A 144,179-nucleotide genomic window follows, 5' to 3' on the forward strand; every position below is an offset into this window, starting at 1 on the left:
ATATTTTTCAAAAAACAATAAAATTTCTCAATTTCAACATTTGATATGTTGTTTTTATACTATTTTCAAATAAATATAGGGTTTAAATTTGCACATCATTGCATTCTGTTTTCATTTACATTTTGCACAGCGTCCCAACTTTTTTGGAAATGGGGTTGTACATTCAAAATAAGATAAATGATGAATCTTTTTATTAAATCAGATATCGATTGCCCTGGCCATGGAAAATCCTCTGTATTGTGGACACAACGGGATGGTAATTCTCATTGTTTTATTTGAGAGTCATGTTACAGTCAAAGGGTCAGAGAGAGAGAGAGATTCTGGTGACTACAATACATCATAATAATCAGCAGTTATCTTAAACTAGGAGCATCGTTACAGATACAGCAGATTTCCCCCATGATTTTCACACTTTTTTTTCTTACTCAGTGAGAAGTTTCCATTTCCTTTCCCCCCAATTTTTCATTTCCACAGACAATGTAAAAGCCATCAAAATGATTGACCTATTACACAAAAAGAAGGAAAAAGGAAGAATGCTCCACAATGGTAAAGTAAGCAAAAGCAAAGTAAAAAGACAGAAGTAAGAACTAAAACCACCCTTACAAACTCATTCCCGGCAAAGCAATAAGCACACAAAAATTTTAAACACTATGAATATATGCTTTTGCAACATCACTAAAACTCATGACCCAGTCTATTTCCCAAGTATAAGAGCCCCGCCCCTAAATCAATTCATAACTCATTAAATCGATAACTTAGATGAGTATTTATTTATTTTTTCTAATACAGAATATAAGGCCACAAAACTTAACTGACTGGACACATAGGTTGTGAATCACACTGTACAGTATGTGTGGACAGCACGGACACATGATCTAATATAGTTAGACTTAGTAGATGCTTTGTGTAAATGGTACCGTAAATCAGAGAAACTACTGTTTTTGTCGATGAACTGCTGTGCTTTGGGTGTACCGATGTCTGTACGTATTAAAACAAAAGAACTAACCTGGGATACGTTCAGCTCAAACATGGACGTTAAGGTTGTAGAGCAGCTTAATACATTAAGTAGGTAGTGTGTGTTGACAGTAATATAGTAACAAAGTAGTACAGTGCACCAGTAGTGAAATGCACCAGCGCATGGAACTGCTGTAAATGGAATCGCATTGTTATATGTATGATAGTGTTCATTTTTGAGTTAGTATTTCAATAGAGTGGCAGTATATGTTAGTCCTATAGTGTGAATGATTTGTACTACATTAAATTAGTACTGGATGTGGGTTCACAAGCAATTGTCAGTAAATCCTCATGACTGGATTTCTTTTTGTCTGACATTGACGTTCATTGAGAATTCATGACCTACGTTTTAGTCTAGAGGGTTTGAAAGGTATCGTGCCCTCTCTACACAGCACTAGTAGTCTAGTCGTATCTGCTAATGAAGTAGCATGCATTACTAATGAATCAGGATTAGAAGATGCCTCAGTAAACGCTTAGTGTTTTAAAAGAAATTCTTTAATCTACACAGTGTGGAATGTATTTAATATTTAAATGAATTTACTGTGTGAAATGGATAAGCACTGTGTGAAAATGGATTACCTAACATTTAAAAACAGCAAAACTGGCCTGATTTGCATAAATATTCATCATTCTCTAATCACTTGAACACAACATTCAAATAAATAAATAAAATAAATAGATAAAGACAATATGATACAATATGAGCAAATAAATAATGAAACAAAATTCACATTCATTGGGGTGATATGTCACTCCAAGCCCTCGCATTGCGTACTGGAACAGAATACTGACAGGCAACACAGGGAAACACAAGGTAATGCAGTTTGTCTCAAAGCAGTTTTGTTGGTGTATGTATGCGTCATTTACTTACATTATACAACTCCTCACAGCACTAAAGCAAAAGCTTGATGCGTTTTCTTAGTTTGTCTGTAACTAGAAACATGTAACACATGTTAAAGAGTCTAGAATAATACACCATACAGTAACCGTACCAATTACAGATTAATAAAGAAATTAACAACAGCAGGGACCACAAATGGCATTCCGCATCTATCTAGGTATTTGTCTATCTGTCTACCTGTCTAACTACCTATCTATATAGCTATCTACCTACATACCTACCTACCTATCGATCTATCTATCTATCTATCTATCTATCTATCGATCTATCTATCTAACTACCTATCTATCTATCTATCTTACGGGCCAAGAGCACAGCATGCAAGCCATGCACACAAAAGCGTGATGTCAACAAATAACAATGCAATTTTAAATATCTTTCCACTTTTATTCTGTTATTTTTTCCATCTACCAACACCACAGAGAACCATACAGAACTATAATATGCCTGACTGAATTGTACAACTTTATGACAGTTTTACCGACGTGCTGCAGATAGACCAGCCCACAACTGCGTTAATACTGCATGATGTGTAAGGGTTGTATGTTGACATGCACTTATACCACTTTCTATGACTTTCCTTTGTTTTTCTATACAATCTATACATTCACCTCACTTATATCTAACTTTACATCTAACTGATCCAGCCAGCCATTCATGACGCCATCTTTCTAACACAACATTGCCACAAAGCGGCATGCAACACCGACCAGCTCTATACTTCTAGATCACATGCATGCAGTCTACTGTCTACTGAGCCACAACACCAGAACCGCAACAGTCAAGGAGCAAAGCCATGCAGAAGAGCACAGCAGGGCACAATTCAGCTCTAACTAACACAGTTACTGACTGACAGGAAAAAGGAGAGAGTTGCTTAATGTTAGTAGGTATATGTGTCTGTGTGCAATGAGACAAACAGCAAAATTTATATTCTTAACAAAAATACTTCCTATAAACCCTAAACTGAAAATACAAGACTGACATGGAGTCAATCAGATGATACTGCATCACCTCATAACGCACTAGCAAAAAATGTTTTTCCACAGGTGTGTAGAAACACGTTGAGTCATCATAAACAACGAAAGACAGAGTGACGAAGGAGGGGAAAACTAGCACATGAATAAAAACACTGAGGGGGATGCTCTATTGATGCTTCACTGATACTGTGTTAAAAGTGGCCTGTTGTTTACACTGAAAATGGAGAAGTGCACCAAGGAGAAGAGACACCAATGCTTGTCTGTTGTATCGGTATGTGTGTGAACGTGCACATATGCATGTGTGCATGTGTCCATATGATATATCTAGATGTGTGAACATGTGTGATAAGTCCATTTACACAGACCATCTGAAGGGTCTAGTAACCACACATTTGCAAAACAGAAAGAAACAAACAAAACCAAACCAAATAATACAGTATCCCCAACTGACCCCACCCCTTTCCCTAAATAAGCCCTCACACCCAACTGAGACTCCTCACTTCTTGTTCTTCAGCTGATTGGCCAACCAATCAAGGCCCTCGTACAGGCCGTCGCCACTGGTCGCGCAGGTGGCCTGAATATACCAGTTGCGGTGACGGAGCGAGTGGAGGCCCAGCTTGTCTGTGATCTCAGCTGCATTCATTGCGTTAGGCAGGTCCTGAGGTCACATGACCGGGAGAGAAAGATGTTACATAGGTTGCGAAAATCAGTATCAGAAAGCACAATAGTGGAATATATATTAGGGAAGGCCAAATCGATATTGGAGCCAAAGGGTGTATATGCAGGTGTTAAACTAGTTAAAGGCACCTTTGGTTCATGTGAACACCCCTAATAATAGGCTATTAATTCTAATCAAATGTTCATAACATCAGTGCTAAAAATAACACATAAATTGAACAGTATTGCTCCCACACTGTTGACACCAATGAAAAAAATAAGGTTCCTCACTTCTGAAATCCCAAGTTAATCCCTGTGTACACCGCCATGCACAAACAAAAAACTGAAGTTAATTTACTTTAGCATTTCAGTTTGGCCGTCATTGATCAGTTTAACTGCATTATATTAAAGACAAGATTAAATGACCATTTTAAAAAAGCAGCCAAAAAATCAGTTTAGCATGTCAGCTCACGAACTTCCTAAAAATAATGATTTTACTGTAGCAATTTAGCATATAGTATATAGGTATATGGGAGCTTAGGATATCTGAAAGTAGAATGATATTAATTTGAATAAACTAGAACTGTGCAATCTGTGGCTGATGCACAAATTTGGCCCAGCCATGTCTTTGTGAGGCTTGCTTATGTGTAAGTCGAAAAAATTAGTAATAAGCTCAAAATTTTCTTTGTGTGATGAAACTCATTTTGATTTACTACAGTGTAATGCTTAAGTTAAAAAAACATTCAAATTTGGCTGCAGTTTTACTCATTCTTCAGCTGACTGGCCAACCTGTCAAGCTCCTTAAACATGATCCAAGAGCTGATGCAACCATATTACTGGCACATTATCTGTTATTAATGTTACTAACCCCTTACATGGCCAGGTTTTATTACACACTTCTATAACCAAAGAATAGCTCAACCAGTTTGCACTGAAATCCCTGTAGCTCCTGAATAATAAGACTTAGTATGTATTAAGCCTGGGGTTTTAAGGGATTATTCTTATTCTGTTACTAATTTTAATCCTCAGAATTCACTAACAACTATGAAATATTGAGTAAGTGCTATAAGTGCAAGTTATGTTATTATGAGAGTGAGAAACTGAAATATGGAACAACCCATGGTTGAATGAGGTTTGACAAGTTTAACAACACTGTCTACAGCTTTATTGACGTTCATTGTAGATTGTGGAATATTATAAGATTTGATATATTTGCCCTAGAAAATAAAAACGCTAACAGATGGCACGTAGGATGGATGGATAGAAAGAAGGAGTAAAAGATGTGGCACACCTGTTTGTTGGCGAACACAAGGAGAACAGCGTCACGCAGCTCATCCTCCGCGAGCATCCTCATCAGCTCCTCCCTGGCTTCATTCACACGCTCTCTATCATTACTGTCCACCACGAAGATCAAACCTGCAGCAATGCACAAAACAGCATGAGACACCACAGAAAACCAAACAAAAAGAGTGTGTGCATGTGTGTGTGTGTTTGGGGGTTGCGTCAGGGGGCTTACCCTGTGTGTTTTGAAAGTAGTGTCTCCAGAGGGGTCGGATCTTGTCTTGGCCACCCACGTCCCACACAGTAAAACTGATGTTCTTATACTCCACTGTCTCCACGTTAAAGCCTGGAGGAAAATGCTTACATTAAGAAAACTACATTTTGTGTTCTAGAAACACATACTTTACATAGTTTGCCAAAATAACTCATTAAAAGACTGATTATAGTATTCACACTCTAGAGTATTAGAGTATTATGATACCTGTTTTGCTATTTTACTGAGATGGTTTTGGAAAATTTCCCAAGATATTTCATAAACTTGCTGAACAGCAGTAATTATCTAATGGTGCGTCACTGAATTTGGAAAACCATCCTGTACTGCTGAAGGCTTTAGTGTGTAGTGTCATATTAGCTTTCTGACAGAGAAGCTGGCAGGTGGCCATCTTTCAGGTAATGCGTGCTAATATTCTTACACTTAATGTGAGCTTTCAGAGACTGGATGTTCGACTGAGATGCATACACTTTTAGGATGATGCCAGTACTGACATAGTTTCCCAGCAATAAACTGCAATATGCAGTAAAGTAACCCGGCTGCTTTTGAGTCAACCTGAATTGAAAATAACATATATTCCTCTTGCATGATCATCTTTTTGACTCAGTGAAGGTGGGGGTGGTGGGAGAGAGAGACAAAACCTGATATTATTAATTAATTGAACATAAACAAAAAACAAAAGATATTTTACAAGTAGACAAAAGTCATTACGTTTTAATGGAAGATTTTGGGAAAACATGAATTTTGTTTTAAATGATATGATAAATCATGCATAATATGGCCACAGACATAAAAATAATGCCAATTTTGATTTCAGGTTGACTTTAAGGCTGCCTTTGAGTCCACTGAACCTCTGATAGTAAGTTAAAAGAGCAATGATCTGTGTCTTACTTTCTGTTTATTTATTATTTGAGGTCCCGTACTACAATCAACATCTTAAGGCAGCCAGGTTACACATTTAGTGCAAATAAATATTATTTTTGACAATGAAGGTATGTGAAATACGGCTGTGCTCTTACCAATTGTTGGGATGGTGGTAACAATCTCACCCAGTTTGAGTTTGTACAGGATAGTTGTTTTACCAGCTGCATCCAATCCAACCATCAGAATCCTCATCTCCTTCTTTCCTATCAGACTCTTCAGCAGATTACCAAAAATATTCCCCATGATTCAGCACCGAGCTTCTTCAGACCAGCAATCTGAAATGTACGTGTGGGTGTGCTGTGAAGCTCTGTGTTGGCCAATCCAAACAGGTAAAATGATGATGGACTGAAGGGTTGGTCCAATTAGATTTAATGGATGAAAGAAGAAACAAAAATGGCTGTAGAGAGAAAAGCAACAAATAACTTAACCCGCATATTTATACAAATGCAATGCACACAAACATGTATATGTACACCCACATTTGGACTTGGGCACACAAATATTTAATGAGCACCCCCACTACACACACACACACGCTGAGCTGTGATTCTGCCATTTCTTCAGGCTGTACTCCAATCTGTTCATCGTTCTCTTTCTCTCTTCTGTTCACACAAATGTCCTCAAAGAAGTGAACCCCCCACTAACCCTCCCATACAGTTCTTCAAGATCTCACGCAAATCACTATTTTATCAGCAGACCCAGTTTAAGAACAATGTAGTATAAAACATTGTAAACTGATATGATATTGAAATAATTTCAGGCTTGTCTCCCATCAATTCTGAAATCATGGTAAGACTGCAGCGCTATTATTCACAATTACTATGTTTTTGAGAGCTTATTACTGGAAGTCTACTATAAAAACAAATGGTCACTGTCTTGCAACGCTTTGTGTTATGTTACAATTTCATGATGATCAGACCAACAGAGATTGTCCAAAATTACTTGGAAAAAAAATCTTGTTAGATTAATTTCCATTACGGGTTAAGAATGTTTTTTCCATCTGGAAATTTACCATTTTGGAAAGTAAAGAAGTTTTGTTCTGATGGTGACAACATGTCAGCCAGATACTGGAACATGTATCTAAATACTTGTTATAAAAAAACTTGTTTGCATTAAAATGTGAGTTGATTTGAATCTACTGAGTTAAATTTAATCGATTTCTGTATATTTCAATCGTTGAGATGTAAACAAAGTCATTGAGCGTGATGAGACGTGAAACTGTGTCATCCACATAGAGAAACTTACTGGCTTGTATTTCTTTACAATGGTGGTGAAAGGAACCAGGGTTTGCAATGTCTACACAAATATGACAGTGTGTTCTGAGTTTTATGTAAAATGTTGACAATGGTAAAACAGTGGTAAATTTGGAAAAAAAAACATCTCTGAATATTTAATTTTTTGCCTTATAACAGCCTTCAAGTACCTTTCCGCCCTGCCTGTATTTGAGGCTATCTTATGTGTAAACTATTGGAAAGGCATCGTGCAATTTATTCATGACCGTTTTTGTAATAATTTTCTGCTTTCAGAGGCGCTGCTGACGTCTGGTTCCTATCACCACCGCTATGAACTATTCTGACTCGATTTATCTAGAACATCAAACCACTCTGAATAGCTTCGTTTACATCTTATTGACTGAGGTACAAGAAATTGGGAATTTCCCTTTAACAGAATTACGTATCGTACGTCCTGATAACTTACTATTTGAAATTTCAATAAAAGTTAATTTTAAGGTGGCCGGATGACCTTTTGTGTATTTTTAATAAGTATCTTTTTACAGTGGATGATTTCCCTCATTTACTCCATGTGACGCTCTGCTGCTGGTGCTGGTTAATATGGCCGAGCTGCTGCTGCTTCTGCTGCCCTGTCCGTGGTGCTGACAGCGCCGCACATGCGCTACACCTTCAGCCTCGTCCGGTTTCACACGGTCTACAGGGGCTAAATACTACAACTTGACACCTAAAAGGCGATATATTTTCTAAAAACTGTGTTTGGCTGTATACTGCCTTTGTAACCGGTCGAGACCGGCCTGAACTGAGTATCACTAGCCTGTACGTGCTTCACGTACGAAGGCCATTTCTCGTCCAGCGTTAGCATGCAGAGACACGACCGAAATAACGATTTTAAATGAACGCCTACGAGCATTATCGTCGCATATGGTCCACATCTGAACAGCCATTACTCCTTTAGCAGGCTAATACGACAGTCACGGTGCTAATAAGTCGATATGTGGGCTTGTGTCATGCGTGCTTACACAGCTCGGTTCTGCTGCTATCTGGAGAAAAGCCTCGGCTGCGCTACGGCGGTGAACGCCGGCTCTTATCCGGAGCCGGAGATGTTTTCATTACTTGCATTTTGTTAACGAAGAATACACACAGATGATCTTAAACCCAGATATAACTCAATTATTTACAAAGGAAAAGGAGGCGCAGAGGCGAAGACATCAGATCAGGTAGGTAACCTAGCTTAGCGCGCAGAGAGGACCGACAATTATCAGCCTCCGTTCATTCATTCGGCGACATTGAGGAGCTAGCAGGCTGGCTAAGTGCTGAAACGCCCCATATACGGCCTGTGCGACTGTACAACCCCAAATACGGTTCGAAAGAACGGTTTTCCCCGAGTATAACTTGTGTTTTCGATATTCAAAACGACCTGACGTGTTTTAATCGCGTGAGAACTGAAATATTCCTACATCTCTCTTACCTCTGAGGATGACACCAGCCGTTTTTCGGGTTCGGTGAGGTAGGAGGAAATCTCGCTATAGGCCTGCTAAGAATGCGGGGTTTCTCGCGAGAATTAAGCCCACTCAGGCAACGCCACCTCACCATTTTCCTTCCAGTCTTTACTATGCTGAACAGGTCTGTGGTGGACTATGGGAAGGACTCCTGTTTGATTCGGCATTTAAGTTTTTTTGTCCTTAATGTATGAGCTTCATCATTTAGTTGAATTTACCAGAGGGTCTGCACACACCTGCACGTTATGGCCTTTCAGCATGAAATGTTGGGTCAAGCTGTTCCACACAACTGTTTTAAGTGCCTTCTTAGACAGAGGAATATGTTAAAATAAAATCACAATAAAGTGGTCTGAGTACATGCTAATGAATGACATTGATCTTTTTATGCATTGTGCACACATCAATTTAACTTATGGCAATGTTTAACTAATGAAGAAGAACAAGGTACAAGAACTTAACTTGCTCTTACAGCCAACAGGGACAAGAGGGATTACCTTCAGAACAGAAGGGAAATAAATACACAAGGTAAGGTAGGCTGGAGGAAAGAAAACAGCACACAAAAGGAAAGTAAAACAATGGGAAAGGCATGTCCAGTATGCAAATATGGCGCCAGGAGATGTGAGTGGTGTAGGTGTGAGTTTTACTCAACAAGGTTGACTTAACCAACCAAACACTTATCAAACAAAGCAGACAAGTTACTGCATTTCACACAGCTCACGCAGCTTCAGCCAAACACATTCGGATGCCTTCGGAATAAAGAAGTTCAATTGTACTGTCACTGTTAACCCTGGTACACATTTACTATAGTATAGTCATCTTGTTCTGCTGCAAAATAATTTGTGTTGACTGAACTCCTCATTGGATCGGAAGGTATTCTATAGGAAACTAGTGGTCTCTATTGAAAACCATTAAGCCAATTCCAACTAGACAGCAAAACCATTGGGTTTTAATCCTAATAGTTTCTAACAGTCCTTTTTCATCAGGGTGAGTAAGGGAATTACCAAACCATCCTGGCCCTCCAGGACGTCTTTAATCGCTATTAAAAAATAAATAAATAATAATTTTTTATATAAAGATTAATGTATCCAGGCAAATCAAGAACAAACAAACAAATTGCAAACAAGTTTTTGTTATTTACAGCAGCAGCCTGGCTGGTACCAAAGGACATTTGAATACCCCTGATTTAAACTATGTAACTAAGTGACAGTATGTTGGTCTACATTGTGAAAACTCTGTTTGCTGATAGGCTACTGTGAGTACAGTTTCAATAAATTCATCTAATTCCAGAGAAATAATTTTCTGCTTATAAACCAGCCATTCTCTAAGACCACATTCTACAGTCGTATGCAAAAGTTTCAGAACCCGTGGTCAAATTACACCTTTTGTTAAATTTCTAAGTGAAAATAAGTTAATACATTCTCTACAGGGAAAATAAACATTTTTTTTTGCAAATTTTAGTGCACAGTTTCTATTTATCTACTGAATTTAACATATTGGAGAAAAATAAAATACAAAATATTGCATAGCTTTTGCACAGGTCACTTTTTTCTTTTAATTTGTTAAATACAGCAAATGAACAGTAATTGTGTATTAAAATGTGCAGAAGTGTGTTCTCTGTAGAGGATGTGGAAAAACATTTTCGCTACATCCTGGCCATTTCCCATGCATCTGCCGTAAACCCCAGCTCCATGAACTAGGCATCATGTGCTTTATTTAACCCTTGTGTGATATTCATGTTTGGACCCGCCACATTATTGTTTTTTTTCTTTTAATCAATACAGCCACAACAATGTATGTAAAAATACCAAATGTTTAAAATATCACAAGTGGCCAGCGTAGGGTTCTCCTTTAGCAGCTGTAGCCAGTCAGCAGCTTGTCCACATTGTCCACCCTCACACATGCGCACACATAGACAAACACATTACACACAGACACACATACACAAACAGCAGGCCATGTAGGAGGAGAACAGAGTGAAGGACACAGCACCTCCACACTTTTATTCCCCATGGGTTCACCCCAACACCACATGTGTAATGTAAATGTGAACAGTGTGAAGTCACTGAAAATGTGTTATTTTATATGTTCTTCACAGAAAATGAGCAAACGTCAAGAAATCTGAGGTTGAAATAATAATAAATCACAACATTTTTTCTTTTGGTAAACATTGAAAATGAGTTGCGCAGACCACAACACCACACAGGGGTTAATGCGATGACATTGCCAAAATCAGGTCCCGCAGAAGGCTTTTAACCAGTGTTTAATGATTCAGATGGCAGTCAGAATCAAGCAAGCTGACATTTAGAGGTAAAGCTGTGTGATGGGAGGGGATTAAAGTGTGTGAGCAAACCTTACAGTACATGACTTCACTAATTAGAAGGGGTGTCTGTATACATTTGGGCATAGAGTTTGTAAGCATGTTGGTGCTAAAGATCAGAGACAAACAAATGCTTGATACTTGATACGCACAAGAAAGAAATTACAAAATGGCTCTGTGACATCCTGAAATAAGTAAAAAACATACGGTGTGTCTGAAGTGGTGTTATTAAATGACTCAGTGGCTTAGAAGGCAGAGTTTTTGTATGAATGTAACACTAAAGGAATCTGGTTTGAGACAGACTGCCAAGGCAAATAAGTCACAATGTTGTCATCATACAGCAGTTGTGAGCATTAATTACTGTCAAATGGTTGTGTAATTCATGCTAATGTTCTTCATGTGACAAGCTGTGCTTGCACAATAAAATGATATTTGGCAATTACCTCACCCTATTGGGTTAAAACTATTAAAATAACACACTCATACACAAAATGGTCTTTATCCACTATGTTGTTGCAGTTGTGTCTCCTTATGAATCACTCCAATAGCACAACTGCCACATGCAGATTGATTGCTACCTGCATAGACATTAGCAAACATATGGCAAACTACCTATCAACCATAAGAAGACTGAGTGCATATTACATATTTCAGCTGTAATAAAGTCAAACAGTGGACACACTAACTACTGAAAAATGTAAAATTATATTTGGCTGTTCAGGTTGTAATTTTCTGTTAAGTACATGCACACACACACATTTATATATATATATATATAAAAGAAAGAAAGAAATTCGAAAGAAATTCTTTGCTCAAAATCTTATGTTGACTTACATTGCAAGTTCCGTTTCAGAGATGCAAGGTTCCTTATCATGATAAATACTATACAATATGCTTTTTGAGCATATCATGGACAAAGCATAATTGCTTCTGTTTAATTCTTTAACAGTTTTTAAATGTTGCACTACTAGTGCATTGTTCCTGCGTGTCAGAATATTGTGATACATGTCATGTATTGTGAAAATATTATTAAGTGCCAAGTTTGAGGGCAGCGAGGGGTAAATAGAAGACACCCAGAACGCCATGCACCGCTCTGCAGCCTTTATTTAGTTTAAATAAAAGGCTTTAATGTTGTTGTTTTAATAGCTGAACTGCATGTATGTTGTGATTGGGTTTAATCATGTTCTATCTTGTAGTTCACTTGTGTGATGAAGTGTTCACTGTCTTTATGTTGTGTTTTGTTATTAGTGACCTTCCCTCTTTTCAAGGGTGCACTACACTCCTAGCAAGAAGGGTTCTGTATAGTACCATAAAAGGTTTCTTTAGCTTGAATCAATACTGGAATTCTTTTCTGAAAGGGGTATTAAAAAGAACCTATTATAACACATCATAACACATTCTCAATTAATCTGAAGAACCTTTTTACAATGCAAAGAACTCTATGTTTATGCAAAAGGTTCTCTGAGTGTTCATGGTTCTGTATAGAACCATTCACTTTACTAAAGATCTCTTGAAGAACCATCTTTTTAAGAGTGTAGTTTCCATATTTGTCTGCTATTTTATTAAAGAGTCTTTTCCTAAAAAGAAAATACCAGAGTTTGGGTCTTTTTCGGCGCAGATGCCACAGTACCGTGCCACAGTATCTTTGCCGTATTGCGAACCCCTAACGACAAAATGTATCAGTCTTAAAGGCACAGTAAACAAAACAGCCTGTTTAGGAGAAAATGACACTTTAAAATGACCTGTTTGAGAAACATAAACCAACACAAACGTCGTAATCGGACCTCATGAGGTAAAAAACGAGAAGACGAGAAGAAAAGGAATGCTGAGGTGAAATAATGAGACGCTGCTTTGCCACCGCCATCTAGTGTCAGAAGTCGGTAGTGCACTGGTCTGTCACACGGCGGCCTGCGGAGACTTGTGGGATGCTGGCGGAATGTCTGAGGCGGAGACTCCGAGGATCCAGGTGTCGGGACAGAAATCTCAGCTCGACCGGCCCGTTATCACCCTGCTAGAGTAACACATCAGCCTTAACTGGCGTCGAGCCGTTTAGTATTTAAGCTGAGAGGGTGACCTGTGCACTCTCTGCAGTCTAGCTGTCGCCTTTCATTCACTCTTCGTCCTCTTTACGGAAGTTAACCAGCCTCAGTAGTTTGCTTTTGTGGGTTTTCTTATTTTTTTATTAATAGATACAAAAATGAAGTTTCGGAGTTGGATTCTTATAGTCTTACTCGCTGCCTTGACATTCGCTGCAGCTGAGGACAGCGAGACGGAGAAAGATGTGGAGGAGTTGGTGGTGGAAACCCTGGTGAGTTCTGAAGTTTTTTTCCTTCTCTGACTTCTGCTCTGCACAGTCTCTCCGAGAGGACACGTAGCTCCAGCTCCAAGTGCCACTCTTTCTCATTGTTTCACTTCTGTAGCCTCCTGCACCTACATACATGCCCTCACAGTCACAGAGTCCAGTGTTCACAAATCTGCACGTTTAACCACTAAATTAATTTGACAGTGATTTGCAATGAAACACGTTCATGTATTCAAATAAGTTACACCATTTGTGTTCACCCTTCTTTAGGCAAAGCCAGAAACGTGTACAGTAACGTCAGTGATGGGAGACACGCTTCGGATCCATTACACGGTAAGGATAGCATGTTCTCACTTTCTTTTTATAGAAAACATTTCTGTTGTAAAACCAGGCACCGCCCTGGCAAAGCTGAAGTTGGCGTCTTATTCGAAATTTCCGTTCCACCTTAAATGGTGCAGCAGTTACATTCATGCGCCTGAACCATTTAAGGTGGAACGGAAAATTCGGGTAAGAAGCTGGCGAAAAAGCAGCCTCCTTCGGTTTCGTTCAGTCGTGTGTGTTAGCGACCACATTAGCGTGTTCAAACGGACGTGTAGCGCTAATCTTGTGAAATCCAGATGTTGACGATGTCCCTTCCAGCCAAACCCCATCGTGTCCACTGATTATGCAGCGTTAGCAGCGACGGTTGTGCGCCGTATGTTATGAATGAGAGAGAGAGTAGGAGGGCTAGCCTTAGCCACACTTAGGACTGAAGGGTGACGTGTGATTTTGGAGTTTAGAGACAGATCCAGTGAACAGCAGACAAATGGTGATGTGTCAGCAGTATGACAACGTGACCTGGCCAAAAAAGCTACGTGTTTTTAAAGAAAGAAAAAAAAAACGGTGACGAATTGACAGGCTTTCTACTTGACTGCACTAGAAGAGGAGGAGCAACACGTCAGCATTCTGCTCTAGGCGGGCCGGAGTCCAGGCTCCACCAGATACTCAGAGAGGAAGCCAAACATGACTTAAAACCAGTGCTATTGATTATTTGGCTTGATTTTTCCCTCAAGAAACGGATCTAAAGGGACACTGTAAGAAATTGTAACATTTCTATAGTGCTGTGATTTCTGTAATAGTCAGTCACTGTGATAATCTAGACTATTTGCGCCTCCCGTAATAGGGTTCTTTAGTGAAAGGCAGTGATTCTGTTTAGAACCATTAGTTCTATAGACTCTTAAGATGATTCTTCAAAGGTTCTTTAGTAAAGAAAATGTTTCTACAAAAAAATGGTTCTACTTTGCATGATGAAAGGGTTCTTAAGAATGTGCTGGAGATGGTTCTACATATAACCTTTTTGAAAAGGGTTCTGTATAGCACCCAAAAGGGTACATTATATCATACAACTATATAATATATGAAGTAGATCTATAATATATCTACTTATGTAGTAATAGTACACTCTTTAAAAAGGTGGTTCTTCAAGGGTTCTTTAGTCTATATAGAATCTTCAAAAAGGTTCTATATCGAACCTAACATTATATTATAACATCTGCAGCACATTCTCCATCAATTTGAAGAACACTTTCTTGATGTAAAGCACCCTTTAATCATGCAAAGGGGTCTTTGAGTGTTCATGGTTCTTTGTAGAACCATTTTCTTTACTAAAGATCCCATGAACAACCATCTTTTTTAAGAGTGTACAGAATCATTTAATGCTTAAATGGTTCTTTGCATGGTGAAATAGATTGATGGAGAATCTGTTGTATATGGTTTTGTGTAGAACCTTTTTCTGGTTCTATATAGAACCTGAGAAGAGTTTTTCTACTGCTATGATGTCAAGCTTGTAACAATAGAAAAATCGTTTTTGGTGCTATTTAGAACTATATAGAACATTTACAGTATATTCTCCATTAATCAAAAAAAAACATTTCACCATTCAAAGATCCATTTAAGCATGAAAGAGGACTATATAGAACCCATGCTTTGAAACAGAACCATTCTTTTTACTAAAAAACCCTTTGAACCCTTTTTAAGAGTGTTCCTTGTAGTAGCTTATAGTAATTGTCTGAGATTACTATGAGATTCTTTTCAATCCTGCAGAATGTAGTATTACTATAGATCTTTATTATAATCTGCGGTGGAAAATACCTTTTACTGTAAATTGAACATTTGCACTGTCACTCTTACTTTCACTCACATATTTTTGGGATCATATGTCCACTCTAAACTGAGTAAGATTTTGACACATGCCCATACATTCACTTAATCACATGTTCACTCATCATATCTTCACTTAATACACTTTCTCTGTATTTTTTACCACCACGATCATAAGAATTATCTTTTGTCTTACGCTGGTCTTGTTTGCAAAGCAAATATCCACCTTAAACCTTAACTTTGAAACTGTAAAATGGTTACTGTGGTGTGTAGGGGCGTCTGCTGGATGGGAAGGTGATAGACTCCTCTCTGTCCCGTGAGCCTCTAGTTGTAGAGCTGGGGAAGAGGACAGTCATCTCAGGTATGTCCAGTTCCATTGGGTAGGCAAGGAAAGATGTGTAATACTTCCTTTCTTTTCACCATACTTCTAGCTTGTAGGCATAGCTCTACTATGTTACTACTAACTAAGACTTAACTTTAGCAGCATTAACTTTTAAATTAATTAATTAAATTACCTTTTGTATCTGACAGGCCTTGAGCAAGCCCTGCTTGGTGTCTGTGAAGGGTAAGTGTCAAACTGTCTGATTTTAATACTCTCAGTTTTTCGAATAAATCAGTGATTTAATACAGATTCCCCAAAGCATTTGACAGAGAGGTCATGCAGTTGCTTTAAAGGATTCTGACGTATTTAAGCTTCTGGTAGAAGAACATTGTTTTTGAAGCAAGTGATTTTTATCTTTAGGCTGAAGAATTTCAAAAACCCAGAGCAGCTTTTGTAAGAAAAGTTGCTTTTGGTAACTTTACTTGGTAAAGAAAAAAAACATTAACGTGTTATTATAACTTTGAAAAAACTGAAAGGTTTGTTTCCTAAAATTTCACTTCAAATTTGTCGTTAAATGTTCAAACACTGATGATGAGAGCTGGCAAAAAAGAGAGAAACTGAGTGACAGTGTTCTTATGACTGTGACTATATGCAAACATTGTGCTAAAGCTTTGGCAAATTGGGCCCATTGTGATCTAATGATGTAATGTTTAATTCACCCCTTGTATTATATTTAAGTCTGTCCTTTCTTTCTCCTCAGACAAAAAATCAAGGCCACCATTCCAGCACATCTAGCATATGGAAAGAGAGGATACCCTCCAACTATTCCAGGTACCATAGCAATGTTCTTACCCTATGACTCAAGCACAATAGAAATATGACCACCTAAAAAAATGAGTGGCATAAAAGACAAACCTTGGAAATGAAGTTGTTGGCTTTATTACAACATGCAACAAACTTGTAAACAGGACAGTTTTTTACCTTTGTAGTTGGAAGTACCACAGATTTAGATTTTGCAGCAAAGCACCTGCACAGTTGCCCAAAGTGTCACATTTGTGTCCAATTAAAGTCATTATTATCTACAAAACAGATAGTAGCTATAGATTTCTGGCAGCAGGGATTGGCACACCTGCTTGACAGTCCATCAGTGGCTGATATGTTTACTGACTTTAGACGTGTCTCAAAGTAAAGACTGCAGCTCCGGTAGAAAAGACCATTCTAGCGCTGGCATACAAAGCCTTCTCTTCAGTGCTCAGTAATATACATTCAAGAAGGACTTTGTAAGCAATGCAACATGTTTAATTCTTACATATAAATTTAAAATTAAAATGCTACAACTCTGGTTTTCGGCTCGCAGCTGTTTCTGTCAATTTTGAAATGGTTTTGAGCAGCTCATGAAGGTTTGAGTGACTGAAGACTTAAAGGATATACCAGTTTAGTCCTCCAAATTTTTAGAAACAATGGGTGCATTTCTCTGCTGCATTCGAAGGATCCTACAAAACAGGACAGCTTTCAGTGGCGCAAAGTCTACCTCATCTGGATTCTTGACTTTGAGACACAGCTACGGTTCCAACATACGGATACATCCTTGTTTATTCAGTAATCCTTTGTTAAGGGCCACTCATAGGGAGTGATGTGCAGAGCTGAAACAATAGCCGTAGTGACTGTGGTTGTTTTCATTTTTCTACAAATTTCTAAAAGTAAGCAAAGTGTTTAATTTGTTTAGGCACAGTTGAGTTTTTCCCCATCAAACCAATGAGTTGTATCAAGTGACTTAAAGATGGAAAATGATAAAACTGCAGTATTGTAACTCACAGTGTATTTGCGTAGAAAAATTCAGGAATTGATCCCTGTATGATTTCACAAGTGAAAAAACTTCTATTATGGGCTACATTTTGTAAGCTAATGTGTAACCGAAGACAGATTTCTTCTATCTATGACATACTTAGCCAAAAAAACTTCTGATTGCAAATAAAACTTGACAGTTACCAGCATTAGTGTGATAAATTCTACATCTTTCTTTCTGTAGGGGATGCTGCTCTGGAGTTTGAGGTGGAGGTGGTCTCCCTTGTGCAGCAGACTCCCTGGCAGAAGTTGGTCAATGACGTATTTCCTCTTGTATGCCTAGCACTGGTGCCCACTTTACTGGGACTGGTGGGTCTCTACCTCTACAAGAAGTCCACTGCACAGCCCCAAGGCAAGAAGAAGAACAAGGACAAGAAGAGCAAAAAGAAATGAGAAGGACGTGAAAGGAAAAATAAACTATTTAAATAAAAAAATGAGAAAAATGTGATAAAAAGGTGTCTGGAGGTCTTTGTGGAAGAATTGCCTTTGTGTTTATTTGTTATTTACCTTGTTTACTTGATATCACAGAGTGAGATTACAGTAAAATAAGGGCATATGTTTACATCTTATAGCTGGACAAGTGTTTTGAGCAAGGAGAATAATGCTGATTAAGTATTTAGGGAATGTAATAAGAGTATAGTGAGTGTATAATGTCAGAAGTGTGCAGTATAATATCTAAACGTTTTTAACTGTGTGTGTGTGGTGCTCATACATGTGTGTTCTTTACTTGTAAAGTGAGTGTAATGTTTTACTCCCTCATTTGTCTGTTTAAAATTGTCTGTTTAAATGTTCTGTATGATACACATCAGCCAGCATTGTCTTTGGAACAATACTGCTTTTATATTTATTTTTTGGTGTATATTCTCTACAGCGTGTGTTGCACCACATGAGCTGCCTCTATAACTGTGTGCCGCTTTTGAGTTTGTGCCTCAGAAGTGGGAGTGGCTTGTAGTGACTGGCGGGACACCATGAGCAGTGGATTCCGCTGGCTTAGGACCTCATCACTGACAGAGATTCCGTCCAGATACTGCTTGAGAAGAACCCTTAACTGCTGGTTCTCCCGACCTAGAACCACCTTCTCTCGCTCCAGGCACAAACGTTCCAATAGAACCTTGTTGTAACGTTGCCAGAACTTTTCCAGAACAGTATAGTCTAGCATTGCCTATAAGCAAAAGAGATGTGAAAGATCTTAAAAGAGGAACTGAAATAATGGGTCCATTCAAGCAGCCTCAGGTAGTAACTGTTCTTTTATAAATGCCAGTCTGTAAAATGAAATTGGTCAGTCGTGCTTTGGGAGTCAGTGGGATAGAAGTGGTGCTGTATGCTTTGTGAGCCACAGTGGTCCAACAGTTAAGATGATATTGTGGAAATATGTATTTCACCTGTGCTAGTTCTTCAGATGGTGGCTCCATGGCATGTTCTCTTGCTTGATTCAGCTCCTCAGCACTTAATGATGATGTGTAGAATGGAAGAACTTTCTCCTGCTCCGTCTCAAGCTTGCGACACATTTCAGCCAGACATAACAACTTCTCCCCCTGAAGTAGAGCAACCAAGGAGGATGGGCGTATAGTTGGTCAGCCAACTCGGCAATGTGTTTTAAGCTCTTAAAATCCCAGGATTATTACATACTAAGGCTTATTATTTAGTAACTACAGATAACTACAGACTTATGGAAGTGTGTAATTTGGGGCCATTGGTGGGCCCTAGCCATTTAAAGGGTTAACTTTCTTTGAAACTTAGAAGAGAGAGTCTTTGAAATGGGATTACTGTGCTTATTGGCCAGCTGTGCCAGTGAGTGTCATGAGTGTGCGAGTGTGTAATAAATGGGCGTACCTTTGCAATAATGTCCTGGAGTTTCTTAGTGGTGTTATTGCTGTGCATTGTGAGATTAGCTAGCTGTTTTCTCTCAGCTGCCCGGGCCAGAGTGAGCTTAGCCTTGAGCTGTTGGACCTTCTGGGTGACCTCCTCACGAGCTGCGCGAAGACCTCGTGCAGACATCTCGCTTTCCTTCTGACCGGAGCTCAGCCGAGAACGCAGAGCGTTGATGGAGTCCTGCACACACACATCACAAGCATATACATGCAGACAGCGGCCATTCAAACCTGTTAGAATTTCACTGTATTTCTGAATGCTCTGTATTCTGAATATATATAACAATAAACCTAACTTTAACTTTTTGTAAAGACCTGGTGGCAGATCCAGCGTTCCACTCCTCGCCTTCATAAATGCGTATCTTACATATTAGTTTCATAGTACTTACTAAAAAATTTACTGTGGTCATTTCATGTCAGGGGAGCAACAATGCATGTTGATATTGTGATACTGCAGTGCAAAAATGTGACAATACACATCATGAAGATGTGACAGTGCATCATGGAAAAAGAGTGATCTATTAATTTTGGCATTGAATACAACTGAATTGTTTGAGCACCAAAGTTCACAAACAAGCAGCACACCAGCATGTTCATTAGTAAGCTTTGCAAAAAAATGGGATACAGTCGGCATTTTTCTTTATGAAAATTTTGTTCAAAATATTGTGAAACTATCATATTGTCATAGGCCGAATGTATCGTTACACCCATAATTTATGGTACGTAATAATAAGCCTCAAAATTAATCGCTGAATGATAGGTCTGGGGTTTAATTGGATTAAGATATGAGATGCTGCAATAAACACAGTAACTGCAATGTGTTTACAGAACATATGAATTTTACAGAGATTTTCATTCTCTTACCTGTATCTTCTGCAAGTGTCTCATCTGCAGGTCTATCTCCTTAGCACTGCGCTGGTCTTTAGTACGGAGCGAATCAAAAGTGATGTGTCGGTCCTCTGTGGCTTTGTTGTAACTTTGCAGTGCTTGCTGGAACTGCCGCCAAAGCTCCTCCACTGTGCCTTCCAGTTGGATACGGAGTGCATGCTTCTCCTCAATGTTCTACACAAATCAGAAAACAAAACCCTGTCGATCTTCTCTGAAAAAAATAATTCATACTGAAATTGTACTGTGGCTCAATTTTTTTTAGATGGCAAAAGCTACTGTGGTTGTCAGTGACTATCCTGTCAGTTCCCTGTTTCCAATGTGATACTTTCAACAATTGTTTTTTGATTCATTATTGATGATTTTTGATTACAAATGTTCTAGTTCATGTTTTTTTTCTATAACACATGGAAAGACATAGAAAAATTACCCGGTTTTTGAGTTCATCACGGGTGCTCTGATAATCCTGCCTAGCCTCGTTGTCTATTTCACCATAGTGCTGGTCCATTGCAAAGGTGACATCCTCCAGATAGGCACTATCCTGTTGGTGCTGCGTCAGAATCTGTTCCCTGAAAATACAATACAATCAAAGCACTGCGTCAGTTTGCTGTCTCTACATATGCCAAAGAATAGACTGGCATACTGAACATACTGAACTATTCAAACGACACAAGATAAAAAGCAAGTAAAAGTGCATGAGTGAATGTGAATGCGTGTCCACCTCTCAGTATTGTACTCAGAGCTAAGTTCCTCAAGGCTGTTGTTCCACTGTAACTTCAGTGCAGCCAGTCGACCTTTCTGTAGCTCCAATAGACGATCCAAACACTGAAGGTGAGCCCGGAGAGCCAGTGCTGACTGCTGCTCTGCTTCACTCAGATCAGACACCAACGACTGCAACAGAGGTACATCTATAGATACATCTATTCAGAGCAGCTGAGACTGAACAGTCCTTTCATATGGTCATATGCAAAAGTTTGGGCACCCCTGATAAAATTGCATGCTTTGTTGAAGTGAAAATAAGTTGACACATCCTCTATAGAAAACACACTTCTGCACATTTTGAAGCACAATCACTGTTTGTTTTAAAAAAAAAACAAGATATAAAATTATGGCACATTTTTGGTTAAACTTAACAAGTTAGTTAAGGTGTATTTTACATTAAACTTAGCAAATAAACATGAATTGTGCATTTAAAATGGCAAAAAAGGTCATATTTAAGTTTGTTCCCTGTAGAGGATGTGATAACATTTTCGCTTAGAAAATCAACAAAATATTTGAATCAAACCTATGCATATGATTGTACATGCTCTCATAGTCAGGTCAAATCAGGATTTGACAGAAAATCATATTTACCCTTACCCCAAATTAAGTTGATTATCCAAGACATGTTTGGCATAAAGAAGCTTCCTTGTTCAGTTTGCATTAGAGCTACAAGGCTAATCAAGCAAAGTATTTAAAGCTCATACCCACCAATTAGCATCATACAAACCGGATTCCTAAGTCATCATACACTCACCATAAACATAAGCATGAGGTTAAGCAGTCCCAAACAAACTTTCTTTTGTGAGGAGAAAGCTGTGCAATTTTGACAAAACTATCACTTTAACCTTTCAGGACAACATGCTCATAGTCATTAGAGCCAAAAGTATCAGCCTACAGCCCTCATGCCCTTTTAACTACAACATCTAAACATGTTACATACATGTTGACTAAAACTTTTATGTGGCTGTTGTTCTAAAGAATTCAGATGTTAAAATGTTTTCATGCCTGTTGAATGAGGCTAGCGGAAGGACAACAAACATTGAAGCAGGCTTTTGCACCTTAATGACACTGTCCTTGCGGTCAAGTACTCTCTCAAATGTCTGGCTGAGGATTGCAATATCACTGCGGAGCTCTGCTGCTCTTGTCTGCCGCAGGACTGCACGCCACTGTTGTGTCAATTTGTGCATATTTATTGCGCTGTTCCGCTCTTCTTTCTGCAGCTTATCCTGCAAAGACGCACAGAATAAATGCCAGGTCTGATAACCATCAAAACAACAGGTACAGATGGTGGATAGAATTCTGGAATATGAGTTTACACGGTTACCGTTAACTGTTAACTAGAGTTTTAACAAACAAAGTTTCATTCCTTTTTGTGAGTAAAGGAGAATTCATTTAAAGGAGAATTACTTCAGCTTTTCTAAATTTCTGTATAATTTAATCAATAAGATGTAAACAAAGTGATTCAGAGTAGTCTGATGTGGAATGCACCCACTCTAGAGAAACTTACTGATTCAGAATTGTTCACAGTGGTGGTGGTGATAGGAACCAGACATCTGATTTTTTCACCTACCTCAAATAAAAAAGGTTACATATACACTGCCTGATGCCTGAGGCATTGTTTTACTGTAGTTTTGTGGTGCAGTTTTGGACTAAAATCTAATTTTTAATACACTCAAGGTGGAGAGGTACATGCAGGGTGTCATAAGGCAAAAATATTTTACCATTATTAACATTACATACTAAAATTTAGAAGGTTGTTCACTAGTTATTTTGGATAGAGAATAAAAAGGCTATTATTTGCAATGCAGATAGCACAACCCCTGGTTCCCATCACCGTCATTGTAAAGAAATTTGAGTCAATGTTTCTCTACAATGAACCATTTCACATCAACCTACTCTGAGCTTGTTTACATTTAAATGACTTAATGCATACACATTTTTTTAATACAGACACAGCTGCACAGTCTCACCTTAAGGAACTGAGTGAGCATGTCTTCTTTTCTTCTGGCCATTTCTTCCTCAGCCTGAGACTTCTGCTGCATGTACAACAGTCTCTCCTCCTCCGTCATCGCGGCCTGCTTTCCTCCTGCTCCCTTCTTTCCTCCTTTCTTCGGCATGACTGCTTCACTTCAGCTGTCTGTTCCAAACAAACAAACACCTACTTTACGCTTATAATGGCACTTATGCTGAAATTTTAACTAGAGATAAAACAAGACAAGTGTGACAAATCAATTAGAGTTGTGCTCGAATGAACAGTAATTTGTTATAAAAACAGGTTCCAGTAACGTTGACCCAGGAACTGCATAGTTGCTGTAACTTAAATGCAGCTGACAAACTAAATATACATACCAAAAACGGAGAATATCTCCGTACTGAACTTACCAGACACAGTATCGATATTATTTGCGTTGAACAGAAGAAATATGGACCTACAGGTCTGCTAACTAAAGAGCAGTTTATCACTTCGCGGAGCTTTAGCTAATTTCTCTGAGTACAGAAGCCGCTCACCTCAACGCTGCTGTTGACCGTTTCCAAGCAACAGGAGGCCACTGAACAGTTTCCGGCAGGTCCTAATATCCGACAAATTGGGTTCCTGCCATCCGTTATCAGTGCAGAACTGAGGTCAGCAGGTTACATTCTTCATATTTATTAGGTGAAATTAAATGAAATAAAAATGTTAATAAAAAAACTAGTAATAAAAGTAATTATGTGCAAATGCAGCACAGTTCTGTACAAAACGGCAGTTTTAGGCAAGAACGTTTCTAAACCTTTGGGGTCCCTTGAAGCAAAGATTACATATAATAAACTTCATGTACCCTTTATGCTAGAAGCAACCTCTTTGGGGGGCCACTCCCCACTTACACTAATTTTATGCAACAACGAAAAAGAAATAATTCCTAATTCACTGTGATCAGTAAAAATGCTAAGGTAAACAAAATAATTAAAAAAAATAAAGTAAAACATTAAAGAACTATTCACATAACTGTGAATTGCATACAGAAATGCATACCACACATCTCAAATAAGCATAATGAAAGCTTTGGTTTAGGCAAACTGCACATGTTAAAATTTGCCTAAACAAATTAAGCATTTCTGCTCATAGATTAAACACTCTTAGTCAGAATCTCTCTCCAGATATATACATTTTAAAAAACATTTGGCCCACAGATTAATAATAATTATGCAAACAAAAGATGACAACAATACGCACAGATATGTTCCAATATAATAACCTATACAGATTTTTTTGATCACATGACACACGGTATTGTTATGTGGACACTTTTAAATACTGTCAGTGTGTTTAGCCAAACATGCTACACTTTGCATTTTTTTGATATGCAGAGTAGCTCAAGGGGAAAACATAGACATGATAGTCATTAAGCAAAAAAATAAAAAAAAAGAAAAAATACCCAACAGGATTCCAAAGACAGAACTCGCCAAAATGTGTGACCACCAACACATTATTGCTCTTAAAAATGACATTCAGAACACTACACATATGTACAGTGCTGTGTACAGAAGTATTTGCCCCTTCACAGTTTCTTCTATTTTTGCATAATTGTCATACTTTAATGTTTCAGATCAGACTTCTTTTAATATTAGACAAAGATAACGCAAGTAAACACAAAATGCTGATTTTAAATGATGATTTCATATATTGAAGGAAAAATGCTGTTCCCTACCTGGCCCTATGTGAAAAAGTAACTGCCCCCTTGGCTAACCAGTTAACCAAATTCAGTTGACTATTGGGTTCAGTTTCACTCTCCAAACCCAGGCATGATTGCTGCCAGACCTGTAAACGTGATTTAAATAGAACCTGTCTGGCAATGTGAAGCTAAAACATCTCAAAAAAGCAACACATGATGCCACGTTCTGAAAAGATTCAAATACAGATGCAAAACAAAATCACTGAAATCTACCTGTCTGGAAAGGGTTACAAAGCCATTGCTAAAGTTCTGAGACTCCAGCGCACCACACTGAGAGCCGTCATCCACAAATGGAGAAAACCTGGAATAGTGGTGACCCTTCCCAGGAGCATCCATTATATCTAAATGACCCCTAGACTTTCGGGATAATATTCTGTGGACTGATGAGCCAAAGGTGGAACTTTTTGGAAGACGTGTGTCCCATTACATCAGGCATAAAGCTAAAACTACATTCCACCATAAGAAAATCATACCAACAGTCATACACGGTGGTGGTATTGTGATGGTCTGGGGCCGCTTTGCTTCAGCAGGGCCTGAATAATTTGTCATAATTCATGTAACCATAATTTCTGCTGTCTATCAGAAAATCCTTAAGGAGAATGTTTGCCCATCAGTTTGTGATCTAAAGCTCAAGCGCAGTTGGGTTATGCAGCAGGACAACAGGAAGCACACAAGCAAGTCCACTTCTGAATGGCTAAACAGAAACATAATTAAGGTTCTGGAGTGGCCAAGTCAAAGTCCTGACTTGAATTCCATTAAGATGTTGTGACAAGACCTTAAACGGTGAGTTCTTGCTCGATAACCCTCCAATGTAGCCGAAATAAAACAATTCTGCAAAACAGAGTGCGCCAGATTTCCTGCACAGCAATGTGAAAGACTCATCGCAAGTTATTACTCATTGCAAACGTTTGATTGCAGTTGTTACTGCCAAGTGTGGCACAACCAGTTATTAGGTAAAATTACCTTTTCACATGGGTGATATAGGTTTTGAATAAATCTTTATCTTCAATAAATGGAGTGATCATTTAAAAGCTGCATTTTGCGTTTATGTCGTCTTTATCTTATATCAAAGTCAGTTGGCTGATCTGAAACATTTAAATGTGACAAATTAGCAAAAATAGGAGAAATTGGGTGGGGGCAAATACTTTTTCACAGGACTGTACATGTATTAACTTACATACATTTTGTGTTTTTTAGTTTTTTAGTTGCAAGAGATACAGGTTACTACATTTCACAAATCAGGGATGAGAAACATCCCATTTCAGAAAAAAAAGAAAAAACAAACTGGTCAGTTAATTAAAATGAAATAGACAATACATTTCTAATTCTTATCAGTTATAAATTAAAACTGATTTCAGAGGTGTCACATGCAATATATGGTGACTAATTTTCTGTTACATATATCATATTAATTATTTGCAATTTGATGTTAAACTTTAAACTTTCATGGCAAAACTGAGAGAATAGGTTAAACTGGAAAACCTTAAAGACCCAGAGTAAAACATTAAAAATGTTTGTATGTTACTAAACTTGAATGTTGTATTGAACATCCAGCAAAGCTTGAATAAAAAACAAAAGATATAAGGAACAAACAAACAATCAATGTTTATATATGGGTAAACGGATGATGGGCAGCTACAGACAAAGTGGTCTAGCTTAGCTTATGGTTCTGCGAGGCTAGCTTTAGCTCGCTAAGTTTCTCTGAGTCTGAAAATGTTTTATGTGGGTGGGGCAAGAGTGGTCAGCTATGTGTGATTGGTAAGGAAATGCTCATGGAAGCATTACCCAACATTAGGACTGCCCAGTTAACACCAAGAGGAGAAAAATATGGTGAAATTTATCGGTCACTTATTGGTCATTGGAACATTATTCAGAGGGTATACTTAGTACATGTTTGTTTGCCTGCAGGAACAAGATTAACCTAATCAGAAAGAAAACACAGATTTAGGTTCCCTGGGTCTTTAAAGAAACTGTTGAGCCAAAAATCTAATTTATACCTCTGCACTTAGTATCAGACTGAAGACAAATTCAGTGGTATCCCCCAGCTCTGACTGGGACTACACATCACTTGATAAACACCAAACGCTGTACTGAAAGTCTAACACAGTAGTGCATTTCCTGGAACTTCAGAAGAATGAAATCTCAGGAGAAGAAACTTTTTAAAAATATATTTATTACTAAGTTCATACAATGCTATCGAATGGGAAAATAAAACTGCTGAATGCAGGTAGACAGTGCTGTGTGTCCATAAACTAACACTGAAATCCATTCCACAGTCCCTTAGCAGTGTTACCTACATTCCTGACCCACTGATCACTGGGTGTGAGTTTAGGTTACTACAGTTGATTAAATCCCTTCATTCAAAATGTCCTGCACTGTCATCATTAAAGAAGCACACAATTACTAATTAGTGACAAACTCTTATCCACTACTTTCTTATTTGATGTCCCACCTCGCTACGCTTACAGTAATAAGCTAAAGTTAAAACACTGTAATTTTTACTATAAGAACTGTAAAAGTAATGCAAATCAGTAGCCAGCAATTTACCGTAAATTTACAGTCAATTGCTGGCTACTAATTTGCTTTACTTTTACAAATTGAAAAAACTTTTAATTCTTTTTTTTCCAGACTTACAAATGCTTGAATGATGAATATAGTATTTTATAAAATGATAAATACACTATTATTATAGTGGAAAAATAGTCTTATATAATGTGACATCCTGGCAATAATTTACACTGTATTATTATTATTATTATTATTATTATTATTATTACTTGGGGCCTTTACAGTGTGCTGTGATTTGCACGACACAGAATATCCCTCCGCGATAAACTGACTCATTTTTAGACATTAACAGCTACTGTTCAAATTCCAAAAGCAAACGCAAATAAATACACACATTAATATAAATATTTATATAAATTTATAATATAAATATATTTTCCTGATTATAAAACCTTTCTCAGCGACTTTTTTCTTTTTTGTTTTTGGCGGAGGAAGAACGTTACTCCGGCCCTGCTCTGCCTCTTCCGGTCCTCTTTCCTGCCTCCTGTTCAACATGGTGAGTGCCGAAACGTGTCGGCTATGAACACGAATGTACTTTATTGTACTATATTTCGGTTTTAAGTGAAGCAGAGTAAACGTCCATAAAGCATTTCATTGTGGTAATGTGTTGGGCAGCCCCGTGTCAGGAGTAACGACTGGTTTATTCGGTTATAGAATGAAAAATTGAGTGGTTGGCTAACAACCATGCGGCTCCCCCTCAGGCGAACCGCAGCAGGCCGCGCTCCGTCCGCAGTTTTACTAGGAAATGAATAAATATTCCACCAGCTATCATATTCCACCAGTTATAGGGCGCTTTTATTGTTAATGTTTTTGCCCATAAGCGTTTTATTTGTATATTTGGCTGCCGTTAAGGATAGCGATACGGTAGCGGTTGGCTAATCTGAGACGGAGAAGCTAGCGATGTTAGCGTTAGCTCAGTCCGTAGTTAAAGGGATTCTATCTTACAAAGCGGCGTGTCTGAGTTAACATGAACGTACAAAAGCCGACATCTGAGCCCTCGCGTTGGACGTAATTGAAAGCATTTATTCCCTTGTCTTAGTAAAGTGCATATCCGTTTGTCAGGCACCGACACTGCTTGTTCACTGTGTAAGCACAGTGTTGTTATTAAGGCATTTGTTGATGTCCCATTATTTCTATGTTTAGAAGTTATTTTATATTTTTAAAATACATAGGACAGGTTGTGTCATTTGTAAATTCTTTCAATATGGGCATTTTCAATACTGACATTGCAGAAGCCTGTAATATGCAGATGAGCACATCAATCACTGTAGTTTTTGATAGGCACATCTTGATTAGTCACAGTTTTAGATGAGTGTTTCTGTGAGTGTTTTGATGAATTAATATATTAATATAATCCAACAAAACTAAGTTCTGTTGTTCAAAGAAATGCAGGCCAGTCTTTAACTATAGCACATTCCTGATTTGCCAGAGTGCCAAGGTTTTAACTGTTCATGTTAATTGTTGGTCACTGCTCTATTTTTAACTTTTGCCTTACTGATCTACATTAAATTTGTGTTTTTTTATGTCAGACTAAGAAGAGAAGGAACAACGGACGTGCCAAGAAGGGCTGTGGACATGTCCAGCCCATCCGCTGCACCAACTGTGCTCGGTGTGTGCCCAAAGACAAGGCCATCAAGAAATTTGTCATTAGGAACATCGTTGAGGCTGCAGCTGTGAGGGACATCTCGGAGGCTAGTGTATTTGACTGTAAGTTAAACCTGTACAATTTGGCAGTTTCCATTGCTTTTTGCCTGAGTTATTAGTGGTAGACCAGATTGGGTGATATGGACAGCAAGTCTTATTTTGTTGATGAATGAAGGACTGAATATTGAGTTTTCACACTGAATCCACTAAGGGACTTTGTTTAATACACCTTATTTTGCTGTGTCTGTCAGTTATTTGATGTCTTACTGCGAATTTTCTTCTCGCATTCCCTTTTATAGCCTATGTGTTGCCCAAGCTCTACGTTAAGCTACATTATTGCGTGAGCTGCGCCATCCACAGTAAAGTGGTGAGGAACCGTTCTCGCGAGGCACGGAAGGACCGCACACCACCTCCACGCTTCAGGCCCAGTGTAAGTGTGCATTTTATTGCCTCAAGCCTTCACATGCTTTTGGTGGACATACAGTTTAAAACTGCATTGGAATTTAACACACCAGCATAGTGTAGTTGTATCTGAAAGGAATATAGTTAAAGAATTGCATCAACACAGCAGAGCCTTAGCAATTTCACTGTAAGTATCTTCACAGGTACATTTATTTTAACATGTAATGAAAAGTCTGACAGTAATATAAAACTGCTTGTCTTTGTATGATTTTTATTCTGATCCATTCTTTTTATCCCCCTTTTATTTTACTACAGGGTGCTGCTCCCAGAGCTCCTCCTAAGCCTATGTGAAGAATTGGTCATGAACTGTACATTTATGTACAGAGAAATAAAATCTCACTTTAAGAAATTGTGGTATGTGTAGTGTTTTATGAAGATGCTTTTTGAGTAACATACAGGATGGTCGTGCGTGTGGTATCATGAATTTGCATGGTATTTTTTAAGTTTTCTGTATTTTTTCTTAAAGTAAAGCATTCTTACACCGTTGCTAAAATTATTTAAAAGAGGAGAGTGGGTACAAAAGTATAGTTCATTTTTTAATTATATTTATTTATTATAAAAATCTTAGCATGAAAACCTTAGCATGATGGGCTTCACAAAGCATAGTGGACTAAGTGCTCATCCAGGACCAGAGTTTTTTTTCATCTGACAACAGTGGGGAATGGAGAGCAGCACAGTTTGCTGATGTTCCTGTTCAAACACCTTCTAAACCTGTCACTTAACTGAGTTGAATCAGGTGTGTTTGAGCAGAAAAAAACACCAAAATGTGCAGAAACGTGGGCCTCAGAGACTGGAGTTGCCCACCCATTTTTTGGGTCATGACAACTATATTAAAACTTTTTTTAGACATCGGGCAACACATTTGCAAACCTTTAGTGTAGTAATCGCTTTCTGTGAGATAAATTTAAGAGGAATTAAATACCTCAGATGTCTGGTTCTTATCACCACTGCTCTGACCAATTCTGATTCTGTAAGTTAGTCTATAGTGGCACATTTCAAATCAAACCACTCTGAATGACTTTGTTTACATTTTGACTTAATTATGAAGAAAAGTTGAAAAACCTGTAGAATTCCCCTTTAAACACTTTGCTATGTTGTACAGGTATGAAGGCAGCATGCAGGTTATTCCTATGAAAGGTCTTGTCAAACTAAGACTGGTTTTCCATAAGGAATACTGTTTATAGCTTAACACTCTTAAAATATGATTCTACAAGTGTTCTTTAGTAGAGGAAATAGTTCTATATAGAACCATGAACACTCAAACCCTTTGCATCATTAAAGGGTTCCTCAGTTTGATAGAGAATTTGTTGTAGGTCGTTCTGTAAAGAGCCCTTAGGAATCTCCTATTGGTACAACCCAAAGAACAACCTTTTTGGTACTACATAGAACCCTTTTTGCTGAGTGTGTAGGTTATAGAGGTTTCAGATTGAGGATTGGAGCCATACTGGGTGCCAAAGTTCTTTATACATTCATGGGCAACTGTGTTTTGTACGTTTACTGACCTCAGATCAGCAGGCCATCGCTGTCTATCAGAACAGCCATCTGTTACAACCCAACAACTTACATAAAGGCCTTGAAAGTGCTGAGTGTCACTAAGTCCCACTGATCCTCTTTGAGAGGTGTCGGTTCCTAATCGCCACTCTCAGGCAGACAGATGCTCATTCTGAGTACTGACCATGATGACAGACTACAACCTTCAGTTCCTGGCCAGTGAGCTAGTTTCTGTGATTATTCAAACAAGGTGCTGTTCGAGTGAAGAATAGGGCTTAAGTGGAAGGAGAACAGCACAGAGAAAAGTTCAACGTGCTAACAGACACTTGTGGCCTAGCAGGTGAGGAGGAGCAACAGGACAACGAACCAAAACAGAAATCCTCATTTCACTTGTTGACTTGCACCTGTAATCGCTGAAGGAGCTGTTTTTGGAGAGCACTCGTTAAGATGGCTGGTGCTGATGGAGCCGGGGAGGAGAGGGAGATGGAGGAGGCGCAGGAGTTTAACAGTGAGGAGGAGGCGCTGCTGTATTTTGGTCGGTACAGCGATGCCCGAGCTGCTCTGCCCTGGGAACAGCGCACACTGAAGGAGAAGGTGATGCATCACCTCGATCGGATGTTCCTGGTTTTCCTCGCCATTTTCGTTGTGGTCGTGCTCTCAGAGGCTGCCTACAAGTTTTGGTACATCACCAACTGGAGGAAGATTATGGAGTTTGTGCTGGACTCTGTGTCCTATTTGCTCACGCAAGACAAGGAGGAGGTGTTGCTTGAACTGTAGGCCTAATAACCGTTTGGACGCTGTATAAATTCGCTGTCTAGTCCAATGAACAAGACATACAAGCTGGTGTTTTGTAATGCTTATTATTTTTCTAATCTCTGGTTCATGATAAAATTGTGACAGTTGCTTGAAATGTGTGTTTTGAGTTGTTATTGTCATAACCGAATAAATTGCTATTGTTACTCCTGTGCTTATATGTCATGTTCTTCTCCCAGTTTTTATATCCTGTGTATCTGGATGGCGTTGTGCGCCAGTGGGCAAAAAAGACGTGCAGAACTACGCCATCTGCTGGATGCGACCAAAACATTTTGAATAGCCATTCATGTCGCCATAGAGAAAATGTTGATAACGGATTAACAATCACTTAAAGCTGGACTCTTTTTGAAACAGCCATTCTGCGATCATCCAAGCATAGTAGCAACGAATACAGTTTAATAGCAGATCATTTTGCGTACCCATAATGACTCAAATAAAATTGAACTACAAAACCCATAGTTCAGTGGCGGCGCGGCGTTGTGGAATAGGGGATAGTGGCGCCATCCACGTGACAGACTTTGTAGTCCATCTTTTACCATCGTTTAACCATCTGGAACAGCGAAATATAACCGAATATAGAGGTAACACGGCAATGTGTAGCACTTGCACTTCATTGATAAAGGGGAACTCAACCAAACTTTAAAAAAGAATCTACGTAATTAAATGTTTGAGATGTAAAATCATTTTACAGTACAGAATGGTTTGATGTGAAATGCTCCATTCTAGAGAGTCGGAATTGTTCATAGTGGTGGTGACAGGAACCAGATGTCCACCTCTAAAAGCTTCCATGAAGTGGTTGGATATATTCTGCCTGATGTCTGAATGTCTGACACTTTGTTTTATGAAAAGAATTTGGCGTAAAATGTATTTTAATCAATTTATTTTAATCCATAAATGCATACTGGGCATTGTAAAGCAAACTAGACCCCCCCCCCACACACACACACACAAAACCCAAAACAAACAAACAACAAACAAACAAACTTGTTTTGTCAAATGTCTGCCTATTGTATGCCTATTTTACCATCATCAGCATTACAAATAAAACCCACAAGACACGTGGAGCTTCACTCGTAGCTTTTGGGAGTAATAAAATGGCTAAATTTGTGCTGTAGACATCGTGACCTTTGGTTCCTATCACCACCACTGTAAAGAAAGCTGAGTCTGTAAGTTTTCTGTGATGAACCACTTCACACGACTGAATTATTCAGAACTTTAAAAAAAACTGGGGAGTTCATCTTTAACCTACGGTTTGAACGCAAACTGCAGGGGGCGATCTTTCCTTCCCTATAGATAAAAGGCTCCCTATGCAGGTAAAATGACTCTTTGCTGCCACCTACAGGGTCCGAATAAAAGGTTCATTTGTACAGTTTTCTGACACTGTCCAATCACAGTGTGCGATTTTGACGAGGCACGCTGGACACCCAATCAGATCCCTAAATACTGCGTCATACCGCGACTATTTTCACTCGGCCTTTCTCTTCCGTCCGGAAATTGCAGCGTGACCGACGTTTCGTGTCTTTCGTAGACTTAAAGTAAGTTATTTTCGGATTCCTGCCCCAGAGTTTAGTAAATGATAGTGTATTAATAATAGTTAGTACATATGACGGGTATATAGGCTAGCACGAACGTTTAAATTGACCAGAAGTGTGGTAACACAGGGAAACCCGTTAGCCCTGCTGACAGCTCGTAGCGTGGTCGCCATACCAGATCAGACCGCGCTCCATTTTGTTTGGTTCTCGGCTGAATATCGGTACCGTGACTCTGTCGGAATATAAACCCTGAACCTGATCTGAATAAGCGCGCGGGGTCGTAGAGCTGTATTTAGTGTGTAGTTCAGACGAGCTGTCTGAATAAATGGACTGAAATAAACAACACAGGCTTATATGCCTACACAGAACTACGCAGAGAAAACAAACTTCCAAGAAGAAACAAGCCTCCAAATTATCAAACATTTCTCCTTTTTAACTTTTTAACTTGGTTAAAGATTTCTTTAAAGGGACGATAAATCACTAACTTCAGAGTAAAGTTCTAATGCCGATTTAACCTATTAGCTGCTGATAACACCGCTGCTACTATTATGTCCGATTGCTTGGATCAGGCGCAAGTTAGTAGTTGGATCTCTAGGAGGAGGGGTGGTGGTGATCAGTGGGAAAAAGGAGATAGTGGTGCCTCAAAAAGTGCACTACACTGTCCCAAGATCGGGGGAAGTTTACGTTCTAAGAATGAAACATGTACAGTAATGCATACAGTAATATGCAAAAGTGTCAAGGGCATCTAAGGAATTCATGTGAAAAGCCATGTATCTGAATAGTAATGTTGATCAGAAAAACAGACTAAACAGACAACATTAGAATAAATACAAATAAGTGAATTAATAAATACATGAATGGTGATTTTTATGTGTGTGAGAGTAGTGTAACCTTTTTCAACGCTCTCTTGAGGAAGCCCAGTGTTTACAGTTAGTATCTGGTACCTAGCTCAGTTAATCAATACTTCATGATATTAATTCAGGTTGCTGATGAAGTAAATTTGTCAAATCAGTGTGATACTTGAAGTGCACTGAGAAGTCAGGAACCAAACCAGTTATAGTGTTACAGTAAAAATGAAAAATAAAAATTTAATTAATTTTTAATGTATTTATTTTAATGTATTTATTCTAATGATAGTGATTTTAGAGGTGAAAATGCTCACTGCCAAGATAGTTTGAAACTCATCTATCTTTTGCACAGTACTGCATATGCAAACCCTGAAGCAGTTCTTTTTAATGATTATTTTTCTTTCCGAGTATTATAACCATCACAAAATTGACATTTGTTTCCTTGTCTAAAAACATTAAACTTTCCATGAGATTGTAATTTGTGCACGTTAAGCACAAAGTTCAGTGTGAACTTTCCATTATTTAATAACATAACTGATTAATGTCTCAGGCACCTAAATTGATTTGAGCTTTTTTGAGAAAGATCAGAAAAGCTGTCCATGTATTTTGGTATTTTTATATTTTTATGGTGTCCGGCTTTTTTTCCTTCCAGAATGCGTTACGTGGCCGCTTACCTTTTGGCTGTGCTGGGTGGAAACACCAGCCCCTCCGCCAAGGATATCAAGAACATCCTGGGGAGTGTCGGAATTGAGGCCGATGATGAACGTCTTAATAAGGTATCTGTTTAAAACATCTACATTTAAAGCATCCCAAACATATTATGAATGTTGTCTCTTTGTGGGCTGCATATTTTTCTTCTTACTAGTGCTATACAGAGCTGGTGAGTAAAGGTATTGTTGTGTGCATCTCCACAGGTCATCAGTGAATTGAATGGCAAAGACATCAATGAAGTCATGAATTCCGGTATGTTTACATTTAATTTTGCTCCTTTGGTTGCTTATTGAGTGGAATTTCTTACAATGTCTCTTTGAATAAGGTAATTATAAGGTAATCTCTCTGTAGGCCTCGCTAAGTTAGCCTCCGTGCCAGCGGGTGGTGCTGTGGCAGTCTCTGCTGCCGCTCCTGGTGGAGGTGGTGGTGGGGCTCCAGCAGCTGGGGAAGCACCTGCAGGTAAGCTATTGATTTTCTGTTTTCATGATTTTGGGTCAGTTTCTGGCCCTTAAGTCTAAACCTTATTGTATTGGGCTGTTTTTTTTTTTCTTTTTTAGTTTTTTTTATAAACACCTGTTATTGACTGTTTAGTGGTATTCAGTAATAGGGTCTTATTAAAATTGACTAATGAGAACTGTTACCTTTTTCTTCTAGCGGAAGAGAAAAAGGAAGAGAAGAAAGAAGAATCTGAAGAGTCAGATGAAGACATGGGCTTTGGCCTCTTTGATTAATCTTTCTTCTTTTCAAAACAATAAAAATGGGAACGTATTTGTGTTAAGTTTGCGTTGAGTTTCATTAATGGTCAGTTTGCATTTTGACTCAAAAGGACACTTTTAAGACATAAATTAGCATTTATGGCAAACTTCAAGTCTTATTCCTCTAATTTGGTGAGTAGTATTTGTGCAGTAATAAAGCAGAGGGTAATTGCTCTATATTTGTTTATTCATAGTCATACAGTAAACATGAAAATGCACTATTTCTCTAACAGTTCCTTTTAAGATCAACATAGGTTTATTGCTTTTAGATTATAACTGAGAATGTGCACTAAAAATGAAGGAGAGAGGGGCATCTATTAAAAACACTCAAATGACTATCAGAGCCTAAAGGAACAGCTTTGTGTAGCCTTCTGTGTTGGTCCACCTTGTACGTAAGACTTCTCCACTGGGCAAGTTCTAAGTCAAAGATTTAGCAATGGCATCAGTTCAGATTCAGTCAAACTGATGGGGAAAGGATTTGGCTTGACAAAGGCACCACAGAAGCATTCATTCATTCATTCATTGGAGATGGAGCAAATGCATGGGGGCCACAATGGTTATAGTGCCCTGATCAGTGGTTCCTAGCATCAGTCATAGTTGCTGTCACAGCGGTGCAGGTGCAAGTACAAGTACCTGAACCAAAAAAAAAAAAACACAGTCTAACCACTGTCAAAGCCTTACCAGTGAGCAGGTCACATTAAAGACAGTGATCTGCATATGTTTGAGTTTCTTATTTTTCCCATTGGTTTTTAACACAACATTCTAAATATGTTTTTATATGAGTAACGGATATTTGTTTTAGTATCATAAACATAATCAAAAGTAGGGACACAATCAGTTCATGTTCCTCTGAAGGTTCTCTCATATTCTCTCGCTGTTGACCAAGACGGTCGCTGAAATTTTGTTATACTTTTATTGATACTCAAAAAAAGACACTGTCTTTTTCAGGTGCGTGCCTGAAGTAAATGGCATTGGCCATGTGACCAATTATACCACCTGTGTAAAAATTTTAATATGAAATCAAAACAACCTGTAATTTAAAACTATTTGCTATTCAGTAGAAAACACACCTGTTTTCGAGCAATACCTAAATAAATACATGAATAAATAAATAAAAATAGTCACAGTTCTGTTTGGCGGGATTAAATGGGTTAAATTCTCACAATCTACACATGTAATTTAGAGCTCAAAGAGCAATGGTCATCTATATTATAGCACCGGTTGGCATGCTGTGATGTACAAAAATAGGTCCACTGTGTAACACAGCATACTTTGGCAGTTCATTGTCATTGCTGACTGCCACAGAGCAACCTGAAGCTCAGCATACTGCTCATGCTCTGTATTATATGGGGAACCAGCTCCTCTTTCTCTACTTCTCGTTTTCTTCAGAGAATTAATAGCAAAGCTTATAGGCAAGTACCTGTTAGCATATATTCATTTGTGTGGGAATTCAATTTGTGTTGGCTTTTACCATAGTACCATACTTTTACCATAATAGTGTGGAAGATCCAGCCTGTGAGTGTTAAATCTGTAGCTTCTTTTCTTCTTGAGTGCAAATATTCACTCTGTAATGTTGCTATGTAATAAAATACATATTATTCATAGAAAACAAAGCAGCAAAGGCAATAAACCCTGGAAACGTTTCCCCTCAGTGTAGGTTGAAAAGGTCTTCCTTTGCCTTCTTTACGAAGTGTAGTGAAGTGGAAATGAAGCGCCTGGAAAGTTCAAGCTCTGAGGGCAGTGGGACAGTATACCAGCCTGACCTGAGAGAACATTTGGGAAAAGAGCAAGGACAGGAGAACAACAAAAAAGAAAGGGATAAGAAAGAAAAGGATAGTGGGGTGGGTGAAGAAAGTGCAGAGAGGGTCTCTGAGCTACTTGAGGAGTACTATCATGGCCTGGAAGACCTTCCATGGAACCTGAACTCACTGGAGCAGTCTTTGTATCTCAGCCTGCCGCAGCGGATAAAGGCAGGTAGGTTTATTTTTCACAGCCAGACAAACCACCATGTTGATTGAAATCATATATTTGAATCTCATCTTGTTTAGTGTTTTACTTTGATGTGTATCTGCAGCTCTGGAGCACATACTTCACTATAATGGTGTAGTGTGTCATGCCAGTGGGCAGTTGCAAAACTTTTGTCCTTCAGTTGCTCACATTCATTTGCAGTCGAGTCAAATGACGTTTTGTTGATTTTCTAAGTGAAAATAAGTACAGATCCTCTACAGAGAACACACTTCTGTATATTTTAATGCTCAGTTAATGTTTATTCACTGAATTTAATATGTCTGGGAAAAAATAAAAATAAATATAGAATGGCCTGTGTAAAAGTTACGGCATATTTTGTACTTATTATTATTATTAAACTGAATAAAATAATAAATAAAATGAAATTGCACTACAATTTGCAGAAAAATATCACATTTAAGCTTGTTCCCATTATTTTCTCTCATAAACAAAACATGTAATTAGACTAGGTATGTATCCAGTTCTACTAAATGACTGTGCCACATAGGACAAATTAAAAAATATGATCATTTTCACTTGAACACACTCATAGTCTTAAAAAATTAATGAGTTGTCATATGTAGTTGTGCACAAAACCACATCACTGAAAGTGATAGTTAAGCCAAAAATCTAATGTACACAATTGTACCCCTTACCCCAAATGTAGTTAATCAGCAAAAATGTTTGGGGTCTGAAGTTTGCCTCTTAGTTGACTTGTTCAAATTTAAGGCATGTGTGTGATGATTTGGGCATGTAGTTTGCACGATGCTAATTCCATGTTAGCTACATTTACCACTTAAGTTGAAGTTTACTTGTAAACACATGCAGTTTTTAGACACTTCACATGTGAAGTATATGTGACTTTTCTGTAAGGGTATGTAAATGCATTGTTTTTTGTGAAATCACAAAACAGTAAATTCAAAACTGGCTGTTTTTGCAGCTTATTTTCCACATATAAACTCTATGAACTGGCAAATGAATGGTATGTTTTAAAACAATGTTTATGTATGTCATCAAAGTCTTTTATTTGAAAAAAAAAGTCAAAAATTTGATTTTCTATATGGGCCCTTAAAGCTTTGCAGTTGTGTTGTTTTTCCAATTTCTAGCCTTGCTCTGTAACCTGGCAGGCCAGTATGGCATCTGGACTTTCCACAACAACTTTTTGCCCTGCCGCCTGATGTCCTACTTGTTTCTGCCCTACACTTTACCTGCCACTGCGATTGTCACACTCTGCTACAGGTTAGAATTCAAGACAAACATTCTATTACGTAAACCTTGCCAATATGTTGTGAGAGAATGTTAACAGGATTGCAATAACCTCAGATGCTACAAAGAAAAAAGCCCTTTAGCAACAGAACATAGGCTTTAAATAATGCTTTTGTATGTGAGCACTAAATAGGTTGGTGTGCTGGATGAGGCAGATTCTTCAAAAGGCTGTGAGAATGTTGACAGATATGATGTGGACTATGAGACGGTTGTCTGTTTTTTCCATGCTCCACTTGAAAAGACACCTGTCGAGCAGGTAAGTCCTGTGACAGTACTGTAAATGTTAGTCACATGCACAGTCACTATATCAGTGTGCTTTCCCCAGCTAAGGAGACCAAGTTTCTGATTGTTTTTTCTAGAATTCAACTGCTAGACCAATCTGAATAATAGCTTCAAGATGTTTTTTTCAGTCCTATCATTTCTCCTTAGATGTTATCCTTGCATTTTTCAGATTCCCACTTTCGCCTTCGCCGGTTTTTCTGTTTCCACCTATACTTTGTTCATCTGCATTGTGTGTGCCACCTTTACCCTCCGTGTCTGCTGCGTGCTTTCCTCATTTGCCTGCACTTCTTTTAAACCCTCTTCATCTCCTCTGTCTTGCATTGCACTTTGTACCATGGTGCATCTTGGCCTTCACTTCGAAGGAGCAATTACAGCCTGACAAGCAGACGCAGTCCCTCCACTCACAACAGTGCTCTGTCTGCCTCCAGTTGTCCACCGTCAACTGCTCCTACATTGAGAGCCCCAAACCTGCATCCTTTGACTTCTTCCTCAACTTAGAACTAGAAGTTGACTGCTATTCTCAAGCAAATCTGCCATGTGAGAGAACCTTCCGCAAGCCACTGAGCTCCAAGTAGGCCAGTATAGGAAACCGCAGGCTGCAGAGTGGCAATGATGGTGTTAATTATGTAGAAATCCTGCCTCACCCATGTTACCTAATATACCTAAGGACAGCCCAAGCACTGGTTATGATTATCTTTCTGAAGGTGACCTGATAATCAGCTGGTATGAAGATAAATCATTTCCTTTAGTCAGTTTTTGGCTGGTTCTGAAATTCTTTATTACAATACATTCATTATTACAAAATGTAAAGTGCTTGACATTATCAGATGTAGAATCTGATTTCAAATATGTCATAGAAAGAAATGAAATAAATATTTTCAAAAATATATTTATTGATGATCTTTCTTTATAACTATGTGTATGCCTGCATACACACAGAGTATATAGAGCATATATATATATATAAAGAGCTTAAGTGCTAACATTAAACAGAATTAAATAATTTTGTTCTCACAGTACAAGTGTTATTTTGTGTAACGACGCTTCAAGGGGAACTCCACCGATTTTTCAAAATATCTGCATAATTAAATGGCTAGGATGTGAACAAAATCATTCAGAGTGGTCTGATGTGAAATGCTCCGTTCTAAAGAAACATGCTAGGATAGGAACCAGATGTCTGAAGTGTTTAATGCCGCTAAAAACCACCTTACAGAATGTACGCTGCCTGATGTTTGCCATGTTGATAGATTTGAGACAAGGTTTTTGACCTAAAACATATTCAATTTTAAATGCATTCATCATGGAGAGGTACATGCAAGGTATTTTAAGGCAAAGTGGTACCCAAAGAATACCTTTTTTTTCATAGTTACTTTTTGGTACCATTGTCAACATTATATAAAACTCAGAAGATGTGTAGGTTCCCTGGTCATTTTGGGTAATAAATGTCTATATTTGTGTTGTGGAACTTGTGACCTTTAATTCCTCTCACCACCACTGTAAAGAAATCCAGGTCAGGAAGTTTCTCTACAGTGTCAATTTACGTCAAACTGAATTATGCAGTGATTGAAAAAAGGTGGAATTCCCCTTTAAATGTTATTGAGACCTTTTGCACATTCCAGTGAGTTAACCTATAATTAGGTATCTGCTGAAAACCTTGTATGACAGATACAATCTGCTGTCATGGTATTATTGCTTTACAGGTAATTCCTTGGCTGTGAAGTAAAGTTTTTACTACCTACTTTATTACATATGGCTGTTGTTGGAAGAAAACCTTGTATCTCCAAAATGACAACATACTTTACTTTTAATGTAAGTCAATGGACCCAGACTGTTTTCCAAGTCATTCTGGGCTACTTCTTTGGGTCCATTCTTCATGAAATTTACACACTATGTAAAGGGCAAAAGGCATTTTCAAATTATGCAAAAAACTGAAAAACAACAAAAATGGAGATACGAGATTTTCTTCAGACAGCAGTGATATGTTTTTGGTTGTGGCAAATGCAAAATGTCTCGGAAAAGTATATACTTAGATACGGCTGCATAAAAGTACGCTGTTTTTCCTACTTCTTGGCTGTTGCTCAGAGAACAAAGGGCATTTTGTGTGTCGTGTGCTGCCTCTGATAGCAAAAACCCTTGCAATCATGACAGCTCGCAAAGTGGCCTGATTTGTGGCACTGCATATCTCATAAAATAGTAGACACTAAGTAGTATGTGATATGGTTAGTATAGTAATATGACCTCTGTAATTATTAAGCTTTACAGCTTTCTCTCACAGCCTTCATCTAGATGAATATTTCTAAGAGGTTAAAGCTCAGAAGATGTCATGACGATTTGCCACCACCCCCTGGAGGTCATCCAACCCTCTGAAATGCAACCTCACGTCAGTTCTTCTTCATATTATGCCTTCTGAAAGAAAAAAAAAAGTTCTTTAAGCCTTTAAACTGTAAGGGACTCGTGTGTGAGCCCATACTTCAGTTTATCATTCCTATACCTACAGAACTTACACATTAACAGTAGTTACTGAATAATTAATTAATAGTGGTAACTGAACAATAGGTCTTACATATTTAACTGAATAAAACACTTAGGGGCAGTTTCCTAGATAAGGATTAAACCTAGTCCTGGACTACATTTTCCTTTCAATGGAGAATCTTCATTCAGAACGCCTTGTAGTCCAGAAACAGGCTTTATCCCTGTCTGGGTAATCAGCCTGTAGGGTTCAAAAGATTAAACTGAACTGTGGCTGACATTATGACCACAAATTATGTTGACTATATTTTGACTATGAACGCAAACATCTATATGACTAAGAGGTGATTCAGTGTGAAGGTAGAAAGGAGCAAAAGTTTTGCTTTAGAAACAACTCTGACTCACCACTCTCCTTTGTCAGAGCTCTTCTTTTATTTCTCTGATATTATGTCACTGATGTGAGGATGGCTCTCGCTTGTATGAGTGAACCGATCCTTTAGGTACTGATTCCCAAAACCAAGGATGTGCCCAGGAGCATGGCGAGAGAGACCAGCCACTCGGGCCGTGAAGTCCAGCGTAAAGGCAAACTTCACCAGCTCTGGAGCTGCCATGGGAGGTTGCTTGGGGAGCTCAGTACTTAGTACATACTGGTCTGCCAATTGCTGGAAGGAGCCATAGGAGAGCTTCGTGAAGTAGGAGCTAATGGCGGGATTCTCCTTCAGCTGTGGGGAAGAGTAAAGAGGTTCCGTTTTAAGTGTCTTCCAAATGTTCAACTCATGTAATATTGTTTTAAAAAGGACTCCATTTGTGGCTTTTGGATGGAATTGCTTTAAGCGAGTGGTCACCAACCCTCCTCCTGTAAACCTGCTTTCCTACAGAGTTTAGTTCCAACCTGAATCTAACATGCTGTCCTCCGCTTACCTTACACTAATGCGTCTGATTCAGCCAGTCACACACTTCTGAGGAGGTTAGTTAGCTGCAACAGGTGTGGTAGATTTTGGTTTGAACCAGATTCTGCAGGAAAGTAGATCTCCAGGACCAAGGTTGGTGACCACTGCTCTAAGTGATGGACACTACTGACACATAATGTGATGGAAGTGTAAAGCCCTCTAAAGCCGAGTGGAAAAACATTACCTTGGAATCTATGACATCCCCGTTTTGCTTTATCAACGTAATGATCCTCTCAATAACTTCCTCTTGAGTAACTGACAAGACAGAATATGAAAGAATTATGAGGAACTATAAAAGCATGTCCTGTTTAAATTCTCCAGTTTTGCATAATCAGAGCCTTTCTGACAATGTTTCCAATCTAGCACTTTTTTATGCAAATACGTGTAAATGTACATGTATGTTAAAACTCTTAACGCAACATAACTATGTCTTAAGCAACAGACTTTATTCTCAGTCCAAGCCAATAAGCAGTACTCACTGGGTAAGCCATTTATGTCTGTAGGTTGAACTGCATCAAGGATAGTTCTGTTGTCCTCTGCTGGACTGTTTTTCACCTCATGCACGATCTTCTGCAGCTCCTCTGACATTTTCTCATAATAAGCACTAGTAGGCTCGACCTCCTCAATTGCTGCAAAAATGATTGCGATTAAAATGTGTCTTTAGCTTTCATTTGTACAAATGTGCACAAAAAATAATGTATGCATCAGAAAGAGAAACATTATAAACATATAGCAGGTGTTTTAAAGCAAACTCACTATACTCATAAAAAAGAACTGCTAAGAGTGTGTTAGTGATGCTGATACAACCACCATGAATATTTGGCAAGGGATGCTTACATACATAATATTAATTCATAACAGTAAAATATTAGCATTAACTGTGACAGCAGCAAGTCATCACTGTCAGAACAAAGCTTTGTATCTACCTTTTTGCAGTTTACTGTAAATTTAAAGACAACCGCGTTTGCCAAAAGCTGTGAATCTTGTAGAAAGTGAGCAAATATCCAAGTAGCCAAGCACCATGTTGGTGATGCCTAATTTTGACGTTTGCAACCAAAATTCTGAAAATTACATACAAAGCTGCAAAGTGGTCTTGTGACATCTTCTGAAATTCAGTTTCTGTCTTATGGATTTATTACTATCCAAGTTATAACTGATTTATTCTTATCCATTAGAAAAGTTGTACCAAGCAATAATGACCAGGTAGACTCGAAATGATCAGGTGATTAACTGAAAACTTGGGTAAGGAAGTAAAAGTACTCAGACATAAGTGGGACAAACTTTAATGTCCCTTTCTCTAATGTAGGTTAGTAACCTTCGTTTAGATGATGGGTAAAGATTTTAGGCATGGAGTGAATGGAGTTTGTCCAACTGATGCTTGACCAGGTTTCTCTTTTGGATGGCAGATACTGAGCCCTTTCTGTCTCTTTTTACGACTTCAGCACATCTTTCACGCGTGATTTTGGAATTTTAAAAAGTTATATCTGAAATTATGTACTTTTGAGTATGAATATGTAATTGTATTTTACATGCAAGATCTATAAAAAATGTTTGCTGTACACAATAGTGTAATTATTCTACATTTCCTATACCTACATTTCACCATGGTATCAGAAGACAGGTCTAGAGTTAATGGTCTCCCAGTGGCTTTATCTTGTCCCATGTCCCTGCTGCATCTCTTCAGTGATGACCTCCTCTGGGACCGCCTTCTTCTAAATGATCTACGACGCAAGCTGATGGCATCACCATTGCTGAGAACATCAGGTAAAGGCAGGCAGGAGGTCGAGGGACTTGAAGCCTCTGGAGGAGCAAGGGCTCCTTCAGGTCTCGTGTCCTCTCCATCTTGTTCCTCCTGCTTCTCACTATTTCCCCTGGAGAACCACCCCAGGACACTCTTCCATACTGAATATTTCTTACTCTTCTTGATCTCTTTGGGTTTCTTTTCCTCTGTTGAGCTTTCCAGGTGGTCAGCTAGAGGGGTCTGTGGTAAAGCTTCATCCTTGATCTCTTGTTTACAGGCTTTGTTTGGTTGTTTACCATCTCGTTTGTCTTTATCAAAGTGTAAAAACCACTTCTTGGGCTTCCCATCAGATTTGCGAGATGCGCTGGATCCATCATTCCTACTGAGAGTGCCTCTTTTCTTCCACAGTTTAGATTTGATCTCAGGGTTATCTCCTGTTGCCTGGAGCTTGCTCTGGGTTTCTGGCTCAGAGAATGCTTCATCTTTACGAAGGTCCTCCACCAAATCTGAGGCATCAAGGTGAATGGAGGTGTCGCTAGAATGTTTACGATCCCTCTTATCTCTCTCAGCAAGAGTGACCCACTTGTGTGTCCGACGCTCTCGGCGATGTGGAGACTGTGCCCCATCATTAAGGCTCAGGCTTCTCTTCACATAGGTCTCCAGGAGCCGCTTGCTGTCATTCTCACCCACTAAGAGCACCTGGGGACTGGGCTGTGCAATATGCTCAGTCAAAGTCATTCTGGTAACTGTGTGTAATCCTAGTAGAAAGTAAAAGAAGAAGAAAATTAATATATATTTAATTTCATTTTTCATTAACTAGACACACAGACCACCTTTAAACACAACAGGCATAGTATATTTCTGTATAATTAAATCGGTAAGATAACGTTAAATAACAAAGTCATTCAGATTCTACAGAAACTTGCAGAGTCTGAATTGTTCACAACAATGTTGATAGGAACCAGACATCTAAGCTAGAAAGCTATTTTATATTATGTGATACCTGAGACATCGTTTTATGATATTTTTGAGATAAGATTTTTAACTAGAATACCCTGCATGTGAAAAGGTACCTGCAGGGTGTTCCAAGACACTAAATAGTTCCCAAAAAAAAATATATTCTCTGTTTCAGATTTACTACCGTTTTACCTTTATCAACACTACATATAAAAAGGCAAGAGACGTGTAGGTTCAGTGGTTGTTTTCAATAGTAAATAAGATGTCTATATTTGTTCTGTAGCCATCACACACAATTTTTAAGGGGTGCATAAGTGATAGACTTACTATATTGGTGGGGAGGATAAAGTTAGTCACATTTACTAGACACATTTACTTGTTACATTAATTTCTAGTTTATGTTAAACGAAATACTGTTTCTTACCACAGTTTTACATTTGACTGCATCTGTCCACTGTTTAATATAACTAGATACTGACACTGTCGTTTCTTTTTTTTTCCTCATTTTACAATTATCATTGGATGACTTCCTGAAGAAAAACAGATTAATAAAAGCATGAACAGACATAACTTAAGAACAAAGGCTGTTTGGGAGATAATCTAGTATCCAGTAACTAACTCATTTCACAAACATAAAGGGTTATACAGTAATACATAATATAGACATGCATACATTTCACCTGTTACATATCCTCTCAATTACTTTGTGCTAATGTTGAAGACACTTTCATTACCAACGTGTTCATCTCCATGTTGGCTCCTGGTGACTCTGTTTACTTTACCAACCTGCCAACAGGCGAGCCAGCATGTGTAGTATTTAACAATTCTTATTTTTCCTTTCGTATAAGAGAAAACGAGTAAACTAAATGTGACTGTTCGTTATACAGAAAAGAGATGAGGTCCTTACCTTTTTCTGAAATGTTTGTGTTTGCTAACCGTTCAGAATACAGATGAAACTAAACCTGGGTGACAGGGAGGCGACTTCATCTCCACTTCCTGACGCCTGCATAGACATATCTCTCTTGTGGTCCCGCCCCCTCGTGGTGACAACCAATCGCTGGCTGGGGTTTTCTAACGACTCGACGTAATTCGCGTGCAGGTAAATGAGGGTGATATGAGCTGTGGAGAGTCAGGTGCTGTGGGGGTTTTTGGAGGCTATTGTTTACGGTATCTGTTCACTGCTCTGTATGAGGAAGTGCGCTCACATTTAACAGAAGCTGCTCCATAGTCCGGTCAGGTTTTATAACCCGCTAATGACGCTGTAAATAGGCTGTCTGACAGTGTTTGCCTTTCTGTCTGACTATCCCTTTAGATCTCTACTGCATTAGTTTTGTTAAAGCTAAACTAAGGCAAATGGTGTTGGAATAAATCGTCCACGCGACAGTATAATAAAGAAAATTGGTATTTAGTTTTAATTTTGCTTTCAACAAAACCTTTTCTTTGGGTTTTTTAGTTATTGCTTTTTTTTAATGTCTGGCCAGAAGACCCAAATAAGTAGGCCAAACACCCAGCTCTGATCCTGTAGGTTAAATGTCCAGGATTTGAATGCCTTTTAAGTTGAGTTGGAACTAAAGTGGTATGAAACTCTGCAATTACAAGAAAAAATGGTGCTTTGAATTGACATAATTAAAATGTGTCTCCCCAACATACTGTACATACTGTATACTGTACATATTTGAGAAATCAGAGGCACTTGAGAACTTGACAGCAGAGGTGCTTAACTCTTATAGCACATCCTTTATTTACTCACAGATTGTTTGTGTACTGTCTATTTCATGTATAGTATATATTTTTCTATGTTTATTTTTCATCGAATTTAGTTTTATGTTGACACCTGCACAAGAGAAATTCTTTGAACACAGGAATAAAGATTCTGATTCTGATGAATAAAATATATTTCACAAACACATGTATTGCCAAAACAAGTGATCTTAAGGAAAGCGTTTGTGTTGATAACATGTAGCTTATTGTCGTCTCCAAAGAAAAGCATGTATCTATTTTTTTTCTGATTTTTACTTTTCTATATGATTTGAGCACAGCAGCAGTCCTTTACATTGTCTGAAAATTTCATAATGAATGAACCAATAGAAATGCTCACAAAATTGCCTGGAATGAAATATCTTTACATGAACTTACATTCAAAGTAAAGAATGTTTTTGACCCCTCCTGTAAAGAGATATTTGTTTTTATGATATGATATTTCATTGGAGTGCAACCACTGTACCCAGTTGAATCACAAATCATTTTGTCAGTGTGTTCACTCTCACAACAGATGTGTTATAATCAGCACTTAGTGTCCTACACTTTTGGAAAGGCTCTATGTTTAATAGCAGACAAAGATCAGGAATTTCTGCAAAATGTTAGTTCTTCTGATACTGCTCCAAGCAGACAAACTGAATCAATATAAAACTTCCTCAAAGCGAAATCAAATGAAACTGAAATTCAAACATGATCTCTGTAGCAATACCGTAGCAATACATAGCAATACTGTTATTATTAGGAGCCGTCAAGTCACTTTTGACTCCTGGAGACCATATAGGTAGTATTTCTCCAGATTGTCCTGTTTTCTGTTTGGGTCTTCAGGCTTCTTAAGGGCTCATTCATGATTACTCTTATTTTTTTTTATTTTTTCCCATCCATCTTGTAGCTGGTTATCCTCTTCTTGTTTTACCTTCAACTGTTCCAAGCTTAATTATCTTTTCCCAAGAACTGACTCTTCTCATTTGTCCATGAGAATGCCTAATCTTCCTGATGATAATTACAAATTAATATGTGTATTTTACAAAGACCTAAAATTAAGTTATATTACATGATATTTCCTTTGCATCTTGATAAACCTCCCAATTGAATACTCATTAGCCATACTACACATGGTGCTTCAAGGGTTCTTTAGTAAAGAAAATGGTTCTATATAGTACCATGAACACTCAAAGAACCCTTTGCGTGCTTAAAGGGTTCTTTGCATCATGAAACGGTTCTACTGATTGATGGAAAATGTGAATGAATGTGCTATAGATGGTTCTATATAGCACCTAACAAGTTTGACACCGTAACAATAAAAAAACCTTTTGGGTGCTTTATAGAACCATTTTCAAAAAGGTTTTATATGGAACCATCTACAGCACATTCGCCATCAATCTGAAGGACCCTTTCATGATGCAAAGAACCCTTTAGTAATGCAGATGGTTCTTTGAGTGTTCATGGATCTATAAAGAACCATTTTCTTTACTAAAGAACCCTTGAAGCACCTTTTTAAAAAATGTAGTATTGGTCTTTTTTACCGCATGATCCATCTATGAACTCATCATTCTAGATTTCTGAACTCGGAAACATAAAAATGAACCTTTTCATCTGAGACGTATCCTTACTAGTGGTTCTGTTCTACTTTCTGTTCTACCTATAATTCTTATAATGTTTGCACAAGATTGTCCAGTTATACTTTCAGTGATTTTAAAGACCTTTCACTGTGGCTTTGAAAAGCTTTAAATAATGTGCTTAGGCACCTTTAATATTTGCACAGTTCTATAAATACATACTTACGAAGGAGACGTACAGTAAATCCTACTGAGACAAATGCAGCTGAACCCCATTCTCAAAGAGTGTTCTAGCATGGCCACCAGAGGTCACTATAGGACGTTTAGAAGGGCAGAGGCTGATTCGAGTCTGATTCATTGCAGTTATTTAACTGATGGACGAGTTGTTGTTTGTCCTTCTGACTGACTGACTGATTAAACTGATCCTGTTGAGCAAATGTACCCAAGTCCTGTGCACTTTCCCTCTGAATTAAGGAACTACATCAAAGAAAAAAGAATATGGGAAAGACCAGAATGTCCTTCAGCACCTGTCAGCAGGACTTTTAATGAATGTAGGCCTACATGAGATAAAGCTCTGTTGTTGGAGTAAATTTGCTGGTGTGCTAATTATATAAAAAAGTAAAATTACTGTTTGTAGATTTTCTACAAAACTTAAATGTAATGTAAATGTAAATTTAATGAACTGAAATTAACCTGCAGAACAAACTGCAGCATTGGCAAATATGTAGATCTGAATTTTTTATTCCTCATTTATCATTGACCTGAGGTCAAAATTGAGCAGATGCATATAAATCATGTGATAGAAACTGCTGTATATGTAAAGGGCTCATTTCTGGGAAACACACCTCCCTACAGGTAGAGCCTGCATGAGGAAGTAAGACGAATGGGCTGGGTTTCCCTTTCACTGCAGAGCTTGTGATCATGGTAAGAACAGCGTAACAGGGGTTTACACAAAACATATTTATCATGAGAATTCTGGGTAATTGTGTCTTACCTAAGGTGCCTACCTGAATAAATTGAAAAAGACTAGATTGATGAAAAATTATTAGTGAGCATTGAGTGTGACTGAGTGTTCCAGTAAGCCTGGCCTTGGGGTGAGGAATGATCAGCTGGGATTAAATGAAGCAAAGCAGGTGAAGAGTAGAGCATTTATTTTTTAAAGACAAGTGGAATTATGATTTAGTGGCATATGCTTTAAAGGTGTGGAAACATGTAGGGGAATAATCTAGCAGGGAAAAGTCCACAGCACAACTGAGATCTGATCTGACTCACTGGACACACCTTGGCTTTTGTTGTTGCGACATATAGTTACCCTTGCTTACTGTTTTTCTGTTCTTGAACTGCTTTCAATGATATATTTAAGCCATTATTATCTGACATTTTACACTTTCTTTGATCTACAAGTTCTCTGAGCATGCCTGAGCACAGGTGTGAAGAAATAAAATTAATATTTCCTATTGAATCTAGTCTTCAGTCACTTGATCAAAACCAAACCAAATTTGTTTAGCAATAGAAGTATGAAAATGACATGTAATAACAAAATCAATTTGGTACTGTACGAAATTCAGTGAAAAGCTGTAACTGTTAGACCTAGGCCTTTGGTTTGAGCCAGAAATGTCAAAAATTAAAAAAAAACACCTCTACTATCAGAGCCAGTCCTGACCCCCCCCCGGGGCCCTAAGCAAAATTCTTCAAAGGGCCTTTCCTACTTGACCCTTGAGCCATATAAAACGTTTGCATTTGCCACACAGTCACTCCTGACACTCCCACTACAATCCTTCCTCCTTTAAAACCGATCTGTCAGTCTAAGAATAAGTAGACCTACACAGAACACCATGAGGCATAAACAAGCCATTTTTATTTAATAGAATATTTTCTATAGAATCTTGAAGAAAAGTGAGTATTAACATTAACTGTAACGAAAGCTTGACTGAGAGACTAGGTAATCATTGTCTTGTTTTAAAGTGATGTGTGTCCATGAGAAGTTTGCCATCACCACCCTTATATTCTCTGAACTGGGCTGGACTCCACAGAGGCTGCTGCTGCAAAATGCGAGATTCATTTTGTGCATGCCCATATTGTGCACATGTTTACATGCGATGCGGTTTTCTTTTCTGAGCTGCAGTTTGTAAATGCAGTTGCCCACTGGCTTTCATCGAACGTATTAAACAGCTGTATTTCACTCTCACAGACTAGAGAGAGATGCATTGCCCAGCTAGCGCAAAAACATCAGCTTTTACTTATTAAACCTTGCTGTTATTTGCAGACAGCAAATTTGGAGATAAGGCAACACCTGATTGCTATTCCCATAATTCATGTATATATATATATATATGCTATGTAGTAACACTCAACAATCCATCTTCTGTACCTCTCTACCAGTGTTATTTCTCTAGCACCTCACTTACCTGCATTATTACCCCACTTATCAGGCTGTTACCTCACTTATCCCTTTTTTTGCCACTGTACATCCTTTAAACGCTGCTACACTCAGCACTTTAATATAAAACGTATACTTTGCACAATGCAAGGTTTACAGGTGTGACTGTGTGTGTGTGTGATGGTACTAGTGTGTGGTAAGAACGCACATTCTATTTTATTCTTATATTTATTTTTATTTTATTTACTACTGTAAAATGTTTGTCAGATACTGTGCACTGTGAACTCCTACAACCAAAACCAAATTCCTTGTATGTGTAAGCAAACCTGGCCAATAAAGCTAGATTTTGATTCTGATATGGCTGACCAGCTTTTTCTACGATAATGTCTGCTAGTGTCTCTATGGGATTCTATTACTATGTAAGCACTAAGCTAATGGCCCTTCTCATGTATATTTTTTGGCTGTCCTAGACAGCATTTGGAAGTTTGTGAAAGACATTCCATGTTTTATTTGAAGCTTATGACAGACATATTAACATATACTGATCATATGTCAAATCTGATGTTTTTTTTGATGAGAATGCTTTTTTGACAATTTTTTTTTCATGAAATTTCACCCATTCATTGAAGATGAAAATGTGATTGGTTGATTCCACTGTCTGTTCCTAATTATGTTGTTGGTTAATCTGATGTGTAAGGCCTTCTGTCTAGCTTGGCTGTATCTAACTAGACACCTTGGAGAAAAAAATAATCCTGATCGGACAATTTTCTGTTGGAATTTGTTTCTAACCAAAACTGTGTGATAATTATATTAAATTAAAATGAACTAAAGATGACAGACTATTTTATTTCACAGAAGTCATTAGGCCTTCTCTGAAGGCCTAGAGGGTCCAGAGGGTGTGGTCACCAGGGTTTGCTGTTTCACTTGTATTCAAGTAATGAATTAATCAACTTATTTTTTTTGTATCTTTTAACAAAATGAAATCGTGGTTGTAATCATGTGCTTATTTTTCTGTTCTGATTTTGGTTTCATTTTGGGATTTGTGCAAGGCACATGTCTCAGTTTGCTTGTAATATCACAAGGTGTATTGAGTAGTAATGGGGACTAAGTCATCAGATCAGCCTGTGACCATTTTGAATTATTGAGCAAGACCAAAACGTCAGCTAAATAATTAACAAAGTGGGTGTAACAAAGGTAGGTGAGAGACAGAGAGCGAATGTGCGAGCGTGAAAGGGAGCAGAAAAGGGAGCGAGGTAGAGGGGGAAATTGCTGAGTTAGGCAACAGTGGAAATCCTTCATGACATCAGAGCTTAATCTTCTTGCTATTTCTTGTCCCTGTGCCTGAATTGCACTAATGAGATAACAACCTTTATGCATGAGTCAGGCAAAATGTTCAACACACCAGAGATAATTTCACTTACTGGAAAGCAGTGCTTTTCCTATAATATGAACTCTAAATGATTTGAAATGTTTGTAAGAATTAGGCACTGCTTTTGTTATCTGAACTGCTTAAATTGTAAACAAAGTCATTCAGAGCGGTTTGATGTGAAATGACCAAGTGAGAATTGTTCACAGTGGTGGTGATAGAAACCAGATGTTTGAAGCATTTACTGCCTCTTAAAGCTCCTTCACAGAACATTATTACATGAAATTGTTACATATACAGTGCCTGGTGACCGAGGCATTGTTTTACAATAGGTTTGAGATAAGCTTTAGGAATAAACCATATTTTTAAAAAATCTATTCTTGGCGGAGAGGTACATGCCAGGTGTTCTAGGTAAAATAGTATCCAAAGAAAACCTTTTTAGATTTTCCACTATTTTAACCTCATCATCATTACATATAAAACTCAGAGGACTTGTGTGGGTTCACTGGCTGTTTTAGATAATAAATAAAAAGTCTACATTGTTGTTTTAGATATTGTGACCCAAGGGTTCGATCACCACCATCTGTAAGTAATTCTTCACTGCAAGTTCACATCAACCACTCTGAATGACTTTGCTTACACCTCAGTGACTGAAAGAGTCATGATTATAGTGCAGTTTCCATTTGACAACCCCCTCGTGATGTTTTGGCCTTTTATAGAGCCAAGTGTGAGAACATCAGTCAGGTAAGTGCTCAGCATGCTGTCTTTTTGATCTGTCTTATCTCTCATCACAGCAGGACATGAGCTGTAGATAAGGAACAAGTTAGGGGCGTTTAAAAGAAATCTACTAGGAAAAGATCTTGTAAGACCTAAAAAAGAAACCAATGTTTCGAAATGCTAATGCTCAGCTGAAAGAGAATGTAATGCATTGAAATGATTCAAATGTGTATGTCATTTCCCCATGAATAAAATCTATTACATCAACACATTTTGTCTTTCAGTTCCCTTTGGCAGCAAATGTGTTAACATATTTTATTCATGTGGACAAAAGGTTCACCTTCAAAACAAGTAGATTCAATGCATCACCTCCTTTTTCAGTGTGATTGACTTGGTACACTACTATAACCTATGCAAATGTCCTTTGAAATAAGTGTGTTGTTACAGCAGTGTTGTGTGGCCCTGTGCATTCATGAATATTCATTTCATGCATATGTATTAGGTATGCCTTATGTCCAGATGGTGTCCTTTTAGTACAAGGCAAGGCTTGAAAATTTGTCCATTTAGTCCCATTTAGCCTTAATTAGAGGTATATGAAGTGAAATATCTTTTTTATGTAGTATTTTTGTGGCCTTGTGTTATGAAAGACAGGTTTTTAAGGGAAAGCAGCTTGCTGTGTCACCGGCTATTAGTCTCTGAGATGGCCTGGCATAAACAAATGAACAGAGAGAGCTGGGGAGAGTCCACCTGTCACTCAGGAGATGTGTAGCTAACAGAACAGATGGAGGGCCCCCCAACACACACACACACACACACACACACACACACACACACACACACACACACACTATGAACATTTATAAATAGCCCATTTAACTAATTCATGTCCTAAAACTAAATGTAATAAGGAATTCTAAAGAAAAATGCTAAAGAACTTGTTCTGATTGGTCCAAAGCACTTTTTTTCCAGCCCTGGTCCTGGAGGCCCCCTGCCCTGTACATTTGAAAGCTTTCCCTGCTTTAGCAGACCCACTTTACCTTAGTAAAGAGCTGTTAATAAGCTGATGAAGTCAAATCAGGTGTGTTGGGAGAAGTGGAACACTACTATGTGCAGAGCAGTGGGTCTCCAGGACCAGGGTTTGAAACACTGGTCCAAAGTGATGAAATTTTGTACATGAACTTCTATTTGAATTTTCATTATTGCAGGTAATTTCATCATTTTGTTCACAGTCAAATCTGGATCTGGATTGTCTGTTTTTTGCTGAAAATCTGCAGTCCACTGTGACCAAAAGACTTTGGTGATCTGATTGTAAACGGACAGCATTAGGTACAGGTGTGAATGGTGCACAATGCATCTCAGAGACACTTTGTGATCCAGTCACTCAGACAACCTTCACATGTGACCACATAATCAGGGGTGATTTGATGCACAGGCTTACCAGCTGAAGCCCAGGGGCCCCCTTTTTTTAAATGAAATCAGACAAATGAAATAACTATAGCATATTCAGAGTGACCCTGTAGCTTAATTATGTTTTATGTTATAATGAAACATTTCATTTTAAATTCAGTAATAATGCCTCCAAAACTTGATTAGCTGTTTCAGTAGTGACTGTTTCAGTACTCAATTTTAGCTAATTTTGAGCAAAACTTAAAAACACTAGCCAGTACATGACTAGAAAACACAGCTTTAAACGGTCATGTACACATAAAATCATAATAATCAAACAAAAGTTTTAAAAAGTTTAATTAATTGCAGAGAATTTGTGTTTCAGGAGTGACAGCACTGTGAAACATTTGTGAGAATGATATGTAAAGCCATTTATCTGGGCAGTAAGCAATTACTTGTTAAAATGTAGATATTAGAATAAATACAAATTAACAAACACATATACATGTAGACTGTGATTTTTTGTCGGTGTGTTTAACTATTTCCAAATCTCTCCTCAAGAAAGTCCAATATTACATCAGGTGCTTAGTTAATCTGATCAGCCCTTCATTAAATTAAACCAGTGCTGCTGATGGAATTTAATAAATCTATGACTCGGCTAGAGTGCAGTGAGAAGTCAGGACCCAAAACTGTGTTCTTCTAACTGTATTCTTCTAACCAAGATATCAGTAACAATGACAAACAAATATAATTACATTTTGCTGTATTTGTGTTTATTTGAATTTCTTCTAGTGTTATGTAATGTTTTTACTTGCAAGAATAAACTTACTGCCAAGAACAATAGATTTAAACATGTTTATTGGGTGTCTAAGAATTTTTCACAGCACTATACGTCTAATAAATACTAAATGGGACTCAATGGATGCATGAATATGTTTTACATATGATCACCTTAAATATCACCTAGCGAGCACACTTCAGATACCTTAGTAATCAAGATTGTGTGAAAGAACAAATTGCACCATGTTAGGGTTATAAAGGTTAGTATCTGTCACTTTCTGCCTCTTGTAGATGTAATCAGTCTTTCTCCAGCCTTAGTGGGAGAGTAAAGTGTTCCAGCCACAGAACTAGACAGACCAGGGCACCCTAAACACTGCAAGACTAGAACAAAATGGCTGGTCATTAATTGTTGATAGCCACGTCTCTCCGTCCCGAGGCTGACCTCGTGGTGCACCTGGCCAGTTAAGTATATGAGAAGGAGGAGTGTGGAGGTAGCGTATTAAAGTGATTACGTGTGCTTGTGTGTTTTTTTCTTTTCTCCACTTTCCTAATTGGCCCTAACAGGGGCTATCAGCTCAGTGTCGGGTTCTAGAGATAAAGCTTAGCACGCCTAGCCAAGGCTACCACAGGTCACCACAGGGTTATTTCATCTCCCCCATTCACATACACTCAGTTCAAACTCTTTGTTATTGAGGCCATAATCAGTTACACTCAATTAATTTTTGATTGATTTCATAGTGAAGGACACTGTGATAAAACTGTTTTTCAACAGCCTTTGTTTTGAGGACATTTATACAATAATAGCAAATATATGAAACAGACATTAAAGGGGATCTCCACCAAGTTTTCGGCGAGATGTAAACAAACTCATTCAAAATGTTTTGCTGTGAAATGGTTCATTGTAGAGAAACACATGGACTCTGATTTCTTTACAGTGGTGTTGATAGGAACTAGAGGTCTACAATGCAAATATTGCCATTTTATTTACTATCTGAAAAAGTCTTTAAACTCACATTTTTTTCACCAGTTTTGGTCTTAATAATGGGAAATCCAGAAAAACATTTTATTTGAGGAATATTTTGCATTACATTGCTCTGCATGTATGTTAAAAATACATTTTTAATACTGGAGTGCACATATCTAGTCACGCTAGTGGCCCACTGCATTCTCAGTGCATGGCCATTGGCCAGTCACGCAAATGCTGCAACCCCCAGAACAAAGCACCATGATAACAACCAAAAAAGTTAGTTGGGGAAAGGCTAGGTAGAGAGAGATGGAGAAAACCTCCAAAAAAATGTGACGGGGAGGGGTTGCGTAATAAAAACAGGAAGTTGCTTAAAAAAGACATAGAGAAATTAAGAGATGAATGTACACTTTTTGCTTGGATATTAGAGCGAGGAGCCAGGCTGAAGTGCAGAAGGGGAAAGTCAGCCAGTTCATTGAGTCTACTACAGATGTTGCAGTTTTTAGGGGTCGAGCTGGGGGAGGTCACTGTGGCTGTAGTGGGCTGGTCTAGACAAAAAAATTGGTTCTCAGTCCAGCCCTGCCTGGAGCCCTACTGTACTGCAAAAATGATACCGCTCAAAAGTCTTTCACTCACTGACTGTCCACTCAAATGTCTGCCTGCCTACCAACTGTCTTACATAACCATGAGATTCTAACAGCATTCTCTTACAGATCATAGAAATACTATGGGGTAGCATTGCTGTCTCAGTGGTCAATATTTCATTGCCTCTGCTGCACTTTCACTTCCGGACAGGGACATTCCTCATAAGTGAATGTCAAACTGACTCATACTGCATGTGAATGGTGACCTCTGAATATAACCTTTGGAACCTGCTGAAAGACAATGCTCTCATTCAATATGGCTGTATACTAAAATTTTAAAGTACACTAAAAAAATAGTGCACTGAATTTGATTCAGGTGTGTACACTGGTGCCACATGAATGAAATAGATCATGTCACCACAATTACTATTACTATATTTTATTTTGATTTATTTTGGCAGTGCATTCAACACTGTCTGAAAAAGGTATTGTACAGGTACATTTAGGACCGCAAGGTACAAACAATGTGAATGAAACCCTGAAAGGGTACAGCATGGTCCTTAAGATCTAGCCTTAAATGAGTTTTAAAATATACACTGCATTCACTTTCCCAGGGGGAAGGTGTATATTTGTGCCTTTTTATAGCTTAAAGAGAAATGAAAAAGCCTGAAGCCAAGACGGGGGTTAAAAAATGAGAATTGCAGTGTATGGTAGTTATATCCCTTTGCTAAAGGCACTTAAGATGAACCCTTGTGAATATCACCAGAGCAACAGTGTTTGCATTCAAAAAAGCACATTTTAGTATTTTTTTCCATGAAGGGAAAGCACTATTGTTTTTTAGTGAATGCATGGTTGTCTTATGGTTGTCTTTTATCATCATATCTTTACATTGTCACCATGCATTTGCTGATAAAACCTTTATTTATTTATTTTTTATTTACATAATTATTTATTTATTTTTTACATTTATTTCAAAATGCCAGCTTCCCTTTAACCCCTTAACAATCCAAAGTTTTATTACTCACCTCAATAAGCTAAGAATAGCTCCACTAGTTTGTATTAATGTAATAATAAGCCTTATTATGAAATAAACCTGGATTGTTAAGAGGTTAACATTATGTAACATTATACTACATTACATGATGGACAGACTAATAAAAAGGGCCAAAATTTCTTAGAGTTGGATCTCATCATATTAATGTACATTAAAGTGATTTTAATGTAAGAATATTTGAAGGGTTTTATTCCAAAATACATAATAGGCCACTTGAAGAACTTTCTTTTTTACTGATATATGTTTTTAGGAGTGAGCTTTACATACAACAAATACCAGTGCTATATTATGATTAATACTATCTTTATAAGAGAAATAAAAATATATTTTTTCATTATACATCAGCTGTTATACTTTTCAGAATTAGAAATACAAATGAATATACAGAATTTTGGAATGAAGCTCTTCATTTTTCCTTCTCCTGAAAAGTTACTGTGTTGGAGAAGTTTTGGATCTAAACTTCGACCACCCCCGAGGCATGTAAACCCTGCTTATGATGTAATTTTGTTAAACTGCGGGTCAATCAGACCATCATAAATGTAACGCAAAACCCAGATCTAAATGTCCTGCCTCAGCACAGTCACACAGTTTCAGTCAATGGCCAAAGGCTATACGTAATGTAAAGCAAAGCACTGCACCCCAATCAAAACAGGGTTCAGGAAGAAAAAGCTGCAATGTCAGCTGCTGTGTGAGTTCGGATGTGGGTTTTCTATTTCACTCGCACCAGGAAAATTCAAGACAGCCCGAGAGAAGGCCATCGAGAGCATTTCGCTGAACTCAATAAGAATGCCACTCAAAAATGAAGCAGCTGTAAAGAGTTTTCATGGGTCAGCTGCTGCTTCTGTGTAAACACTGTTTTTTTCATTCATGATGATTTAGAAACTCTGTCCACAGAACCGCATTCAAAACCTGCTGACCTTTACCAGCAGTGCTTCTCTCTGACAACAAGCTCTCTGGGATTATTTCAGACACGCAGAGATGCACAATGTGTAATAAAAGATTAATGCTCACTCATTGTGCACCAAAGCTGTGTTTTGTCTCTGTCACTGATAAAATCCACACGCCGTGCCAAAAAATCTTAGACACTGGCTCACAGGCTCTCTCTCTCAGCAAGCAGAGGTGGCCAGCAACCACTTACATTTACTCAGTTACATGTACACTGTTAGAAATAAAGGTTCTGTGCAGGTACGTTACGTCATTCATCAAGGTACAAACAATGTAAATGTTCCCTCAAAGGTACAACAGTGGTTTTAAGGTCCAATTGTGCACCTTAAATAAGTTTTTCCAGGTGAAAAGTACGCATTTGTACTTCTGTTGTGTGTTGCACCATGTGGCCTGAAGAATGACTTTTTGTTCCAATTTTCACAATTTATACTGAGGGATGACAATGAGGACCACTTGACTTGTCTTGACTTGAACGCTTTCAAACACCCCGACAATCACTAACAGAAGTTTAACGAATAAGAAAAATAACTAATTCGACTTACAAACAACAAATAAGTAGCTATAGATCACATAGAGAACACAAAAATACTTTTACTGTACAGCAAACAAACCAAACAAGGAGCCTCCTAAACAGGATAAATGTTTAATAAAAGGCACTCAGAATATCATGAATAAAATATAGTGCTTATATGATCAAATTTATACAGCCATTGCATACATTCATGAGATGCTAAATGCTATTATGACTTCAAAACCCTAAACTATTTATTACATTGTGTCATTTCTGTCATTCGACTCAAAGACATCCTCTCAAGACTTGCCAATTAAGGAATGATTTTTTTTTTTTATGAATTTGTAAATACTGACACATTCTGACTCATGAAACGCATGCACAGGTGTTTCGTCATGTAAAATTGTCAATGGAAATATATTCTTCAGAAACTTCTTTTCTCTAATCAGCTTGGAAGCATTACAAACCCGTGGTTTGTCATGCATTTTTTGATATTCTTGATGGTCGTTTGTAAATTTATTCTTGCAATTTTAGAAGTTATATTCTGTATTTGTTGAATGTTTTATTATCTGCTGGTATAAATTACTCAGTTATTGGTGGAAAACTCAAATTCTAGCTTCCCTTGAAAGTGCTTTGTTGTATTGCCTTAAATAGCATCTATAGATATACATTTTTGCATATCATTTAAAAGGTACTATTTACAAAAAATGTGCAAGTCTGAGATATTATATGCGAATAATCAAAAAGGACAGTAATCACAAAAAAGGAGTTTCCACTGCATAGTCAGAAATTTGTTTAAAGAGAGTCGTATGTGATCGAATAACTTTCACTAAAAAGTGTGCCAAGTCTGACCACAAATACTAATAAATGATGAAAAAAGAAGAAAAAAAAGGGAAAAAAGACGAGCCAAACTGCCACCATGCATGGGAAGTGGGACAATCGTGACGAAGACGATGGGTCTGTAAGTGTTACTGTGTTTCTATACTGTATGTTTCAGATCAAGTATACCATGAAAAGGGCTTTGTGATGCAAACATTTGGAAGCAATTGCTTAGATGATATAAAAATGCAGTTCTTTTTTTCTCTGTAATATTTACATTTTTCAAACTGCCTTGGTTGTTCTTACGGTATGTCAGACCATGCGCAGTGCCTCCATGCTGTCGGTCATAAATAAGAATGTTTACTCAGATCAGCTAAACTCTACTGATGCAAGGCAGTTAAAAGATGCTACTTCTCTCTTCCATTTAAAAGCTGCCTAAAGAAACGTTTCTAAGAGTATCTACAAATTGGAGTCTTAGAGGTAATTCTGTAAGCTTATCACTAATGGAGATCACCTCATGCAAGCTGTGTGCTATTCAGCCGTGACTATCTTCTGTGTGCATATTGGGAGGCCAGTGAACTATCAACTAATATCTGTGTAGAGATCTATCATAAATATCAAACCCTACATTCGCTAAATTACATGGAATTGAGTCTTTAGTGCTAGTTACTGTATCTTTAAGTAGACGACTCAAACCAGCAGTAAGAGAAGAGAGGCTATGGTGCTTTGTCCAGCTCAAGAAATACCTACATTAAATGGTTGTCATGCACAATTCACCCATTCACAGTAGGCACTGAAGATTACAGTCATATGCCAAAGTTTGAATGTCAAATTATATGTTTTGTTTTGTGTAAAAAATAGGTCAACACATCCTCTACAGGGAGCTCAAATATGACTTTTTTCTGGCTATGAAGTGCATTGTTTATATTTATTTGTGTTTAACATATTAGAAAAAGATAAAATGTGCCATAACCTTTGCACAGGCCATGTTTTCTGTTTTCCCAATATGTTAAAATCAGCAAATAAACCATAATTGTGCATTAAAATGTGCAGATGTTCTCTGTAGAGGATGTATTATTATTTTCACATCATTTGAGCAGGGGTGCCCAAACCTTGCATACAACTGAATATAAACTCCTCACTGTAAATTTTGGAACATTCTAGGCTACAGGCTGCTCTCCACATTTTAAGTAAATGTTGATACGAATAGCAACACCTGTGCAAATGTGGGACAACCAGCAGATGCTGCCGTGACATAGTGGGTCATGTAAATATAGCACACTAGCATTGGATACAGTATGAAGTAACAGGCCTGATTAGCTGTGATGATAACTAGCAGGGCAGACAAGTTAGAGGGGACGTTTAGTGACATTGAAAGATGGACGATAGCTTGATGTAAGCTCTTTCGTCTCACAAGCAGCAATGTCAAAGGTGATGTCAGCATGAAACTCTAAAGAAACGACACGTTCAGCAAAGTGCAGTGGTGAGAGGAGGCTCAGAGTGCAGACTCATGACTCCGTAATGCTCATTTGAGGGGCTCTGCAAAACAAGCACCTAATTTCTAATCAGTTAAAAGCTTCAGTCAATTGCAGTCCGGTTTCTCACAAAATGTTGCGTAAGTAACTTCTGACTGTTTTTGTTTTGGTTCAGTTCTTATTAGTCTCTTTTGCTGTTAAGCTGCATAGAAAGCTTTAAAGGGAAACTCCATGTCTTTGACCCTTTATATGGCAGATCTACCTAAGAGATTTTGAGGTGCAGCATCATTATGTTTCTGAGGTGTTTCCAGCACCCTTTGGCCAGATCTGCATCATTTCTGAGGTTCTGTAATTGTATGCATAGCATTAAATACATCAGTGGAAATCTAAATAATGCATTTATCAATCCAAAACTAAGTGCATTGTTGCTCAGTCTTATTATTGCTACTCATGCTAAATTTAGCAGCACTACATTTCTCAAGGAATGCCATTTTTTTCCATCTGCCAATTCCCATTGCTCTTGTCCAGAGAGTAGGTGCTCTCATATTTCTCATCAGAATTTTTCTGGTTTGCAGCCGCCTCTGCAGCTGCATCCATGACATGCTTCTCTGCCTGCTCTGTTTCACGGTGGTAGAAATAGTTGAAGTTGGAAACAATAACAGGAACAGGAAGAGCAATGGTCAGCACTCCAGCGATGGCACAGAGGATGCCCACCATCTTACCCCCCAAGGTGACTGGACACATGTCACCATAGCCAACTGTCGTCATGGTGACCACAGCCCACCAGAAACCCTCTGGGATGCTCACAAATTGCGTTTCAGGTTCGTCAACCTCAGCAAAGTAAATGGCACTGGAGAAGAGGATGACTCCAATGAAAAGGAAGAAGATGAGCAAGCCGAGCTCTCTCATGCTGGCCTTCAGGGTCTGGCCCAGAATCTGAAGTCCTTTGGAGTGACGTGAGAGCTTAAAGATCCTAAAGACCCTCACCAGTCTGATGACTCGAAGCGTGGCAAGGGACATGTTCTGGTTAGCTGCTGCATCATCTCCTTGAGTGGCCATCAGCTCAGTGATCACTGTGATGAAGTAGGGCATGATGGAGACAATGTCAATCATGTTCATGATGTTGCTGAAAAATTCGCTTTTGCTGGGGCACACAACAAAGCGCACTCCTGCTTCGAAGCAGAACCAGATTATACAGATGGTTTCTACTACGAAGAAGGGGTCTGTGAAGACTGATTCCCGGTTTTTGGGCAGAGGGCTTGGGGACAAGAGTGTGCCATTAGCATCACGGGTCAAGTTAACAATTTCATGGGTGAATTCGTGATCATCACGGAACTCTGGGAGAGTCTCCAGGCAGAAGATGCAAATGGAAATAGTGATAACAAGAACAGACACTAATGCCACAGATCTGGCAGCACTAGAGCTCTCTGGGTACTCAAACAGCAGCCAGAACTGACGGTGAAGCTCACTTGTCGGTAGCTGAGGCTCAGGTTCTCTGATGAAACCTTCGTCCTCCCTGAACTGCTCCATCACCTCGTGGCCCAGCCTGTAGAACACGATCTCATCCGCAAAAACATCCAACGGCACATTTGCTGGTCGCCGGATCTTGCCCCCAGACTGGTAGAAGTACAGGATTCCATCAAAACTGGGACGATTGCGGTCAAAGAAATATTCATTTTTCATTGGGTCAAAATAGTCTATCCGCCTCTTAGGGTCTCCGAGCAGGGTGTCAGGGAACTGGTTAAGGGTTTTGAGTGTCGTCTCATACATCATTCCTGAGACATTGATGACTACCCTCTGGTCACCCTCCTCAAGTTTCTGCTTTTCCCCAAACAAGTCCTCACAACAGTCTTTAGCCACCTTGCCCAAGAGAGCCTCACCGGGACTACCTTCACTGTTCATAAGTATCTTCCAGTTAGAGACGAGACTGTTGCAGCTTGATGTCCCTTTCTTTGTGAGTGTCGTGGGAGAAGTGGGCATGTTCCCATGCTGTCTGTGCCTCTGCGGTGAATGTGTCGGTGAATTCATGCCAGGTGTCATCTGGTTCGCTTCCGGTGCCTCTGAAGTGGGTGAAGTGGGATATCCCGAATCACTAGGGTCTCCCAGGTTGATTCCAATGTCATCCAGGTTCTCAAAGTTGACCAGTGGAACCTCCATGACCTCCTTCCCCTCCACGGGGTACAATTGAGCTGCCTAAGCCAGGATGAATGACCAAGGGGTAGCCACGAGCACAGACCAGCCTGTTCACTGTACAGTTCAGATCGCTGCAGGCTCGGGGAGGGATCCAGGCTTGTTCTGGCTTGTTCTGCAGCAGGGAGACGAATCCCAAGACACCGTCACCTGATCTGCAGACAGAGACAAAGAGAACAGAACAGCTGTGTCACTGCCCAGCTGGTATAGCTGGACTTACAAGTAGTGTTCAACTAGAGCATTCAACTAAGTTAATCCAAACCCCTCTGCATAGCCATGAATATCGAGGAACAAACATGAGAATTTGTCTACTAACTAATTTACACGAATAAACTAATTCTTTCCAGCAGGTATGGATTATTATTGATTATGGCATTGTTGTATTCCTGTTAGACAAGCTTATTGTGTTTGCGCTCTCCTTGAAAACTCCTTGAATGTACCTTAACAATCATCAATAATGCATTCAAAATAAACTGCATGGGTATTTCTTTCTGCTGTGTCCACTGACGAAGCATGCCTGCAAACTAAAAATCCAAATGTGTATTTTTATCCTAATTGTCATACACAGCTCAGTGCTAGTGCCTGACACAAGTATACCAACAAAGCATATTGTTGCTGTCTAAAACCCCCAAGTAAGTAATTTTGGAAAAATTGCTTGGAATAAAATCTCTTTACATTGACTTGCATTAAAAGTACAGAACGTGCTTGTTTTCTCTTGTAAAGTTGCCATTTTGGAGATACTTGGTGGCAACAATATGTGGCTAATGGGAGTCATCATGCAGCAGAAAGGACTCTTGATAGACCAAGGCACAGATTAAATCTTGAGTAAGTACAGTCACATCTAGGACACATACACACAATCATCCACATATTCTCATTATTCACTATTTCACTACATATAAAAACCACCATACATAGTGTTAGCAGCTCCTCGGTCTTTAATTCGGGATAAAGAATGAAAGAGAGGTCTGGTCACTTCTCTAATGTTCTCCCATTTGGGGTCTACCTTCAGCCAAAGTTGAATGTGAGAGTGCAGACCAGAGGTCTGGTTCAGGTCCCTTATCTTCAGCCATCTATTTTCCAGAGAGTTTAGTGCAGACAGGTAACCATAGCCTAAACAGTGGATTTAAACAGCTAGCCCGCTTAGCATTTGACACCGCAAAACCAGCAGCAACTAAAGAGAAAAGCCACTGGCTCCATGACAACTTGTGCAGAGACACTGCACAGTAATGCACCTGACACCTCTCACCTTCGCTCTGCCTGATATTCCACTGACCCTATTAGTATACAGCAAGGCCTGTCCTTTCCACTGTTGTAGTCAGATCGGTGAGTTACACTGACGCTGTGCTTTCATGTGGCCATGTTTTTTTAAGCGTTGGCAAAATTGATCTTAGTTTATTTGTTGTTAGCAAAAAATGCATGTCCATCCACTGTTAGTATAATATTTCACAGAAAGTCCTGGGTTTGCTATTTTAGACAAAACACAACAGACTGAAACTGTGTGTTACAATGGCATAAACAAATTGCACTGTTTCCCTGGCCTCTGGAAAATCAATTTATTGACTATTTACATTGCCGTCTGTTTAAATGTCTTCATTCTCAAGGTATAGTTGTTAATGATCTTGTATTGGTGTTAGGAATAATGAGGAAATGTACGATAAAGTTTACATGTTTGATGATTCTAAATAGTCTCATTTAAACTCTCACACAAAGGCCAGTAAGTTGACAGACAACGAAGGAAACAAACAATCTTATGTTTCCAGTCTCCTTAACCATTGTAACTTACTTGCTTGTGAATGTCTAAACTGATTTTAGAAGTTATTTTGGCAAATTCTGGTTAGAAATGATCTTATAATGTCTGTAGTCAATTTGCAATATATTTTCACAATATATTTTAACTTAGATGTGTTGTGTATTTCTGGAGTAAAGAGCACTTAAAGACAGAGTGTGTGTATATGAGAAAGCATACATTGCTGACAGTTTCATCATTTTGACAATTATTATTTTTCCGTCTCCACTCTTGCACACTTAGAGTGTGTTAACCCCTTAAATGACTCAAAGTTTTATTACACATTATAAACTAAGACTAGCTCAAACAGCTTGCACTGACATTTCTGTACTTACTCAATAATAAGCCCTGGTATGTAATAAGCCTGGGGTTTTAAGGGGTTAAATTGAGCACAAGTTTGTCTGGTCAGGGAACAGAAGTTTCTGGCTGTGTGTTAAGTTTGGCTGGATTTTTGTGCAGGAAGTGAGGCAGGATGCTGTCTTAAAATCCATCTTAAAAACAAGATTTATTCACTAAAAATCTGATTATCCAGATTTATGCCAATACAAGAAATCCAAAGCATATAATGTAATAAACCTAAGGTATTGAGTTACTTATTGTATATAGAATCATGGAAAAGTTTAGGCACCTCTGGTCAAAAACATATTTTGTTGACTTTCTAAGTGAAAATAACTCTACACATATAACAGATAACATACTTCTGTACATTTTAATGCACAATCACTGTTTATTTGCTGAATTTAACACTCTGGGAAAAATAACACTTGAAATGTGCCCTGTGCATGTTTACATTTAGTTTTTATTATTTTTTCCAATATGTTAAATTAAAAAAAATATGCACTAAAATTTCTATTCCTGGTAAAGGATGTGTTCATTTATTTTCACTAAGAAAACTTACAAAACATGGGATCCTGAATGTTCTGGAGTTCACAACTGATGCCATCAGTGGGACACTGAGCTCTCACCAGATTTTCAGAAAAGGCGGTCCCGCTTTATTTGTGTAGCCACTGAAAGACTATCTACAGATGGCCAAAGTATTAACAAACTGTCTGGTAAACCAATGGAGCAGGTTAGGGTTTGGATTTGGTTTTGGGTTGAGGTTTATGTTAGGGTTAGAGGGAGTGTTAGGTTCAAGGCTAGGTAAATTTAATAGATATTTATTCAAATGCAAGTTAAAGGCAATTTAAGCATCTACAAAACATCTACAAAGGAAATAAAGTGTTACCAGATATGCAAAACTATTAATAGATCAAATGATCCATGGTTTTTTACGTTATTAAAATATTATATACAATAATATTAGCCCTATATACTGACATAACAATAACTACACTAACAAATTCAACATTGTAGGACAAAGTTTCTAACGTGCTGTTGCAGGGTAGACCTGCAAACTGTGCATTTTAACAGCAGATGGCTTATCCGGCTTCATCTCTTCTTCATCAAGTTTGGAGAAAACTTCAGAGCTCACTGTCTCGATTATGCGAGTGCAGTCTATACTAAGACCAAAGTCAAATGTAAAGTGTGGTTTGTAGAAATCTATTGACCATGAGTTCAGCATGTTTTACATAGGAGGACGAGAAAGGTGACATTAATATCTATCTTAATCCTGCGGCTGTTGGTCTGGGAAACTGCTGAAGACGTGAAAATCACATGGAGAGATGATATCTGTACCCCTTTATGGAGAGTCTGTGTGTGCATATCAGAGAGCATCGATCATAAAAGGGTGGGAAAGTTTCCCTGGATACAGCACAAGGATGAAGCCATTGTTTTTATACTGGTCACATCTGGTATTATTTGCTGACTACACATTCGCCGCTGTACCGTAGAGGACGGTGAGTACTTTGCATGCTGTTACATCATTTGTCAAAAATTCCTTTTCATCAGGGAGACTCATGCAGCTTTACAATTTGTGCAAAAGGTCTTTTGCTATGAAAGAAGGGAACATGGAAATTAGACGAGCATAAAAAAGTGTGGCTGATTCCGATTCTGATTTCTATCTGCCTTTGTCTCCTGTTCATGTACAATTACCTTTTGAATTTCCAGTTTTTCATTGGATTATTAAAGTTTTAATTTGATCACAAAAACTACAGTTTAAACTTGATTGTGATTCTATTGAGACTTCATGGACTTCATAGACTCATAGACTTTCTACCACATAGAAGAAAAAAGACTTTGCAAACCAGAGGAAAAAGTAATAATGACCCTACTATATAACACTGACATGTACTTTCACAATATCAATCTCTATGGCTTCTGTCTTGGCAATTATTGGTAATGATAGCATGACACTATTATACTATTGAGCAAAATCTGTCACAACAACTCATGACCACATATGACATCTGTCATAAGACCACGTTTATGACATGATTAAGTCAATGTTATATAACAGAGTTCAAGTAAAGTGTTACAGAGAAAAGTTAACCTTCAGTGCAAAACACTGTCCATTCTCTTAGAGCACTAAACATTCAAAAAGGATGCATCATAGAAAACTTTACGAATAAACATACAAATCATCTGACTTTTCAGTTTTATCAGTCATAGACAACTGAGCTCTGAGCATGATGAGAACCGGCAAACATACTACTATACAACTACAACAGACATTAGTTTCTGAAAATAAGCTTCCAATGAACCTACTTACTGCATATGCAAACTACTTTAACCCTTTAAACTTCATACTTCATAGACAGCCACACCCTAAGGCTTATTATTACGAAACTATATATAAAACAATGAGTTATTATTGAGTTTTAAGACTGAACAATGGAAGTCTGGACTGGTCAGCAGGTCTCTAAATCCATCAACAATTAAAAGTAGCTAATGATATAAACCAGTATATCAAGCCAACCAATTAAAAGTCTTTTAATCTCCAAAAAGCCATTACAACCACACTCCACCATATTTGCACTGCCCCCCAAAAAATCCCAAATGGTAACTTTACTTTTAATGTTTTCCAAGTATTTTTGGAGCATTTCCATTGATCCATTCATCATAAAATTTTGACACAATGGAAACCGATGTAGAAAAATAAAAGTAGAAAAAAATGGAGGTACTTTTTTTGGACAGCAACGATATACAAGCAAGCACACTCACACATACTCTGCCAGGGTGGGGTCTGAAGAATACTCACCGGGGCGTCCCCTGGACTGAGTGCTTCTGTATGAGCTTGTAGCTCCAGGTGGCCTGAGTCTCTCTCTCTCTCCTCTCCCTCAGCCTGCCTTACAATCAGATCCCTGCAGCTCTGGGATCGGTTAAAGCTCTCCCTCAGTAATCTTATGCCTCCTGAGTAACCTGAGAGCCATGGCTTCCATCAGTCAGATACACACCCACACTCACACCCATCCACACACACACACATGCTTACCTGCATTATACTCAGTTTGAAAGTTGTTTTTGTAGGGGTTACCCAGTGTCCCCCCCTCAGCCTCTTTGTGTCCCTGGGCAGGGGGCTGCTGGGGGGCTGGAGGAGAGACCCTCAGCGCTGGAGCCAGTTCGCCTCTGAGGATCCTCGGCAGGATGGAGAGGAAAGAAAGGACGGAGAGACCTGAGCTCCTGCAGAGTAAGCAAACAGTGTAACATCTCCAGGGTGCTCACACACATACACATACACACTTACACACAGACACATTCATCTACCACACCCCACCCCACATCAGCCCCTACCTCCATTCCCAACCCAGGGGATCTGACTCGGCACCCAACATCCCTGTCAAACACGCACGCACACACACATACACACACACCCACACACACGCACACGCACACACACACACACACACACACACACACACACAATACTCTACACACACACACTCACATCTGCAGCAGTGCTCAGCAGCTACTAAAACACAGCCAAAGGTTTTAAACTGCTTAGTCTGTGCTCTGCCATTCTGTTTCACTGAGTTAATAAAGGAAAGTGCCATTCGTCAACGCTTCGCTCAGCTTCTTGCCAATACCCAGAAATCAGCACTCTTCTAGGCTTATTATTCAGTTATTAACTTTAAGGCTTATTATCCATTATCCTTTTTCCAATTGGTTTGTTTATTAGGTTTTGATTTAATTACACAATCTAGAGATTATGTTTATTTTTAATAGTACTGAGACGTCAGGGGGAATTCCATTGATCTTTCAAAAGTTTCTGCGTATTTCATCCGTAGTGATGTAAACAAAGTCATTCAGAGTGGTTTGACTTGGTTCATTTGTACAGAAACTTACTGACAGATTTCTTTACAGTGGTGTTGATAGGAACCAGAGGTCACAATGTCTACAACCCAAATATAGCATTTCATTTACTGTCCAAAATGACCATTAAACCTGCATGTGTCTTGTGAGCTTTTGTATGTAAACTTGGTATTGATAAAATAGTGGTAAATCTGGAAAAAAATCTTTTATTTCTTTCTTTGGGGACTGTTTTTCCCTGTAACACCTTTTATGTACCTCTCCACCATGAATGTGTTTTTAAAAATATGTTTTATTCTAAAACTTCTGCCTATCGTCAAAAATTGCCTAGCTTGTCAGGAAGAGGCTGTTTGACTGACGTGCAAAATGACCAATAACAGCCCTCTGGTTTGTGATGACGTCAGAGGAAAGGTGACTGTGAAAACCCCAAAACTTTAACTTTTTGTGAGGGAGCTTTTAGAGGCATCAAACTCTTTAGCCATCTGGCTACTATCACCACCACTTCTAAGTTTCTCTAGAATAGAACATTTCACAATAAAGCAATCTACATTACTCTGATTAAACTATGCAAAAAGTGTTCCCTGTAGTTACTGAATAATATGCCTTAGTCCATAATAAGCCTGGGATTTTAAGAGGTTAATGCAGAAACTGTTGAAATGCTTTTTTCTGCTAGCCTGGTAATGAGGATTTCAGTGTTATGTTAGCATTAAATTATATTTGCATATATTCTAGATTAATGCTTTGAAACTCAAAGTAAACATTCAAGTATGTTCTTTACTAGGATGTTACAGATTGGATTCTGACTTCTTGACTCAAAGCTTGTCCGAATATTACTGAAGCCCACTGGTTTAGCTATGTGTTCAGCTCATGCTATTGAGGGTGGATAATCTCATGAAGAGCCTGTTAACACAAATGAAACATAATCTGATGACTCAGTCACTAACACAGAAATGTAATCTTTGCAATATTTGAAATACCTGTCACACTTGTAGTATGACAGCACCGTTTTACACTGCCCATTATCTGGTTCCTATCACCACCATTCTGAACTTCTCTACAATAGAACATCTCATAACAAACCAATTACTCTGATGACACTTTAATAATTTAACTATTGCTTATAGCTCCTTTGGAGGTAAGCTTTTCAGCATTCTCAATACAGATTTCAAATCCAGTATTTCTTGCTTACCCAGCTAACTTTAAGTTCAGTTTGATGTAACCCTGGCGGCAGTGGCAAAACATTGTTTTTTAACTGATATAATCCTTCATTTTTTACACATTTAGGTAGGATGATTTCCTTTTTCTTCTTTGGCAACTCCTCTTTGTGTCTCATGTGATTGATTCACACACATACAAAGATTAATCACAGCCTGAGAATCTTAACCTAGAATACCAGATAAAGTTGTTAAACGCTGTTGTAAAATGAGTTAACTGCATATGTGTTTGTTAGGTTTTGTGAAGCTAAAACTCAGTCAGAAAGCTTGTCTCTGACCCCAGATCCACCACTTCTTGTTCCCTAAACTAACAGTAAAAACAAGGGACATAACGTTAACACCACAAAAACAAACAAAACACACTTTTATCTTTATGCTTTTTCTCTTCCTGTTTTTCTAGGGGTGTGACCACTACATTACAAAGCAATGCATTAACCCCTTAAATGGCCAAGGACTACCAGTGAGCCCAGCGTTTTATTACACAATTCTGAAGCCTAAGAATAGCTCGACCAGTTTGCATTGAAGTCCCTGTAGTTACTAAATACCTATAATTAGTATCTAATAAGCCTGAGATTTTAGTAGGTTCATGCAGAAACTTGCTTTGATAGTAGGTTTTGTTTAACTGTTATAATGCTATAGGCTGGCAACAGGGATTTCAATGTTATGTTAGCATCAAATTATATTTGCATTTTGCAGAAATATACCAACTCTTTAGATTAATGCAGACATTTGAAACTCATAACAAACATTCAAGTATCTTCTTTACTTGAATGTTACAGATGTTACAGACTGGATGCTGACTTGTTGACTAAAGATTTAAACTCAAAGCTTGTCCAAATATTACTGGAGCCTATTATCTTAGCTATGTGTTCAGTTTATGCTAGAGAGAGTGGATAATCCCATGAAGATCTTGTAAACACAGATGAAAGATAATCTGATGAATCAGTCACTAACACAGAAATGTTTCTTTGCAATATTTGAAATACCTGTCATATTTGTTGTATGACAGAGCTACACTATACTTGCAATAAGACTTTGTGCACTAGAAGAAATACATCCATTATGAAACATCATCCAGAATAATATAACTTATTTGGTAACTACTACAAACTGCTATGTAGTGTATAGTCATGAGGAGTGAGGAATGAAAGTCTGGACCTGTCCTTAGAGTTTAAGGGGTTGAAGAAAAATCAATGTATGCACATTGTCCAGATTCTTTAAATAAATCTCTATGTGCTCTTTAAACACTCACTCTGTAAAGGTTTTGACCAGGTCACTGAAATGCTGACTTGTGCATGGTGAATCTTTCATAAGATGAAGAAAAGTTGAAAGTCACCCAAATATTGATTAGCGGTGGGAGGATGAGAAGGTGTGTTAGAAGTAGCAGTAAGGACCGAATAGATATCTGTTACTGATGCTCTTTGAGGCATGTTTATGTCTCTCCCCTGCATTTCACCTCTGATCTAGGATCAGTCTGAACAGTCAAACTGTCTAAAACTAGCACAGCTTTTCTTACGTACAGTAAAACAAAAAGTTATTAAATGAATTGACGTGGTTTAAATATGCATCATTTCCACATAAATATATTACACTACCCAATGGAAGTCAATGAGAAGTAAACTTGGAGCCTCATTCTCCAATATCTTCCTGAGTTTTGTCTTAAATGTGTTCTTTACAAAGGTCCTAAAAAAAAGTCTACGTCAGATTCATGACATGTTCTTAAAGCGCAGAATTGTTTTTACCTTTTTGCTTTTGAGTGTGTGTAGATTCTGTTCTTGTCCAAGAACAAATCCCAAATTTGACATTGGTGAATGTCAGAATCTTTGTGACAACTGCGTAAGTAGGTTTTAAGCAGAAATTTCTTCTTAAGAATGGTTGGCGAATGAGGCCCATTGTTTTGATGTGATATATTTAAATGATTTTGAAATCGTGTACATATTAAATTAATTAATTTCAAAGCATTGCTTTTTTGGTGCAAAGATTTCACCGAAGTCCTCCTACAGATCACGAGCCTCTTACCATCGCACTAAAGCTGTCTGGAACTCATCCAGAGCATCACTTAGAATGTGTAGAAAATGTGGGCCTTAAAATAAGAACTCTGACTCTGTTCCATTATTAAAAAAATCACACTTCACTGCAAAGCCTGACTTTGGCTTGCTGCACCTGCTGAATGAACTCATGAGTCAATTTTTTTATTGAGCTGATTCAACCAAAGTTGACAGTTTTCTTGTGTCAAATACCAAAGCTACAGGGTTTTTATTCGAGCCAAGCTGAAATGCAAGGGAGGAAGGAGGCAATTAATACAGCATCATATTCCAGGACAAATCTCTCATTCTGAGGCCGAAATTCTCTGAACATAGGGTGCCTGACTGTATTTCAGTCCGGACACCCTTGCCAACTCAAGCAGAACTTGTGCCAGCAGGATAGGGTTTGTCAGATTAACAGAATGGCTTCCTCAGTCACGAATCCACATAGAGAGCCAGAGGGGGGAGAGAGAGAGAGAGAGAGAGAGAGAGAGAGAGAGAGAGAAAGAAAGAGAGAGAGACAGAGAGAGAGAGACAGAGAGAGACAGAGAGCACTAAATCCATACTGCAGCCTTGCTTGGCTCTCTATCTTGCTGAATCGTTACTGAAAGAAGATGTGGAGGAAGAAAATCTCTACCAATCAGCCCGATTTTCCCCCCCTGTTCTGTAAATGAATGAGACTTCCAGTGCCAAAGGGAAGTGGACTAATGTGTTTCATGACACTGGTGACACAAGGCAGGAAAGCATCTTTTTACACTTGCAAGCTCAGCTGAGTGAAGATGTGACCATTTACTTTGCATCACCAGCTACACAACGTGAGCAGAAAAGTGGGCGGAGCTGAGGAATGTCAACAAAGTTATGCTGACAGCTTATGTGAGCCTCTGCACATATGACATAACCTCCGTCCCCTGTTCTCTAAATATCTCAGTACCTCTCACTCAGTGTTTCCAGAAATATAAAAATGTATAGTTTTTATAGAAGTTTTGAATTGACTGAGCTGGGCAGGAGACAGGGGGCCAAATAAGCTGATATATTGCCATAACAGCAGGTGGAGTAACCCTATATCTTCATTCTGGAGCACTGCAGCTTCAGTACACATAGGCTTCAGTGCAGGGCAATGTTACTGTCTCAAAATAGAACCTACTGACAGTAAATAATGTTAGACTGTGTGCCTTTTTATGGTTGTACACATTCTATTTTAAGAACTAGTAAACAGTGAGTGTGAGGTTCCTCAGAGGTCAATACTTGGACCATGACCTGATTTGGGATTATTTGTTCTATTGCAGTTTCACCAAATCAATCTTAATAGTCATACTCCTAATACTGATCTTTGATCTAAAAATACACTGAACACTGAAGAAAATAAAACCAGAGAATAACTTGACACATTAATGGTGAGATTTTGATGAACAACCAAATATCCTCCTTTTTTAAAACATCTGTCATTAAGCAAAGAGGTGCTTGCTGCAGATGCACTGCAGCGTCGCACCCATTAATAAGATTGCTCTGCGGGTTTCTGATGAGGTCCACTCCCCCTCAATGACCACGATCATCTTAGTAGAGCAATAGAGACACTTGGACTTGGTCCAGAGCATCACTTTGAACATGTGGAAGGATCCTCATGGTCTTCTCCCTGGCAGAATCCTCTGGGAGCTGGATGCTCAGTTTCTGTAACACAGTTTTCATAATAGATCCATGGCTATTTAAAAAGCAGCACAGGACATGCTAGAGTACAGTGAGTTATTGTTTTTCAGAATAGGTCACTTCTTTTTCTGTAGCTATTATGTTTCACATTTTTGCAGAATTATATTATTAAAGTCAATTGTAACATCTGCTAAATGACTTAATGAATATTGCTAACACTTCACAGTAAGTGTACATGAACTGACAGTAATTAAACTAAGAAATGAGATTCAAGAAATATTGACTCATGAGAAAATTAGAAGTCAATCAGTAAGTACAAATGGAGTCACATGGCTGTATACAAAAGTTTGGGCATCGCTAGTCAAATGACATGTTTTTATTGATTTTCTAAGTGAAAAAAGTCAACATATCACGTAACACATAACAAACATAAAATGTAGCCCGTGTAAAGGTTAAACACAATTTATATTAGATGGTTTTGATTTTTTTCCCCAATATGTTAAACTGAGCAAATAAATAGAACTTGTGCCCTAAAGTTTGCAGACAAAATGCAATATTTAGGTTCCCTGTAGATAAGTTCTTAAATTATTTTCATTTAGAGAATCAACAGAGCATGTAATTATCCAGAGGTATCCACATTTGTGCTTGCAACTATGTATTAACAGCCATAAAAGTGAATTACTCAGTGTTAATTGATGCACTTACCAATGTTGAAATTTAGGTAATCAAAGTATTTCTCAATGTGTGAATCATCAGTAATGAATGTGTTGATAAGCATATAGTCTGTTTTTCTTCAACCTTGATGCTATAAAATATATACCCCACAAGTGAATTGAACTTACTGAACTTTTCATCCCATCATCCCATCAATTTGTGGTGTTTTGCTCAAAATAACTTCTATTTGCAATTACTTACTGCCATACCAAAACCCCAAAACCTCATACTGCCCCCACCTTTTTAACACCATTCAAAAATACCAGTTACTCTTTACATTATGCATACACTGCCTGACAAATTGACAAATAGAAGTAGTAAAAAGTAGCTGGAATCATGTCTTGCTTGCATATTAAACTTTGGAACATGATTTCTATCTCCTACAAGGATACCATTTTGGAGATATAAGGTTTTGTTATGAAAGAAACAATATGCTGCCACAGAGTGACAGACACAAGTCAGACCACTCAGAAGTCTGGCAGCTCCATTCCTCCTCCCACCGTTCTTAATTAGTGTTCCACACAGCACGGCCAATCCCACAGCACCTCTCACAGGCACTGGGCAGCTCGCCCCAGCCTCTCCACCTCCATACCTGCCACCCACTGTGGCACCATCTGTCTCGCCTATGGTCCAGCATGACTCTATGGGCTGCACGCACCCATGCTGCGCGTGTTGGGTAAACGAAGTCGAGCATGAGATGCATGGAAAGTCCCTGGTAGAATCGATCTGCAGGTTGGGGTATAGGAGGGGTCTAATTGGAGCTGGAGCTGCAGTTATACCCCTCTTCCTGGTGGGCTGATTCCAGTGTGTGAATATATGCTGATATTCTTAGGCACAGTTTCACAAAGCGGCAAGCTGTTTCACACCAGCTGTTGCTGCCAGCAGCACAAAGGCTTTTTTCTTTTTTTTTCTTGAAACAACTTTATTGCAGACACATGTACTTTTCTCAGAGTTTAGAGAGTAAATATGTTTGAGGCTGAACAATTAAAGAGCCCATATACTCCACTTCTTTATGTACCAAAAACAGAACCAAAATTCATTTTTGCATGACCATTTTCCAAGCTCTCTTTTATCCCATGGAATTGAACTGGCTGTTTTGGTTACTGTGCTTTTTAGATTGATATATGTAAATGACCACTTTTCACTTTCCTGACTTTCACATATGAAATTAGGCACACAGTGTTCTAAAAGCAGTCCAGGCTGAAATGTAGAGAACAAACTGTTAAGTCTTGACTAAAATCCTCAGGGACCTGAGAAGAAGTACACTTCAGCCACTTCTTTCGGATGTCTGGGTGCTTTGGAAGGCTATAGATGTACACTTGTTTCCTGACAGCCAGGAACAGCACAACATTTAATTATTTTCCCAACATATCCCACTCAAATAACTCAGCTAAAGATGGACTGTAACAATATTCCTTATCAGTTCAAATCAGTCTAAATGGAAGAGTTAAACTGCTGTCAGGTGAATGAGCATCATATGCAAAAGGATGTGACTTGACAATACAGGTTCTTTTTGTATCTTAGTTTCCCTATGGGCTGAGGAGTGAATTTATGAAGCTCTTCTAGAACATCAAGCCCTTTTATTTTTAGAGAACATTTGTTTTGACATGATAGGGATCCTTAAAGGATAAATGATTGATGAGCATAGCTACTTTTCTGTGTTGTGACATCTCACTCTTTGTCTCAAACAAGTTATAGTCTATTGAACTGTAGTGCGTGTCTATAGTATTTCACCTGCCTATCACCTCAGCTATGTGCTCAGGGGCTTAGAGACTCTCCATTTAACCTGGACCATCCTTTCCTTCTCTGCTGCTCAGTCAATAGGGCTGACTAGTGCTGAAGGTAATAAAATGGAGTATTGATTTCTTCCAGGCCAATTCACGTACAGAAGGGTAAAGCACTCTATAAACAAATGACTATGAGAATTTTACACTGCACATTTTTCATGTTAAGTATGCTGCGCGGTGTGGTTACATGCTCAAAAAGGAAAACTCAAGGTCACATTGCCAGCAGTTTAAACAGCTTATTCCTACATTTCTTGAGATATAATAAATGAATTATTTATAGACCATTGTAAAATAGCTCCAAATGTACTTGTTTATTGGATGTACATAATTAATTTCATTAATTCAACCAGATTAACATAAATAAGAATTAAATGCATAATTCATTCAAATGAAAATTAAAGTGGTATTTAAATAATTGAATTAACTTCCTAAACCTGAGACTGCACAAATTCAAATTGCCTGGGCAGCCACGGAATCAATCCTCAGTCAATCGTCAGTGTTTCTTAATCCTGCTCCTGGGGACCCACTGCCCCGCACTCAACTTTTCCCTGCCCCAACACACCTGATCCAGTTCATGGAGGGCTTGATAATCAGCTGATGAGCTGGATCAGATGTGTTGGGCCAGGAGCTGTGCAGGCCAGTGGGTCCCTAGGAGCGGGATTAAGAACTGGATCATTTTTCAAATGCTGAATAACATCCATGGAGAAGACATAAATGAATAAAAATGATTTTGCCAATTTGTTTTTTAATGACTATCGTTATATAAAATTGTATGCTTTACTGTTCAGTGTTCCTGCAAAGCTGTGTATTGTCTAATATTTAAACATGCATACAGCAGTTTAATGGTTGGCTGCCACGGGAATATCTCTTGTATCTGTTGCCCTTCACGGCCTCTGCTGACCTCTGTGACACCTTCTCTTTTATTGGCTTATAAAATATTTCTGCCCTCATCACTCACTTTGTCCCCAGTGAGGATTCTGGTTCCTACTGCAGCAGACATGACACACACGCACACACGCACACACACACACACACACACACACACACACACACAAGTGTAGTAAGGAAACTTGATCTGAAGCACAGAAGGGCCGCAGTAACAGTGCACCATGTGGAGAAGAAAGGAATTGCACAGTAAGGTGGAATTCACTTATAAGGTGTAGTTTGACTCAAAGTCATCAATCATGTGTAATAACTTGCTATATATCTTTGTATCTATATCTACATCTATATCTGTCTATATATGTACACACACACACACACACACACACATATATATATATGTACCTGTTGTCCTTTACGTGTAAATGTCATGACGCATGGACAAAAAGTTGCCCAAATGGCCTAAAATTACTTAGACAAAATGTCTGATTCCATTGCCTTACATTAAAAGTAAAGCATGAGGTTTTATTCAGACAGCAGCTATATTTATATATGTGTTCAATTAGTTTAAAATGTGTCATATGTAATCATATGAAAAAACTTGAATGCCTATGGTCAAAATGTATGCTTTGCTGATTTTCTGGGTTTAAACAACCTGAAACAAGCTGTTCTCTATAGAGGATGAAAAATACCAGCTTCCATTTATAATATGTCAAAATTTCATAATCAATGGACCCATAGAAATGGTCCAAAATGATTTATATTATAAGCAAAGAAGGTTTTCTCTTCTCCTTTACATTTCCTTTTTTTGGAGACATGAGGTTTTGTTCCAACAGCAGTGAGATGTGATTTACATAGAGATCATGTGATTTCCATACAGCGAACATAGTTTCCAATTTCTATCACCAGCATCCAGTGATCAACAGTGGCTGCATGTTCAAACCAGTCACTTTACCTGGATCATAGTAAAATAGATGTTTCAGTTTCAGTAAATGTTTCCAGGTCAAATTACATGTTTTGTTAATTTTTTTGTTAATCGAAAATAATTAACACATTGTCTATAGAGAACACACTTCTGCACATGTAATGTAATGTAATAATTACTGTTCACTTGCTAAATTTATCACATTGGAAAAAACAATAAATAAATGAAACATGAAATGCAGCATGTACTAATGTTATGGGACATTTAATATGTTATATTTTATTACAATATGTTATAAATAGAAAATAAATAAATAGAAACTGTGCTGAAAAAATGTTGTTCTCTCTAGAGGATGTGTGAACTTATTTGCATTTAGAAAATGAAACATAATTTCCATAAATTTGCATAAATATTTGCATATGATGTATACAGTCAACGGTTTCAGCTCCTCTGCTATCCTAGCCTCTCGCTCTCCTTCACTGGGGATCTGTGCTTTTCCTCTTTGCTGTTTCTTTTGTTAGTTTTCTCCTCATTGGTTTATCCATAGGTCTTCTGCAAGCACTGTTCAGCACAGTCTGCTGAAAATGCTGAAGGAATAGCTTTAAAAGCCACTTAAAGGCTGTTTTTGAACAAGACGGCTACAGCCAAGGCTTCTATCACGATTCAAGGATTCTACACATCACAGCGAGCGACAGAGAGCAGTCTAGCTTAGCCTAATACAAGCTAAGCTAGCACAGCTAGGTGTTTTTAGCCTAGCTTTTCGCCTGGACTGGCTGTCCAGCCCTTTTTATATACATGTACATATTTTTTTTATTTTTATTCTCATTTTTATACTTTTTACTTTTTTTATACTTTTACCTTTTTTCTTCTACATTTTTGACGTTTGTAATTATTTTCATTTTACTATTCTTTTTAAAACTATTTTTAGCTTATATTTTTGTAAAATGCTAAGTGAGGAGGACTGGGAAATCAAGAAGCTCAGTAAGAACTGGAATCGTTGGAGGCTGTGATTAAGGCACTGCTGGACCGTCAGACTCAACTCCACGCTCGGAAAACTCGCCTCGAGGCGGCCCGCAAGGCCTCCCGTGTAGCTGGAGCGGCCAGTTTACCCAGACCTGTGGACGGTCATGGGAAAGGCAACGTCATGGGAAAGGCAACTTCCACTCCGAGCAGAGGTCACCTGAACCAGGCCAGACCTCTGAAACTTACGCCAGGGACTCTCGTGGTAACCCCCGCGCCTGTGGAAAGTGGATTCTGGGAAGACGGCATGGATCCCCACCACCGTCTCAGCCTGAGCTCACCACCAGCAACAGATTCGAAGTACTGGGCTGTCTCTCCTCTCCTGCTCCTGCTCCTCTCTCGGCTAACGTTTTAGGTAAAACGTCTGTTTTATCCCTGTCTGGTGCTCGAATCATGGATATCGCTAAAACACTGCCCAATGTTTTTAATTAGCATAAGGTTTTTGGTACTGTCACTGCATGCAGGAGAAAACGACCTACGAGATCGAAAGGGCGAAGTTTTAAAAGACCACTTTACTACATAGTTGCATAGCATACAGGAACAAACAGCCAGAGTTGTGGTGTGTGGCCCTCTGCCAACAGTTAGAAGAGGAACGGAGATTTTTAGCAGACTCTACGGGCTAATCGAGTGACTGAAAAGGTGGACTGAGGACGATAACTTGGATTTCATTGACAATTGGAACAATGTTTGGCAAAGACCTATTTATCCCATTGGTGGACTGCACCTATAGGCCGCCGCGGATCTGCGTTTTATCTTCTATCTGCGAGAAGGCAATCAGTAAAATGTGACGTGAAAATAGAGAACTACATAAAACAAACAGCAACTCATTTGGCACTAACGGTTACTTCTCTATTCAAACTTTAGCAAGCAATCGCAATGCAGTTCATACTACAGTAACTAAAATAAATAAATACTTTAAGTTAGTTGAAGTATTGCACCTTAACAAAGTCAGAAATTTTTAGAATGGCATTGCTGAATGTAAGAGCACCAACTAATAAAAACCTACATTGTACGGGAAGGTAAGAAGGGAGGTGGTCCAAACATTTCATTTGCACTGTTTTCTTCTTTCGAATATCTTGCAGTTATACTTAAAGGTCTTGAATCAGTCCTGCTGGTGGTTGTTTATCGTCCACCCAAATATGCACCCTCCTTCCTACCAGAACTGCCTGAGTCTGTCTGTGTAGCTAGTCGTGATAGGATTCTTCTGACTGGTGATTTTAATCTTCATGTTGATGAAGCAAAAAAGACAAAAAAGCTACTGAATTCATGCAACCTTTAAACACATTTCATTTTACTCAGCACATAACTAGTCTGACACATATTCATGGTTAAAATTTAGATTTAATCATGCCACGAGGTTTATTTATTAACATAAATGAAATCCTTGATATTGTTATCTCTGATCACTACTGTGTGTTTTTAGTATGTCTGCATCTGTTGACATGAAAGATACAGTTTTTCTTCATTTTTGTTACTATATTTTAACACATCAGTAGCAGCTGCTTTTAGTAACGCTCTACATTGCAAACCGTCTCTACCTATTAACTCAACAGTGCATGACATGATCAGCAATTTTAACTGTAAGCTAAGTTCTATTTTAGATACTGTTGCACCAGGAAAAAAACTAAATAGAAGTCATTGACCACAAACATGCCGTAGATAAACAGATAAACCAGTTAAAGGGACTCAGATAAGATATCCCAGATAAGCATGATATTCTCTGTGGTGTACCTCAAGGCTCTGTACTTGGTCCACTTCTGTTTTCTTTGTATATGCTGCCACTGGGTCAGATTATTAGGAAACAGGCGTAGATTCTAGATTAAAGCACATATTAGTAATATTACCAAAACTGCTTTTTATCATTTAAGGAATATAGCACAAGTTCGACTTTATCTCTGTCTGCAAGATGCTAAGAAATTGGTCCATAGGACGTCCTGCTGGTACAAGCAACAAAGTACAACTTGTGCAAAATGCGTCAGCAAGAATATTTACATGGACTAGAAAACAGGATCATATTAGACCAGTTTTAGCTTCACTCCACTGGCTGCCTGTCTCCTTTAAGATCGACTATAAAAATGTACTGCTAGTTTTTAAATTGCTTAATGGTTTAGCACCTTCATACATTTCTGAGTGCTGATAGATTATGTTCCAAATCGAGCTTTAAGATCATCTAGTGCTGCTTCTCCATATTCCATGTATGAAACTTAAAAAGAGTGGAAAGGCAGCGTTTTATTTTTATGCACCAAAGATCTGGAACACATTACCAATAAACATCGTCAGCTTCCTTCTGTCAATGTTTAAAAAAAAAAACGGTTAAAAAACAGATTTCTTTACTTTAGTGTTTAACTAGTTTTGTTTTTATTGTTTCCTTTGTTTTTACTGAAATATTATTATTACTTTTACATTTTTATTGTATTTTTTCTTTTTTATTTATACTTTTATCTTGTGCTTTTTAATTGTAATTAGTAATATATCCCTTTTCTGCTATTTATTATTTATTATTTTTTGTTTTTATTTTAGATTATCTTTTTTCTCTTCTTCCTCAGTTGTTATTACTTTGTATTGTGAAACACTTTGAGCTGCATTTTCAATGTATGAAATGTGCTATATAAATAAACATTATTATAAGGTGCAGTTCATGCAGCTAGGCTTCAGCCTCACTACTACAGGACAAGATGGCATGTCATTGTTGCTGGAACAAAACTTTATATCTTCAAAAAAAGCAATGTTACAGGCGAATAAATGAACCTCTTTAACTTTCGATGTAAGCTGATGTAACATGATTTTATTTTAAGCTATTTTGGCCCATCTCTGTTGGTAAATCCATCACTTTTTTGACACAATGTTAAGGGCAGCTCGTATTTTCAAGTTATTAGCAAAACTAGCAATGCAATGGAAAAGTAGCATATAACACACTGGGGGACAAAAAGGAGTGTGTAACACCTCAGTGACAAGGCTTATGATTGGTTTACACTCATGACATCACTGTTGTGAAGGATAGAGCTGGTAGTGTGCTGCTGACGCTTCACAGGCTATTCTCAGCATAAGATGCACTGAGGCTGTCTCACCAAGAACAATGATTAATAAAAACACATTTCTGGGTTGGTGCCTGTGCTTGTGGGACTAAATATAGCTAGAGATCTTCTGCCTCTTCTTCCTTTTTGTTTTCTTCTTTTTCTTCTTCTTCTTCTACTTCTCTGTTTCTCCCTCTCACACATGCAGAAAGGTACTGGTGATAGGGGTTTAATAATAAATGAATTCAGACTTCCCTTTTTCTGTTCACACACACACACACACACACACATGCTACATAGCACATCTCAATACATGAGCTCATACAGTATGTCACACACGCCTCAACAACCAAATATACAGTGGGGTGTAAAGGCATTGAAAATCTGGGATTTTTTTCATTTAAACTTGAAAATAAACAACAGAACATTTTAGAATTTTGAAAAACTTAAGGTCAATTGAAATGAAGAAGAAATGTTCAAGATTGTGGACTATTTCTAGGTCACTACTCAAATTTAAGCACATTTGTGACACTGACTATGTTGAGGCCATTGTACAAACAGGTCATATATTTTTCTACTCATCCCTTCCACTGACGTTCTTCTTCACACGACTCTGATCTACTCATCAGATGCTTTAGTACAAACTTGTGGAGTCTATTGCCAACTCAAGTGGACACTGTCATTAAAGCAAAAGTACATAACAAATACCACAAAAATTTCAAATTCATGTTAAAATTTCAAAGATTAGACTTTTCATGAAAATTGTTATGCTGATAATATAATTTGTAGTTTTTCTATTAAATTAGAAAGGAATGCAAAATAAAAGAGGTCTCAGACTTTTGGACCCCACTGTATTATCAGTTATTTCAATATTTAGCTTATCTGCTGCTCTTTGCCTTTACAGTTTTTACAGTTTCTAGACTTGCTTTGAGATTTTCAAAACATCTGCAAGGAAAATTTTTCACACTTTCAAAGTTCACTCTTACAAGGTGGTTGCATTTTCTGTTTCTCACAATCCAACTAATTCCAAACATTCGGTGATGTTGAGTTCTGAACTCTGGGAAGGTCAGTCCCTTGTTCACAAGACCCCAGCAGCTTATTTCTTTGATTTACTAATTTCCTTTAATTTCCTTTTTTGCCTACTTCCTTTCCTCAGTAACAGCTTCTTGACAGCTGCACATCTTTTCAGACTCATAGCACTGAGTTGTCCTCTCACAGTGGAAGGATGGACAGAAGCACCTGTGTATTTTTTCAGATCTAAAGAAAGAGTGGAGCTTGATGTTCTCATATGAGAACATCAAGGTGACAGGTTTGGTTGTCTAACCAGTCTTGCACGGTTGTTAAAAGTCTCATCTTCTCTAAATACTTGAATTATTTTTTTAACTCCAGTTGTGGAAACTCCTGTTTTTTCACTTATGTTAATTTGATTTTCTCCTTCATTATGCAGGTAGATTATCTTATGTCTAATCTCCTACTGGAAAATGAATACCTACTACTTAATGGCTGGAATTAAATAAATGAAGGGTGATCTATGCAGTAATGTATAAGTACCTATATGTAATAAGACTTTCTAAGTGTAACCTTAACCTTGACATGTAGCATTCATAATAATAAGCTCTTTACAATATATATCAGCCACATTTTTCACGTTTTTCTGCAAAGTCAAGACTGAATATGTAAAAAAAATAAACACACACACACACGCATGCACTACAGTAGAATTTGGTGTGCATGTGTGTGTGACCAGCAGTCCTGCCCTTTTTCGAGAACTCTGCATTATGCATTAACATGAAAGACAGCCTCAGAAGCCTGTCATACATCCAAGCAGCTCATTTCTCACCCCTTCTCACCTCACACCTCACACCATCTCTCAAATTCTCTCTCTCTCTCTCAGGTGGGGTTATACTCATCCCTAAGCCAACAGTGCTCTGTTTGAGCCCTCTATAGGCCTGCATCCACACTGCACATCTGCTGTGCTCAATGATGATGAGAAAAGCCTTTCCTGCTGCTGATTTTACTTTCCTGTTTGATGTATTCTCTCCATTTCTTTCATACTGGCCCAATTTCTCACGCTTTGCACTAAACGAGATGGTGAAGCGGAGCTTGTGGCTAGTGATGAAATATTAATTCATGTGGGATATTTTAAGCCTCCTTGTCTCACGACTTGGTATGTAGTTATGGTGCCGCCCGTTACGTCAGTATCTTATACTTCATTTATAGTGCAAGGGACATGCACTCAACAAACCAGAGGCATGTGAGCCAGCACTGGCTTTATTATCTGTTACATGTTGGTTCGGAGCATGTTTATTACACATAATACACTAATAATGGTTTATGAATGATCAATGGTTTTGATCTGCATACAGAAAGCAAAGATGGGCATCAGTGCCATAGAAATGCAAAAACAGACAGAGAGACACAAAGACGCTGGAGGCACAGAACACATCAACAGAACAAGCTTGAGCAGACAGAAACAAACAGAACCGTTTGGTTGATGCCATAGAAGAACCACATTTAGTTTTATTACCGTGTTTGAAAAATATATTTAGGAGTGTGGAGACCCCGTTAAAGGTTTAAACAAACTTCACATAATGTAAAGATTCACCTATTTAAGTGTTCTTCCTAGAATTTTTACATCATGTGGAGATTCTTTAAACGTTAAAAAGGTTCTTCACATTCATACATGGTTCCCCAAAGAACCCTTTATTGTGAATAGCTCTCCTATGACATTGTGCAAAAAATCCTTTTTGGCACCTTTATTTTTAGAGGTGTACCTGTGTGTGATTGTTGGGAGAATCTAGACTGTTACTGCCTCATGCCACAGTCCTATTTACGGACTTTGTAAACTGCGAACGTTAGAACGTCTGTGTTTGTTGCAGAATGTTTGAACGGTGTGCTCTGGCCTTTAGAAGAATCACTTTTAGTTCTTTCTAAAGTACCTTTGAATAGATGGCTCTTTACATAACAATTTTTATTATTGATATGTGCAAGTATCATCAAGTTTAAAGAACCTCCAAGGTTCGAAACCAATAGAATTTTCCCCCCTAGAACTTTATGTTCTATTTAGGACTTTATAGGAATGGTTGGGCAAAAAATTAAACTTACACAAATTTGCTCTTTTACTCCAGGTGTTGTTGAGACATGTTTGGTGTTTTTCCAAATTTTGCTTCTTTGGTTTAGCATTGGAGCTATGAGGCTAACATTGCTAACAAACATTAGAAGTCAATAGTCCATAAATACATCCCCAAAACGTCTCTCAACCCTCTCAAACTGCATCCAGCTCTTCACTTAGGGCACTCAGACTTGTTGACATGGTTTAGGGCCCCAGTATGACCTTCTGTGAACAATAAAAATGAACTTAACCATGTAGCTGAATGCAGGTATTGTGCCAAATTCTGACTGCCTCCCAGAATCTGACTCGCCTTCATTTGCTGAAGATATGTTTATAAGTAAAAACAACAGAAATAGCAAATTTTTTTTTTTTTCTGTTTCTATTTATAAACATATGTCTTCAGCTAAGGCAAAAAAGAAACCGTGATTGTAATCCATAGGCCTGTGTGACATGTGGATGCAACAGGCAGTTGAATTTTGGCCAACACCTGTTGTCTAAAGTGCCTGCCTGCAGCTTTAGGCTACAGTTTACAGTAGTTCACAGTAAGTCAGACCAGGTCCTAAACCACATTGACATGTCTGCGTGACCTTAATGAGGACCTGTATGTGGTTTAAGTGAGTTGAGAGAAGTCTAAGGGATATATGTATGGAAAAGATTTGGGTGACTATTGTCATCTAGCTTTTGTTAGCAATCTTGGCCTCATAGCTCTATTGCTAAACTAAAGAAGCAAAATTTGGAGACCAAACATTTCTTGGCTGATTGACTACATCTGGAGTAAGAGGAAAATTGTGTGAATTCGATTTTTTGCATAAGTCTTTCTTTAAACAGTTCTAAATAGTCCTAAATAATTCTTGGCTTGAAAGTATGGTATTATTTTCTCTCAATTTTTTAGAATGTAGTAGATATCACAATAATGCAAGGAGCTAAAATATTGCTTGCATGTGTGTGTGTGTGTGTGTGCACGCACTGAGTTTCCCCTGGCTCATTATTTTCCACCACACCCATCACTGAGTGAGGAAGGTGTGGTGTGTGGAGTCTGTGTTCTTGGATCCAAAACCTGACCATATGGCGCTTCGGGCGTCACAAGGGGAGAGGGGAGATCACTGAAAGCTCACTGAAAGCTTATAGCCTCACAGCTCCAGTTTTGCCTTACGCTATACAGCTAAAATGCAGCCTATTAGAGATTCACACTACATAAATTGTTTCCAAATGTTATGGTGATTTGAAAACTGACCTCTATTAGAAAGAGAATTGCTCTGTGCGCTTCAGAGAAGAGATCAAAGAGACTGGAATATATTATACAGTAGAGTACCTCTAGGGGGCACTAAAGGCGAGCCAATAGATGCTCCTTCCTCCAGCATCCTCCAGCAGCACTACTCCCTCTACATTGTCTGAAAAGCAGTTCAGAGAACATACTGGAATCTGTAGCCTACTATATGGGCTGCTTGAGCTTTGCAGTGTAAAAATAGCTTTGTGAATAGCAATGCTACAATGTTTTCAACCTAATCTCTGTGAAGATTTTGATAGGAGATATGAACACGCCAGGAACATGCCAGCATTTCTCAAACGAATCTCTATGTTGTGAATTAACATTGACAATAATTTCAACACATTTAGTCAGAAAGGAACAGTAAACCCAGTGACTCAAAAAGCAATTACAATGGAAGCCAATGAGCAGCTGCTTCACCGCCTTTCTATTGATTCTATTTATTTGTGTTCTGAAGGGGTCAACAGGTTTTCCATTCTTTTACTAAGCACAGGGAAATGTGTTGAAATTATTGTCCATGGTAATTGACCACATGACACGTATGTGGCAGAAAGAGATTAGGTTAAAAAATGCCAGAGTGTTCCTTTAAGATTCCTTCACCTCCTTTTAAAATCATTTGCTTGAAATACTCCACTTCCACCTCCTCCAGGTTCTCAACACAAGCTACAAAACACAGTTCAACCAATCAAAAACTCAAAGCATGATTAATATATGAATAGCCATTTGTTGTTTGTACGTAACACAAAAACGGGATTAGCCAGTCGGTGCTCAATGGAGGTGGAAGTGGAGAACGTTGACTGGTGGACAAAATTTATAGTGTGGTGTTAACAAAAATTTATAGCATGGTGCAAACTGTGTCTCATGATGAACGTTGCACAGAGGTGTCATATTCTTTTCCACACCTCTCTCCCTCCCCCGTCTCGCTCTTTCATCTATTCCTGTCTTCCCTGAATATTCCATCAACACCCCTCTCTACCACTCTCTCTTTTTCTCCCCTCTCTCATCTCCTCAAAGCATGCCTTTGAACATCACTCTCTCTCTCTTCTCTCTCTCTCTCTCTTCCTCTCTTCCTCCTCTACACACCCCCTATCCCTTCCCTCTGTCTTTCTTGTTCTGCTCAATGAAGGATCTATTTATAGCACTCACTGTTCACCCTTATAAAAGTACACAGGGACACATACTGCGCACTTAAAGCTGCGAAAGATGCCGAAAGGCTTTTAACAGGCTTCTCCTCCTGAACAGATCAGCCACTACAAAAGCTTCCCACTGGATGCACTAATAATAACGGCAGTGGAGAAGCTCTCTGGATTGTCTGGCGGTGCCGTGAAACAGTGCAGTTGCACCATGATTCCTTTTCTAAAATTATCCAAATGATAGTTCAAAGCTTGCTCTGAGCACCGCTGTGACATTCAGACAATGCACGACAATACAGAGGGAAGATGTTCTGCTGGGTGTTTAGCACACACTTTCACACTGTCTCACTCTCACATTCACATGCAAGTTTGTCAGGACATTGAGCCATTCATATGAAATAGGCCTACATGTAACTACCATGTAATAGGAATATTTCCCATATATATTTGTATATATAAACACAGACCAAATAGCAGTGTTGGACAGTGATTAACAGATCTAGGCCTTCAGTTCATGCCATAAATGTCAAACCTTGGTGTAATACTAATTTCTGCCTCAATGGGGTTTCTCATAGTATGTTAGCGCTAAGCTAACGCTGGTGCACATGATTTTTTGCCATTTTAGATTAAACACAGACGTTTGAAGCTTGTAAAAGACATTTCATATTTGTTTTTCAATCTTGAAATCTCTTTACATTGGCCCCACCCAATTTAAATCAAAGCATGGCTGGTTAATTCCACTGTCAGTTCCTAACTGTGTAGGTAGTTAATTTAACGTGTATGGCCTTCTGTCCAACTCCTAAAGGTCTTTCCAATAGGAGTGCTTGCTTATTTCTACTTAGATATGACAGAGAAAAAAAATCATGATTGGACGATTTTCCTTTGTGCACGTCAAGATCTTAAACCATTTGTTTCCAATGTAAACTTAGCAATGAAGTAAGAACATTACCTCAGCACTTGCAGACAACAATCACGTGATACTAATATTGTTTATCCTGGAAATCACTAGGCCTTCTTTGAGGTCCTAGAAGACCATGAGGGTTCTCCACTGGCAACTACCTATACGTAATAAAAAATTTTTAGGCCAAATCCTAAAGTTAATCATTAACCATATTACCCAAAAAGAAATTGTTTTCAATAAAAATAAAAAGCACTTTACAAAGACTTAATTATTTTGTTGGTCCTGAAATTATAGCTTTGCACTGTTTTTCTCTGGTTTTCCCTACAAAGTCAGGACATTTTTGTCCTGAAAATGTACACTCCCCCCACTCTACACACACACACACAAACACACACACACACACACACACACACACACACACACACACACACACATATGCACATGCACTGTCTAAAAAGATGGCAAGAACAACAGGAAAAGAAATGCAAACACAGTTTTGAGGTTGGTTTTTTTTTCATTTTCATTATTGATGTTGCTTTAAGACAGCAATGAATATTTGGAAAGGTTATATGCGTAGAGCTTTCAGTCATTAGATTGTCCTCTTATTGTACTATTAAAGTGCATCTCATTCAGAAACATAGAAAGTATTGAATTTCATCTTTTGTCCTCCACATTCTGAAGGTTTTTCCCTTTTGTAGAAAAAAAGAAATGGCTGTACTGTAGAATATACTATAGCGACTAATTCTATCAGATGGGAAGGATGGAAGGTTTAAGCTACATGTCAGAGGATGTCTATGCTTATGGCCTAAAGCTATTCTCTGAAGCCAGTCTAAGTGTGTGTTTGAGTAACACAGATCTGTGCAGATTTGCACGTAATGCTGCATATATGTTATTAAGGGATCTGCTAAAAATCTGCATTATTTTGAACACACTTCAAGGCTGGAGTTGCAGAAATCTAAGCTGCTTGTGTTGCTTCAGGAACACAGTTGGCTAAGAGTTCTGACACTCTTCAGTCGAACAGTGGAGCACTACACAGATACACGGTTTACAACGCATGCTGAACACACACACACAAAGCACACTGTGCGTAACTGAGCAATGGGATTCATTTCTTTTAACCTTGCAGGTTCTGCTAGCACTGTGTGAAGGATGTCACTTTAAAAAACAAAACAAACAAACAAACAAATAAAATACACCCTAAATACACTCAGGTCCAAAGCAAGTGATTATTTGCCAGCATTGGCAGCTTGTGCTCAATCAAAGCCTGTCTTTAACACTTATTTAATCAAATCCTGCTCTTAAATCTCAAACTGTTGCATTGTTATAACAATTAACATTTATATAGATGTTCTGCTGCCAATGATCAGTTTTGGTGAAGTGCTTTAGTTTTAGGGCTGGTCCGAACAGTATTTTACAGGATTTGAATACTCGTTGATATTTCTAAACTATATATAAACTCTACTCAAATACTCATTCACAAAAAAAACATTAATCTGATTATGTTTTTAGTCATTCATCTGATGAAACAAATTCGCTTCCATTTTAATCAGTGTTTTAGTCCACACTGGCTGAGGCAGACTGTTATACCATTGAAGCGCAAGCCATTTTTTTCCACATGTGAGTTAAGTGTAAACTCCATAGAGATCCAGTCAAATCACACACTCCCACTTTCTATAGTGCTCAAAACTCTACTTAAAATAATATGATGGTGTTATTGATGTGGTACTTTCAGAGCAGCTCCTGCGCTGTACTAATGTTGCTTGGAGGCTACTCTTCGATACAGCGGGAACTTGTGATTGTGGTTTCACGAAAATAAACAGATCTGCTGTTTGTGCTATCAAGTTTTAATAGTGTTGTAAAGTTGTTTCATTAGAAAAGAAGACAAAAGAGCTAATACTCCTGCCTGAAGCAGCTGAGTTGAAGGCAGTGTAGACTGGATAATACATTAAACTCATGTGCCTCTGTGGTATACCAACCTCTTATCACAAATATTGTTCATTTTAGGAAAGCGGTGCGGTTTGTTGTGCTCTGAGGTGACGTGAGGTGAATGCTTGCCATGGATTTGTGATATATTCAAACTAAACCAGCTATAATTAATTTTTAACATTTCCCATATTAACAATAACTGTTCTATCTAAAGCCTTTTCCTGATAAAATTTTATGTACAATTAGGGTACATTTTTGGTGGTTTAAAAAAAAAAAAGTTTTCTCTACACTAAACATACATAAACCTACCAAACTATTACTCGAGTATTCAAATTATTCGGCCAGCCCTACAGGCTACACAAAGAGAACTGGTTCAATGAGATGGGGCTATTTCAGAGAGAACAGATCTTTTCTCTCTAACAACATTGCACATGCAGATATCAAACAATAGAATGGCTGTGTTCTATTAACACCCAGTCCTGTATACATACATACACAATAGGACAAGAAGTGTTGATAGGCATCCTTCCAGTCCTTGGCAATGGAATGATCATAAGATGCTTACACAACGCCTTAAGACATTCAGTGCTCCAATGAAAACCTTGAAATGGCTAAAGTTTAATACCAATAAATAAAATAAAAATAAATAAATAAATAAATAAACAAACAGACCTACAAAATCAAAAGAAGCACCTGCAATCAATGTGATGACACTGTTTTGTGAATCTTCCATTTATAAAAGTGCTAAATATGCAATAAAAAAAAGTTCACAGAGGTACATTTTTCATCGTTACTTCTGGTACACGATGATTCCAGGTTCAAACTCAGTTACATGTGAATTCTGAAATAACAGAAATAAAATATGCAGTGAGTGCAAGTGTGCAAAAGATGATACACCCTTCTCATGTACACATTTCTATGCATAGAATAAAGCTCCCTGTCTGCTTGCATTTAAGTTATTATATGTCATATCTGTCTATAGGCACTGCCGATGCACAGCGCGGGCAACAGTTTCAGCGAATCTGGCCTCTGACCCCCACCTATGGGCTTGATGTAAATGGCCAAAAAAAGGAAAGGAAAAACATAAAGTTTACAGCAATGCCCTTCTGGCCTGAGTTAAAAACATTGGCTGACAGCTAACAGCTGTAAGGAATTTGGCTGTTCCTAAATCGTCAGCACATCCAGTCTGTTATAAAACTTCAAAAAAACATGAAGCCACCTGCAGGACACGTCGCTCATCTGCAGACGCAGTGCGAAGGTCAAGCGATGCTAGAAGGACCGGCACCCTGCAGTTGCAGCTACTGCAGTATGCAGCATTAACTCACTGCAGCTGTGAACTGTTGCTCTGCCACTGCCTAGGTTACTGTGCGTGTCTTTACGTCTTTGGCACCCAAAGACAAAACCATAACTAAATAAATAAGTAAAAAAAATGAACTCAGCACCAGTGCTTAGGTTCATCATTTACAGTACATACAGTAGCCATGTAATGCAGATATATATCGGCATTATATACATATATATATATATATATATATATATATATGCACACAAACACACACACACACACACACACACATATATATATATATATATATATACATGTGTTACTATTATTATTATTATTATTATTATTATGTATATTATTATATATATTAGCATCACTGTCAGAACAAAACCTGATATCTCCAAAATAGTAGATTTAGTGGAGAAGGAAAAAACACTTTACTTGAACCTGGCTACATAACACTGACATAACCATGTCATATACAGTTATGAGTTCACAGATTATGTCCAGTATATAACAGTGTCATGTTACCATTAGCATTAACCATCATGAAAGATGTCATAATGACTAGAGAACCCTTAGCAAACTTTAGCGTGTGGTTTCGCAAATCTCACTCATAACTGCATGACATCTTCCATGACGTTTATGTTGGGGTTATGTCACTGTTATGTAGGAAAACTGAAGTAAAATATGTATTAAAAATAAATAAACAAATAAGTGAAAAATACAGGAGATTTTGTTCTGAGTGACATATATGTGCGCGTATATATACACACATATATATATATACATATATATATATATATATATATATATATATATATGCAGATATAGCTGTTATATCTACTTATTGTTTTTTCAATAGAAATTCCATGCTGCTCATGCAACACTAGAGTATTAGCATTAATCACTTTTTCTTGTTTAAAGCCAAAAAATGGGGGGCGTAGTGTCGTATAAACTCCACCAAAGCTATTTTAACATCTGGAAATGTTTTCAAGATGATAGGCATAGCCAAAAAGCACAGTCAGTGCATAAAAACAATACCAATGCTACAATTCTATTGTATGGATTAGCTGATAATTTAGGGTAGAGTACAATGTAAACTACATATGGCTTGTTTAGCTGCAAGATCATCTCAATATCAATCATAACCATAACTCTGTAGCCCCCGGGCAAAAGTAATGAACATATGTGCTGGGCATGAAATGGAACTGTTGTGCCATCTCTCTTAAACCTCTTTCACATTGCTGCATGTCTAGGTTAATGTTTCCTCAAACAATGCTAAGAGGTGACAATGATTAGCAAGTAAGAATAAGGTCTTGACAACAGTGTAATCTAGCGTACCTGCTAGATTGTGCCATTAACAAAAAAGGTGAAAAGCTAACTGCATTTGTTCAGCATGTGGCAAACAAACTACTTCACCATGAGCATAAATGATGGCACTGAAACATTCAGCCTGTCTAAAAAGCTTTTCAGTAAGACCTGCATTCGTGAGAGCATAAATGTAAATGTGGTCCATTGAGGCTACTGTGAGTCTGAAGACAATAATTTAAAACCATAAGCAGACACTTATAAAGGACATTCTCAGTCTGGAGGCAAGTATTGTAATGATGAAATAATAGAAAACCAGTTGCTCAGAGCTAAATCAACTATTATCTGAGTGCATTGTGAGGATTATCATTTTCAGTTATAATTTTTGTCAGACATCTATAATAAACAGCAGCAGTAATGGAGGAAGTTCTTGTTTGTATATTTTTGTTTCCTTATTATTATACCGCCTGTGAGGCCTCACGTTCCTTACAGCAGAAGAAGCACACAAATAACATTTTCTTTGGAGAAGCAAGGAGATGTAGCTGGACTTTGAGGGAAGGATACTTGAGTGATGATGCATATATGGTACATGGTTGTTTTTGGAGGTACAAAGTCTGGAACTCTTGTGGTTAGGTTGTTTCTTCTTCCTCCTGTAGTTTCTACAGTTTGGCTATTATTGTGGGATGTTTGGGAATTTTGAATAAGAGTCGCAAAGACGAAAGCTAATTGCATGCAGACTCGGATCAATATTTGGATATGGATCTTATGGAGGGCTGGTCTGTTCTTGAGGTCTCTGAGTGAAATTGTTAATCTCATATCAATAGCAGAAGTTCTGACACTTCTTGATCATCTTTAGTGCATTGCTTTACAGTTTCAAAAACTTCTATAGTCTGAGGCGGCCGTCTCACTGGTCATTAGCATAATCCCAGTTGATTACACATCTGTGAGCATTTTTTTGATATTGACATAGTTTGTGTTGGCTAGAGTGCAATTGCCTTTTTTGAGGTCCTCCTCCTGAAAATCCTCGTTGCTGTTGTTCACCCCTTCCTGGATTTCCATATATTCAGACTTGCTGATGGTGGAACCACTTCGACTTCTTTTTAGCTCTTCTTGGGAATCAGCTTTGGGGACGTTAACCTGGAGATACTGGGCCTGCTCCTCGCCCTCTGTCTCACGATGGTAGAAATAATTGAAATTTGAGACAATGACAGGAACAGGCAAGGCAATGGTCAGCACACCAGCAATGGCACAAAGAGAACCAACAATCTTCCCACCGATAGTGGTCGGTACCATGTCTCCATAGCCAACTGTCGTCATGGTAACCACAGCCCACCAGAAGGCATCAGGGATGCTGTAGAACTGGGATTCGGGTTCGTCTGCCTCAGCAAAGTAGACAGCGCTGGAGAAGAGGATGACTCCAATGAAAAGAAAGAAGATGAGCAAGCCAAGCTCCCTCATACTGGCCTTCAGGGTCTGGCCCAGAATCTGGAGTCCCTTGGAGTGGCGAGAGAGCTTGAAGATTCTGAAGACCCTCACCAGCCTGATGACTCGCAAGATGGCTAAAGACATGGCCTGCTGCCCTTGCTGACCATCCTCTGCTTTTTCTGCCAGTTCTGTTCCTAGTGTGATGAAATAGGGGATGATGGCCACCACATCGATCATATTCATTATATTCACAAAGAAGCTGGCTTTGCTGGGACAGGCGAAGAAACGAACCAGGAACTCAAAGGTGAACCAGATTATGCAGAGCGTCTCCAGGATGAAGAAAGGGTCGGTGAAATAGGTGGATGAGTAGTTGGTGGTGGAATTGGTATTGTAATTGGGGGCTTTATGCATTTCCTCCTCATCACTACGGAAGATGGGCAAAGTTTCTAAGCAGAAGCTGACTATAGATATAAGAATCACCATGACAGATATAATGGCTATAATCCTTGCTGGTCCTGAACTTTCTGGATACTCGAACAGAAGCCACACCTGCTTCTGGAACTCATTATCAGGTAAAGGTCTCTCCTCTTCTTTGATGAAACCTTCGTCCTCTCGAAACATCTCAATAGCCTCCTCTCCAAGCTCATAAAACCGAATTTCCTCTGAGAATATATCCAGAGTCACATTTACGGGGCGCCGTAGCCTTCCTCCAGACTGGTAGTAGTAGAGGATGGCGTCAAAGCTCGGCCGGTTTCTGTCAAAGAAGTACTCATTCCTTAAAGGGTCAAAATATTTCATGCGCTTTTTGGGGTCCCCGAGCAAAGTCTCTGGAAACTGCGAGAGGGTCTTGAGCTGTGTCTCAAAGCGGAGGCCCGAAATGTTAATGACCACTCTCTCACAGCACTCCTGTTCTGCCTCGGCGTCATAGTCCTGAGGGTGGCCCGGGTGTGCTGCCGCCTCGTCTGAGGGGTCGCCCGTGGCCACTGTCATTATGCAGGAGGGTGAGGCCTGCACTTTTCACCTGAGCCAGGCACCACAGGGTGGGGAAATGGAGGGAGGGAGTCTGAGAGGGAGGGGGCTCAACGCTGTACAGAGCTGAGGGCCACAGCGTGCCACTGCAGGATTCACTGAAATACAGCAAGCAGAGAGACATTGAAAACCTACCCTGTACAGTGCAATAGTTATTTCAAATTAAGGAAATCTGCAAGGAACATAAAATGTACTCTCTGATCAGATTTTAAAGAACTTAAACCTACATTGTACAGTGAAAATGTTATTTAAAATTAAGGGAATCTGCGAGGAACATAAAATGTTGTACTCTCTGATCAGATTTTAAAGAACTTATGACTTATGACTGATGCTGAATCAGTATTCATCTTACATTCAAACTGATTATTCCTGTCTTTAATTACATATGTGAAATAAGGAACTGCAACAAAGGCATCCACTCCTCTGAAAGGATGTGAAAGCTTACTATGTTAATAGGGGTGTAACAGTGCATCATGTCTTCGCAATGAAAACTGTGATAGGTGTAAGGTTGAGATGTGACAGTCCATACTGGAGTGTGAACATTTGATTAATTATGCTTCCTAATGTAATTGTATTGTTTGAGGAAAGTTTGAACAGGAAAGTTTGCAAACAATCTGCACCAATCAACAGCTCATTCCAGCACTCGTCCTACCTCCCACCTCTATTTAGCGGCACCTGCAACATCATATATTAATTTTTTATATAAATGTGTATTTTTACATGAACAAATAGGTTACCATTACTTGCTAATTAGTGGAGCACGCCTTGAGAGAATCAACTTGTTTGAAACCTAACAATAGTGAGTAAACAAGCAAATTACAGTCATTTTTACTAACTGAATGTAATTTTGTGGGTACACTGGGGCCCACGAGATCCTACATTGCACAAATGTAACAGAACAGAAATTGATTTTAAGTGTTTTTGAAGTTATCAAGTTGTGCCACACCATGATCATCATCAATATTTGAATTTGCAAAATATCTTGAGAACCCAGTATTGAGATTTATCAGATCACGGGCTGAGTGCATTGTTACTCCCCTATATGATATGATAATGTGACAAAGACTTCAAATCAGTTAGCAAAGCTGGCCAAATCCACAAAAGTGAGGTGGAAATCAATACTTGGCTCATGCAAGAGAAAAGCGCGGATCATCACTCGAGTGAGCGAGAGTGTGTCTTTTAACCGAGTCTTGTCAGTTCATCCTCTGCTGTACTGCACTGGATGATCTCCATTCATATAACACTGCGGCTCTCACAGTGCAGTCATGCGAAAGAGGCCCATCTCTACGACACACTCAGTCATGCTGCCCCAAATCCAGCTCTGCCGATTTATCTCTTTCCTTAGTTTTTATGAATTACTCAAAATGTTGAGAAGACCCCACAGAGCGAAAGACGTTCATGCATATGCGTTGGGGCAGTTTTCATGGATGCTGGTCCCAAATGGTGCTAGTGGGCTTTGAAATATTCAACAGCAGCAGGCGATGAAATATTAAACTGGAGGAAAATAGATTTCAAGCAAGTCGTTGAACCCACCACCCTCACCACCCTCACCACCCCAACCCCACTTCTTACATGCATAGGCTACGTTATGCTTCATGCTTCGGTTTGGTAACTACATGCTGTTATAAAGAGCGCCTTGCTGCAGCCCTGAAGCCCAACAACTCGACAAGACTTCTAAACTCCGTTCAGTATCTAAAAAGCGCTGGATGGCTCGTCAGGGTTTGTACTGTACCTCTGTGGATAAACTTCTACCGCCGCGTGCCCGCTTCTTCTGCACGAGGACGGCGGCGCGAGGCTCCAAGACGCGAAACGCCAAACGCTCGTGCGGCGGCGTCAATCCCGGCAATGCCCGGGCTGTGGGCGCGTGGTGCAGAGGGAGGGGAGGAGGAGGAAGAGAGAGGGGCAGCACGCGGGTGTGTCCTCACCTCCCTCCAGAGCGGTTCGCTCTACACTCCGCACGGCAGGTTCGTCTGAAGAGTGGGGATGGGGAGGGGGGGCGCGGAGGGGGCGTGAAAAGCGCAGAGCGGGAAAATAAGGGGGCAAATAAGGAGCGCGCGTCTCACATAATACGGACGCGTGCACGAGCCCGGCTTCAGGTGGCCGAGAATAGCTTGAAATAACAAAGGTAGCCCCGTCAAGGATGCATGTTGTGTATTGTCTCTATAAGAAAGCGGAGCTCTCACTGATCATGATTAGTTTACTGGAAACTGTGGCTTTACGCAGCAAAATGATGCAGCCTGTTTGCCGGTTAGGTGATTCATAGCAACTTCACGGATGCCAGAGCAAAGTCATTTGAGAACGGAGCGCTCTCGAGCTCATCACCGAACACAAGTGACAGTCATCCATGCAGAAAACAAAGTGAGTGGTCGCGCGCGTCAACAAACTAGCAAAGCCACAAAATCGAAAGCAGCATGCATCAAGGAGCGTCTGTAAAGCCTCAACAGACAATGCATCAGTTTTCAGCATTGCGTCTCAGCTCCCTGTCCCCTACCTGTCTACCCTCCAGGTAAATCGCAGTGGTTGTGTAAAGAAAGGCCTAGATCTTTTTTCAGTCTGTGTCGCAATATGACGACTCTGGCTTATCACGAAGAGCCATTAGGCAGTTAGTTAACGCGTTCAATCGAATCTGCAGTCAAGCATTGCTGTGCATACCAACAAGGACCAGAGCGCAGACGGTTGGGTTGAAGAAACACGCTTTTCAACCGCACTGTACCGCGTTATTTTTAAACCCACCCGTATTCAGGACCCCCTCCATTTCTTTCGCCAGGATTGGCTGGTAGTGTTTCGCATTCTGGGCTGGTGGTTCGTGTTTACAAACAGTCCGTCCACATAGAGTACACTTCTAGCCAATCCGCGCGCAGAAGGCGGGGCTAGTCGCATTACGGGTGGGAAAAAAACACGCCACTATACCACTCCTTACTTTTCCGCAGAGTGGGCAGTTTTAAAGGGGACGTGCTTCAAGTGTGTAAGCGGTGTGTCCTCGTAACCTGCTTGAGACCTGCTCATAACCTGCTTTGTCTTCAGTATTTTTGTTCTTCGAACCTAAATAATTATTCTCCATTAAGAACTGCTTGAAGAGCAAGTGCACTGCCTATAAGCTCACTACGTTTTTCCAAATGAATTAGGCTAAGCTGTTCATTTATTTACCTAGGTGGAAAACAACACAGGGAAGGTGGTGGGCAAACTTCTCATCAAAATTTCAGCATTATGTACTTTTTAGCCATATAAACTGTGAACATTGTGAGGTGTCAGTGAGATGTACATATCACTGTTGGACATGCATGTCACATCTCCAAAATATACATTTTTCAGGAGATGGAAAAAACCTTTTCAACTTGTAATGCAAGTTAATGTTGAAATATTTTTTTCCACGTAACTTTGGACCATTTCCATCACTCTATCTGACTCAGTTGTAGACTTTCTCAAACAGTTGAGATGTTTCTAGATGGTTCAGTCTGCTTGTGGACTGCATACTCATATTGGCGCTGTAGTAAAGACCCAGACAATGATAATTCAGAATGAGCAAGCATTGCTCCATTCCATTCACAATGTTAGCAACGCTCGTCCACTCATCCACTTGTCAGATACTCAGCAGCAGAACACTCTTCTTCTCTAGACAACCTGCCAAAATTCCCTCCAGCTGATGAGTCAGACACAATAGTTTTACCCAAACTTATTACTCCAGGACTGGCTGCTGTTTTACATCCTTCTTAGATTTCAACTTGTGCTGGCATCCCTGATTTCATTCATTAGAAACTCATTAAGCCTTTTATTAATCAACTTAGAATTGATGGATGGCTAATGTGAGACAGCTGCGGCTTGTTCCACCAATGAACAGAATAAAGGACAGAATGTAGTACAATGGCCTGCTTCATGTAATTAGAAATGAACTGAGAGCTCATTTGTTGTCCACCATCTCCTTTTTCTCTTAGACAAAAGTAACATGAGAGGTTGAGTTCTTAACCAGTTTTTTTGTGATTTGTGACTCAGGTTCCTTTACTTCCTCCAGTTTGTCTACCAGTCACCACTGATATGCATACCTTACATGGGCCTGACAGCTGAGCCATTATTTATAAGAATGAAGGCTATTAAAAGCTTGTTAATACGGTAACAAAGCCTGGGCTCACATTGCATTAGCCTTTACACTTTAATTAAAATGGAAAGGCTTAAACCAGCACACAATGAGCTGACTGTACAGCGTGTTGGAAGACAGGACTATGTGTTGTAATGTGGTGGAAGAGGTACAATGAAAACAGGAAGCAAGTGATTTTGATTCAATTTCAGTCAAGTGCCTTAACCAAAACATAAGTTATATCACTTTAGAATAAGGACTGTCCTAAAATCCCAGTATTATTACAAATATCTATCTATAATATTCTCCATGAATAAAAATGTAATTTTTCGTTTGCACCAGAAACCATTGTGGTAAGGAATGTAGTGCTATTGAAATTTTCAATTATTTTCTTCTTCACACTATATATTATGAATAGATCTCTTATGCTCAGGGTTAAACATGCCAAAATGGCTCTGAATCATGAGAATCATTTCAAGTGGAGTTCTAGGAAAGACTTGATTCTGAATTTGTTCATTCTGTTCAGTCTAGATTTGTTCTGTCTTCAGTTTGAGAGAGTGAAGAAGGTGCAGACAGTGGCATTATGCCAGGCCCCAGGAGATACGCAAGGTCACTTATCCACCCACTGCTGCAGCACTTGCACCAGCAGAACTTGTAGACGTAATGAAGGACAGACACAAGCTCCTCCCGCACACGCACACACACACACCCAAGCAAATACAGTCCAATGAGTACACAACAAGTATCAGTGCTACTTTTATGATCATTTTATATAAACTGCTGAGGAGGTCACTATCTTTTGGAAGGTGATAGCCAAAAGGAAAACCAGGATATTCCAAAAATGGCGTTAAAATGTATGACAATATCTAGAGAAAACGGGACTCCTAACAACTGTGCAAGGTGTGGTAGACCACCAAAATAGCCACCACCAGATTAATGGTACTACAAGCTTTCATCTTTGAGAGAGTGGAGAAAATTAAGTTTCATTCTTGCCTCAGATCTTGAAAAATCTCCAGCTCTACGCTATGGGTCTGAATGGATGTGTAGCTGTCAAGAAGCTGTTACTGAGCAAGAAAAAAAGAAGAACATTTCCAAATCAAGCAGAGAAGCTGCTGATGTTCTCCGAACAATAGACTGACCACCCCAGAGTCCAGACCTCGACATTACTGAATGTGTTTGGGATTACTTGGATCATGAGAAGCAGAAGCTGCAACCAAATTCTAAGACTGAAGCTTGGAGATGTGGAAACAAATCTCTGCAGATTTCTTTGAATAACTACTTATATCACAACTATGCACGATTATATATTAGCTTAATAGGGCTAAAAATCTGTTTGCCCTTTGATCAACACATGATGACAGCTCTGAGTTGTTTGTTCTCCAAAAAACAAACTAGTTGAAGCTCCAGTCTTCAGAGCAACAGAATAAAATGAGCATTTCCTCTTGGTCTTGCTTTTACTGTGAAAGATGCCAGTAATTATATGGTGCTTAACTTGTGCCACGTAGTGAAACCTCACTCTCTTCATTGTCATTATGTTAGTATATATACATTATATCAGTCTAATATGATTTCATCCTCTAAATGAAACTTAAGCCAAGCCCAGGTAGACAGACTGCTGTTGTCATTGGACGGTGCTCGCCTTGTTACTATGGTGACAAGCACCAGGAGTCCTTCTGCAGGCAGTGTGAAGGGAGAGAGTGCAGTGATGACATCACACAGGACAAGGAAACGCTGGCACTGAGCCCAAGACGCTGTGTCATGCCTGCAGCTTTTTCTGATGGATCCATCACTGAGGTGGAAGGGAAGCACCTTGAGTCAGCATTTTATGCTTCTTCTTCTTTAAGCGAAGACATGCTGCGGTTCACAAAGATGTATAAATGATTTTTTCAGATTATGGTGTGAGCTCTACATGGAGGAGTTAAGTGCTGGTGTGTGCACCGTGAAAATGTATTGCAGGAGTTTTTAATTTTATTTCATTTCTACAGTTATGATCTTAGCAACAATGCTAACATGAGTACCTTATAATAAATGGCACCCTCGGGGAAGACAGCTGCTCTCTGAGCAGAGAATCCAGAGATCTTCTCCACATTTCTCCATCTTTTCCTGGGTGCTGTCTTAATAAGCTTTTGCTTGATTTACTTTTATTTGATGTTCCAAATCAGTCCACTGTGCTCTACAGAATGACTGACAGTTTGTAGATTGGTGAGAAAAATGTGTGAATATGCAAATTATCCTACCTGTAGACACGGTACCTGACAAGTTTTACAAGGACATTGTATTACCTAAAAATCAAGGCTGCCACCTCATAGGTCTAGGCTATTGTAAATGGCTGTATCTCTCATAGCCTCACTATTTCAACCATATTCTTTGTTTTGACCAGTGCCATTTTTTCATAGAGGCTTGGTTTGGTATGTGCTAATTAAAAACTGTGGTGCAACTGTCAGATGACATACATTGAATTTAATGACTTCTGTAATGTTTATGACACTTAAAGCAATGATTTGGTTTAACCAATTTTAACCAATTTTCCCCCGTGTAGCAATACAAAGTGCATGCCTATATCTTCACATACTTCCCTTATCAACCTGTTAGGGTGTGTGGTCTGTATTCCAATAAGGATGACTGGGTTTGTTCTAATCCAACAGCCTCAGCTCAGGGTCAAACTGATTAGATAAACTATTAATATATAATATTCAGCTTTATCTTTCAATTTGTATGGATTTCAAGTATTACAAACAGCTGACAGTAAATATCCATTTGAATCTGAATAATAAAAATTATTTTAAAAGTACTTATCTTGGGCCTGAGGCCTGCCATGCTGGCTATCACAGTTTTAGCCTGCAGTATGGATGCAAGAGAAGAGAAAATCAATAAAAATATGGCTGTCGTTTTCTGTGGTCTCTCACACTGAATGACATACTGTTATCTATAAAAATGGACCAAAGGACAGACAAGGTTCAGGCTACTACTGTTTTTAGCTATGCAGTGTACTTTAGGATTTGGTGCAGCTGTTATTTAACCACACCTTCTCTACTTTTGTGTAATTGCTTTCATCAGCTTTAACCTTCTGTGACTGTGACACTACAAGAATACATTCTTATTTCAAAGCATCAGGTCACCCTACTCAGCTTACTTGAATGCTACAGTATCTGTGTAGATAATAGTGCCTCTGTGGCTTCAAGGGCAAAATCTCCAGCCCTCTGCTTGTCCTCTGGATGTGTCAATAAGAATGATTTCTGCAGAGCACTGGCTGAGTCTTCAGTTTCACACTTCATTTCCTATAGAGCTGCAGCACAGAAATATGAATCACGGAACAATGCAATGCAACAGTAGTGACAGAGATCTATTTCAGAAGTATCTAAAGAAAACATATGATTAACCTAAGCTAAAGTTAACCTGTGAGTCACAGGTTGGAAAAATGGCAGGGTAACAACCCTCTTTAACTGCTGCTTGGAATATTAGTAGTATTGTGTACTTTATTGCACTGAGGTGTTCAGTGACTGATTCACAGGCAGATTTGTTGGCTATGTGCTATGACTCAAACAAGCCCTTCCAGTACCCTCACAGGGGAAACCATAATTGGAAAAGTGCAGTATTACTACGGTAAAGGACGTTTGCTTTTGCAGAGATAACACTATGAGAGTGAAAGGACAACATCATTGCAGCCATAAGAAAACCTAGTATATTGCCAAAATGGTAACTTCGTAAAAGTAACAACAACAAAAAAAAAAACTGCACTGTGCTGCATCACCTCTTCTTTTAACAGCACTCTGTAAGTGTTTGGGAACTGAGGAGGCACTGCTGTAGTTTGAAAGTGAAATGTTTCCCATTTTTACCTAACATAGGATTTCAGCTGCTCAACAGTTTGCGTTCTTTGTTGTATTTTTCATTTCATAATGTGCCAAATGTTTTCAGTGGTGACAGGTCTGGACAGCAGGCAGGCCAGTTTAACGCCTGGACTCTTTTAATACAAAGCCATGCTGTTGTCATACATGCAGAATTTGGTTTGACATTGTCTTGCTGACATTGTCTTCCCTGAAAAGGACGTTGTCTAGACAGCAGCATATGTTGCCAAAAGCTGTATATTTCGTTCAGCATTAATGGTGCCTTCACAGATGTGCCAGTCACCAATGCCATGCGCACTAATGCACCCCTATACCATCATGAATACTGGCATTTGAACTGTGTTCAGAAGTGGTTCTGCTTTCCACTGCAGAATCATGTCCATTTTTAATGCAGTGCTGCTTGAGGGCCCAAAGATCACGGCCAAGGTCACAGAGATTTCTCCAGATTCTCTGAATCTTTTAATGTCATTATGTACTGTAGATGATGAAAAGCAAAAGTTATTGCTATTTTATGTTTAGAAACATTTTTCTTGAATTGTTGCACTATTTGATCATGCAGTCTTTCACAGAGTGGTGAACACCTCCTCATCTTTACTTCTGAAAGACTTAGCCTCTCTTGGATGCTTATTTTATACCCAATCATGTTATTGACCACCAGGTGTTTTTTAAGCATTACACAACTTTACCAGCCTTTTGCTGCCCCCGTCCCAACTTTTTTGGAATGTGTTGCTGGCATCAAATTCAAAATGAGCATATATTTTCAAAAAAACATCTAGGTTTCAAAATTGACTTTGAAGCATTTTCAATTAAATATAGGGTTTAAATGATTTGCATATCATTGCATTCTGTTTTTATTTACATTTTTCACAGTGTCCCAACTTTTTTGGAAATTGGGTTGTAAGATTTTGACTATTTCTAAAGACAACAAATATTCTTATGTTAGCTCAACTAAATATCTCCTGTAGTGCTGACAACAGGATGTCAGCCACTGTAGCTAATTGTTTACAAGTTAAGTAAACGAGAACAAGCTGATGGACATTGGCACCAAGGTTTATTTTCTTGTGCAAACTTTACATTTTTTAGAGTGATATGTACACTGACAAGGCATAACATTATGACCACCTCCTTGTTTCTACGCTCGTTGTCCATTTTATCAGCTCCACTTACTATATAGGTGCACTATGTAGTTCTACAATTACAGACTGTAGTCCATCTGTTTCTCTGCATACTTTGTTAGTCCACTTTTACCCTGTTCTTCTGTGGTCAGGACCCCATGGACCCTCACAGAGCAGGTACTATTTGGGTGGTGCATCATTCTCAGCACTGCAGTAACACTAATGTGGTGGTGGTGCGTTAGTGTGTGTTGCGCTGGTCTGAGTGAATCAGTTACAGCAGTGCTGCTGGAGTTTTTAAGAGATATAATTTATAATTTATTAAGAGATATAATTATGCAGTGCTTTGAATTTGAAGGCATTCATTTGACTCCTGAACAGGAACTTGGGCCCCATTATGGCCCACTCAAAATACTAGAATCACCACTGTGCTAAGGGAGGCAGGGCTCTTGCAAATTAAAAAAATGCTGCACAGTGACAATAAAAGCATTCTCTTCCATCAATTCCCATCCATTTGTGTTAGCTTTATATCACAGTTATCACAAAACACGTTCTGCCTTAGAGAGTGTTATTATACTGGGAAATCCTTGCTAGTTGAAGTGAGCATCACGTTGATTTATCTCTCCCTCAGCTTCACGGCTTCTCAGTAATGGTTACAGCAGCAGCAGCAGCATCACTGTGTGCTAGGATGGCTTTGGTTTGTGTGGTCGCCTGAGCTTCATCCTGAGAGAGAGAGAGAGAGAGAGAGAGAGAGAGAGAGAGAGGAGGGGAAACCCTGGGCCTTCATGGGAGTCCTACAGCAGTGCACATAATCACAAACACGCACACACACATGCAGACACACATGGCGTGCTCCTGCCCAATGAGCTGTGCTGGGCTCAGCTGTTCCAACCAAGCAGCAGAGGGGTTCCTCATTATCACATGCGCACACACACACATGGAGTTAGAGGTCCCTTGTCTCTCATTCTCTCTGCTCTGCCAGAGCATCTCCTGGGACCAGGCCAAATATACACTGCGATAATGGCTTGTATTACACCACTTACCAAAGTACTATTGAACAAGCCATTAATCGTTGTCAGAGTACAGTCAAGTAAATTTAGGCTTAATCTTTGGTTCACACTTAAAGGGCATATGACCTACATTTGTTCTTTCTGTTTTCCCCTTGAGGTACACTTATAACATTTGTGTCATTTTATGTACCAAAAACAGTAGTAATTCATTTTTAGGATCATATTTGACCTCTCTTTCCAACTTAGAATTAAACAGGGGGATTTTGTTACTGTTCCTTTAAGACGGATATACTGGCAGCCCTGTATTGGACATCGATCAAAAGGCAGTCCAGGCTGAAATGCTCCTTATAACTTCAGTGTGAGTGGGCTACAGCCTAATGCTGTAGGTTGAATAGGTGGATATGTACAAATATGTTGGTTTTTGTGACATTACACAAACAATGGATTCAAAAATAGCTGTTTAATCAGCTTAGCGCACGGAGCCAAGCACATTTGCATTACATGGAGTCAGTAAGTTGCACAAACCAGGGCCTTATTTAGACTATGTGAAGCATATACACTTGGCAGATGCGTATATCTGCACATGAACATGCATATGATAAAAGCCTTTGTTGCTCTGCGTTGAGACAACCATGCGTAACAAATAGCTCATTACTACACTGATCATGTATATGTTATGTAAGAAACTGAGTGCTCTAGGCCATTTAAAACCAAATCTGCTCACTCTTTTTGAAAATGATTAATGCAAGGCAGTATAGACACATTTCAGTTTGCATTATGGCTATGAGGGGAGTCAAAAACAGTGAGACAGAGTGTCTAACCACCTAAAATGCAAGTTGCCGTGCATAAGAGGCTGTGTTGCTTGTGACATTCTCAATCTGGCTTTTCTTTCCTGCAAGGCTAAGAATAGCATGCTGGGATATATGCTAGAATGATCTGAGTTCAGGAAGTCTTCCATCTTGCACTGAGACTAATGGGGAGCAGGGTGACTCAGCAGTTTAGGTAACACCTGCTTGGGATCAAAAAGTCTGGTCCCTACTTTTAGGTGACCCCCAGGCCATACAGGTGCAGCCAGGTGCAGCTGGTTTTCTGCGGTCATTTCATTGCCATATGCTAATTGGTTGTGTATCCATCTAATCAAATAAAGTCAACAGATGAATATTACAGGTTGAGCTGTGTTGCACAGCTCTGCTCTACAATATTTGACAGGGGTATTCAGCTGTGGTCCTGGAGGGCCAGTGTCTAGCATAATTTCATGCAGGGACATCATTAGAACCAATTTACTGAGTCACTTGCCCCACTATAATCACAGGCGGAAAGTCAAGCCTGGAGAGGAGACGGGGTGTGTGGAGTCAATACAACTTAGAAAATATAATTTTAATGGATTATAGTACAATCATGTTTCCTGACTAAAGGTACTGAAATGTACCCTTGAGGGTACCACCCCAGTGACAAAAGGGGTACCGCCCCAGTGACAGTTTCGAACCTTTTTTTTCTAAGAGTGTAATGGATAAAATAAGACATAAATATGTCCTCTGCAAAAGTTATAGTACATTTTTTTATATAGCAGAGATAAAATACATATTTTAAATATATTTTTGTTTTGTATGTTTTTAATACATTAAGCTCTGCAAATAAATTAAATTTGTGCACTAAAATGTGCAGGAAAAATTAATATTTAAATTTGTTCCCTGTAAAGAGTGTGTTTGTTTATTTTCACTTAGAAAATCAACAAGACGTAATTTGTTTGCGGGCGTTTGAACTTTTACATACGACTGTGTGTCTGACAAGTGTTACCTATTTTTAACAGAACGTCAATGCTTATCTTAAGGCTAACCACTTGCAGCCTACATGTAGTCTAATTAAAATTACTGTATCAACAATATTATATTTCATTTTCAAATACACGGGACAGCTTTTCCTGCTTAGAGTATTCAGTCCAAAAAGATGGATGGACTGTTGTGTTCCTATGACAGACAAGGGAAGAGGTTAAACCCCCCTCAGATTAACCCAAATAAGAGGCTGTTTAACTACAACAACAGTCTACAAACACCCCTAGTTTCATGATTTCCCTAATTCAACCCATCCAGGTTTTGTGAGTGTGTTTGAGTAGGGGCATTACCAAACTGTGCTGGACACCCTTCCTCCAGGACCTAAGCTGACTATGAGACTATATGACATACAAAACTGTACCTGTAAAGTAATGCAATGTAGTTTGGACTGATTTAGCTAATAACAGGAGGAGGAGACAGATTGCTGGTTGTAATATGAATGGAATATCTTGTAACACTAAACATGGCAGCTGTATTACAGGAAGTCCTGCCTTTCAGTAAAAAGACCCAATTGCCTAGTTGGCAAAGGGGTAAGCAGGAAAAGCTCTCTTAAGTGCTGAAAGCTCCCTGAATTGCTGAAACTTCAATTTACAATTATGGATTTTTTTCACTTCCCACTTGAAGGGCCCATATCTTGAAAAACTGAATTTTCCTCACTTTTCTGAATTAAAAGAGTTTGATGTTGTATTTAAAAAAAAATTAAAGCACACTGTTCACTCCACAGTGCACACAGGCCATATATAGAAACTAAGCTGCAAAAACAGCCTATTTTGAATTTACTGTTTCTGTGATGTCACTTTACTTTCACCTGTTAAGCCCACAGCAGTTTAGCTCTGCCCATTCACACTGACGTTATAAGGAATGTTTCAGCCTGGACTGTTTTTGGAATATGGCATAATATAGGGCAGCCAATCATAACAGAGACCATTTACATATATCAGACTAAGAGATAAAAAAGGTTGGAAAATGGAAATGTACAAATGAATTATGAATATATTATGAGTTTAAAAAAGATTTTATGCTGCTCCCTTAAGATGAAATGGAAAACTTTAGGCCAAAATACACTTAAGACATCTTTTACAAGCGAGCACAGGCCTTGTATGACTGGAAATAACTGCCTGGGGGTGCTGCTAAGTTTGCCGCTGAGTGGACAGACCTTCCTGTAAGGACTTTCGTTAAAAGGTAAATAAAACACTGATTAATGAGGTTCCTAATGACCTTAGTGAAAACTCAGGGGATCTTTTTATAGAGTGATACCTACCTTGATGCTGAGAAGCCTGCTTTGGCAGCTCCAGAGGTATAGATCCAATCTTAATGTGCTCAATACCGTAATGGCTGATTTTCTCACAGTCAAAGTAGAGGAGAGAAAGAGAGAAAGAGAGAGACCACAAAACAGGATGTTTTTTCTCTTTGCGTTGCTCAGACAACCCATTTCTTTTATTAGTGCAGCGCATCATAAAGTTTAATATTTTCAATTATTCAGTGATTGGAATGTCTAATATAGTCAATAAATAGGCAGTGAATTATATAGTCAATAAGTAGGCAGTGTCTTAATAATGATGACAAATTCATACGCAGACATCTGGTTTGATAACATCACAAACTCTGAATACATGAAGGAGACATCAAAATCCTCAGTATATATGTCCTACAGCAGTGGACAGTTACGGCAAAGATGGTCAGCTTCTGTCCAACTATTTCAAAGGTTCACAGCTGCTATCTTGAATAGTACACAGATATCTTCTGACTGGTAATCTAGATTCGGCCTGGCAGTATATCCCAAGAAAAAGGCCACTTCTAGAATGTTGATCTGGCAGAGAGGACAATACAGAGCGATGTGGACTTCATCTCTCTGTCCTCATATGAGCTTGTTCCTGTGCTTTGAAAGCCTCCTCTTCAGTGGAATGGTTGATGAACAGTCCTAGGCACGGCGTGGATCTATCTGAAAGATCTGCAGAAACAAAACACATTTCGAGTAGTTGAATTGTGACATCTGGAACTTTGTTAGGGACACAGTTGGCAGCATGGCATTTTCGCTGCCAGGGAAAGTTTGCATATTGGTCAGTGAAGCATATAACCAAATGGCAGAATCAAGAGCTTAGCATTCTCCTCTGAGTGTGTTGAGCTTTTCACCCCTGCTGCATGATCGATAGTAGCAGTAATGTCACAGGACATATGTGCTAGCCTGACTGCAGTTAAAACAGAACAGGTGAAATAAGAAAAAACAAACAAAGCTATGGAACACAAACATTTAGATGTCATTTAATTAGCAAAACATTCATTTTGTTTCACAGATTGTAGTTCTGTTTGAATAGATTTCTAAGCTGGCGTTTCTTTTCTATGTTCTCAGCTTCTTGGCTTTTCCCAACTCCATAAAGGTACTACTTGAAAAGCCAGTGCATGACTGTTCTGGAGCAAGAAAAGCCAGGTAGCAAAGATTGGCTACAACATGCACAGAGGAGATTACGGTAGTAATCATTATTATATGACAGCAATAATGACATTAAGGTCTCAGGGACCTTGGTCACATGTTATTCCATCCTATTTGATTACTATTACATTGCATATTAAGAAATATATTTGATTATATTTTTAACTCTTTGCAGTTTTTGCTGCTAAAACAAAAAGACTGGTGTCATTTTATATTCATTATTTCTTTCTTAGCTCATTGAAATTCTAATCTTTCAGTCATCATCATATTCACGATTCACATACACAATTAACTGTGTAATTAAATATGCAATTATGTAATTTGCCAACACTTAAGTTGTGGGTATTAAGCAGATTCATCTATAAGCACCCAAACTCCAAAGTACCAGGGTAATTGCTATGGGTAATATGATGGTAAGTTCCGTGGCAGTCTAACTTAATTACACAGTATCACATTCATACCCAGTTTATTATGTTGGGCAAAAAGCACCAGGTAGTTATATGGAATAAAAAAGATTATAAGCAAGCAAAACACAGAGAGTCTTATATAGTACATATCTGTCGGTTGCCTAGGAAGGAACCTGAATCTTGGCTTTAAAAGAGAGCAATGATTCTTAGATTGTCTTGCTAAAATCTTACACAAAATAATTACACAGCACTTTGGTTATCATACCCCACACTTACTGTTAATGTCTTAAACCTGTGTAATTTAGTTAAACTAGCAAATGTTAATCAGAGTAAATATCCAGTACTTTGGAGTGGTTTGGAGGTGATGTTTAAAGAGTGTTTAAAGGATCCCTATCATGGAAAACCTAATTTTCCTAATTTCCTTATAAAATAAACGTTTTATGTAAACACTGTTACAGATTCATTCAATACCATTCACCACCCAGTTCTGAATTCATTGTTTTTATGATATTACACATTTACGCATTTACATGTATATGCCTATTCAGCCTACAGCAATTTATACTGATGTTATAAAGAGTATTTCAGCCTGGACTGCTTTCTGAATGAGGCACAATAAAGGGTAGTCAATCATAACAGACCTCATTTACATATATCAGTCTTAAAGTCTTAATTACAAGGGATAAGGTTGAAAAATTAAAAAAAAAATGTAATGTATCATGTAAAAATGAATCACAACAGTTTTTGGTGCATAAACCTACAAAAGCAACATAAGTGAACTTCAGAGAAAAAAACTAAAATACAAAAAAGCAGGATATGGGCCCTTTAACTACTTTCAAGTTCTGTATAAAAGTTCCACTCAGTCGTATGACTGCCAGATCAGCAGTTTGGGACACAACCTCATGGCAGTTCTCTTCCATGCCTCTTTCTCCAAAATATCTCTCGCCTTCTCTCTCTCTCCCTCTCTCTCGTCATACAGTCTCTGTTTAATTAATGAACTAAAGCAGATACAGCACCTCCAGTGCCATAACACCCAGAGTGAGTGTGAAATGACTACTGGAGTCTATCAACACTCTGAGGCCCCTAGTGGTGGAACACACACGAGGGCACAAACAGATGTGAGCACACACACACACACACACACACACACACACACACACACACACATACATGAACAGATACACACATAAACGCCCCCACACATGCATACAAACTAACTTAACACACAAGTACACTAGGAAAGATAAACACACACATGCATGTCCTTGAATACCAGGATATCTGTGGTAACCCAGCACTGCAAGAACGTTTCCAGATCAAAGGAAAATTATTAAAGCTAAAACAGTGTGATGCACTCCAGTTCCCTTCAGCTCCAGGGTTAAACACAAACAAAAACTTTATTGCCCCAATAATTAGCTGTTAAAATATGAGCTTGTATGCCTCGAATTCACACATAGTTTCTATGCTGACAGGAACAAAGCTGGCCCACTTTACTATTTCTACCTCTCTCACACTAGCTGGTGCATTACAAATTACACAAAAGACTTACACAGAACTGTGCAAAAGTCAGAGACCACCCATTATTTATCTCAATTCCAGTCAAAACAGCCATTAGGTGCAAGTTATTCATATTTCAGCATGAGGAAAAAAGCAGAAAACACAGAGAGAAAATGACATATTATCATTTTTTTCCATACTTAGTGTATCCACTGTTTGGCTTTATTACAGCTTCCATTCTTTTAGAGAGAGTTGCTTTTAGTTTAAAAATAAATAAATACATAAATCTGCATGGACATTTTCCACATCTCCAAAGTTCAGTCTTAGAGGTTGGTTGTATTTTCTGCTGGTCAAGATCCAAGTTATCCCAAACACATTCAGTGATGTTGGGGTGGTCAGTCCATCATTCTGAGAACACCAGCAGCTTCTTTCTTGTCTGTCTCCTTTTCCCAGTAACATCTTTTTGACAGCTACAGATCCTACACATCCTTTCAGATAGAGTTGTCTTCTCCCAGTGGAAATATGGACAGAAATACCTATGGATTTTTTCTGATCTGAAGCAAGAGCTTGCTTTTCTCATCTCTTTCAGAGATGAAAGCTTTAAGTGCAGTTTATCTGATGGGGACAGTTTTGGTAGTCTATCAGCTTTTGCTCAGTTTTTAGGTGCTCTGTTTTCTATGCATATTTTTATGCATATTTTTAAGTTTTGGAAACCCCTGTTTTTTCACTTGTTTTTCTCTTCCTTATGCACATGGATTATCTTATATATGATCCTCTCAGCAATATCTCCTGAAATTAAATAACCTGTACTAAACGGCTGCAGAAATTAAAAGAATGAAGGTTGATCTCTGATTTCCACACAGTGCTGTACATAAGACAGCTCTTTTCTAGTAATCACAGCCCTTTCAGATCTTGTGAAATGGCATCTTTTGTAACATCTGTCAGATGAGATACAAACTCATTCCCAAGTAGATCCATTAGGGGCTGCTAAGAGTGCATTTCTTCTGTGAAACAATGTACTTTCCGTTGACAAAATCTGAAATTAAAGTGACTTATGGCTTATCCTATAAGCATCAGCTGTGGTTTCATCCCTATTTTCAGCTGTAAACGTAACAGCGTATAGAAGCAACTAGAATTCAGTGACTATGGAAGAAATAAAAATAATAATAATAATCATAATAATAATAATAAATATAATAAACAGATATTTATTGTACGGTCATATCTTTGAATTATTTCAGTGCCTAATTAGCCATTAAACCAGCTATGCTGTGTGAGAGGCTTTATAATAGGTGTATCTTCAGCCGGAGGGGGAGCGCTCAGATGGATCATGTGATAATACACGGTCTCTCTCTCTCTCTCTCTCTCTTACACACACACACACACAGACACAGACACACACACAAACAGGTCATGTGGAATACTGGGTTAGTAACATCAATTTGCTTCAGGTGGAAGGTTTGACCTATTTCTATGGCTATTAACAACATCTATTCTTGCATTTGGGTTTAGCCAGCACTGAGAAAATTGTCATACACTAAAAAAAGTGCTTTAAATGTACTTGGTTCAAATGTGTATATCATTTTCACATAAATGTAATATTTCAGATCGGCTCAGTCATTGCCAAAAGTAAAGTAAAAGACAAAACTGTGTCAGTGTAAAAGAGTTTGTCCATGTTGAAATTATTTGCACTTTTAAATTAAATAAATTCTATTTTTTCAGTGTAAATAAACAGTTTGGATGTTACATTTAGTGTTAGCATGAGAATGATTATGTAGATTTAATTGCCATCTAAGAGAACAGTTCATGATTGCCTTTAAACATTGTCACAAAACATCTTAAAACAAAATGAATCGTTGAAACTTTTGCACCCCTTGAAGCCACCAGTTGCCCTTTACACTACACTGTGTAAGCATTTCATTATGAACTGACCAACAGAAATGGCCCAAAGTTAAACCAGTAATTAAAACTTTCATTTGCTAATAAAATCTTGCTACATTAATGTACATTAAAGTTATATTTTTTTTTCCTTCTTCAATAAAATTGACATTTTGGAAATAAGAAGTTTTCTGTTAAGCCTTATATGGCCAGGGCCAACCGGCCGGCCAGAAGTTTTATTACGCACTCAACTAGTTTGCGTTGAAGTCCCTGTAGTTACTGAATAATTATCCTTAGTATGCAATAAGTCTGGGATTTTAAGGGGTTAAGACAGCTCTGATATGTTTGTTTACAAATTTAAAATGACAAAACGTTTAATGACATATTGCTAATTACATAAATACAATTCAAATCCATTACCTTTAAAACTGTGTTGCTTTCACTGTTTGGAATAGGGCCACAGCTCAGCTGATTGTGTGATATTGACGCCCATCAGCAGAAACCTCCATGAGTTCCTTCCTTCCTGGTGTAAAAAGAAAGACAAATACAGAAAAATTCAGTGTTCACTGTTGTTATCAAAGCAAAGAAAAGCAAAGCCTTCTTCGATTATGAGCGAAAAGGGGCTCATGAGTCCAAGGGCCTTGAAGGCAGCATGGAAGCAGCAGCTTATATCACACATTATCAGCTGACAGCTTGAATTTCCAGAGACGTCAGACAGCTCACTTCACACCTCACACATCTTAGCTCTCTGCCATGAAACGTCATGCAGCAGCTGGGGCCTGCGACTGTCAGTGCAGGAGCCAAATGCATGCTAATGCTCTCCTGCTCATCCAGGACCACTGTATCTCACTCAAAAAAGGGAATCAGAACATTCAAAAGGCAAACGTGGTAATCATTACTGTGAAGTATGCAGTTATTTTGTTACAGGACTGCAATGCAATAAAATAATGCATAGCTATTCATAAATATGCTACTATAAAACTCTAAGGTCTGAGGTTTTATATGATTTCTGAGATTAACAATTACATTTACTAAGACATTTGAGGATGTATCAAATACAAAATTGAATATAGAACAACAAACCTTTTTATGCCAATTTCTGGCATGCATAGAGCTGATTTCAGTAACAACTCATTCAGTGTTTTAAAGCTTTTTGTCAATAGAACATATTCTTTTTCCCTTGCATGGCCCTAAGCACATCACTGGATGGCAGCACTGAGCATATTTTGGGTACTACATTCAGACAGAATAAACAAAACTCAAATTAAATGGAATAAAGAAATAAGACAATGCTTTCACTTCACTCCCTTACTTCAATCCAATGCAAACTAAACAGATTGCATGCTGCAGGCTACTCATGTGACACGTCTAATAAAAGTGACAATCTGTCTTCTAAAATTAGTGAAAGTGATTCAAGAACTAAAATGAAATGTCTAAAATAAAATGTTGTTTTTTTATGCATATGATTACATAAATGCACAGCCATGCAAACACATAATCACATTTATACACATACACACTTCCATGAATGGTTCACAATGCTCTGAATGACAGTTTGGACGCTGCTGGGCAGTGTGGCGGTCCACTGAGTGCCCTTTAACACTGGTCAGTGGGGGAGGCAGCGTGCGAGACAGTGTAATCAGCTTGCACAGTCATGCAGTGCCTATCTTCTTCAAACTGACAGCTACAGGAAATAGACCTTTGCAAGATACAGCAGCATTACTGGACCTGGCATCAGTCTCCTAAGTCTGATGTGGCACAATAACAGCAGAATTTGGTAGTAAGACCTAATTTGTAAGCTTGTATTTTTCTATAAATGGGGTATTTATGTTGTCCAAGATGTTGACATTTTAACTTAAACAGACTGGACGAATGGTCAGTGTACCAACGTGTAAAATATTCTTCAAATGAATCACATAAGCATGCCAATAGTAGTACAAAACAGATTGTACTGTATGTATGTAGGCCAATTTTTCTGCTTCAGTATTGCCTTATGCTTTATGACTTTTATTTAGAAAAATTAGTAAAAAGAATGCAATTCATCAGATTAAATCATTTGCACAATAACCAGCTCTGTCTCTCGCTCTGTTTTGCCAGTCAAGCTTTGTGAACCATCTGGAGCGTTGCTGTAGCAACGGCGAAGGATGCCATGGCAACGTTAACTGGGGTTACCCAGGAAACTGTAGTCGCTATGGAGACTGCATCACGAGGCGGACTCAGGGGCTTCGACTGGGAGGCGCATCCTCGCTCGCTGATCTTGTTTCTGTTTCCCATGCCAGAGACGAGATGAGTCCAGCGTGTCTGTTTTTCTTTCTTTTTTTACGCCGCCTCCCTCAGCATCTCTCTCTCTCTCTCTCTCTCTCTCTCTCTCTCTCTCTCTCTCTCTCTCTCTCTTTCGCTCTCTCTCTCTCTCTCTCGCTCTCTCTCTCTCTCTCTCTACGAGGGGAAGAAGACCCCCCTACAAAATTAAAGATTATTTCTAAGCGAAAACAATCTATTCTTTCTTTCGGTTATATCACAATTTCATTTGGTATATGTAAAGGCAATATGCTTAATAAAGACATACAGTAAACTATATGTATGTATATATAGAGATATATATCAGACTATTGTTAACATTTTAATGTTTTTTTCCACAGACTTTCATTGTGTTAAAATAGAATCTGCACTTGGATATACTGAACAAAATACATGGTGACATTCTAACACACGACCTCCGAGAGCAGTTCGTGTCCCGCGTGAACAGACCTTCCAGCGGGCCATTCAGCTTCGCCACGAAACGGGACACACCGCGAACACTGAACGCGTTATGACGAGCACAGATAAACATTGAGAGCAAAAACGCACAGCGACGATCACGACATGGTTAGTCCGCGTTTTATTCCACAGTCCCCGCGCCTGCCCTGTTAAAGCGCTTCGGGGTAAAACAATCCCAAAGGCTGAACGGGCTGCGCACCAGCAGCTTTAGTCTGCCGTCCTGGGTCTGTTTTCGGGGGTTTTGCGCGCATCCTCTGTGCGTGAAGATAAAGCTCACTCAGTGGCACACACGCACGCTCGCGCGCGCTGCGCTTTTGTGCCTCAGCTACACGTCGGTGAAAATCTTCTTGACGCTCACGCAGTTCTGGCTGTTCTGGTTGGGGTAGCTGGGCTGTCTGAAGGCGCCGTGCAGCGCTTCCTCGATGGCCACGTACTCCGGCTTGCCGAGCGACGAGGCGCTGCGCGCGCGCTCCAGCAGCTCGCCCTGCGCCGAGTCCACGCGCTCGCGGCTGCCCGCGTGCAGGCACTGCGCGTGCTCCTCGCCGTCCGTCTCGCGGTGGTAGAAGTAGTTGAAGTTGGACACGATGACGGGCACGGGCAGAGCGATGGTGAGCACGCCGGCGATGGCGCACAGAGAGCCCACGATCTTGCCACCGATGGTGACCGGGTGCATGTCCCCGTAGCCCACCGTAGTCATGGTGACCACGGCCCACCAGAAGGCGTCCGGGATGCTGCCAAAGCTCGAGGCCGGGTCGTCCGCCTCAGCGAAGTACACGGCACTGGAGAAGAGGATGACCCCGATGAAAAGAAAGAAGATGAGGAGGCCCAGCTCGCGCATGCTGGCCTTGAGCGTCTGGCCGAGGATCTGCAAGCCCTTGGAATGGCGCGAGAGCTTGAAGATGCGGAAGACGCGCACGAGGCGGATGACGCGCAGGATGGCCAACGACATGGCCTGCTGTCCGTTGCCCTGGCGCTCGGCGAGCTCCGTGCCCAGCGTGATGAAGTACGGGATGATGGCCACGATGTCTATGATGTTCATGATGTTCTTGGAGAACGTGGCCTTGCTTGGGCACGCGAAGAAGCGCACGAGCAGCTCGAAGGAGAACCACACGATGCACAGCGTCTCGATCACGAAGAAGGGGTCGGTGAAGGAACCCGGGCCATACGGCGCCGTGCCGTTGCCCAGTGGCACCGCTGCCGCCGCCGCAGCAGCGGCCGCCGCTGCCTCGCGGTCGTCGCGGAACTCGGGCAGCGTCTCCAGGCAGAAGATGACGATGGAGATGAGGATGACCAGCACGGAGACGATAGCGATGCCGCGCGCTGGGCCCGAGCTCTCCGGGTACTCGAAGAGGAGCCACACCTGTCGCTGGAACTCACGGCTGGGCAGCGGGCGCTCCTCCTCTTTGATGAAGCCCTCGTCCTCGCGGAACTTTTCCATAGCCTCCTCGCCCAGCTGGTAGAAGCGAATTTCCTCGGAGAAGACGTCTATGGGCACGTTCACGGGCCTGCGGATGCGCCCGCCCGACTGGTAGTAGTAGAGGATGGCGTCAAAGCTCGGTCGGTTGCGGTCGAAGAAGTACTCGTTGCGCAACGGGTCGAAGTAGCGCATCCTTTTGCGCGGGTCGCCAAGCAGCGTGTCTGGGAACTGGCTGAACGTCTTGAGCTGCGTCTCGAAGCGCAGGCCCGAGATGTTGATGACCACGCGCTCGCGGCAGCCCGGTTCGGGCTCGTAGCGCTCGAGCGACACGTGCGCCGGCAGCGCGCCCGTTTCCTCCAACAGCTCACCCACCGCCACCGTCACCGTAGCCGCGGCCGGGCCGCCCCCGTCCACATCTGAGCCGCGGCTGTCTCCGTCGCTTCCCCGCCGCCGCGCCGACGGCGAGTCGATCAGGTTGAAGTGGTCGTCCATGCGCGCGAGATGATGGCCCGGCCCGGCCCAGCCCGGCCCGGCCCGGAGGACTGGGGGTCCACCGGAGACAGTAGGCGAGAGGGAGAGAGAGAGAGAGAGAGAGAAAGAGAGAGGGAGAGAGAGAGGCGCGCGCGCCTGCCTCTCCCGCCTCGCTGCGGAGTGAAAAACCGAGAGGCTCTTGTCGCGTCTCTCCCCCCCTCCCTTTCCCCCCTCTTATTTTTTTTTAAATCGCGTCCTCCTCCTCCTTTCTCTCTCTCTCTCAGTAGACGGTGCGGGGCGCACGCGGGGCTTTATGGGCGCTCGGTGCTCTTTCCCGCCCACGGCGCGCGCGCGACCGTTTCCCGCCACGCCGCCGAGCTGCTCTCGCCCAATCGGAGACGAAACGTGACGTGACGTTCAGGCGACGGTGTTCAGGATCACCTTTTGTTTACCGTCCGCGGCGCGCGCGCCTGTCGAGCCAAAGCCCGTTTCATAGAGAGAGTAAATAAAGGACCAATAAAAGGCCACCAGCGCCCTGTCTGTGAGACGCGCGCGGGAGAACAGTCAGCCTTACCATCAGAAATGACAACCAATCCAACAACGCGGTCGCCCTATCCACTACGAATTCTCTCAATGACAATGAAATGAGATCGGTTTACGAGAGAGAGAGAGAGAGAGAGAGAGAGAGAGAGAGAGAGAGAGAGAGAGAGAGAGAGAGATTGGCACGTGTTGAAAACGGTGCAGCTGATTTCGCCTGGAACTGAAGCGTTCAACAGGCATCAGGCAGCCGAGCAAAGTGGAGAAAGACAAAGGGGGCGCAGGGGATCGTCTTTCAGCCAAACACATCATTACTTCTTATTTTTCTCCAGATTAAATGGCATGTTTGAGTACAGAGAACCGTGTGGAGTTCGTAAGTGAGTGATTAAACTGAGATTAATGAGATTTTCTCCGTGTCTGAAGGGAGAACGGAGCAGGATGGCGCTCTCCATGGTTCTGAAACGGGAAAAGCCCCAGGTACGTTGGGTTTGGTCTGCTGTATCAACCCAGTTGGCTGTATCGTGACTGCATGTAAGTCGTGATTTGGAGCGCGAGGAAAAGCAGCCTCGTATTTGTATTGATTGACAGTGAAATTCCTCGATAAAACATCTGTGAAGAAAAATAAAATGGTCTATTTAACATCGTTAACCTACAGCCGCACCTCTGATGGAGGAATACTGACACAGAATGGGCACAAATGTGAACGCTCTGTCCTTTGGGAGGTGCATTAGTATGCAGTCAATTAGAGAGAGGTGGACAGAGAGTGTAGCTTTGGTTTTATGGTTCAGAGGAATAAGGATGTAAATGAGAAACATAAACATTCAATGCATTAACAATATGTCATATTCATAAAACCAGTCATGATTTACATGCAATTTACATGTGTATATTTATTTGTATTATTATCTGTAGCTTAAACAGTGTTTGAAAATATCTAAATGTTCAGAACCTTCATGGACGCCTGAAAGCATTTTCACATTTTAGGAAAACGTGCCTTATATATGCTCATGTACAGTGAATCTTTAAGTAAGACAGGTTGCCACCCCAAAGATTATTTTACACTTTGTTTTCACTTTGTCTGGTTGATTGAGATTAAAATAATATTACTAAAATTGAGTCTAAATGTGTGAAAAGGAAAAAACAGAATTGCACAGAGGTGTGAGAGGATGTATATGGTGTAAAGGTTCCTTTCTAAATAATATTCTTTACTGTACTACTGTACTTCATTGTATATTGTATTTCTGTAGATTGTAAATTTTATGAAAAGCCATCCACAGTTTATGTTGGGTGTTGTACTGTGTTTTTGATGAGCAGTATCATAAATGCCAAGGCAAACTCCACCTACACAGCACTAATAAAAGTGATCCTGATCCCTATATGAAATACAAAACACTGAAAATTCATCTGAACTGCATGTAAATAAAATTTCACATTCCTTTCCATATTTGTCTATTTTTCTTTATGGAAGAAAGTTTCTTTTTGGAGCTGTACCTGCTGTGTTCGATTTATATGCTGTGCATTAACATACAGTGGCCCCAAAAAGTATTTGGACACTTTTACTATTTAACTATCAGAAGTTCTTTATATTACTTAATAAATAAGGATTTTTGTAAGTATGAATCATAAAAATGATAAATATGTTAATTGTTTCCCAAGAAAAAAAAAAACATGTTTTAGCAAAACAGCAAACTGATGGTAGATTCTTTGTATGGAGAAAGCCTGGAGAAGAATTCCAACCAGACTGCAGTAAGAGTACTAGAAAATTGAGAACATCAAAGTCTGAGGCTGTTTTTCTAATAAACATGGTTGGTGAGCATGCATTCATTGATGGGTTCCATGAACTGTACAAAGCCATTTGGAACACAAATCGGCAGAAGACTACAAAGAAACTTTGAAAGAATACCAGGTTACAGTCTTGGAATGGTCTGTTTAATATAAGCATCTCTTGATTTGACATTTTGTTTCCTAAATTAATGAACCCAATACAAGTATTGCACAAATGTCCAAATAAATTTTCATGTCACTGTATGTCAGTAATGGGATTTAGGGACTTTCTTAAAAGAATGAGTTCTGCAATAGCTTTGCACTTATTTTGGAGTCTAAATGGATTTTAATTATAATTTAATTTGAAGCTTAAATGCAATTTTCAAATGATTTCTCCACACTCTTCTCCATGTAGAAAGGGTGAATGAAGCAATGTTGCAGAAGAAATTGTGGGCTCGTTGAAGAACCTTTCAATTGATGGTCTTTAAAGAAGCACTCTGGCCAAAATGAAAAATTTAACAATCACAACAAGGGCATAGGTTTGTCTAAACATTGCTAGGGACACAACAGCCCTACTACCTATTAGGTACCTCACCTGAAACCATGAAGATGCATCTGTTTCCTCATCAGCCTGCTCTTCTTCTCTATGTCACTGATGATGACATTTTCATGGGATTTCTAGACTTTTTTTTGCGAGCTGGTTAATGCAGAAGGAATCCAGATAGCTAATATTACTGTTAGAAAGCTGAATATCACACATGTATTTATGAGCCTCTACATCAGAGGTACATCAGTGGATTTCCAAAGGTATGATTGTATTGTAGTGAGAAAACGCTGATGATCAAAAACACAAAATAGATACAAATTCATAAATTCTATCAAATCGATGAGACTGAGGGATGCAATGCTGTGCTATGGAATATGACACAACAAAAAATAATATGAAATGTATGTATATAATGTAAATAATGTAAAATTTCTTTAACAATTAAATCTTTTTTTCCTAGAACAATGTATCCAAAACAGGATCCATTAAGGAACCAGTATCTTGAAGTGCATTCAGGAACATCACAAACTATAACATGAACAATGGGCCTCATTCACCAACTGTTCTTAAGGGTATTCTTAAAACTCGCTTTCACAGTTTTCACAAAGATTCTGACATTTGCCAGTGTTTTCTTGTTTGTAGGTCAAACAGAGTTTATGCCCCCTGAAGAACACAAAGGTGCAAACAATTTTGAAGGTTAAGAACACATTATGAATCTGGTGTAGACTTTTTTTAGGATGTTAAAAAAAACATCTGAAGATATTGGTGAATGAGGCCCAATGTCTTCAGCACACATCTATCCAAAATGGTTTTACAAGCTGGACTTCTTTCCAGTTACCTCTATTTCTATGGCGCATTTCCTTTTTCAGAAAGAGTTTATTTCATAAACTGTTGAAAATTGAAAAAATAGCTGAATTTGAGCATGTTACACAATTTGGACAAAAACTTTGCCAAGGACAGTATAAAGTTCTCCATATAATACGTTGCTGTTCTTCAGTTCTGAAGATATTTATGTCATGAATAGTGAATGTCTCAGCTGCACTCATCATGGAACTGCCCAATCAACAGCCAGACTGTTTTTTCCATCATCTTTTGAAATTTCAGGGCCGTTAAGGTAGCAACTTTCTCCCACGCTGTTCCTCCAATACACACAAAATCAGATACTCACTCTCTCTCTCTCTCTCTCTCTCTCTCTCTCTCTCTCTCTCTCTCTCTCTCCCTCCCTCCCTCTCCCACTCTCTGTCTTCCTCTCTCTCTAGTCATAAACAATATTCCTCCTCAAGGAACACAACAGGAGATTAATTTTAGTCTTTCCCTCAAGCACCTTCATCATTGTTTTTATTCTTTTCTATGTTCTCATGTTTATCTTTTTAGCACTTCACATTTCTAAGAGTAAGTATTAGATCACATTGAGAAAAAGGAAACATGTGATATGAATTTAAAACAATTTCTAGTTTCTTTTCAATTTGCCTAAAGGATTTTTTTCTTTGAATGAAAGTATAGATAAATTCCAGGTGGATTTAGAAGGATATTTGCAGAGGATTTGCATGACAAATGGATTTTGAGTCTGAGCAATGAGGATGCACTGAGAATACATATAAAGCTCCATAGAATGCAGCTCTGTTATGGTGGCAATGGCAATTTGGACTGCCATATTTATATACCTGTATGCATATATAAAAGAATGTACACATACATTGCATTCTGAATAAAACAAAAAAATGAATTTTAAAATGCCAGCTGCCCTTTACATTGTTTTAAAAAAATTCATAATAAATAAACCAATAGCAATGATCCAAATGACCTAGAAAAAAAACTTGAAAAAAAAAGTATTTTAACTTTTATTTTTTTTTAACGTGTTAAATACAGCAAATATATGCAAATAATCACTCAGTTTGCAGTGCTTTCCTTGTAGTTACTAAACAATACACCTTAGGATGTAATAAGCCTGGGAATTTAAGATGTCAAGCAGCTGAGCAAATAATAATAACAGGTGGAATCAAATAATGTTAGCCTCTGTCTTAATATGTTGTATTATACTTATTAAATGATGGTTGCTCTATTTGGGATATTAAATAAAATGCAACTTCAATATGATAACTTCATAGGAGGAACAAAACTGTACTTTAATTTTGGAAAAAAGTGGTACACAACTTTAAAGATAATTTGCACTTGTTGTGCTCAGAAGAGCTCTTTGCAAGCAGTCATGCTTGTGTATATTGTGAATATGAGTGTGAAGACATTAAGATACAGTGCCTATGACTACATCATCACAACACCTGTGGCTGCCTCTTTTTAGCTGCAATCTGCTTGTTTTCTAAACATTATTTTCTCCCTCCCTGATCTTCAGACCTTCTGCACTATGAGAAATTCCAAGACTTTCCAAAGTTTCTGCATAATTAATTTGGTAAGATGTAAACAAAGCAATTTAAAGTGGTTTGGTTTGAACTGCTCAGTTCTAGAGAGACTCAGGCTAGCATTGTTCCCAGTGGTGGTGATGGAAGGCAGGCACTTGAAGGATTTAATGTCTCTAAAACCTTCCTATAGACAGTGGTTACCTGAGAAGGTTATGTATTTAAAGCCTGCTGTTTGGGACTGTTTTACAATAGTTCTGAGATAAGGTTTAAGCCTAAGTTGTCCATTTATAAATCCATTGATAGTGGAGTATGTTGCAAGGCAAAAAAACCCCACCCCACCTTCATCAACATTATACATAAAAACCTGTGAAAGTGCAAGTTCAGTGGTCATTTTAGATAGTAAATAAAGTGTGACATCATGACCCTTGGTTTCTATCACCACCACTGTAAAGAAAATCAGAGTCAATAAGATTCACTAGAGTGATTTATTTCACATTAAACCTCTCTGAGAGACTGTTTACATCTCATGAGATAAAATTATGCAGAACACTTCTCAGAAAACTGTGGAATTCCCCTTTAAGATCTGCACAGTTAGAATGGTGCTATAATTTTATTGACAATGCCGAAGCTGACCATCTGGCCATGATGTACAACATCGTTTAGAAAGTTAACAACTGAGAATGAATCACTCAGTTATATTGACAGCAAATCTATGTATAATTCACACTTAAGTATGATGGCCACTTTGTCATGATCTCTTGACGGTTTTCAGTTTACAAATGTTCTAAGTTCCGGTGCTGATGATGTTCGATGTCCAGCTCACTATCAGTGCAAGGGACCATGTAAGCACTGGGTGTAGCAACACATTAAACAGGTTATTTAGGCAGCAGTAATCACTAGAAAACCCCACAAGTGATTTATCTCCCAACACAGAAAGAGCACCAAGTAATTGAATATTAATGAGCATTTCTAACTGTGCCCCCCCCTCCCCCCAACCGCTCAATATTGCATAGTGATGCATTTTTAATAAGGTTTTAATGTAAGTGGGGCTTTTACTCGTTACTGGTCAGACACACAGTCAAAGAACTGTCACACAGCCAAACTGGAAGGACTTTTCATTTATTTGTATTATCAGTCTTACATAGGAAAAACAAGCAAAAATAAACAAAAACAACAACAAAAAATACTACTGTTTTCCTTTTTGTAGTGCAGTAAAAAAATCACATTTAACAATAAAACAATGCAAAAACTTTAACAATAGCAAATAATAATAATAATAATAATAATAATAATAATATGTGATGGAGATGTTTTTATAGATAGATAGATAGATAGATAGATAGATAGATAGATAGACAAGGTCTAAAGTATGAACACACTTATGAACACATCCTTGTTATTTTCACAACACTAAGAATGACACATTTGTATACAAAGACTTCAAAACCTACCATTCGGGACCAGCTATCACTTTCATACCTCCTATGTGGAAAACGATGTATATCTTGGCCTGTTGAATGCCAGCATGCTGTGTTGTTTGCAGTTTTGGCTAACACAGGGTGAAATCGATAGAGTTGTGGGTTTGGGGTCATTGATCAGCAGCCTGTTGGTGGAGAGGATCATTACACTCTCACATTGGCCAAGGTCACTCGCTGGTGACTCACACACATTAACAATTACAGCAGCCAGCTGTAGGAGCATGAGGAGAAATCTGAACACTGGCTGGCAAATTAGGGGATCAGAAGATTTGTCTAGAAATAACAAATAATCTACTGCTACTGTACCCTTACAAAGAAAGGATCCTAACTGGTTGCTCAGCTTGATGTATTGTATAGTTATAGGAAAAAGCTTTTAACTGGTATAGAACCATTTTACATTATTTGGAGGTTCTTTAAACTTTGGAAAGGGTCTTCAGACTAAACTGATAATGATGATGATTAATAATAATAATAATAATAATAATAATATTAAACTAATATGTATATTATATATATATATATATATATATATATATATATATATATATATATATATGTACAGTTGCCAAAGTTGAATTTATGTACGCAAGTAAGCAAAAGTTTAAATATCCCCAAAAAATAACATTTTTCCATTTTGAAAAGTAAAAATAGGTTAAAATATCCACTGCAGAAAACAAATGTAAATATGGCTTTTTTCTACACTTTTTGTGTACAGTTTTCCCAGCTGAGTTTAACAGTTTGAAAAAGAAAACATAAAATGTGTCATAACTGTTGAATAGGCTACATATTATATTTTTTCCCCTACAAGGTGAATTCAGAAAATAAATGAAAATAAATGGTGCAGAACTGGGTTCTTTGTAGAGGATGTGTGCTCATTTTATAAACATAGTAGGATTGTGGACCAATAGAAAGAAAAAAAATATGTGTGATTACAAAAAAACCCAACTTGTTCACTTGTTGTGAAAGCTGCTGTTGCCCTCCTATCAGTAGATCACTTCCTTTTCAAGATATTAACCCCTTAAATTACATTCTATTTTTCAGTTATTAATTTTAGGGCATAGTATTCAGTGACTATTATAAATTATTCAGTAACTAATTTGAAGTTAATATGTATTTTATGTAATTATGAGAGTGAGGATTTACTTTATGTTCCAGCAGAATGAAATTTGCTGGAGATGAGTGTGTGGCATGGCGGATGTTTCTCTGATAATCACCTCCACTAATGAGGGTACACCACCACTCAGAGGTGAACAGCTGCTGCCACGGTAACCACCAAAACAAACACGACATGCATCCCCATCGTCATGAGAATAAGAGTTGACACTTCATCAACTGCCACCACGGAAGAGGAAACTCTCTCTTACAAACAAACACACACAGGCGCATACACACATGTACACACACACACACACACACACACACATGGCAAGCAACACTTTGTACATTCTCATTACATTACAGTAACTCAACAAACAAAATAAACAGAGAATCGCAAGAATGTCAGATATGGTTGAGAAATCTTGTTCTTGCTGGACCATCATGTCCTTCAGGTGTATTTAGACATCACCAGCCTTTCAGCCAATGTCAGAACTTGTTGGTATCATCTATAATTTCATCAACCTTCACATGACCTGCTGAGGAAGACAGAAAGCCCCTCATAGGCACCAACAGATTCCGTAGTTGAGTATTCTATAGAGCAAGTTGGTCATATGCTCTGGAGAGATTGTGGGGGGTCTCACTGCATTTTAAACACTGGTGTGTCTGACAGCTACACAGATGAAATGTGAAGGTCATGGTGGAGATATGAATGGAGGTCCCAGCCCTATGGATTAGTCTCCCTGTCAGTATAACAGATTGGCTGAGCTGCACAGAGCCACCCCCTGGGTATTGTGTCAGAGTTGTGTACCTGACTCCCCTTGCAAGAGAGGTTGGAGAGGGGAAAGTGCATGTTAGAGACCTGGAAGCAAATTATGTTCTTCTCCATTGATGGCACAGGTGTCCTACAAAACAACACAACATCTGAATCTAATGGCAATTAATGCTCTGGAGGTGCATCTGCCACAGTGTGCCAGTAGGGAGTGTGGGGCATAACCTAAAACATTTGGATTTTTACTAAATATTTTTTTTTAAATTCAGCTAGATTCATAACTTTTTTACACACAAACTACACATCACTGGTACAAATGAGAACATAATAAACTTTGTTTCCAGCACCTACTGTTTATGAAAAATCCAGCTGAAAAACAAATTGAGTTGCAACATAGGCCATAGGTGGAGAGACGGGTTGATAGGCTACTTGTAACAGTGGCTAAAAATCTGGTAAATAAAGTTTTTTTTGAGGGATGCCATAGAATAACCATTCTGTAAATTAGATGTGTGAGTGTGAAAAACCCTTCAAAGGTATAAAGAACCATTACATAACATAAAGAGGTGCTCATTCCTGGTCCTGGAGATCTACCACCCTGAAGAATTCAGACCCATCACACCTGGCTCTAATATTCAGAGGCCCCTTAAGGCCTTTGTTACCTGAACCAGGTGTGCTAGATTTGGGTTAGAGCAAAACTCTGCAGTGTGGTAGATCACCAGAACCAGGATTGAGCACCCCTGATGTATTTACATTTATTTAGAGATTCTTCCAGGAACTTTTACATGATGTGGAGGTTCTTTAAACTTTTAAAACATACTTCATACTCACAGATCTCATTTACAGTTGATTGTTCTTTAAAAAATATCCAATGAAAGGTTCTTAAAGGAACCAAAAGTAGTTATTTTATGGCATAACTCAAAGAACCTTTCTGGCACATTTATTTTTAAGGGTGTATGAACTAGACAGGCTTTCCAAAATATATACATTAAAATATATGCATCAGTTCATCAGCATGATTAGTGAAAGGAGGTTGTGTTAAACAGGTTAAATTTTTTTTTTGACCAAAAAGTGCATAAGCAAATTTTGATTTACACGACAAAGTTGTTCTTCTATGGTGTCACTCAAAAGAACCCCTTCTGGCACTTTATTTTTAAGAGTTTACGGCAAGCATGTGATATAGGAATGCAGTTTGCACAGTGCTAATTGGTGGGGTATTACTTGTTAGATACCTAGCCTCTTAACTCCACTGCAAAACTAAGAATACAACCTTTGGACACCAAATGTGTCTTGGCTGATCGACTACATTTGAGCTATATGAAAAACTTGTATAAATTTGATGTTCTGAACCATCTCTCTAAATGACTTCTGTAAAATCAGAAAATGTCCTATAAAACAGCACAACACCTGAATGCAGCTATAATGGGAATTCTTCTATGATGGAAATGAATTGCCTGATAGTGCTTTTGCCACATAATGCCACCCACCTAATCTCTTTAAAGAGTATTAAAAACAACTACACAGAGAGTAAACAGGTAGTCTATCAAAGAGTTTCCTTCTTTTCATCGAAGTAACAGCAGTCTCTCTGATATTGAGGCTGTGCTTTGTAAATTGTGTGGGTTTGTCCAGTGTTTGACATGAAGGTAGCATCTGTCACAATATCAAGAGAGAGAGATAGAGACAGAGCGAGCGAGGGAGAGCATCTGTAAGTCTGGAAGCGAGCATGTCAATGAATCACCGTAATGGAGAAGAGCAAAAACACCATTTTGCAGCTGTCAGTGTAATAAACAAATAGTGAGATGGCTTTCCCTGTCGTTCGCCAGCTCCAATAAAGATTAATTTGCTCTTTTTTTCTCCAAACAGATGCCTTCTAGTGACTCTCTCTAAGGAGGCTGAGCTCTAGATCCCACAGCAGATGAATCCTTCATCGCATTTCTCATTTAAAAATGACAGTGGAGTAATATCGGCAGTCTCGCACGGTGGTGCCTTCTATAAACGGATAATGAATGGATCTTAAAACAAAGAGTTTGTTGTTCTTGTTTGATTTAAGCTTTTGGCTGGAAGTGTCTTGTTGTTACAAAAGCTTTTGCCATCAATGGGGCAATGTGTTTGTGACATGCTTGGACATGCTTCACAGTACAGAAAAGGCAGCGTTTTTGTTGCTGCTGTTTGAAAAATGGGCATATTTCATGGCTTCTCTGCTAAGTCCTGGGCTGAATACAAATACTAGTGGTCAATTCCCTCCAGTTTCATATGTCATGGAGAAGAATGGGCAATTCTTTGGTGCGTTTGACAGCTACACAGATGAGCTGTAAAGGTCACAGTGAAGGGATGCAGGGGGGTTCCAGCCTTTCGAATCCTTCTTCTTTTCTCTTTCTATCCACCCTCCTTTTTATCTGTGACGAGGAAAATGTTCTAGAACAGAATGGAGGAAACCAATAACCAGTACAGTTTAAAACCCATCAGCCAATGAAAATGCAGTGAATCTGGGTCGGGGAGGGTCCGTGAAAGATGTGTAAGTGCTCAAGCCAGTGCGTGTGCTCCAGGATGATTGGAATCCCCCCTACCCATGGGCTCTGCATGAGCTGATAAAGTGAAGCAGGCAGGGAAAGAGAGAGAAGAGAGAGAGAGAGAGAGGGAGGGAAGGAGAGAGAGAGAGGCACATGCAGGCTGCAACATGCATCATGCCCCCCTACATGCTTCACTTATCAAAGCAAGCACACAACCACACACTTACACACAACTAGAAGAACATAAAGCGCATGGGTTTTCCCCAGGTGCAGCATTAAAGAGCTACCACTAGCTCTCATCCTTCTCTCTCTCTCTCTCTCTCTGACTCTCCCACACTTCATTGTGGGGAAACACTCTGTGCGTAGGTAGATGAATCTGTGCCTCACAGGGCCAAACCACTTGCCTTCAGTCATTATGCACACCAAGATTACCCACAGTTCGCCTGTGCAGAGCTTTCATCCCTAACGACAAATATTTGTACATGTGTGCATGTATGGGAGTAGCTCACGTGCATGTATACAGTCGTGCATCTTTACATATTGTATGGTGATCACCTCACATGTCGAGCCAAACACCTTCTCTTACCATTCCTCCCCCACCTGTAACACAGTGTCAGTAATATGTTGCATAACACAGGCAGGCTAGCCTTGTTGCTTTTGCTTTGGTGTCCTAGTATAAAGTAATGGAACTGACTGGAGACATGCAAATGAATTAAAGCACAAAGACCTACTAAGGATTATTTTCGCTGGGTAGACTAATTTCAGGCCATGCTACAACAGAGACTTCCAAATATGAGCACAAACATACAAGATTACAAGTACATTTAACTTGCTCTCTGAACACCCAGGATTATTCCCATTTTTGTGTTTTAACCATCGAAAGTGTAGCGTTATTATATTTGTTTTGCTATAGTATTCAAAAGTAATTACAGACTTACAGATGCTCTCCCTCGCTCGCTCTGTCTCTATCTCTCTCTCTTGTCATTACATAGAGCCACAATACATTGCAATTAAATTTGGTTTACATTCTGCATCCTTTGTTTTAGGTCTACAGTCTTTTCAGTTTGTTTTAATGCCAAACTTTGACAAAAACATGCCAAAATAGTAAACAATGGCTTTTCTTTCCACAAAACAAGGCTGTACACACAACATAAACTTCAAATTATACATCAACTTCCAATTATAATAAAATATCTTCTCTTCTACATCTAAACACAAATGTGGTGTCTAATGAAAGATTAAAATCTGACTAAAATCCTTTGCTTGTTTCAAGGAATTAAGAGTGCTAAAAATCTATGTCAAATTATACCATGCACAGTAAAAACATGCTGTAAAATATACACTAAGTTACAGGCAGCTTAGTTATCAGTAAAGAACCATAAATATTGTGGCGTCGGCACAGAAAAAGATACAGACTTCACTTTCTGTCAGGAAAATGCTATTCACTGAAACAGCAGAGAGGGGAACCGGCACATAGGGGAAATGGGGGAAGCTCACCAACAGCAAGGCACCACCCAAAAATGGTGAATCACTTCCAAACATATTAAGTACTGAAAAGTGCATGATAAACCCATCAAACCATAACATACATCATATTTCAACTGTAAAGCAACAACATTATAACAATTCATATAAACTAAACAATGGCTGCGGAGAGGCACACAGCATTCTAGGAGTCTTCTACATGCTCCTCTCCCAACTGGCCCAGTGGTGACACCACAACAGAGTAAACTAGGTGTACACTAAGTAACACTAAGAAAGTCAGTTCAGTTGCCAATACTTCAATGGACACAACTACAGGTAAAGCTTACTCACTGGCATGAACCACCATGGTGCAACTAGTGAACTTGCATGTACCCAGAGAGCCTGGGCAATGCTTATTCATTGACTCCATCTCATCTAAATAGACCACCAAAGGTATACTAACCTGCATTATAGTTATGAATGTCCAATGCATGTAAATTTTACATACAAATTCAATCTCAATTTCTTGAAAAATTGTTTGAAAGCAAGTTTTCCCAATCACGTTTGTCGACATTTCAGAGAATTCCACGTTAGTTCATTTTTTACAGGAACTTACTGTAAATTATACAGTAAACTGTTAAGAAAGCATATCAACTTCCAGATGTAAAAAGTACAATGAAATACCGCAATTTAAGAAAATAATATGTTGTTGTAAATTATATTGTAAATCACTGTAAAATTACAGTGTTAACGTTTGCTTTTGATGTCACACAGGATTACTGCAACGTTTTACACTTCATCTCAAATGCTGCCTCTCAGGTAAACACAGCCAAATCTAAAAAGCTTTGTATGCATCTCTTCATTCACAAATCAAAAAGTGTATGCAGGAAACCCTTGCAAACAAAATCCATTTAGTGCTGGCAATGAGCTGCACAAATGTCAAATGTAATAAGGCAGGTTATTGGTAGAGTAATTTCATCCCTTAAATGGACTTGATCCATAAAGAGTTGATTACAGGGAAAATGATAGGTGTTCTTCTCGTTCATCATCAGCAGGATCTCCTCTTGATGAGCCTGGTCACATAGTTTATTGTTACTGGAGACATCACATACAATCATGAGTGTGCATTGTGGTATATTGACAATTTGAATTCTAAAAGCCTTTGGTTAAGGTTTCTAACTTCTGCTTGGTTGCCATGGGAGATGGCTCAGGTCAGAATAGGCTTTGATTATGCGCCAGTCTCTGGACACAGCCTCAGAGATTTTACTGGCATGCTTTAAGACGAGGAGGTGCCAAACATTGCTGGAGCAGTGTGTACCTTGGCTAATTGGAAGCTATAGAGTGGTTCAATATTGACGGCTTTTACAGTGTGTTCCCCACACATCGCATTGCTCATTGTGTACTTGTGTGCCCATCGATCTTGTGACGTGTTTTGACATCTTATGTCTTTCCTAAATTAGAATAGATAGGAGCAGTAAGGCAATCAGAATCTATTTAACATGGATTAGGACTGAACTAATATATATTCGCATTCATTTAAGCCCGCATACATCCCACTTAAACATCAAACCCATGATGCAAGGACTTGAGTAGTTGTGTAAAACTGCTTTTAGTTTGGCTAAATTAAGTTTTAATCAAGGCCTTTCAAATGAACCCCTTCAGCAGCCCTTTTTGACATTTTGACTTTTTGTAATCTGACACATAACTCATTAAGAATAGCAGTAAATCTGAGAGAGAGAGAGAGAGAGAGAGAGAGAGAGAGAGAGAGAGAGAGAGAGAGAGAGAGAAAGATGGAGGATGGAGAGAGGACTAGTTAATAATTCATTTGTGATACTAAGGCATGCTCTAATATCCAGGGCTTCTATTTTAGGTTTGGACTCTACTGGAATCTACAGTATGTGTGCTATTGTATGTCAGCAACTGGTAAGATAATCAGTGTAAGAGGCACTGAAAGATTAAGTAAACCTATCAGAAATAACCAAACAATGACTACAACAACTGCAACAACATCACAAGAACAGGGTGAGGAATACATGCAAGCATTTCTTAAATGATTTGGTAGCATGGAAATTAGCTTCCAGGGCAGATGTTTTTCTGTGTTAACGCTTATTTGAAAACCTGTGGCTGTCTTCCTGTTCAGCTGTGTGCAACCTGTTACGTATTTCCAAGCCTCACATAGCTGATGTGAATGACAAAAGAGGAAGTGTGATGGCTGCAAGCAACCTGTCCTGATATGACCCGTTACATAAACCAGCAGGATACAGCTTGATCAGACACAAGGCCTCAAGGCCTAATACAAGTTAGTCACATTTGTAATTGGAACATAATATAAGAAATAAAAGAAACTGAAGACAGAACATAAAATCTAACATGACTAATCTTCTACTTTTAAAAAAATAAGCTACATAGTCTTACAGGACTTAATAAATCTGAATAAAAAAGTGTGTATTTTAAGTGCATTTGGTAACATCCAGTTGGCAAGTTGGCTATAATATTTAACAAAATACATGTTTGGGTTTAGCTACCTGTGAGGTGGCAGTTTCATCTGACAACAAGACTAGATACCTATGTGATGCTTTGAAATGACATGATAGCAGGAAAAATCAATAACAGCAATAAAGGATAATTAAAGATCAAAGCATAATGAACTTATAATGAATTTATTTGGCTTGTTGAAACACCTGAAACAGCAAAAAAAACTGAAAATTTAGTGAATTTCACAAAGATTGTATTAAATATGATTTACAGTTCAGTCAAGTTAGAATACTGGAGTTCATTTCTTCTTTTGGAAGTTACTGTAGCTCCAGGTGTTCTCCAGCCAATGTAAGTATTGCTTATATCACACCAATTAGCACTACATGCTCTAACTAGCTTAAGTGCAAAATGACACAATTAAACCAAATATGTCTTGGCAGATCAACAACATTTGAAGTAATAGGAATATCGCACATGGGATAGTTTTCCATACCTCCAAAATTCAAATTCAAATTCAAATGTTGAGCATTTTCTACTTTTCATGATCCAAGTAATTGCAAACTCATTCAATAATGCTGAGGTCTGGGCTCTGGAGTGGTCAGTCCATTGTTCTGAGAACACCAGCAGCTTCTTGACAGCTCAGACTCGTAACATTATGTTGTCTTCACACAGTGGAAGAATGGACAGAAACATGTTTATTCTTTTCAGATTTTTTCAGAAGCAAAAGTGGAGCTTGATTTTCTTCTCTCTCTCAAAAATGAAAGCTTTAAGAACCGTTTATCTGATAGTGACAGACAGTTTTGGTGGTCTACCAGGTCTTACATGGTTGTTAGCAGTTCTGTCTTCTCTGTATACATTAACAAGTTTTTTTTTTTTTAACTCCTGTTTTGGAGACCCCTGTTTTATTTTCACTGATTTTTGTTTGAGTTTCCCTTCATTATGCAAGTAAAATGTCTTTTATCTAATCAACTCAGAAATATCTCCTAAAAAATGAATAACTTTATACACCAAACAACATCTAGAGTGACGTCAAGACATTTTGATTTAAATCATTTGGAGTACTGAGCCATAGATTGACCTTTATTGTCACAACCAGAAAAGTTATATTTGGAGAAGAGTCAGCAAGGCCCACTGTGGAGGTGGATTTCTGCTGTATTGGAGGTGTGTGAGCTACTGCTGCAGAGGAAAGTTGGTGAAAATAGATGGCAAGATGAATACAGGAGATTATTTGAAAATCTTAAAGCCAAGCTCACCCTTCAGTGGCAGCCTTGGAAAAAGTGAACGTTCTGGAGTGGCCCTTGCAGGACACAGACCACAAGATTATTGAGAAACTTTGGGGAGAGCTCAAGCGTGCAGTACATGCAAGGCAATCAATGATTTTTTAGGACCTGGAGGCTTTTTTGGCAAGAAGAGTAGGCAGCTTTACCCCCTGAGAAAAGCACTCATACACAACTACCACAAAAGGCTACAAGCTGTCAATGATGCTCAAGCAAGGAACATGTGATTTTAACAGCCAAGCATGGTTTTGACCATATAAATTCAGCTATCCTTCTCATTAATACATACAAATCTCTGTGGTGATAAAAAGCCTCATCTGAGCACTATTACTAAATAAAAGAAATGCATGATTTTGTATGATCACTCATATTTTCTAAAACTGCTAAATAAATTTAGCCAGAGTATGGAAACGTCTGAGCTGAACTGTATCATGATATTCCACGGGCATATTGCATGGTCTGTGATATTCCATGGTTCAACTATAAGCCATTAAATCACTCAAAGACTCACAGACTCTCAAACTTAAAGCTTCTATTTCTGGGAAAGTCAGGAAAAACATCTATTGCTCGTCTGAGCTGGATCTGCAACATTTCAAGCCTTCAACTGGTTATTTGTTTAACATAAAGTCACAGCTCTACACGCCTCTTGACTGTTTTCTTTTGAGGCAGTAGCATAATGTAAGAAATGCTTCTCTGAGATCCAACAATAACATACGTTGGTGTACAAAATGGGTGAGAACTTGCCAAAAACCACCGCATTACACCTCCACTGAGAAAAGCCCACTTCCACAAGTCACAGCTGATACTTGGCATCACTGGAATCATCTATTCAGATATTTATTCTTAATGCTCCTGATCCAGTTAACACCAGCAGCTCTGCTCTCTGCGAAAGTGGGTTAGATCTCATGAGTCGCCTCCATCTTCTGCAGGCAACAAGGGTCTTTTTTTTGGTGCATGAATCATGTAGGATGTTTATCATGAAGCAAAGAAAAGAGAGCAATTGCACTGAAGTGAAATGGAGATTCTTCACTTGGTTATATCTCTATGGACCTGAAACAGACTGAATTGACAGATATGTCTTCATAAGCTGAATACTATTAAATCCCTCTCCTTCTTTAAGCCTGCACAGACCCAGCCTTCTGCCATGAGAGAGTAAGGCCAGAGAAGGAAAATTCTGCCACTGTAATTTTACATCATGTCTCATAGATTTCCTGGAATTTAAATATGGTGTTATTGTTGTGCATACATTTTTCAGCATCAGGATTCTTGTCCTGCTTTCAGTTTTTCAAAGAAATTTGCAGGGATATTTTTACACACCTTTAAAGTTGCTTACATGTTCTACTTTTCATGAGCCAAGTAATCCCAAACACATTCAGTGATGTTGAGGTCTGGACTCTGGGGTGGCCAGTCTGTAGTTCTAAGAACACAAGCAGCTTCTTGATATAATTTTCAAATTTTCAAATTTTTTGTCTGTTTCTTTTTCTCATTAGAGGCTTCTGGACAGCTGAACATCCTTTCAGACCCACAGCTTTGAGTTGTCTCTCACAGTGGAAGGACGGACAGAAAGATTTTTTAGATCAGAAGCTTGATTTTCTCCAATCTCTCAAAGATGAAATCTTTATATATTGTTCTTATAATGTTCACCCATTTCTTTCATGTTTTCACATTTTCTTTTTTTTTCGTTTTGTTTTTACGCTTGTTTTCCTTTGACTTTCCCCTTCCTCATGCAAGTAGACTATCTTACATCTAATGTCTTCAGAAATATCTGTTGAAAAATAAATAGCTTGTACTTCATGGCTGTTTTGAATGGAAATTTAAGTTCAAGTTCAATTCAAGATTATTTTCATTTCAGCTACATACAAGTACACAGTGAAAGGAAACAATATTCCTCCAGGACCAACATGGTGCAACACAAGAACACAAGTGCAAAACAATACAATATATACAGTGCAGACAATACAGTGCAATAAATATGAAAGACTTGCAATCAATACAAAACAGGACACAGGCAGTACTCTGTACTGAGAATATGTAGAGCTGTGCAAAGCAGGATATAACATACTATTACATAATAGCAGATAGTCTAGCATATATAAGCATAGCAGTCACTGAGGTAGCAACCAGAAACAGCAGCAACGAAATTTTAAAAGGAAAATTCAATAAATAGAGGGTATTCTGCTACTTTTGCAGAGTACTGTTTATGCCAGTACTTGTATTCTAATTAGACATTAGGATCAGCAAAATAATGTGAAAATTAAAAATGTACTACAGCCAAACTCTACCAATACCTGAATCAATTACATTTACACCAATTTGTTTAAAATGTGATGAGTGATAGTCTTTTTTGCATGTTTTATTTTTTAAAGTATGCACTTAATATGCATATTACTTCCTTAAGTATGCATACTATCTGTGTATGTTTACTTTTTTAAGTGCCCACAGAATATGCCTACCGATTTTAAAAAGATCTTCAAAGTATGCACTCAATATGCATACTACTTTCAATATGCATGATAGAAATGTCAATTTTATGTGACTGATAAAGCTTTCTGATTCTGATCCTACAAGTCTGCCCACCACTCTCAGCTTCAGATCATTTGGTCTTTCTGGAGCAATGCTGAGCCAGTACAAAGACCCCAAAACCCAAAGCAGCAGCCGACTCGATTACAGCTGTTTTCCCCCCACAACACCATCTTTCACAACAAGCCATGGAACAGCGACTGCTACACGCTAATTATTGCAATCATCTCCCCTTCTGCCTCTGTTTGAGTGACAGGCGGAGCAGGAGGGAATAGAGCGTGCTCGCTGAGGGACCACTGTGATGAGGGGGGCTTCATTTTCAGGCAGCGTTCCAAAAACAGTGATCTTGCCTGTGAAAGCTTGCACAAGAGAGCCAGAATCCGCACCAACATGTTAAACACTAGCAGCCATGAAAGTCATCAAGCATGGAAATGTCATTTCTGTCTTGGTTAAATGCCACTTAAATGTCATTCTAATAAAAATGAACAGGACAAGAAGAGGCTGGTAAGGGCATGGGAAGGGCATACACAACAGCTAAAGAGAGTTTTATTTAAAATCAACAGTTTTGACTTCAATGAGTTGGAAGCCAATGAGAACCTCCTAACAGGATGGCAACATGGGGTCATCTTAAATTAGAAATTCTAGAAAGATGGATAATGACTTTTATGTTCGTAAAGCACTAAAATGCTATACATATCAGCCAAATACAAACATGAGTCTTGTTTTTAAAGCAGTTTTTAAAGAACAAATTCCTGAATTTCGAAAATTAACAAGCAGCCAAATAATGATTGTAGTGAGGCACAAGTCTGTTTTCTTTTGTCCTACACAATATGTAAAGGGTTTCACAACATGTTAATAAAACCTAAATCCCTTAAGACTTATGACGGCTAGAGTACACACACTGAACATTCGCATGCTAGGGTTAGCTGCAATTTAAGCATATGTTTTGTCTGCACGTTTTGACCTGCTTCTTAGCTCTGTTTTGGCACTGTAGACAGAGAGAGAGAGAGAGAGAGAGAGAGTGAGAGAGAGAGAGAGAGAGAGAGAGAGAGAGAGAGAGAGAGAGCAGATGTTGGTGGCAGAAAGAGACTGTGTTGTATAAATAAGATGCTAAGCTCTTAGATTTAGGGCTGGGATTTGCACCCTTCATCTTCAAGGAGAGGATGATGATGTTGAGGAGGTTGATGACCCCGTGGACCTTGCAGAGCCACAACAATGTCTGATATCACTGAGTACTGGACGGAGGACTGAAAGTGCACAGTCACGTTCCCAGCTCAGAACTTGAGCCATAACTGCCCTCCCACTGACCTCTAAGGTCATACGATCCCTGGGATGTCATTACCGGAGAAGAGAAAAGTCCTTAAAAAGACTTTTATTACAATCTGCTTTCCCTAAATTTTCTTTATTTATTAGTCACTTGCAAAAGTCTGGTCAGATTTGGAAAGATGGCTTAGTAGTCTTGTTTGTTTGTTTGCTTATTTATTTATGAATCACTTTCAAGATATTAAGAGCAGATTAGTAGTCACTGTGCTGGAGACGGGCTTTTAAGTCAAATTTAATATTTGTGTTTATTTGTGAGGCATTATCCAAAAAATATGCATCACCAGCGACAGTGACATCACTCCGCATCTTGCTTTTACTGTACTACATTAAACCTAGACTTAGACCACATGTGGGTGACGTGTGGCTCGAAATTTACAGAGGAAGGTGTCTGTTGAAAATCTTTAAATTAAACAGACAAATGAGTTTGTGAGGAGTTAGTTAACTGACACCAAACAAGACAAATTCACTAAATGATGTTGAAATAAAATTATTTTATTAAAACTATATGAGTAGGGTGTAAAACGAACACAAGCTTCTTGTTTGTGTTTTTCTGCTATGTGCTGCACTTTGTACTGTCTGCCCACCCCCCCTCCAGCACCAGAGCCCCTGAGAGCAGCACATATGGAGGTTTTCTGGTCCAGTATGCAGTAGCCTTCAGCCTGCTGCATTAGTCTTTCTATGATTCTTTCTTTGGACAGATAAACAGATAAGAAACTCTCACCAAAACAGCAAAAGGCTCTACACTGCCCTCTGGCGGAGAATAGAGTTCACTCATCTCATAGTTCTTCAGTCAAATGGTGAGTAACATGTGAATAATGTCACAATATGTTATAGAGAAGCTAATTTGCATATAAAAAATCTAAACCCCTAGTTTACTATTGCATTTTTTCATGTCTATCGGAGTATTCAAAGATTCTGACCGATGCCTGCTTTAAGATTACATTTTTTTAATTTTATTTGTTCAGTTTTTGAAATTTTATTTAAGCCACTTGCTTCTGCCCTGCAGAACATGTTGTTTTGTGTGATGTGTTAAATCTAGACATAACTCCACAAATACTGGCCTGCACATTAGCATGCTCTTCACACCAACAAATAAAGAGCCCTCGATTTTTCTTCTTTTTTTCACTGCCTAACAGTGGAAAAATCTCATTCGAGTGTGCCTGTGTGCAATTGCCTTAACCCAGTGATTTATGAAAAGGAGAACAATCTGGGCGCAGATGGGACTGGGAGAGAGAGAGAGAGAGAGCGAGAGAGAGAGAGAGAGAGAAAGAGAGAGAGAGAGAGAGAGAGAGAGAGAGACAGAGAGAGAGAGGTATAAATATTCCAGTTCATCAGCGGGGTGGGGGGGGCAGGGGGCGGCGGGGGGCTTCAGCTGCTCTTGCGGCCCCCGAGCCATCGTCGTGATCTACGGTGTGTCTCCATCGCATGAAGCCCCTGTTTGCCAGGTATGAATGCAGCATGTTAACTTCACGGAAAGGGAGCAATTTACATGGAGCCATGCGCCCTCACACCTGGACCCCTTCGTCTAGGTATATCCGGAGGGCACCTTCACCGTGGGAATCTTTTATAGGGGGCCATAAACACTGTTCTTTATGATTTCAATCCAGGAGCCAATTTGAAGAGAATGAAAAAAAGCTAAGCACCTTTGCAAGCCTTGAAAAATGAATACTGCTTCGAACATACTTGACTCGAACGTGAATGTTGGTTCTATATGAATAAAATATATTACATAAGCAGAATTACTGCCACCAAGTAAACTGAAAGACAAGTCTATTTTATTCCTGTGTAACCAGCGTACATGTGTGAATCAAGTACAAACTGCAAATGCAACATTTTATTATAGAAGATATGAACTCATTCATAATGAGTTACCATATTTATGGAGTATGAAATTTTCTCATTAGGCCTTAGGCTGAAAAAAAGTAAAAATCAGTACTAGCTGCTACTAAAATATACCAATATAACGATCAAATACATTCACACCACTGTTTTTTCCTCTACTGTTAAGGAACCTATGGTGGGATTACTGTTCCATAACATGAAAGTAATCACCATGAGGATTAATGTCTGCCACGAGTCAGGCAGCCGTGGGCAGTACACACTCGTTAAAGCAAGCATGAAGGCAAAGCAGTGATGCAACCTGGTTCAAAAACAGTAACAGGTCATAATACTAAAGTCATTCTCATGCTTTATTACATAATCCACCCAAACTGTTTAAAGTGTGGGCCTTTGTAAGAAGGCTGTTGTTTCTGAAGTGGGCTGTTTGCTCCAGCTCTAGGAAGGTTAAATAATAAAAAGTGTGGCACTGGACACTCTCACTGTTATTTCTTAGCTATAATGCCCTATTGTTAACTCTTATTGTTAACTGACTCTCTAAAATGCAACCAACTTCTAATACTGAACTTTGGAGGTGAGGTAAAAAATCCCTGCAGATTTCTTTGAACAACTGAATGCAAGACTCCTGAAAAGAAAGGAAGCTTAAAAGTTTGGACTAAATACTGAGAAATACAAAATTATATTTAGTTGTTGAGGCATCTGTGTGTTTTTCTGTTAAATATATTGTCACTGTCCAACAAAAAAGAGAAAATATCTCTTTGTTTTTTAAAATTATTATTTTTCTACATCATTTAAGCACAGCAACCATCCTTTACATTGTATTAACATTTCATGATGATTGAACCAACAGAAATGCTTGAGTAAAAATCTCATTATATTAAATTAAAATTAAAGGTAAAGTCTTGTAAAGTTACCATGGCAATACTTATGGTTTTTGTTATGGACAGCGACCATATGTTTTCAATTTTTTTTTTTAACAGAAAAAAAACATTTTGATGGCCGTTTTGATTGGCAATTAAATAAATAAAGGATGGTGTCAGACTTAACTTTTGCACAGTATATGTAATAAACAATAAATATATAAATAAGTGATCTTAACTTCAATATGCATTCATAATTAAAACTATGAGATTTTATAACCTCTCCATTAGTTCATCCATCATAAAACATTCACACAGTGTAAAGGGTAGTTAGTGTTTTCAAATGGTGTGAAAAAATAATCAAAGTTACAAGGTTTTAACATGACTGTTGTAATAGATGGATAGAATAGACAGATATAAATGAATAATCTAGATAAGCATGCTTGGTGAACTGAGTGACTACTATATATTTTAATGTGTGCGTGACAGCACCACTGTGTGTTTGATGTCCAGCGACTGGGGCTTCACTGCTTCACACTTTGCTTTAGGCTTTTCGTGCTCTTTCTTCATCACAGGCTCGAGCTTAATTGACTAATTAATTGAGTCTTCTAGCAGCCGGTGTGTGCATCTGTTGTTGGCATCTTCTGTGAGCATCTCCGGTGAGAATTAATTTACTCTCCCCACTAACAAGCCATTGGTGGGTCAACCAGCCGCTGCTCATCCTCTTGAGGGTTTACATCAAAAACAAGACACATACATAATAATGTTTAGGATAGTTATATCTATCTTTATGGAAAAATCTTGTGTGGGAATCGAAGAAGAATATCTTTGAACCTGGTTTGACTGAGGAGCATAGTTTCCATTTAAACTCAGAACTTGACTGCCTGTGCATTAATGCTAGCTGTAGCAGCTTGCTGAGGGTAGCTGGCTGTAATAGCAGGCTGATTTACAGCCTTAGAGCACTGAGGTTGAACTATAAAGTCTATTGTGAATGTCAAAGAAGCAATTGGGCTGGTCTTATGTTTCAAAGGCAGTTATGGCCCTCTTGTGGCCATATAGAGCTCAGTTTTGAGAATGCATATTTGTAGTGTTTGAGCGAAAGGTACACTCTGTGAGATTCCACCATTAAGCTTAAAGAAGGGCCTGGGTATAGTTCAAATTCGCAAAAAGAACATTTAATCAGCCAAGTAATAATAAAACAAAATTCCATGTTTGTAATCATTTCATTTACAAAACACAATTCCAAAAAAGATGGGACAATATGTTCTGTCCTGTATTTAAACAAAATCATCTTATCAACTTTGTTTTTTGTAATTATACATTCATTCTGAAATGAATGCCTGCAGCACATTGCAAACAATTCGAGATAATTTAAAACTAGGAATGCTGTGAGAAGTTAAAAAAAAATAAAATAAAAATAATAAAAAAAAAATAAACAGGAGATACAATCATGCTTCGGTATACAAGGAGCATCCAAGAAAGATGAGTCAAGTTGGATGAGTCAAGGTTTGCCACTTTGCCAAATATGCATCAGGGAATCCAGAGAAATCTCTGTGCATAAAGGTCAAGGCTGAAAACCACAACTGACTGCCAGTGGCCCTCCATTCCTCAGACAGCAATGCAATAAAAAAAACTGTATGCTTCTGTGATGTATTAGAACAGATGGGCTTAGGAAAACTTTCATAAACTGTTGTCAGTAAACACAGTTTGTTGCTGCATCTACAAATACAAGTTAAGACTCCACTATGCACAACATCCAGAAACACCACCTTCTCTGGACTTCTCTGGGCTCAAGTTTATCTAAAATGGACTGATGCATAGTGGAAAAGTGTATTGCAGTCTGCTAAGTCAACTTTTCATAACGTTTATGAAAATAATAAAAGCTGGGTTCTCTGGGCCAAAGAAGAAAATCATCATCCAGATTGTTACCAGTGTAAAGTTCAAAAGCCAGGGTGTATAATGGTATGGCCTCATGGCATGGTAACTTCCACGTCTTTTGAGAGGCACTATTAATGGTGAAAGACATACACATTGTGGATCAACATATGCTGTCTTCTAGATTATGTCTTTTTTAGGGACATCCATGATTTTTTTAAATTAGATAATGTTAAGCCACATTCTACATGTATTACAACGTAAACAGAGAGTGAGAGTGCTAGAC

General features: G+C 38.8%; 10 protein-coding genes across 16 annotated transcripts; 4 read left to right on the forward strand and 6 right to left on the reverse strand.

Moving 5' to 3' along the window:
* Window positions 1–251: 251 nt before the first annotated feature.
* Window positions 252–8,787, reverse strand: arf3b (ADP-ribosylation factor 3b). The gene is made up of 5 exons (XM_036571068.1): window positions 8,726–8,787; window positions 6,121–6,422; window positions 5,066–5,176; window positions 4,841–4,965; window positions 252–3,550 (listed from the first exon to the last, which is right to left on the reverse strand). Exons 2-5 carry the CDS (start codon window positions 6,266–6,268, stop codon window positions 3,389–3,391), a joined length of 546 nt encoding a protein of 181 aa, XP_036426961.1. The 5' UTR covers window positions 6,269–6,422; window positions 8,726–8,787; the 3' UTR covers window positions 252–3,388.
* A 4,184-nt stretch (window positions 8,788–12,971) lies between these two features.
* fkbp11 (FKBP prolyl isomerase 11) lies at window positions 12,972–18,281 on the forward strand. Its single transcript, XM_036571071.1, has 6 exons — window positions 12,972–13,381; window positions 13,646–13,708; window positions 15,788–15,875; window positions 16,046–16,079; window positions 16,597–16,667; window positions 17,866–18,281. The coding sequence occupies exons 1-6, from the start codon at window positions 13,271–13,273 to the stop codon at window positions 18,072–18,074; spliced, it is 576 nt and encodes a 191-aa protein (XP_036426964.1). The 5' UTR covers window positions 12,972–13,270; the 3' UTR covers window positions 18,075–18,281.
* Window positions 18,282–18,483: 202 nt separating this feature from the next.
* ccdc65 (coiled-coil domain containing 65) lies at window positions 18,484–23,720 on the reverse strand. Of its 2 annotated transcripts, none has more exons than XM_036571070.1 (9): window positions 23,708–23,720; window positions 23,170–23,336; window positions 22,258–22,425; window positions 21,159–21,328; window positions 20,868–21,006; window positions 20,417–20,614; window positions 19,515–19,733; window positions 19,064–19,216; window positions 18,484–18,843 (listed from the first exon to the last, which is right to left on the reverse strand). In XM_036571070.1, the coding sequence occupies exons 2-9, from the start codon at window positions 23,314–23,316 to the stop codon at window positions 18,547–18,549; spliced, it is 1,491 nt and encodes a 496-aa protein (XP_036426963.1). In that variant the 5' UTR covers window positions 23,317–23,336; window positions 23,708–23,720; the 3' UTR covers window positions 18,484–18,546. The 2 variants fall into 2 exon arrangements, with proteins under 2 accessions (XP_036426963.1, XP_036426962.1); XM_036571069.1 differs by having other exon boundaries at window positions 23,582–23,712.
* A 4,175-nt stretch (window positions 23,721–27,895) lies between these two features.
* rps26l (ribosomal protein S26, like) lies at window positions 27,896–29,932 on the forward strand. The gene is made up of 4 exons (XM_036571073.1): window positions 27,896–27,973; window positions 29,007–29,184; window positions 29,421–29,551; window positions 29,839–29,932. The coding sequence occupies exons 1-4, from the start codon at window positions 27,971–27,973 to the stop codon at window positions 29,872–29,874; spliced, it is 348 nt and encodes a 115-aa protein (XP_036426966.1). The 5' UTR covers window positions 27,896–27,970; the 3' UTR covers window positions 29,875–29,932.
* Window positions 29,933–33,292: 3,360 nt separating this feature from the next.
* rplp2 (ribosomal protein, large P2) lies at window positions 33,293–35,756 on the forward strand. Its single transcript, XM_036571074.1, has 5 exons — window positions 33,293–33,422; window positions 34,920–35,043; window positions 35,182–35,230; window positions 35,330–35,437; window positions 35,633–35,756. Exons 2-5 carry the CDS (start codon window positions 34,921–34,923, stop codon window positions 35,707–35,709), a joined length of 357 nt encoding a protein of 118 aa, XP_036426967.1. The 5' UTR covers window positions 33,293–33,422; window position 34,920; the 3' UTR covers window positions 35,710–35,756.
* Window positions 35,757–36,894: 1,138 nt separating this feature from the next.
* Window positions 36,895–40,175, forward strand: LOC118807561 (1-acylglycerol-3-phosphate O-acyltransferase PNPLA3-like). 4 transcript variants are annotated; one of them, XM_036569592.1, is made up of 5 exons: window positions 36,895–37,145; window positions 37,386–37,707; window positions 38,847–38,979; window positions 39,140–39,262; window positions 39,458–40,175. In XM_036569592.1, exons 2-5 carry the CDS (start codon window positions 37,440–37,442, stop codon window positions 39,861–39,863), a joined length of 930 nt encoding a protein of 309 aa, XP_036425485.1. In that variant the 5' UTR covers window positions 36,895–37,145; window positions 37,386–37,439; the 3' UTR covers window positions 39,864–40,175. The 4 variants fall into 4 exon arrangements, with proteins under 4 accessions (XP_036425485.1, XP_036425484.1, XP_036425486.1 ...); XM_036569591.1 differs by having other exon boundaries at window positions 36,896–37,707; XM_036569593.1 differs by having other exon boundaries at window positions 36,905–37,707; window positions 39,651–40,175.
* Window positions 40,176–41,584: 1,409 nt separating this feature from the next.
* On the reverse strand, window positions 41,585–47,349 carry LOC118808415. The gene is made up of 6 exons (XM_036571075.1): window positions 46,313–47,349; window positions 44,304–45,206; window positions 43,187–43,336; window positions 42,892–42,962; window positions 42,163–42,479; window positions 41,585–41,694 (listed from the first exon to the last, which is right to left on the reverse strand). The coding sequence occupies exons 2-5, from the start codon at window positions 45,184–45,186 to the stop codon at window positions 42,189–42,191; spliced, it is 1,395 nt and encodes a 464-aa protein (XP_036426968.1). The 5' UTR covers window positions 45,187–45,206; window positions 46,313–47,349; the 3' UTR covers window positions 41,585–41,694; window positions 42,163–42,188.
* Window positions 47,350–62,177: 14,828 nt separating this feature from the next.
* Window positions 62,178–68,913, reverse strand: LOC118807562 (potassium voltage-gated channel subfamily A member 10). 2 transcript variants are annotated; one of them, XM_036569597.1, is made up of 2 exons: window positions 68,816–68,913; window positions 62,178–64,045 (listed from the first exon to the last, which is right to left on the reverse strand). In XM_036569597.1, the coding sequence occupies exon 2, from the start codon at window positions 63,855–63,857 to the stop codon at window positions 62,178–62,180; it is 1,680 nt and encodes a 559-aa protein (XP_036425490.1). In that variant the 5' UTR covers window positions 63,858–64,045; window positions 68,816–68,913. The 2 variants fall into 2 exon arrangements, with proteins under 2 accessions (XP_036425490.1, XP_036425489.1); XM_036569596.1 differs by lacking the exon at window positions 68,816–68,913 and adding an exon at window positions 65,988–66,002 and having other exon boundaries at window positions 62,178–63,869.
* A 25,751-nt stretch (window positions 68,914–94,664) lies between these two features.
* LOC118807563 (potassium voltage-gated channel subfamily A member 2) lies at window positions 94,665–96,907 on the reverse strand. Its single transcript, XM_036569598.1, has one exon. The coding sequence runs from the start codon at window positions 96,436–96,438 to the stop codon at window positions 94,957–94,959; it is 1,482 nt and encodes a 493-aa protein (XP_036425491.1). The 5' UTR covers window positions 96,439–96,907; the 3' UTR covers window positions 94,665–94,956.
* Window positions 96,908–109,746: 12,839 nt separating this feature from the next.
* LOC118808416 (potassium voltage-gated channel subfamily A member 3) lies at window positions 109,747–119,421 on the reverse strand. 2 transcript variants are annotated; one of them, XM_036571077.1, is made up of 3 exons: window positions 116,734–119,421; window positions 114,982–115,084; window positions 109,747–110,299 (listed from the first exon to the last, which is right to left on the reverse strand). In XM_036571077.1, exon 1 carries the CDS (start codon window positions 119,225–119,227, stop codon window positions 117,644–117,646), a length of 1,584 nt encoding a protein of 527 aa, XP_036426970.1. In that variant the 5' UTR covers window positions 119,228–119,421; the 3' UTR covers window positions 109,747–110,299; window positions 114,982–115,084; window positions 116,734–117,643. The 2 variants fall into 2 exon arrangements, with proteins under 2 accessions (XP_036426970.1, XP_036426969.1); XM_036571076.1 differs by having other exon boundaries at window positions 114,982–115,080; window positions 116,734–119,229.
* Window positions 119,422–144,179: the final 24,758 nt, after the last annotated feature.

Source organism: Colossoma macropomum, unplaced genomic scaffold (assembly GCF_904425465.1).
Source record: "Colossoma macropomum unplaced genomic scaffold, Colossoma_macropomum, whole genome shotgun sequence".
Lineage (NCBI taxonomy): Eukaryota > Metazoa > Chordata > Actinopteri > Characiformes > Serrasalmidae > Colossoma > Colossoma macropomum.

Coding starts and splice junctions, on each gene's coding strand:
- arf3b (XM_036571068.1), bottom strand. CDS start 6,268: ATGGGGAATATTTTTGGTAATCTGCTGAAGAGTCTGATAGGAAAGAAG. Junction 5,177..6,120: donor TACCACCATCCCAACAATTG/GTAAGAGCACAG, acceptor ATTTTCCTCCAG/GCTTTAACGTGGAGACAGTG. Junction 3,551..4,840: donor TTGTGTTCGCCAACAAACAG/GTGTGCCACATC, acceptor ATGTGACCTCAG/GACCTGCCTAACGCAATGAA.
- fkbp11 (XM_036571071.1), top strand. CDS start 13,271: ATGAAGTTTCGGAGTTGGATTCTTATAGTCTTACTCGCTGCCTTGACA. Junction 16,080..16,596: donor CTGCTTGGTGTCTGTGAAGG/GTAAGTGTCAAA, acceptor CTTTCTCCTCAG/ACAAAAAATCAAGGCCACCA. Junction 16,668..17,865: donor ATACCCTCCAACTATTCCAG/GTACCATAGCAA, acceptor TTCTTTCTGTAG/GGGATGCTGCTCTGGAGTTT.
- ccdc65 (XM_036571070.1), bottom strand. CDS start 23,316: ATGCCGAAGAAAGGAGGAAAGAAGGGAGCAGGAGGAAAGCAGGCCGCG. Junction 21,007..21,158: donor TCTGAGTACAATACTGAGAG/GTGGACACGCAT, acceptor TTGTATTTTCAG/GGAACAGATTCTGACGCAGC. Junction 20,615..20,867: donor GTGATGAACTCAAAAACCGG/GTAATTTTTCTA, acceptor TGATTTGTGTAG/AACATTGAGGAGAAGCATGC.
- rps26l (XM_036571073.1), top strand. Junction 29,185..29,420: donor GGAGGCTAGTGTATTTGACT/GTAAGTTAAACC, acceptor TCCCTTTTATAG/CCTATGTGTTGCCCAAGCTC. Junction 29,552..29,838: donor CTCCACGCTTCAGGCCCAGT/GTAAGTGTGCAT, acceptor ATTTTACTACAG/GGTGCTGCTCCCAGAGCTCC.
- rplp2 (XM_036571074.1), top strand. CDS start 34,921: ATGCGTTACGTGGCCGCTTACCTTTTGGCTGTGCTGGGTGGAAACACC. Junction 35,044..35,181: donor ATGATGAACGTCTTAATAAG/GTATCTGTTTAA, acceptor GCATCTCCACAG/GTCATCAGTGAATTGAATGG. Junction 35,438..35,632: donor AGCTGGGGAAGCACCTGCAG/GTAAGCTATTGA, acceptor TTTTTCTTCTAG/CGGAAGAGAAAAAGGAAGAG.
- LOC118807561 (XM_036569592.1), top strand. CDS start 37,440: ATGAAGCGCCTGGAAAGTTCAAGCTCTGAGGGCAGTGGGACAGTATAC. Junction 38,980..39,139: donor ATTGTCACACTCTGCTACAG/GTTAGAATTCAA, acceptor AGCACTAAATAG/GTTGGTGTGCTGGATGAGGC. Junction 39,263..39,457: donor AAAAGACACCTGTCGAGCAG/GTAAGTCCTGTG, acceptor TGCATTTTTCAG/ATTCCCACTTTCGCCTTCGC.
- LOC118808415 (XM_036571075.1), bottom strand. CDS start 45,186: ATGACTTTGACTGAGCATATTGCACAGCCCAGTCCCCAGGTGCTCTTA. Junction 43,337..44,303: donor TTCTGATACCATGGTGAAAT/GTAGGTATAGGA, acceptor TCATTTTTGCAG/CAATTGAGGAGGTCGAGCCT. Junction 42,480..42,891: donor GGGATGTCATAGATTCCAAG/GTAATGTTTTTC, acceptor TCTTCCCCACAG/CTGAAGGAGAATCCCGCCAT.
- LOC118807563 (XM_036569598.1), bottom strand. CDS start 96,438: ATGACAGTGGCCACGGGCGACCCCTCAGACGAGGCGGCAGCACACCCG.
- LOC118808416 (XM_036571077.1), bottom strand. CDS start 119,227: ATGGACGACCACTTCAACCTGATCGACTCGCCGTCGGCGCGGCGGCGG.